Source organism: Syngnathus typhle, linkage group LG2, assembly GCF_033458585.1.
Source record: "Syngnathus typhle isolate RoL2023-S1 ecotype Sweden linkage group LG2, RoL_Styp_1.0, whole genome shotgun sequence".
Taxonomy (NCBI): domain Eukaryota; kingdom Metazoa; phylum Chordata; class Actinopteri; order Syngnathiformes; family Syngnathidae; genus Syngnathus; species Syngnathus typhle.
In genome coordinates this window covers 16224483-16368661 of record NC_083739.1, presented here as the reverse complement: position 1 = coordinate 16368661, position 144179 = coordinate 16224483, and the positions used below count along the sequence as shown (strand labels likewise).

The 144179-nt window shown below is 41.8% G+C and overlaps 2 protein-coding genes across 4 annotated transcripts; one reads left to right on the top strand and one right to left on the bottom strand.

Moving 5' to 3' along the window:
• Positions 1-38330: 38330 nt before the first annotated feature.
• sema3bl (sema domain, immunoglobulin domain (Ig), short basic domain, secreted, (semaphorin) 3bl) lies at positions 38331-74941 on the top strand. The gene is made up of 16 exons (XM_061301464.1): positions 38331-38684; positions 50986-51146; positions 54647-54709; positions 58084-58203; positions 62814-62904; positions 64639-64755; positions 65711-65853; positions 67127-67241; positions 67338-67407; positions 67497-67641; positions 69764-69995; positions 70093-70184; positions 70304-70345; positions 70482-70707; positions 70798-70928; positions 71948-74941. Exons 1-16 carry the CDS (start codon positions 38582-38584, stop codon positions 72449-72451), a joined length of 2355 nt encoding a protein of 784 aa, XP_061157448.1. The 5' UTR covers positions 38331-38581; the 3' UTR covers positions 72452-74941.
• Positions 74942-76759: 1818 nt separating this feature from the next.
• Positions 76760-123972, bottom strand: sema3b (sema domain, immunoglobulin domain (Ig), short basic domain, secreted, (semaphorin) 3B). Of its 3 annotated transcripts, none has more exons than XM_061301451.1 (18): positions 123797-123972; positions 90449-90853; positions 89287-89444; positions 89099-89161; positions 84896-85015; positions 84218-84311; positions 83967-84086; positions 83741-83883; positions 83428-83542; positions 82032-82101; positions 81755-81899; positions 80539-80758; positions 80152-80243; positions 80010-80051; positions 79775-79932; positions 79625-79680; positions 79402-79541; positions 76760-78932 (listed from the first exon to the last, which is right to left on the bottom strand). In XM_061301451.1, the coding sequence occupies exons 2-18, from the start codon at positions 90606-90608 to the stop codon at positions 78429-78431; spliced, it is 2400 nt and encodes a 799-aa protein (XP_061157435.1). In that variant the 5' UTR covers positions 90609-90853; positions 123797-123972; the 3' UTR covers positions 76760-78428. The 3 variants fall into 3 exon arrangements, with proteins under 3 accessions (XP_061157435.1, XP_061157427.1, XP_061157420.1); XM_061301443.1 differs by lacking the exon at positions 123797-123972 and adding an exon at positions 123160-123747; XM_061301436.1 differs by lacking the exon at positions 123797-123972 and adding an exon at positions 95881-96413.
• Positions 123973-144179: the final 20207 nt, after the last annotated feature.

The window sequence follows — 144179 nt, the reverse complement described above, 5'->3', positions numbered from 1 at the left end:
TGACTGGTGTTTGGGTCTATGCACCAAACAGCACCTCAGAGTACCCACCCTTTTTCTGAATTCCTTGGAAGAAGTGCTGGAGAGTGCTCCTTCTGGGGACTCCATTATTCTACTGGGTGACTTCAATGCTCACGTGGGCAATGACAGTGAGACCTGGAAGGGTGTGATTGGGAGGTATGGCCCCACCGAATTTGAACCTGAGTGGTGTTCTATTATTGGACTTCTGTGGTCAACATGGATTGTCAATTGTGAACACCATGTTCAAACATAAGGGTGTCCATGTGTGCACTTGGCACAGGACACCCTAGGCTGCAGATCGATAATTGACTTTGTAGTCATGTCATCAGATTTGCGGCCGCATGTTTTGGACACTCGGGTGAAGAGAGCGGCGGAGCTGTCAACTGATCACACCTAGTGGTGGGTTGGCTCCGATGGTGGGTAAAGATGCCCGTCCGACCTGGCAAGTCCAAATGTACTGTGAGGGTCTGCAGGGAACGTCTAGCAGAATCCCCTGTCAAGCTGAAGAAGGAGTCCATCGCCGGGACCGCCTTGGATGCGCCTGGTTGACGGCAGGACTGCCTTGGATGCGTCTGGACAACTCCGGGACCACCTTGTATGCGCCTGGACAACGCCGGGACTTCCTTGGATGCGACTTGGATGCGACTTGGATGCGAATGGACGATGCCAGGACCACCTTGGATGGCCCTGGATGATGCTTGGATCACCTTAGTAGAGGCACCTTGGATGCGCCTGGACGATGCCGGGACCGCCTTAGATGCTTCTTGGATGCGCGAGGGATGCGCCTGGACGACACTGGGACTGCCTTGGATGTGCCATGGACGTGCCTGGACGACGCCGGGACCGCTTTGGATGCACCTGGACGACGCCGGGACTGTCTTGGATTTGGCTGGACGATGCCAGGACCACCTTGCTTGCGCCCCGGCGATGCCAGGACCTTTTTAAGTGCGCCTTGGCGGCGCCTAAACAAAACCTGGATGATGCCGGGACTGCCTTGGATGCGCTTTGGATGCGTCTGGACAACGCTGAAACCGCCTTGGATGCGCCTAGATGAGACTGGGACAGCCTTGAATGCGCATGGAAAACCCCGGGACCGCCTTTGATGCGCCTGGACAACGCTGGGACCGCCTTGGATGCTCTTGTACGCGCTTGGACGATGTCGGGACCGCCTTGGATGCGCCTGGACGACGCCGGGACCGCCTTGAATGCGCCTGCACAATGGCGAGACTGCCTTCAATGGGCCTGTATGACGCTGGTACCGCCTTGAATGTTGGACGACGCCGGGACCGCCTTGGATGCGCCTGGACAATGCCGGGACCGCCTTGGATGCGCCTGAACAAGGCCTGGACAACCTTGGGCGACTGAAAGAGGCCCGGACTGCCTTGTATATGCCTGGACGACGACGGGACAGCCTTGCATGCGCCTTGGATGTGCCTTGCATGCGACTAGCATGGGCCCTGCATGCGCCTAGCATGCGCCTTGCATGTGCCTTGCGTGTGCCTTGCGTGCGCCTGGATGCTGGGATCGCCTTGTTTGTGCCTGTGCGATGCCTGGACTGCCTTGGACGTGCCTTGGATGCATCTTGGATGCACCCTGAATACGCCTGGACGATGCCCTGACCGCCTTGAATGCGCCTTGAATGTTCCTTGAATGCGCCTTGGATGCGCTTGGATGACGCATAGACTGCCTTGAATGTGCCTGGACAACGCTGAACTTCCTTCAATGCGCCTTGAAAACGTCACGACCGCCTTGGGTGCGCGTGGATGCGCTGGAACTTTCTTGGATGTGCTTGGACCTCCTTGGATGCGCCTTGGATTTGCCTGGGCAATGCTGGGACTGCTTTGGATAGGCCTGGATGACGCTGGGACTGCCTTGGGCTTCTGGACAATGCTGGGACTTCCTTGGATGCACCTCGGATGTGCTTTGGTGTCGCCTTGGATGCGCCTTGAATGCGCTTTGGCTGTGCCTTGACGAAACAGGGACGGCTCTGGGTGCGCCTGGACGAGGCCGGGACCGCCTTAGTTGCGCCTGGACAAAGGCGTGACCTCTGAGTCGTCACCTTAGCGTGGTGGAGGGTGTTGTTTGTCCCAATGATCCTCGGAGCCATGTCTGGCGATTCAAGCCCCTGGTAGGATCACCTATGGCAAAAGGGTCCTAGGTGAGGGGCCACTCAAAGCATCTCTCAAAAAAACCCTTAAGATGAAAAATGTAGCTGGACTCAGATTTCCCTCGCCGGGACGCGGGTGTCCAGGCCCCCCCACTAGAGCCAGGCCTGGAGGTGGGGCTCGAAGGCGAGCGTCTGGTGGCCGGGCCTTCGTCCCTGGGGCCCGGCTGGGCACAGCCCAAAAAGGAAACGTGGGTCCCCCTTCCCATCAGCTCACCATCTGTGGGAGGGGCCAAAGGGGTCGGGTGCAAAGTACGCTGGGCGGGGGCCTAAGAGAGGGACCTTGGCTGTCTGATCCCCGGCTGCAGAAGCCGGCTCTTGGGGCGTGGAATGTCACCTCTGGCTGGAATGGAGCTCGAGCTGGTGTGCGAGGAATCAAAGTTTAGACTACACATAGTCGGACTTGCCTCCACACATAGTTTGAATTCGGGTGCAAGCCCTCTCGAGAGGGTCTGGACTCTCTTCCGCACGGTCGCGCACGGTGAGAGGCGTCGAGCAAGGGTGGGTAAACTTATTGCCCCCCAGCTGGGCGCCTGCACATTGGGGTTCACCCCGGTGAATGAGAGGGTAGCCTCCCTCCGCCTTCGGGTGGGGGAATGGGTCCTGACTGGTGTTTGGGTCTATGCACCAAACAGCACCTCAGAGTACCCACCCTTTTTCTGAATTCCTTGGAAGAAGTGCTGGAGAGTGCTCCTTCTGGGGACTCCATTATTCTACTGGGTGACTTCAATGCTCACGTGGGCAATGACAGTGAGACCTGGAAGGGTGTGATTGGGAGGTATGGCCCCACCGAATTTGAACCTGAGTGGTGTTCTATTATTGGACTTCTGTGGTCAACATGGATTGTCAATTGTGAACACCATGTTCAAACATAAGGGTGTCCATGTGTGCACTTGGCACAGGACACCCTAGGCTGCAGATCGATAATTGACTTTGTAGTCATGTCATCAGATTTGCGGCCGCATGTTTTGGACACTCGGGTGAAGAGAGCGGCGGAGCTGTCAACTGATCACACCTAGTGGTGGGTTGGCTCCGATGGTGGGTAAAGATGCCCGTCCGACCTGGCAAGTCCAAATGTACTGTGAGGGTCTGAAGGGAACGTCTAGCAGAATCCCCTGTCAAGCTGAAGGAGTCCATCGCCGGGACCGCCTTGGATGCGCCTGGTTGACGGCAGGACTGCCTTGGATGCGTCTGGACAACTCCGGGACCACCTTATATGCGCCTGGACAACGCCGGGACTGCCTTGGATGCGACTTGGATGCGAATGGACGATGCTAGGACCACCTTGGATGGGCCTGGATGATGCCTGGATCACCTTAGTAGAGGCACCTTGGATGCGCCTGGACGATGCCGGGACCGCCTTAGATGCTTCTTGGATGCGCTAGGGATGCGCCTGGACGACACTGGGACCGCCTTGGATGTGCCATGGACGCGCCTGGATGACGCCGGGACCGCTTTGGATGCACCTGAACGACGCCGGGACTGTCTTGGATTTGGCTGGACGATGCCAGGACCACCTTGCTTGCTCCCCGGCGATGCCAGGACCTTTTTAAGTGCGCCTTGGCGGCGCCTAAACAAAACCAGGATGATGCCGGGACCGCCTTGGATGCGCTTTGGATGCGTCTGGACAACGCTGAAACCGCCTTGGATGCGCCTAGATGAGACTGGGACAGCCTTGAATGCGCATGGAAAACCCCGGGATCGCCTTTGATGCGCCTGGACAACGCTGGGACCGCATTGGATGCGCTTGTACGCGCTTGGACGATGTCGGGACCGCCTTGGATGCGCCTGGACGACGCCGGGACCGCCTTGAATGGGCCTGCACAATGGCGAGACTGCCTTCAATGGGCCTGTATGACGCTGGTACCGCCTTGAATGTTGGACGACGCCGGGACCGCCTTGGATGCGCCCGGACAATGCCGGGACTGCCTTGGATGCGCCTGAACAAGGCCTGGACAACCTTGGGCGACTGAAAGCGGCCCAGACTGCCTTGTATATGCCTGGACGACGACGGGACAGCCTTGCATGCGCCTTGGATGTGCCTTGCATGCGACTAGCATGAGCCCTGCATGCGCCTAGCATGCGCCTTGCGTGCGCCTTGCGTTTCTGCGTGTGCCTTGCGTGCGCCTGGATGCTGGGATTGCCTTGTTTGTGTCTGTGCGACGCCTGGACTGCCTTGGACGTGCCTTGGATGCATATTGGATGCACCTTGAATACGCCTGGACGATGCCCTGACCGCCTTGAATGCGCCTTGAATGTGCCTTGAATGCGCCTTGGATGCGCTTGGATGACGCATAGACTGCCTTGGATGTGCCTGGACGACGCTGAACTTCCTTCAATGCGCCTGGAAAACGGCACGACCGCCTTGGGTGCGCGTGGATGGCGCTGGAACTTATTGGATGTGCTTGGACCTCCTTGGATGCGCCTTGGATTTGCCTGAGCAATGCTGGGACGGCTTTGGATGGGCCTGGATGACGCCAAGACCGCCTTGGATGACGCCTGGACGACGCCTGAATGATGCCTGGACGACACCAGGACCGCCTTGGATGCACCTTGGATGAACGCACCTTGGATGCATGCGCCTTGGATGCGCATTGGGTGAACCTGGACGACGCCAGGACTGCCTTGGATGCGCCTTGGATGTGCCTGGGCAACGCCGGGACCGCCTTGAATGCACCTGGACGATGGCGGGACCGCCTTGGATGCGACTGGACGACGGCGGGACTGCCTTGGATGGGCCTTGGGTGCCCGTTGGATGTGGTTTTGATGTTCCTTGACGACGCCAGGACGGCCTTGGATGCGCTTGGACGCTGGGACTGCCTTGTTTCTGCCTGGACGACGCCGGGACTCCCATGCACTTTGGATGCGCCTTGGATTCGCCTTCGATGCACCTGGACGACGCCGGGACCGCTTTGGATGCGCCTGGACGACGCCGGGACTACCTTGCATGCGCCTTGGATGCGCCTGGACCGCCTTGAATGCGCCTGGACAACGCCTCAACGACGATGGAATGCGCCTAGGATGCGCCTTGGATGCATCTTCAATGCGCCTTGGATGCGCCTTGGATGTTTTTAGATGACGCCAGGACCGTCTTGGATGAGCCTGGACGACGCCGGGACCGCCTTGGATGCGCATGGATGACTGCGGGACCGGTTTGGATGCGTCTTGGATGCACCTGGACGACGCTGGGACCACCTTGGATGCGCTAGGACGACGCTGGAACCCCCTTGGTTGTGCCTGGACAACTGCCTTGGATGCGCCTTGCATGCCCCTGGATGCTGGTATCATCTTGGTTGCGCCTGGACGACGCCTGGACGACCGCCTTGGATGCGCTAGGAAGACGCTGGAACCCTCTTGGTTGTGCCTGGACGACTGCCTTGGATGCGCCGTGCATGCGCCTGGTTGCTGGTATCATCTTGTTTGCGTCTGGACGAAGCTTGGGTGCTCCTTGGATGCTCCTTGGATGCTCATGGACAACCATGCATGCGCCTTGGATGTGTGTGGACAACGCTGGGACCGCCATGGATGCGCCTGGTTGACCCCAGGACTGCCTTGGATGCGTCTGGATGACTCCGGGACGGCCTTGTATGCGCCTGGACAACGCCGTGGCTGCCTTGGATGCACCTTGGATGTGCCTTGGATGTGCATGAACGACGCCAGGATCACCTCGGCTGCGCCTGGATGTGCTTTGGTGTCGCCTTGTGTGCGCCTTGAATGCGCTTTGGATGTGCCCTGATGACACAGGTACTGCTCTGGGTGCGCCTGGACGACCCCGGGACCGCCTTTGATGTGCCTGGACAACGCTGGGACCGTCTTGGATGCACTTGGACGCGCTTGGACGATGTCGGGACCGCCTGGAATGCGCCTGCACAATGCCGAGACCGTCTTCAATGCCCCTGAATAACGCTGGTACCACCTTGAATGTTGGACGACGCAGGGACCGCCTTGGATGCGCCTAGACAATGCCGGGACCACCTTGGATGCGCCTGAACGACGCCTGGACAACCTTGGGCGACTGAAGGAGGCCCGGACTGCCTTGTATATGCCTGGACGACGACGGGACAGCTTTGCATGCGCCTTGGATGTGCCTTGCATGCGCCTTGCGTGCGCCTTGCATGTGCCTTGCGTGCGCCTAGATGCTGGGATCGCCTTGTTTGTGTCTGTGCGACGCCTGGACAGCCTTGGACGTGCCTTGGATGCATCTTGGATGCACCTTGAATACGCCTGGACGATGCCCTGACCGCCTTGAATGCGCCTTGAATGTTCCTTGAATGCGCCTTGGATAGGCTTGGATGACGCCTGGACTGCCTTGGATGTGCCTGGACAACGCTGAACTTCCTTCAATGCGCCTGGAAAACGGCACGACCGCCTTGGGTGCGCGTGGATGGCGCTGGAACTTTCTTGGATGTGCTTGGACCTCCTTGGATGCGCCTTAAATGCGCTTGGACGATGCCGGGACCTTCTTTGCTGCTCCTCGGATGCGTCTGGATGACGCCGGGACCGTCTTGGATGCGCTCGTACGACACAGGACTTCCTTAGATGCTCTGGGACTGCCTTGGATGTGCCTGGACGATGTCAGGACCACCTTGAATGCGCCTGGATGACGCTGGGACCACCTTGGGGGCCTGGACGACGCTTTGGATACAACTGGCCGGCGGAGGGGCCGCCTTGAATGCGCCTTGGATTTGCCTGGGCAATGCTGGGACTGCTTTGGATGGGCCTGGATGACGCCGGGACCGCCTTGGGCTTCTGGACGATGCTGGGCCTTCCTTGGATGCACCTCGGATGTTCTTTGGTGTCGCCTTGGATGCGCCTTGAATGCGCTTTGGCTGTGCCTTGACGAAACAGGGACGGCTCTGGGTGCGCCTGGACGAGGCCGGGACCGCCTTAGTTGCGCCTGGACAATGGCGTGACCTCTGCGTCGTCACCTTAGCGTGGTGGAGGGTGTTGTGTGTCCCAATGATCCTCGGAGCCATGTCTGGCGATTCAAGCCCCTGTTAGGGTCACCCATGGCAAAAGGGTCCTAGGTGAGGGGCCACTCAAAGCATCTCTCAAAAAACCCCTTAAGATGAAAAATGTACCTGGACTCAGATTTCCCTCGCCGGGACGCGGGTCTCCAGGCCCCCCCACTAGAGCCAGGCCTGGAGGTGGGGCTCGAAGGCGAGCGTCTGGTGGCCGGGCCTTCGTCCCTGGGGCCCGGCTGGGCACAGCCCAAAAAGGAAACGTGGGTCCCCCTTCCCATCAGCTCACCATCTGTGGAAGGGGCCAAAGGGGCCGGGTGCAAGGCAGGGACCTTGGCCGTCTGATCCCCGGCTGCAGAAGCCGGCTCTTGGGGCGTGGAATGTCACCTCTGGCTGGAATGGAGCTCGAGCTGGTGTGCGTGGAATAAAAGTTTAGACTACACATAGTCGGACTTGCCTCCACGCATAGTTTGAATTCGGGTGCAAGCCCTCTCGAGAGGGTCTGGACTCTCTTCCGCACGGTCGCGCACGGTGAGAGGCGTCGAGCAAGGGTGGGTAAACTTATTGCCCCCCAGCTGGGCGCCTGCACATTGGGGTTCACCCCGGTGAATGAGAGGGTAGCCTCCCTCCGCCTTCGGGTGGGGGAATGGGTCCTGACTGGTGTTTGGGTCTATGCACCAAACAGCACCTCAGAGTACCCACCCTTTTTCTGAATTCCTTGGAAGAAGTGCTGGAGAGTGCTCCTTCTGGGGACTCCATTATTCTACTGGGTGACTTCAATGCTCACGTGGGCAATGACAGTGAGACCTGGAAGGGTGTGATTGGGAGGTATGGCCCCACCGAATTTGAACCTGAGTGGTGTTCTATTATTGGACTTCTGTGGTCAACATGGATTGTCAATTGTGAACACCATGTTCAAACATAAGGGTGTCCATGTGTGCACTTGGCACAGGACACCCTAGGCCGCAGATCGATAATTGACTTTGTAGTCATGTCATCAGATTTGCGGCCGCATGTTTTGGACACTCGGGTGAAGAGAGGGGCGGAGCTGTCAACTGATCACCACCTAGTGGTGGGTTGGCTCCGATGGTGGGTAAAGATGCCCGTCCGACCTGGCAAGCCCAAATGTACTGTGAGGGTCTCCAGGGAACGTCTGGGAGAATCCCCTGTCAAGCTGAGGAAGGAGTCGTACCGAGACGTTTTGGCCTGCGGGACTCTGGAGGCAGTCGACGGTTGCTGAAGTAAAATCCCCGGGCGTGGGAGGAGTTTGGCAAGGCCATGGAGAAACACTTCCTGACAGCTTTGAGGAAATTCTCGTCCACTATCCGGCGTCTCAGGAAGGGGAAGCAGTGCGGCGTCAACACCGCCTTGGATGCGCCTAGATGAGCTTAGGACCGCCCTGGATGTTCCAGGACCAGCTTGGATGTACCTGGACCATATCGGGACCGCTTTGAATGCCCCTGGATTAAAGTCCCAATGATCGTCACACACACACCTGGGTGTGGTGAAATTTGTCCTCTGCATTTAACCCATCCCCGTGTGATTTTAATCCATCCCCTGGGGGAGAGGGGAGCAGTGAGCAGCAGCGGTGCCGCGCTCGGGAATCAGTTGGTGATCTAACCCCCCAATTCCAACCCTTAATGCTGAGTGCCAAGCAGGGAGGCAATGGGTCCCATTTTTTATAGTCTTTGGTATGACCCGGCCAGGGTTTGAACCCACAACCTTCCGGACACTCTACCACTATGCCACTGAGCCAGAATGGTCGCTGGTCCCTGCTATGTGTACAAATCCTATTCAAAATGCATTTTTTTTACAACAAACTTGAGAGCCTCCCCTTCATTTTCAGTGGGAACAGTGTTGTCGGTCTCCTTTTTTTGCTAGTGCGTAATAGTCTGGAGTAAAATTCGTTGTGGCAATTCTTAGGAGAGATCCGAGGTGTTGGTCCGTTTACCTCGATCTGTGACGGGTTGATGTTGATGTGGCTGAACGTCACGTCGCGTACGTTGAGCAAAATTGGCCACTCTTTTTTAACATTCGGCACTCACTTCTTTTCTTCGGGCCACTCATTTTAATGGAAGGATTCCAGGGGCAGGTTTGTGGGTAGCTTTAGCTTAAAACTGTATCTGAAAGCTCAGCGCGCGAATTACAAGAACGCTGTCATAACAGCATAGAGCGCGAGTGCCCCATGTCCGTACTACTGAGTACGTACACGCACTTGTGAGTGTGCACCGAGCTTTCTGACACGGCTTCCGGTAGTAAATGCGCAGGCGAGCGCTTCCCCATCTACTGGGGAAACGCAGTCATTGCAGGCAATATGACCCAAAAAATTTTTTAATAATACAATTTATTCTGGGTTGGCGGGCCGGATTAAACGGTCCCGTGGGCCGGATGTGGCCCGCGGGCCGTAGTTTGCCCACCCCTGCGCTAGGACCACCTTTGATGCGCCTGGACGACGCCGGGTTCGCTTGAATGCGCCTGGACGAAGCAAGCACGGTCTCAGATTTGCCTGGACGACACTGGGACCGCCTTGGATGCTCCTTGGATGCACGCGCCTTGGATGCATGCGCCTTGGATGCATGCGCCTTGGATGCATGCGCCTTGGATTAGAGATGCACCGATCCGATATCTGGATCGGATATCGGCCCCGATATCAACAAAATAGATGGATCGGGTATCGGAAAATACAGCCGATCTGTGAGCCGATACTTTCCTTAATTTATTGGGACGCGGGCTACGTCATACGTCAGCAGCACGTGTGCCGCATGCCACGAGAGTTTTCTAAACAAACGCAAACATGGAGCGAACGTTCGCTTCTCTTCCCCGGGTTGCTAAGCGGACGTCAAACCCTGCGCGTTCGCTTCTCTTCGGGTTGCTAATGGGACGTCAAAGGCTGCGCGTTCGCTTCTCTCCCGAATGGGGGGGGGGGGGGGCGGTCGGCTAATCGGATGTCAAACGCTGCGTGTTCGCTTCTATTCCGGGGGGGTGTTAATGGGACGTCAAACGATTTGTGTGGCGGGCTCCATCTGTAATGTTTCTCTATACCCTGAGAAATAACTTGACAAGACGACCAGGTTTTAGGGAAGCAGTGAGTCAATCATGTATTGATGTTCGTTTTTTTTTAGCCGCAGTCTCTCCTAGCTACAACATGCCATCCGCCCGCCATACCTGTAGCTCCACCCCCCAGTACGGGTAACCACACAGTCCAAATACATTACACCATCTAGTGTGGAAACTGAGAAGCTGAGCTCAAGCTTCTTGTGCGGGCCATATTCAATTATGTTTTCAGAATTTGCTGCGGGCCAATAAAAACTGGACCGTTAGTTTGGACACCCCTAATTTAGAGCAAAGAACTGTGTAGTCTGCCTGATGCCATTGCCTTTGGTATTTTCTGTTCCACATGTAGAGTTATGTATAGCTTGTTAAGTCAACCATAATATCGGATCGGTATCGGGTATCGACCGATACGCAAAGCAACGGCATCGGTATCGGTATCGGAACTGAAAAAGTCGGATCGGTGCATCTCTACCTTGGATGCATGCGCCTTGGATGCATGCGCCTTGGATGCGCATTGGGTGCGTCTGGACGACGCCATGACTCCCTTGGATGCGCCTGGACGACGCCGGGACAGCCTCGCGTGCTCCTTGACGACGCTGGGACTGCCTTGCTTGCGCCTAGACGACATAGGGACCGCCTTGGATGCGTTTTGGATGAACCTTGGATGTGCCTTGGATGAGACTGGAGAAAGCCGGAGACTGCCCTGGATGCGCCTTGATTGCTTTGGATGTGACTGGATGAAGCCAGGACTGCCTGGACGAAGCAAGGACTGCCTTGGATGCGCCTGGACAAAGCCAGGACCGCATTGGATGTGCTATGACGAAGCCAGGGCCACCTTAGATGCACCTGGACAAAGGCAGGACCGCCTTGGATGTGCCTGGATGAAGCCAGGACTGCCTGGACGAAGCAAGGACTGCCTTGGATGCGCTTCGACAAAGCCAGGACCGCATTGGATGCGCCATGACAAAGCCAGGACCGCCTTGGATGTGCCTAGACGAAGCCAGGACCCCCTTGGATGTACTTGTACAAAGCTAGGACTGCCTTGGATACGCCTGGACAAACCCGCGATTGCCTTGGATGCGCCTGGATGACGCCACGACCGCCTTGGGTGTGCCTGGACGATGCCACAACTGTATTAGATGCGCCTGGACAACGCCGGGACCGCCTACGATGCGCCTTGCACGCGCCTGGACGAAGCCGGGACCGCCTTTGATGCGCCTAGATCACGCCAGCATCGCCTTGCATGCGCCTGGACTGCCCTGGATGCGCCTGGATGAAGCCAGGACTGCCTGGAGGAAGCCAGGACTGCCTTGAATGCGCCTGGACAAAGCCGGGACTGCCTTGAATGCGCCTGAACGACGCCTGGACACCCTCGGTTGCGCCTGGACGACGCCAGGACTGCCTCGGATGCGCCTGGTCGACATTTGGACTGCCTCGTATGCGCCTGGACGACGCCGGGACCGCCTCGAACGCGCCTGGACGACAACAAGAAAGCCTCGGATGTGCCTAGTCAACGCTGGGAATGCCTTGGTTGCACCTGGAAAACGCTGGTACGGCCTTGGGTGCGTCTGGACGAAGTCAAGACTGCCTCAGATGCACCTGGATGAAGCCAGGACCGCCTCGTATGCGCTTGGATGAAGCCAGGACTGCCTCGGATGCGCCTGGATGAAGCCAGAACTGCCTCGGATGCGCCTGAACGAAGCCAGCTCTGCCTCGGATGCGCCTGGACGAAGCTAAGTCCGCTTTGGATGGACACATTTATCAAACCATCTGTGTCACTCCAAATCATTAATTTTTCAAATAACTATAACATAAATAACATGTTTATCAAACCATTTGCGGTTCAGAGATTAATGTACAGTGCAATTCTTTCACCAGAAACGTTTAGAGCGCTTAAACATTCATTCTTGTAAAGATAAGGGTTTTGCATAGTGGTAATAAATGTGGGCTATAGAATGTTTCATAGGATTGATTCTGGGTATTGAGTTAGTGTGGGTCCAATATTCAGGTCACTGCTGCTATAGAAGCATCTGACAAATTGGCAAGTGAAGTGAAAAACAAATTAAGCGACATATGTCACCTGGGACACAGCAAGTGTGTGTGAATATTATTGTAATGTGCTTTTTGATGCAGACACTGTACTCAAACGGATTTCAGTAATGGAATGATACTTGAATGATCGAATGGCACCTATCAGCGGGTACTTTTGCCCAATCATAAGAAAACTGCTCCACTTCTCTCAGGTTTGAAGGGAGCCCTCTCCTGCCTGTTTCATCTCCTTCCACAGATATTTATTAGGATTTGGTTTCATAGGAGGCCACTTCAGAATAGTCCAGTTTTGTTCTCATCCAGCCTCAAGTGTTCTTCACTATGTGTTTTGGAGCATTATTCTGTCGGAGACCCTATGACCTGCAGCTGAGACCAAGCTCCCTGATGGCGCCCACTGGCCCTCTTGAATTATCTGGCGTAGTCGCGACAAGTGCATGACTGAAATGGGGTGGAATTTCATCTTGGTGACACTGGAAGCAGACCTCTTACCTGCTGGGCTTTTATAGGACAGCCTTCCTCTTCTGACATGATTCCACGCATGAATGTCTGTAGGAATGTCAAGTCCATGAGTCCTGTGAAATTATTTTTGTCTCAATACTCATATGTTGTCCATCATTCCGTGACTCACAAGCGCATGCAAAGACAGAGCATTCCACTTTGTCGAGGATAATAGTGGTCCTATCTTGCTGATGACTGCCAGACTCAGACTCATCTTTCACTGCAGGAGATGATTTTGGGGGATTGTAAAGGGTTATTTGTGGGTATGAGGGTGGGGAGGGCCAAGATGAATGACATGAGAGAAAACGAGATCGTTGAAAGAAACAAAAGACAGACAAGGGACAATAGTGCAAAGGCAGTTTAAAAACCATGAAATGGCGTCTTCACAGGATGATGCGCCGTTCTTAAAGTTGATTTGATTTGACAAGTTGAAAGAAAAACAATCAAAATAGAGCATGGAAAATTGAGCATGACATTGATCGAACTCATTTCTTTTTTATTTATCTTTTTTTGCTCATTTTATTCAGCACCAGTACTACACTACTTTATTGGGGTGATTCCCCCAAACAGATCTTAATCTTCATTCTTAATCTGTACCAAAAGTGCTTGTGTACACCCCAGAATTTTTTTTATGAGGGTCATAGAAACCTGTATACAGACATCACTTCCGAAGATTTTCTTCTGTTCCTGTAAGCGTAGATCCCCTTGTCACACCTCCCCATTGCAGATCAACTTTGGCTGTTGATAGATTTAAACTAGGAGTGAAAACATGACGGGAACAGTTCCGCTTGAAGGGCGATTTTACCCTATTTAATCCCTGCTCGTCCATCATTCTTAATCCGTTAAACCCTTGACTCACCTTTGTGTCAAGGTATTTGGTGTAAAATGTCACAATACACTACATTTCACAGTGAGTCCTGAGCTTTGACTTCCTGATAATCTTAGTGTTGTCAGCCACTTGTCTGTGAAGTTGTCCAGTTTGCTGGTTTAGCTGTTCGGAAACTAAGTCACTTGAATCTTAAGGAAAGTCAAGTGTGCTGACAGTGAACAGGGGGTTGGGTTACTCATATGTGGAAGATAAATTAGCCCACAACTCTTAACATTAATTTATCCTTGTCAACCATAAATCTTCCCTCCAACAAGTCCAAATTTATTTGAAGCAATTCACAATTGACACGGATCTTTCTACTAACATAACAAAAACACCAAACTTTTAATAAAGTGCAAAGACACAATCAGTCAGAAATGCTTTCAGATTATTGGAGCAATTTGTGTTGCCTGACTGCCTTAGTACACACAGTGGCAGGCTTGGAAAAGAAATTGAACAAATCTATCATACGCTTTTTGGCAGCTGCAAATCAAAAGTAGGCGTCAAGTCATAACCTTTAAGTGTAAAAAAAATGTATGTATGTATATAATACTAAAAATCCATTGTAAAATTCGCAATAGAAATAATGGCTAAACAATCATAAATGAGGAAACCGGGCTTTGACATACAGATATGTTATCACCTCGTCAGGAAGCAGACTAGCTTCTACCCAACAACTTTCTTTACATTTGTCTTCTACGTGAGCTGTGGCCGCCCAGCTCCAACTATTATCAGACATTCACATTTTTTTTTGTATTGACTACTTAAAGTCAAAGTCAGCTTTATTGTCAATCTCTCCACATGTCACAACACACAAAGAGACCGAAATTACGTTTTCTCTATCCCACGGTGACGAGACACATAACACGATAGACATACATGTACGCGACACAATATAAAAACAAGAAGGCAAAAATTCTAACAATCAATAGTAAGAGTGATGAATAAATAATAAATAAACAGATAACACAATAAATAACGGAGCCAGCAAGCATAGCGCAAAAGTAAACCTCATGGATTCAAGTAATATTCTTCCATCGTCATTCAGTTGACCTAAGCCCCTATGTGGTAAGACGTCCACGTCCATATGCTAAGAATTATTTTTGGCAAACCTCTGTGAAAACAGAGCATGCATTCGAACCTTGCAAAAAAAGGAGTCCTATGACTAGCCTTGATGGGAAGAACCGCGACCTAAACTGGCACTAGCAGACATAGAAATACATTTTTCACTGTTTGGAGGAAATGGACTATATTTTTCCTGACCACAAAGCAGTGTTTCCAGCATTATCAAGAAACCAGCAGCCGGGGTGCCAGATTTTGACATGGCCGCAATAAATTGGACTTTAGTGTCAGCCCACCAGGTTTGATCCTCATCTTGGCCTACATAGATCGCTGATTCTCATCAGCCTTGCTCCGAAATTCCTGAATCATTTAATCCAGATTTTTCTTCTGGATGACTAAAGATGACCTTAAGCACATCATTGCTTTTAAAAGACAAGGTCCGGTGATTTGCTATAATTGCGTGAATGGTTGTGTATCGTTCTGGAAATGGACTAGACAAAAAATGAAATATGTTTCCATCTGTAAGGAAATTCTATACAACTCCAAATCAATTGTTGGATCTGCATTGTCCCTCCTCTGCCAGCCTGCTCTCATTTGTGGTTGCTAGTTGTCATCATTGTTGCTTGTTGCCTCTATTGGAAACTCTTGAGGAAAATCTTTGGATGTGTGGAGATGCTTAGATCATAAGCAAACAATTCGAATATTGTCCTTGTCCGATGACAGTATCCCATGACCATATAACTTTTAGTAATTATTTATTGATTTACGTTTTGTGCTCCCTTTGATTTGACAAGGGCTTGAGCATCAATCATGTATTTTCCCCAGACATGTACACTTTTGTAGACCTCTTAAATGCACATTTTTAGAATCCCAGTCGGCATGGATTCTTCTGCTTTGTCATGAACTGCACGGTGTGGCTGTCAAAGTCATTATTATGCACTCTCTTACGTAACAATCATTGCAACAGTGCGCTGATTGGTCATGATGATCCAAGGTGTTCTAAATAACCAACTTGATCTATGCGATCTATGCTTTACCTAGTTCACAACTACACTGTGACTGATTGTCTCTTCAACAAATACTAGTAGAAGAGCTTGCTCATTTGCTTTGCTGATTGATTACTATTAAGAAACTGAAATTCTGAGCATTTTGTCAGCTTTAAATTAAAACCAGCTCATTAATAAATTATCAAAATAATTATTGCTTAGTTGTTGAGAAACAATTAATTGTTACAGATTACATTTCTGTGACCACATCTGTCCAATAACTCATTTGTATTGTATTTTCAGTTGTCTTGCACTTGGCGACAATGCAAATGTGAGACGGCTGTTACCAAACAGCAACATGTCCGATTCAATTGATGATTATTATTTTTTCTATTATTAACCACTTTATGGAATTCAAAACAGTTTTTAAAGCCCTGAAGGTAAGATGGGGAAAAAGAAATATGAGGGAGCATGCACTATAACTGTAATGTGGGTCCAGTGAGCTTCACGGCTCATAAAAAACAGTGGACAGGTGCTGACCATGTGCACATCGTGACAGGAAAGGCAGTGAGGACACCGCACACACTGAATGGACATTCACGCAGGCGTGTGTTTTTGGATGAAACACAGCACGGGTCAGCAGGGGTCGTGTACGTCTTTTATTGCCTGTGTTTGTGTTTTGCTTGAACACGAGGACTTTGCCAATGGTGATATGTGGTAGAGGGAGATTGAAGAGGTTCGACATTCCTACGTTTCTACAGGGAGTCTTTTCACTTATTTTCCTTCCATGCCTCGTGCTTTTATTCTGAAACATACACAGGCACACAGATGTGTTTTGACATGATGAGGCGTGAGTGATACTAACTAAACCATCCACGTGCGCTTCTGCAATCCGCAATTCAAATGGAAGTGAAAGCGTAATTTTAGAAATAACGCTTTAAAAATAACATTAGCATCAGTCAAGGAGAGTACACAAACTACCAGGACCACAGGGAAATTCTGGAATTGGTTCCTGCCAACTGAAAGCCCCTAATGATCACTTCAGAAACACTTTCAACTAAATTGCTTACAGTTTTGCTTTCCAAATAAAAAAACAAAGCTTGTGTTACTCTTGTAATAGACACAAATCAAGGGGAAATAACACAAAATGTCTTTCAGTGTTTACTTTGTGGCCTCTGATTGCATTGGCGACTTCCACTGTGTCGAGTCGACACAATGTCACGCTGTAATTGTAGCGAATGCAACTCTTGCCAAATAAACTCTTCGGAGTGGGAACCGCTAAGTAAGAAATATTGCCCATGCATATTGTGGATTAGCGGGGTTTAAAACAGTCTTGATTTATTTCATCCCCCTCTGCGCTGTCCGTCTGACTCTGTCAGAATGTAATGTAATGTTAGCTGCTCGCTTGTCACACATGATTTAATTCCCTTTGTGCTTGGACCATTTTTTTTAGACAGAAAGGAAGTCTTGTAAATGGGGGGGACATAAAAAGGTGAGTGAATGCAGCTGTAGCGACCAAAACACATCCAGTGCACACCCGTACAAATTTCAAGAACATAAAAATTGAATGGAAAATTTGTAGGTTGCAGCACAGTGGCACACTGGTTAGCAAGTACAGTTCAGAGGTTGTGGGTTAGATTCCAGCTTTGGCCTTTTTGTGTGGATTTTGCATGTTCTCCCCAAGCCTCCATAGGTTTTCTACCATTACTCGGCTTTCCTTCCATATTCCAAAAACATGCACTGGAGGTTGATTGACCACTTGTAGGTGTGAGTTTCAAATGGTTGTACTTTACACCACCATACAACAATAAACATAAGTACAAACAAATAAACTTAAACTAAAAAAAGATTCATTCCATCCATTATTTTTTTGCAGTTGTCTCAACTGACTTCTAATTTGAAGGCGTGTACTTAAAACATGTATGCGAACAGTATACGTAGCAATATCCCAACGTTTCTAAGGCCCATTCACCCATAGGCACTTATCACACACTTTTACTGAAAGACCCTTTTGTGTGCCCCTCTCAAAAGTGATTGCATGTGCATCCTTTCATGTGTGTGCATGTGTGAGCCGCTAATGAATTACAACCGTGAAGGATTGACCTGAAAGAAAGATGGGGCAAGAGAGGGAGCAAAGGGAACTGCGAGAGCCCAACACTGAATGTGAACATTCAAAACGATGAAAGAACCAAGGCTGAGGGCCTCTTCCTTTTTTTGAGGCTCCTGAAATAATTCTTGACCAAAACATGGAGTAGGCTGGAAAAACTCCCTTGATTAAACATTTAGTTCTGGGTCCACATCAAAAGTCTGCTGTGAACAACAACCCAGTTTGATCCTTTCAGTTCATTCCGTTTCTGATTCATTCACTGCACGCATTGATCAGCTGCTGCTAATTGACAACACATTCCGAGCATTCGTACGCATGTGGTCCTGTTTGGATTTGAGAAAATTGTATGTGTATGTGAGTAATTTACGTTTTAAGTTTTATATTGACATCATGGTTTGGACAGATGCCACAACGATTTTGAAGTTTATTGGAATTTGCCACCCACATGCAAACTTAATAACCAATTCTTAAAGATAAGCTAAGAAAATGATGTGCCCTTGTTGATGTTGTAGTACCAAGACTTACCTGTCAGAAGCAGCATGGTGCAATAAAGCATTCCGACTGCTGGAAAATACAGACAAGAAGAAACAGTAGTAGCAGTATACTAGAAGAAAAAGGTTCTTCTCAACATCAATAGCACTTCCTAAATGACTTTAGTTTTTGTTTTACGTCACAATCAAAAAGTACTCGGCTCAGCAAAACTCAGACCACACACATAAGGATTCGCAATTATAAATATTGACATGTTTAACATTTATGACTTTGAATGTTTTGCTAGCAGAAGAAAAAACCTTTTTTTCACACTCCATAACATAGGATAATTGGTTGGGATCATCTTTCAGAAACATCGGAGAGTTGAGCCTTTTCCTGACTTTCATTGCAAGGGAGGGAATATTTTCAAACTGTAAATATGTGTGCAAAATAGTGCTCAATTTTTTCCCCAACAGCACCTTAAACAGAATGTTTCAAAGTATCATGCCAAGTCAGCATGTCACAATTGATGTTAAAAAAATAAAGATATATATAATTTTTTAAAACTGCCCCACCACAATGTTGTCACGTGTGAGGCAGACCACCATGACGTGTGGTCAGTGTGATCAGATCTCAGTGGGCCTTAAGTGTGTTAACACCTGTAAGATCCAATAATACCTTGGTGTAAACAGGTTGAAATGTTGAAATGAAAAACAGCAGTGCTTTTCAAAATATGTCACTGATCTTTAACCTAAAGGTGTCGCAAAAACTGCTTGTATGTTGTCCTTTAGCATCTCGTCTTACGTGAATGTTTTGGCTTAGTTAAACCACTTTGGCAGCCGTGTGTGTTGTGCCTGATTTACACTGTCAGACACAACACAGTTCACCAGAAAGCTTTAAGCGTTTTGTGAAGGAAACGCGACTCTCTCACTAATATTTCCATCCAGACCTAGCTTAGCCTCACCAAATGGATTCAGTCGTGCCTTAGCCCTACCCTTCAGCCTGCACAGACAAAGTAAATTACACCTGATGGCAGCATGTATCAAATGTAAGTATGATATTTTTCTTGTATTGTCTTGTTTGTTCTGGGTTTTCTTAGGAAACGTGACAGTATTATGCCATGGGAGGATCCAGGTCTGTTGTTACATTGTCTTGTTTTGTCGTACCACTTATTACTTTTGACCTGCATCCAACTATTTTAGGAAAGTGGATGGTGAAGTGTCGAAGGTTTTGTTGCACTCTAGGACCACACACACACATTCCTCTACAAAACTGAAAATATTTGGGTTTGACAACATAAGATGAATGTGAGACGAGGGATCAACATTCTGGCTTCCTGAAGATACTGTCCCTATTTATCATGTGCGCTAAAGTATAGCCACATAAGACTCACAGGTATGTTTTCTTGGCCAAATGTGTCCTATTACAGAATATTCCATCCATCTTTCCTCCATGGCATTTAACTTGTTGCAGGTGGGCTGAAGACTTGATGCAGATCCCATAGTGACAACAGTTGAGAAAAATCTTAAAACTGTCAGTGACATTATAGCTACAACCTCCAAGAAGCAAGAATGAAGGTACTGAAATTGTTTGTTTTTTTATGAACCAAACCACCTATGCTACACTCGAAGATGCAAATCATTCATTAGCCAGAGGAAAGAGAAAGCCGGCCCAAAAAGTATAGAAAGATTCTCTCGCAAAATTCTTTATGAGACTGATGAAACAAAGATGAACCTTTCCCAAAGTACGCAAAGACTACATTTGAAGAAATGAAGAATGTGCTCATGATGCCAAACGTACAAGCTCATCTGTGAAATTCGATTTGCATGGCTTCTTCATTAATCTTCACCGATGCAAAACATGACGGCAGCTGCAAAATAACTCCAGAAGTCGATACAAACCTTTTGTCTGCCATTTTAAAGACTTATGCAATCAAGCTGATTGGGAAATCCTTCATCAGGGTAGAAAATAGTTTAAATCAATCAATGTCAAAAGTAACACACAAGCTCCTGAAAACTTTTAGAAAATAGTGCAGGGTAGTGTTAGTCAGGAAATGAATTGCTAAAAAATGAGTCGTGTGTGTGCGCGCAAGAGGTCCCATTGTCATTTAATCCATCCATTCCCTGGTTGCTCCGGTCCTCTCTGACTCCGACTGACCATTCCAATCGCACATTCCTCCACCTTCCCAGGATCCCTGGGGCCAAGAGGGGGCATAGCTACAGGCTGTTACCATAGCTCTGTTGGAATAGGGTGAGGGTCACACAGGCCCACCCTCTTCGGCACTTCAGTGATTTTTATCAGAACTGTTAAGAAAGATTTGCTAAATACGTAGAGGATATGTTTGATTGCCAATTTGTTATTGATCGGTTACAGAATCTATTTCCAAAAAGCACATTTGTGCGTATGAGAAACTGTCAGCTTTCTATTAAGGTGCAGTATTTGCAGGGCTCGAAGCTTATTTTTTGCCCAAGTTGCCCTCGGGCAAGTTGGAGAAAATTTTACTTGCCCGAAACAAAATTTTACTTGCCCGAATTTTTTTGGAGTGGATTTTTACTTGCCCGACACATTTTTGCAATAAAAAAGACAACACTATAAGTTTTGCCTTCATATGCCTTCGTATCCGCCAACCGGAAACAAGCTCTGCTGGTGCGCAGGCGCAGAAGAGCCAGGGACGAGTGAGGGAGCATGCATTTAATTACGAAGCGCTTTGCCGTTATCAATGTATTGCAGACTTACACGAGAAACTAACCGCTCCCTAGAAAACAAAATGTCGGACCAGAAGCGGCAGAAGTTGCGAGAAATTATGCACAAAATCGTGTTTTTACAGCTTGAAAACATGGTATTATGGCAGGGCAAGTGAGGAAAAATTTCTACTTGCCCCTCTGCCATCGCTACTTGCCCCGGGCAATCGGGCAATCGTTAGTTTCGAGCCCTGATTTGGTGCTGAGTGACAGTCAGGAACAAGAGTTTTCAGCTTTGGTGGACGTCTGGACTCAATCGGGAAGCATTTTTGTCCGTTTTTGTAGTTTGCATGATTAAAAAGACTCGTAAAACTCAAACAATACAATGCAGAGAACATGATTTGCTGCCCCATATATTTCCCCTCCTACCATTAATGTAAAATTCCACAATTTTAGAGTGCCAACCATGCCAACCATGCATGTGTTACAAGCATCTTCATCACAGGAGGTGATGTGTTGTGCCATTCTCATGTTCTTAAACTACTCACACATTCGTCACTCTGCTTGTTTACAACTGTGAGCTTATCACACAGTGAACATGTGTTTCTCTGTAGCACTCCTCCTCTCATGTCACACACACACTATGAACATACAACCGGGACATTTTATTTATGATCCACCATTGGCATGGTCTATGTCCCTTTGCACACAAATGCACATTCTGACTTGCTGAGGGACAAAGTGCAGACGGTCGGGACATGGAAGACAGGTCACGGTGTTGTTGAATGTATTATGATTCCCGTCAGTACAAATATACACATAAATCCACACAAATACACACATGGACATAATAATGCATGTGTGGAAAGGCTTGAAATTTTTCATGATCGACCACACACACATCTATTGTGTTTAAAATCTAGGCCCCTATTATAAATCATCATAAAGGGCGGCGGAGGGGATGGGGGGGGTTGGTTGTAGGTTCATACGAGCCCACAAAAGAGTTGGGGCCCTTAAAAAGTCTTTGCATTTTTCCTGCCTCATTGATGCTCATCATTGTAAGAGAAACTATTGAACATTAATTGCAACAACAGCGTATCCACCATGTAAGGAGATCCAATATGAGAGATGTCACAAAACAAAACAGCAGAGATGAAAGAATAGTGACATGTAAAGATGTTTTGTGGAGTGCAGTAAGGGTAGTTAAAGAAGCAGTCATTCTGAACAAGACATTGTAGAGAGGTTATGGAAAGTCCCATCTGGTACTATCTGTGTTCTCCTTCCATCTTTAAAGTTTCCTTTTATTGCCATTTTCTTTGCCGGCTGCTTAAAAAGCAGGCGTCTTTGAGTCTTCTCCTCACTGCTGATGTTTAGACTTTTTGTGTTTTATGTAGCTGCCAGAAGACTGCCTGTGAGGCAAAGTGCTCCACTCTAAAAGCTGTGGTCATTTTTTGAAGCAGGACCTTCCAGCACTCCCTCTAATTTGATTAGAGACAATTTGTGTTGCCCTTTGAAGGGATTATAGCAAACCGTTGCACGAGATAGCCGTTTTTTTGGCACAGAAAAAAATGCTCCACAGCAATGATACAAGCTTTTCCATTTTCATTCATCAGCACAGCAGCTTTCAGCCTATAAGGAAATGTGTCATTTGGCATGATGGCTAATAAAAAAGTTGTATACCTCATCAACCGGATTGCGATGAGAACATCTTGTCCCCATGTCATTTGAAAAAGTGTTTTTTGGCTGACACCTTAGAATTAGCTTTTGTCATCAGGGAGGAATTTTGAGTCCAAACCTTATTGAAATCAGGCAACACCCATTGTTAGATGGAAATAGCAAACAACACTGCAATCTCCAAATTCAAACAATTATGCAATAACTTGTCATTGAGCATAAACTCAGCATATTGTGCAAGATTTGTATTTAATTATTTTGGGACACAACCACAGAGTAATGGTAATGATGGCAAAAACCAAATGTGTGATATTCAATGTAGTTACAAATAAATCTCTAAATTCACTTGACGGGTTCTTTACACCTACGTAATGCGTTGTCAAAGGGTGAGCACTTATATTTAGAGTTACAATTTCTATGGTTTATTCTTTTTTTCAGATGTTTATTCATTGCCTTATGATAACCCTTTAATCCTGTAAGAGATAAAAATATTTTGAAATGTAGAATTTGACTAGCATCCCACAATGCCTTGCCTTCAACCTACCGTACTTATTAAGGAAAGCAAATCTTCAAAATGTAGGTGTGCTGTCAAAATGCTGAACTGCAGGTAGCATCTCCCATGGGAAGGAAGGCACATTATCACTTTATTTACATAAACTTGCTGTGACTTCACGCAGTTTCACCACAGTTGTATACATTACTTTATTTACTGTCAAGTGCTGACTGCACAATTTATACCCATCATAATGAACCACATGCTACTGTCATAACACTTCACTTGCCAGTCTACACACGCACACACAAAAACACGCACAAGCACATGCACACACTCAGAGTTGGTGTTGATTACATCTAAACAGCCAACTCGGTGAGGTTCGCTAGCAGCCTGCAGGTAAAGTCAGAGGAGTAATTGCTTCCATATTGTGTGAATATATGTCTGTGTGTTTGCCAACCTCCAACACAAACCTGGTCATAAGTGAAACAACATTTGCTTAACACAGTACGAATGGAGGCTATAAAAGTCACGGTTAACTCTCATCTATATCTATCCATCTATCCTGGCAACCCGTTCATGGTGTCCCCCGCCTACTGCCTAAACTCAGCTGGTATAGGCTCCAGCACACCCGTGACCCTTGTGAGAAGTGGCTCGGAAAATGGATGGATTCATCCGCACGTCTGTCCGTCCGTCACCCATCTGTTAGGGCTGCCGCACAGTGAAAGTTCACGCGATCAAACAAAATCTACTTCAATTGTACCCTAACCTTATAAAACGCTCCACATGTTGAACCTCACCAGGCCGTAAATTTGGATTCCAGCACCATCACTTAGGGACTCATATTTGACCCGACCCTGACTTGAAACTGACCCCCTGTTCTTCTGCTAAGCCGTAACCTTCAGGCCCGTGGACACACACGTGTCAAAACAACATTTATCACCTCTGGGTTTTCCCTTCAGTATTGCTCCTCTCTGTCCCCACCAACAAAACCCACCAATGTGTGCAAATGTGGATGCAAAATCAAGTGACTTAGGGAACAGGTGTGTATTCGTTAAAAAAAAAAAAGAAACTTAGTAGTTAGGTTTTTACTCTGGTTCTACGTTCCAATACACTAAATCACATTGTGAACTAATGCAACACAGTCATCTAAGATCTAAATTAGATTTGACTGGACTAAATCCCCTGGAAGCAAATGTTCACGTGTCTGAACATGACTTTTCTACCTCTTTGTGGTCATTAATCAGCTATGGTGATCTTTGATTCAGCATGCAAGAAGTAAAATCCCACTAAGCCTTTTCAAAACCCTCCCTGAGGACTGACCGACACACTTTGGGAAACATTATTCCGTTTTGTCTCGTTCCTCTTGCACAGGAACATATCTGCCAGCAGAGTTTTGGTTTATATAACTCCTAAGTACCAGCGTTGAAATGCATTATTTCGTTAGGGCTGCTCTGTAGGGGACAACAAGCCAGTTGAAAAAATTATCTTTTTTTCTTCCAGCGCATATTTTGCTTTGTGAGACATTTTGTTGAAGCTAGTTAGTTATTTTTGATATCATACGCATAATAATCAAATCAAGCTGTTTTAATATTGTACTCCTCAGGCCCACCTGTGTGGAGTTTGCAATTTTTTTTGTTTCTCTGTGTACTCTGACCTCCCGTATTCCAAATGCAATCACAATAGGTCGACTGTATTAAATTTCTTTTTTTTTTTTTTTTCAAACACCCATTGAAGTTATCAAGTACACATCATTGACAAAGCACTAACTTGCCTTTTATTTGGACGATTCTGCCTCAACACTTTACATTTGCGCATTAATATCTGGGACTGACTCGCAAAAAAACTGTTTAAAGTCTACAAACGTTACGTTCTTATAAACAGTGTCGTCTTCCAAACAGTTGACTATGCCAGACCTTGTGTAAGACTGACTCTTTGTCAAAGCTTGTGAAAGTAGTGTTTAGATTTTCCCCTTTATAGTCCATCCATGGGAATTCTGACTGAAGCAACTGGCTCCCTGCTGAGTGGTCCCGATCAGAGCTCTGATCCAACTATAGTTTGGGTATGTGGCTCAATCGGTACTGACAAAGCCTGTTCTCACGAGAATGTAAGAGGATTTTGAAAAGTCAAAACAAAACACACAAATAGATAGAAAACATTTATTTATGCATTTATTTACTTATTTATTTAATAAAAAACATCAAATGTTTTATTCCTACATTGAAATCGTAGCCATATATCTTTTTCAAATTGAAACACATTTTATTACTTTGTGTCTATGTTCGTGAAATACGTATTTAATTTAGTCATGATTTCTTCTTTTTTTGATAAGTGCATTCCTACCAACCTCACTTAAAATTTGAAATGATATTTTTCTGGGTACAATTCCCTGCAGAATTCTGGTGAGAAAATGTTGAAAATCCCCTGTGGGAGTTTTGCGTCAGCTCTTGGCAACAAATTGATTCTCAACACATAACTGCTTCGTATGCTCTTTTGGCAGATATTTGCTGCTCAGCAGGGGGGGAGAGATGCGTTTAAAACACACACATTGAACAAAGTTCCAAAAAGATCTCAACTCTGTTAGTGATGAAAGGGTGGGTGAGGGGTGCAGCCCAAAAGACGTGACCAAGCGTGAGTATGTGCCTGTGCCTGTGTGGATGTAGATCGTAATGTGTTGCGACAGTAGTGTAGGGTTGAGTGATGGGGGTTTAATCTCCGGTGTCACACTGCTAGATTTGGTGCGGATGCTCCATATGGGTGAGGTCGGCTATAGTGAGCCCCCCCTCACACAAACACACACAATCCTTAACTAATACACAATTGTTTTCTTTTCACCATTTCTGAGGCTTTGTGTCCCCAAATGAGACTGTGTAACCAGCTAATGACCCCACAATTGTGGAATTCAATATTCACACACATATCCAAAAAGTGACCACAGTTTATGACGTCCACTTGTGGCTTCATATTAAAATCAACATGTTTAAACCATCACGCCATGAAGTCATCCGAGTATGTGGCCACACACCCATGCACGGACGCTTGCGCATGAGAAAAAGTAATGCACACAGCCATTGGCAAACTGAGGACCACACATGGCCTTGTCATCAGCAAAGCAGTCAGAATAAAGTCTGAAACATGGGCTGCCTGGTAGAAGAGTTTTGGAGAAAAGAAAATGTAGGGGATGAGTGACTTGACCTAGCCCAACAATGTTTTTATTTTGGAATATTAAAGTCCCCCTTCAAAAGAAACTTGAAATAAAGTTATTCAGTTTATTAAAATAGCAATCTGATAAGAAGAAAGTGTCGTGCCCAAACATTCAGTTCTGTTTATTGTTTGAAGTCAATATAATGGGAGACATGCAGACAACATTACACACCTGTTAGCCACATGTTCCAAAACATTTGCTCATGAAAAATGGATAAGGGTCATATAAAAGGTGCTATCAGATCCAGATGTAAGTACGTGGAAATAAAACCTGAAATGATGATCTCTTCTTTCAAATCATCTTTTGATGTGAAGCCCAAACGCAAACCCATTTCAGTCTCCAGCAAAAATATAAAGCACTTGGCATCAGTGTTCAAATACTTTTGTAGGAATATGTGTAGGTCTGTCCAGCAGTAAAAGCGCTTGGTGTGCTTAAGCAGAATGTTCTCCTCTACAAATATTGCCCTTGCGTGTGTACTTCAGCATTTTCTTCTGTTTTTGCAACAAGGATGTTAACAGTGTTGCTGTTACAAAAACGCAAGGAAAAATCTTTCCTGTTTTTACTGGTTTGCTGTAAAGTGGGGCATAGCTGATAGTGGGGGAATTGAGAGGAAGAAGAATAAAAGAAGAAATGAATGAGCAGGAGGCTGTTTTGGGAGGCCCCATATTGGGATTGTCATGATTTAACTCTTTGGATATCGCAAGCCCCCCCCTTTATATGAGCTTTTCTTCTGTGTCTAGTTGTACTCAAATCTTTCGTCACTCGTCTTTTATTTATTGTACCAGGATGTTTTCCTCAGTTGTTCTTATCTGATTAATGACTTAAGAAATCCATCTGTCAACCTCATGAGGATTTTTTTTTTAATCTTTAAGGAAGTAGTTTGATTTTACTCCAAAGACCACCAACAGGCAGACAATTAGGAGGGGCACCTTAAGGATAATCCTTAAGCAAAATGGACAGATTCTTGCTCGCAAATCCCAAAACGCATGGCAAGCTTTTGGGTAATGTGAATTTTTCAAGGTGGAGAAGTAATCTTTTCAAATGATAAAAGCACTTTTTCTTTCTTAAGGGGTTTAAACTGATAATCCTTTTAAAAGTGGACCAGCACTTAGGCATTCCCTCTTTATTTTGAGGGTTTAGGAGCTAATGTAATCTAGTGGATAGTCTGAACAACAGGCATTTGAGGGTCTTTGGGGGCTGTGGAAGGCATTAGGTGGGCGTCTTGGCAGAGGATGTGAAGCCCTTTGTCAAGAAAAAGTCAAAGGGGAAAAGATGGAGCATACATCAAAAACCTACTCAAGCTTCCAATTTTAGGGCCATTTTGCCGATCAGGCGCCTGAAAAAAGTGTGTTTTAGAAAAATGGTGACACAAGGAAATATTAGTTTTACTGTTGCTTGGATTTATGTGTTCGGAATATCAGACATAATGAAAAAAATATATAATACCCAGTCTAAAAAAACTGCCTACCTTTCTGTCCAGTTATCAGTGCTTTTCGATTGAGTGATTAAACAAGGGCAAAAAAAACAAAAGTCAATAAGGCCATTGTTTCACAAAAAAATACATATGAATCTTCAGTGACGAAACCAAAATGGATATCAAAAATGTTTTGCGGTTGCAAAGACAAAATTCTCAGTAAAAACACAAACGAAAGGATCCTAACGGCAAAGTAGAACTAGAACAATAAAACAATAATGGACAATAATATATAGGAGATAACAGTGTCAATGAGAAGGAAAGCCCTTGGATTTAGGAAAAATGTGAAGAAATGATTCAAGTTAAACAAAGCAAGAACACCACAGAAACAACATTCGCGCAAACCACACAGGATATTAAGTTCGTGGTCAGCAGGTGAGACTGACACAAACGCACGCATGCACACACATAAACGCTGACCTTAAGAAAAGCAATCTCCCAGCAGAAGCCCGTGTGGGTTTAACCTTTGACCCCATGACATCTCGTCTTAGTTACCACGCTGTTAACTTAACCGCTGAAATAGCGTCTCGTGATCTTTGTGGTCAACTTGCAACCAGCCACTAATTATTTGTGGTTAAACCAAGTGAAAGGAAATACTGATGTGAATATAGCTCACATTTGATTTAATAACATTTTCTTCTAAACTGTAGTGACGTGAAAGTATTTTTTCTCCCAATGACCGCTTGACATTACATTGGTATTTTTTGTGAAACTCATCTGTACCTTGCTAAGAGACGATTTCAAGCACAAAAACGTGTTATTTTTATTTTTGCTTCCCCACACTCAACTGAATTGTATTTGGCGTTTACGTTTTCTAATGTGATCAAGTTAAAATAGCTATTCAAGTATTTATGATTGTTACTGCCCTTTTAGGGTATGTGGAAAGCGGTCTAAAATTATTTTTGTATTATTTCGGATGGGAGAAGGAAGCTAAAGGTCCTCTGAGGTGAAGCAGAGTGGTTTCAGCAAACTTCTCTAGAGACCAAACCCCTGACCTCCATCACTGCCCCCACCTCTTTTATTTTTTTTCTTTCTTTGTGTGTGTATGAACGAGTTAGATAGCGTGAGACCCCACAACACGGATCCCCATCTTTGTTCATTGGATTCGTCTGAATGACGACGCATGTTGTCAGCGCAAGGCGGAACTTTGACGGCGTCTGTGTTTTTGTGGGGAGCTTAGTGACCAAGGCTAATCTGCAAGTCCCCAGGGAGTCTGAGGGACCCACCAGTAGAGTGACTTTGTGGAATTAAGTCACACAATAGGGTGTGTGTCTTTGTGTGTGTTCATGTATGTGGGTGTGTTTGACCTATGTCTGCGGAGCAGTTTGCTTTTTCGACTGCGCCACTGAGACGAGTAGTACATGGGAGAAGATGGATGGATGGATGGATGGATGGATGGATGGATGGATGGATGGAGGGATGGATGGATGGAGGGATGGATGGAGGGATGGATGGAGGGATGGATGGAGGGATGGAATTTAATTTGGAAGCCCTATAAAGTGAGTTAAAAAATCATGGTCATCTAACTGTGAACAATGCAAAGTCCAACTGTCCAACTCTCAACAGTCATTTTTGTGTAATTTTGCTGACAAAGAAATATGGATCATTGAAATCATATCCTCACTGGTGACGGTGACCTGAGGTGACAAGCATTTATTTTAGGATTTAACGTTTGAAAACAAAGAGTCAGTGATTATAAAGTGATATTGAAATCATCGACACTTTCACATCAGCCATTTTATGACCAGAACACAAGTGCGTATGTATGTGTATGTGTGTGTGTGTGTGTGTGTGTGTGTGTGCAGAGGTTGGAGACTTTTAGGGCTCCCTCAGGCCTGCTAGTGGGGAGCCAGCGGTTATATGCGTCGATGTATGTGTGCAAGTATGTTTGATTGTGAGGAGTCATTTACAGCAGAGTGAAGAAGGAAATTAGCCCGAGGTCTAAGAAAGGCCTTTGTGTACGTGAACTTGTGTGGAATGGTGGAAATGTGTGTGTGCCTGTGTATGTGAGTGAGAACTATGTTTATTTAGTGAGGCCATTACGTGCCTTATTTCTCCGGTTATTTTTCTTATGTACTCAAACTGTCTGCCTCAACCTTTTAAAGTATTATTGGTCCGAATGATTTTTAAACAACAAATGGCAGCATGTGGAGGAGTTTTGTTTAAAGACTAAATGCGCTCCTCTAAACCCACTCTAAAAGCTTCAAAATCAAACTAACTCAATTTCAAAAAACAAAAGTTATAACTAAATAAAAAGTAGCTAAATGGAAAACCTAAGTATATTGCAATCCAGGAGCGCAGTGGCTTAGATGTCAGTTACACTTACATACAGGAGTAGTCACATCTTTTTGTTGACAATAAGTGAACGAAACATTCCATCCTCTTTTTTCCCCCCCTTACGTCCTGTCTTCAGTCTTTCAAAAAGGACAAAAAGCAGAGATCAGGTCTGGGTTTAATGATCAAAAGAAAGAACAAATATGTATTCTCTGATATTATTTGTCTTTCGACTTCAAACAAAATCCAGAGCTAGTTTTAATTACATTTCTGCTGCAACCTTTTGGCAGGAAATTCTGTTTTAAATCAGCCACAAAAATTTTTACTTCACATTTTATCACCCATGATTGGACCCGTGATCAAAGAGTATCGACAAAACGTACTCATCTTTTATATTATGCTTTTGATGTATGAGAGTTTCTCACTTTATTAGAATAGAATAAATAGCACAGAAGATGAAACTAGCCATGTGATAAAGTGTTATTTTGCTGGCTAACGCTGAAATACAGAATTGGCATTAAAAGATGGAGCACGTTTGAGGCTGAGCCCATTTGAAGCCCCATAAACGAAATGTGCTTTAACGATTGTTTTGACAAAACGAGTGCCGCTCTTATATTTAACGATCCAGTAACCCATCTAAACATAAACAGCTGAATTAATGAGCAAGTTTGCACATAAACATAAGAACGTTTTTTTTCCCTACTGCACTGCACCAGATGAGGAAACGAGCAGCTCCTTCATCTTCCCTCTACAGAACCCCCCAATAGTACTGTAAGAACTCAGTAGAATCTGATAAGACAAGTGATGAGGAGCTCATAGTTGGGTCAATATACTCACTAATACACCTAATATTTTGGCTGGCCATATGGTAGTCGACTTTAAAGTAAAAACTGTAAATGAAAATTTGTTTGAAAATATATGTGTACAGCCCACATTGTCAAAATTATCCACTTCTCACAGACCTTCAGAAATGTGAGCGAATGATAATGGTGCGCACATCTAAAACTTGTGTGTCAGGAAAACGTTCCGTTTTGAAGTAAGTCCGCACTTTCCCACACCTTCAGACTAGCCTACCAAAATATTAAGTGTGAAAAGATACCTCCTTATAAATTCCACTCTGGAAACAAAAGTTTAAAATATAACATGCTCAAAGTCAAGATAAAACTTAACATTTGCAGTGGAAAGGTGGAATATGGTTTCTTCACAGCTACTCTTCTGGGACAACTTTCCAAGATTTTGGCATGTCTTTGTGGAATTCTTTTTCATTCATCCTCCAGAACATGTTGGAGTGAATCAGAATGTCCACTGACTCTGTCTCATTCTCTGTTCGTGATTATCTCAAAGCTGTTTGATGGGCTTGTTCTTCCACACCAAATTTATTCAGTATGCCTTTAGTCATTTCGCATCATTAACAAGGTTACAACAACAACAAAATCTCAAAGCTAGTCCATTCATTTATAAGTGAGCATGAGGGTAGCAGCCTCCTTGGCATCAATCTAATGGTCTCCTATCTTGTACACTACTCTACATGATGTTATCTTTCACGGTCCAGTCTCTTTTTCGACGCCATGCTTTTATCCAATTCGAGGCACACGTCTTAATGCTCGGCTGACCCTCAGTTAAACGCCACAACCCCCACCGCTAAAGCCACCTTGTTGACACGCACAGTAAGAGTGCTGCAGTGCATGCTGAGTGGAGTCGGGTTTTTATCACTGTTGGGTTCTGCATGAAAGATCACCAATTCACAAAGAGCCAAAAAGTAGTTTGAGAGTAAAAGCACTCATTCAGTTTCTTTGCTTTCAATTGAATTTTCTGGATGACTCAAGGTTCTGCATTAGAGTGATGGAGTGATGTTCCCTTGAATGTGTTGAAAGCACAATGGAAAAACACTGACGCAGTTGTTTGGAAACGTCAATGACACATCGACCTGTTGTGGTAAAATGGCACAGTGCCAAAAGATATTACAACCAAACATGATGATTTGACTGTTAATTTTATTTAGGTCATGCAGTGTCTTTTTCTTAGTCTTTGTTTTGGTGCTGTGAACCTTGTTAATTTGGACTTCCGTTTATTTTGAATTTTGGATGTTTGCCGTTTTGTTCTTTTGAAAATAAACTATTATTATCTTCCCTGCATTTGGTGTTCCAACCCTTCCATATGCCTCTCTGCCATCCGGTGCCAATTATGAAAATAATTAGATATACGTGTGTCGCACCAGCAGACTTTGACACACAGATGGTTTAAAAAAAAAGAAATACATCCCCATAATGAGAATTTAAACCACACATGATTTACAATCTGTGTCCAGTCTCATTTCCCTTTTTCAAATCCTCCAGCTCACACTAAGTTTTGCTCGGATTTTCTCTCCCTTGTGAATTCTCAAGAAGCACACGAACAAACTTTACAGCACTTATTAAAGCACCTGAGAAAAGCAGGTCACAAGGTTTATGGTTGGAAGTCAAGTGGGACAGAGCACAGAGAAGGTCAACGGACCAGAGGTGGAGTAAAAAAAGAGAGAGCAAAAAATAGAGCGAGAAGAAGCAGAAATGAAAATCGTGTGAGTTATACAGACAGACGCTGTATTTTATATACAAACCATTGTGTACATTTACGTTATTGTAGGCCCTACAATTTAGGGCACAATATGAAGACTTTTTTTGCACTCAGCTTCAGCCTCTCTCTACACTCTGACGATGATGATGGATGTCTTTAAGGATGGTGCTAATCAGATAATAAACATTTGGGACCATGATCTACAAGTTGAGAGGTGATAGCCTGTGTGTGTGTTTGAGGGTCCAAGGGATCGGTAACCTCCAGGTCAGACTATTGACCTCAGCATGTTGTAGGAACCAGGCGACCGTCATCACGTTGTCCTCCTTGAGTGGACACACACGACCAGACTTTTTGTTTGCTTTCTATCTCATTATTATTATTTGAATGTCTCCTCTTGCTTTGGTAGACGGTAAACAGGACAGGTCTGGCAGGAAGACTAGAACAACGGTCAGGAAATGTCCTAGAAGCACATAAACCCACATGCACACACATTTATGTTGTTTTTAATCAAAACAACCAAACTCCATTCGTACTTTTTTGTCAAATTTCAGCATGTCATATTTCAGGTCACAAACTGATGCTTGCCTGTAGGAAAGAAACACGACCACAAATACACCAAGAAAGTTTTGTTTTTTGAATCTGCATTAGTCACATGAAAGTGCCATTAAAATGGTAGCAGATACCTAAAAGCGTCCGCGCTTGTGAAAGGTAACCTGACCATCCAAACACAGGGGGTCATTATGTGGGGGTCCACCACAGATAAATAGATAATATCCTCATGCTGGCGAGTGAAACATAAAGACTCCGTTATTTCGTGATCCAACACACACAAACACATCCACACAAGCTTCATGTGGGCCTCTTGTGGGTGTCTGGGCCCCGAGCCTCAATTAAGAGTGATTACACGCTGACCTTAACGGTGAACTCCCACACGTGGGACTCCCGCCCGGCCTGATTAAACTGCGACCTCGCCACTGACCACTCGACGCTAAACACTACCAGACCAGGTCGGAACTCAGCTGAACTCACCACATGGGGATCTGTATCATTTCGAAAAGACTCACTAAGCGGGCAAACTGCATAAGGAAGTCATTTTGAAGTGCTTTGTTCGCCATAAATGACACATACTGCTGAAAGAGATCCGTACAATATCACTTTGACCTCTTAAATACCCCTGTAAAAGTTTCTCTACTGTAAAATGAAATCTTTAAAGCTATTTAGTGACTCAAATCATTAAATTCTATTTCATTTAGCTTTTTGAACCATCTGACATTATCTCAGCCAAGGTGGATGTATTTGTCAGCCACTTAGTACTCCAGGGTGTATCCCTAAATCAGGGGTGTCAAACTCATTTTTTTGGAGGGCCGCATTGTAGTCTAAGCTTCTTTCGGAGGGCCATTATAACTGTCAACCCAAATAAATGTATGAGCACCTCATATTATATACAGTAAAAGCTACAAAACAAACTGACAAATAACTTGTTTTCAAATCAGACGAGTAAAAACTGGTCAAATATTTTTTTTAAAAGGTATTATTAAAAGTGAAGACAATTTGCAATTCCAGTAATGACACACGAATTTGATGCACAATTTGTCCTTGCGGGCCACATAAAATGATGTGGCGGGCTGTATCTGGTCCCCCGGCCTTGAGTTTGACACGTGCCCTAAATAATCTATTATGATTTGGGGCAAATCCAGTTATTTTTATACAAAATAATGAAAGAAATGTATATTTTGTCAAGTGCACCCTAACTTCATATAAACGGTGTGCAGCCAAACAGGAAGTGTATGCACCGTGTATTGTCTTCCCTTTCCAAGCTTTTCCTGACATTGGTCAAAAGTTCAACGCTTCTGAAGTGTTCAGTAATGAACTGCAATTTACAGTAGCAAAATTAATGAGAGCAACCTCTGAACTTTGATGACCCTTTTCACATTGTTAAGTGCTCTAAGTAGTTAAGTGGACACAATTCAATTCCGAAACTAATGGACGTATGTAGCGAGAGTGGACTGGATACTATTTTATGTTCAGTTTGGTATATGCTGTATTTTAGCTTTGGCCCAAAGACAGCTGGGGTAGGGGGGAAAGTGGTATTAAAACTAAATCAAATAGGTTTGTCAGTTCTGTATCATATGTGTAGCACGAAGCAACCCTTCTTGATAAAAAGTGACAAGTCAAACACACGAGAAGGTCCAGGCCCTTAACATGACCTTGTTGTCTGAGCCTGCACAGACTATACACCATGAGTGAGTTTCTATGGTGGACTTGATGGTCTGTTGGGGCTTGCCATGAAAGATTACTTAACACATTTTAAAAACTTTCTCCAAAGCGATGCTTTTAGTTTTTTGTTTTTCTTTAACTAATTCTTCTATCCAAGACACTTTGTTCTGAATCAATGTCACCTCCATTAGGCCAAGGAAGATTAAACATGTATGAAGCCTAAAGAAGTAAAGAATCACACCAGCTGTCTCCTCGGGCCTTCAAAGTGCTCTCCATGTATCCTCTCTGCTCCTCCTCCCGCATTGGGATTCGATGTATGCCATTCCCAGTCTGCACTTAAGGACCTCACTCTGAATGGTCAAAGTGACAGAATGACAAGTTGGTGGGAAGGGGTCTTGTGTTTGATTTCCACAGATGATTGAAAGAGTGTTATCCTTCTCTGGAGGGTCAGACAGAAGAATTCAGACAATCAAGCGCAACTCTCCAACAAAGGGGAATTCAGAGAATGCTTGTTCACGTCAAAGTCAATTAAATTGTGTGATTTTAGCGGGGTAAGACGTTATAATATCTTTTCAGGGATCTAAAGACTAAGGATCATGCTTGGACTGTACAAGCTGGACATGAAACAAGCCAAACAAACCAAACAAAAAAGATCTCCATTAACTCAGAATATGTTTTTCTCATTATCACCATTCACATCAAGGCCATGCTCAGTATTTATTTTTTCATGCATTGCTCTTTAGTGACTGAAAAACCTTTTTGAAATATTCGAGAATAGGGTGGACATTACAAAGACAATTTCATGTAGGCCCCGTCGTATCGCAACAATGACTGACAATGTGTTCAATCACAGGACAGATGCTGAACTGTGTAAAGACGGGACTTAAGTCATAATACAAACTATACAGAGAGAGAGAGACCTAGACAATGTATTGATCCAGAGGGAAATTAAATAATGGTGAAATAGGGTAGAATGCTGTTTTTTGTCAGTCCCTCTAAAGTGGAGGTGTCCAGGGAAATAAAATGACATATGGAACAACTTGTCTGGGCTTCCTTGATACGGCACCTCATTCTTGCAACATTCACACGCATGTTTCTGCAGGAAATTGTAATTCTTACTTTCCTTCAGCAATTTCCTCTGATGACTTATGGGAGCAATCTAGCCAAAGGAGTGGCGTGGCTGCTGTTTGCAGTTTCATTAAGTCATCCTATAGGCTGCTTGTGGCCTCTGATTGCATTCCCATGTCATGTTGTCTTTCTGTTTATGTTGTGAAGTGCTGTCCAATCAGGAAGCACAGAAACGAAGAGCACTTCATCTGCAGCTATCACAGCTGATGTCTGACACCGTCAGTGCTGATTGCCTAGAATCGTTATGCCATTCAAAATTTTATTCGGAGTTCTGCGTGCATATCTGCCCATTAGTCATCTTCCACATCCCAGGCTGTTTGTTGTAAAATACTATGCACATGTACTAAAAAAAAGCAACCAGAAACCTAATATTTTGAATATTTTTCGTTTGTTTTTAATCAGTCTGTTTTAGAAATTCCCCCTGGGAATATGAAGTTAATCCTGAAACATGATGACTTCTTACTTCCATCTTCTTCAACTTCAGTTTCTTCTTGTTTCTTGTAGCACCACATGTTTTTTTAATCTTGTAACATTTAATTTTTTTGTGTGGTTTTATTTTCAGTAACCCTGATTCTTCTTTGATTGTAATAAACAAAACCAAAGGAAATCGAACAACACATTGTTTATCTCATCAGCCAGTCTGTACTTGAAATTTAAGAACAATCCCAGTGAAATTTGACCAGACTTCCCACATTAAACACCAGGATGTCATTTGTCCACAGCCATAACCACAGTTCCACAAGTTAGGAAGGGACAATGGGATTAAAACAGATGGAATATATTTGCTGTTTCCTAAAGAGACTATGTCGTGAAATGTCACTGAGCATGGGGATAATACGTTCCTCATGGAGAACCTGTTAAGAAGTGTCAGTGGGAGGTCTTTCAAATGAGCCTTCTACGATGCTCCGAGAGCCATGAGTCTTCTCAAGCATCCAACATTCAGACTAATACTTTGACACTCCACTCATCTTCCACCTTCCCAAGCAGCATGAAGCGCAGGGGAGCCTCTTTGCAGCTTCAAAACAACTGTTTCCAAGACTCATGGTTGTGGTAACACTGACACCTTGAATGGCTCCCCCTCACCCTGCCACGACCTCTGTGTTCACTTGGGCTTGAGTGTGAATAGATGCATAAGAGAGTGGGGGTGTTGCAGACGAACCCCACAACTTCATTAAACTACCGAACACGTCCCACTGTGTGAGAGAGAGATATGGGTGTGTTGTCATTGTCTGCATTGACTAAGAATGGAATTCTGAAAAATGGATTTAAATTAAAATGCATTTCAGGCAGCGCAGCTATATTCTGGTTAGAATGTGTGCCTCACGGTTTGGAGGTTTTTGGTTCAAGTCTCGACCTCTGACCTTACTGTGTGGAGTTTGCATGTTCTCTCTGGCTTCCTCTCGCACTCCAAAAACATGCTTGTTAGGTACATTGAAGACTAGATTGCTCATAATATTTTCTCAATATTTCCCCTGTTATTGGCTAGAAAAAGGTTCAGTTCGCACAGGACCAAACCCAGGAAACAGGTGAGCCGTGATTGGCCATTGCCTAAGGTCTGTTAGTCTGCAGCAATTAAGATTAAAGATTAAAATCCCAATGATCGTCCCACACACATCTGGGTGTGGTGAAATTTGTCCTCTGCATTTAACCCATCCCGTGTGATTTTAATCCATCCCCTGGGGGAGAGGGGAGCAGTGAGCAGCAGCGGTGCCGCGCTCGGGAATCATTTGGTGATCTAACCCCCCAACTCTAACCCTTAATGCTGAGTGCCAAGCAGGGAGGCAATGGGTCCCATTTTAATAGTCTTTGGTATGACCCGGCCGGGGTTTGAACCCACAACCTTGCAGTCTCAGGGCAGACACTACCACTAGGCCACTGAGCCTATTCAATTGGCAAAATGGCATCTTCTTGACATGGATAAAAATGGCTGTAATTTTTTTTCAGCTCAATTCATACTTCACAGAATGGAATGTTGTGTTGAGACTAGTTGAGGCTCATCTGATGGCTGACTGATGTAGTAGAAGGGGAGCACAGAGCCAGAATTGTAACCATAGTACAGTAAGTCAACTGCAAAGGTCAATGAGTGGTAAACCAAGTACAATTCAGTACAAATAAGAATTCACCCATATCCATCCAAAATATCTGACATACACATGTATTTTGAATCAAGTAGGCTTATTTTGGCCTTTGCAAGTGCACTAACATCAGGTGTCAAAGCGTGAATAGTAAGTGGGAAGTGTTTTTCAGCTCAATCGTCAGAGGAAAAAAATAGCAACAACATATACTATGCAGTTATGCAGAGACAGAGAGAGAGAGCATGCGAGAGAAAGAGCAAGCAAGAGAGAGAGAGAGAGAGCGAGAGAGCAAAAGGGGGTAGGCAGAAAGGCGTGTTGCTTCTTTCCTGGCTCCAGACATACTTGTCCTCTCTTCTGGTGCACATGTGCTGGAAGCAGTGAGGAAGTGCAGAGCAGTCCTGACCCAAGTGAGTCAGTCAGTCATCAGTGCGCTCACAACCAGCATCTGTCTATCCATTATTTTGGGACGCATGTAGACTCTTTGGGATAAGAGGAACATTCCTAGCTTTACGTTCTTGGAATATTCAGTCTGATGCTAGAGAAGGCAGGTTGAAATTGTATCTAGAAGAATGGCAGGATTTACCCCCTTTTTCTTTCTGTTGGCGTTCCTTGCCACTTGCGTCTCATCCAGCAGCAAGTCAAATGTGCCCCGCCTCAGACTCTCCTATAAAGGTACATCTTTCCATCTATTAGTCCTATCTACAGTATCAATGTGTCGGGTTACTTGTGTATTGAGAATTTAAATCTTTATTGTTATTGCTCAGTGTCTAACCACATTGTGGATTGCAAGTTAATTTTTTTGCTTGCATGTGATTGGACATTGTAATTAATGCTCATCAGGTCAATGGGTTTACTAAAAATAATGTATGTTTGTTTATATATTTATTGACAACAAGCGACTGGCAAAACATTTAGATGCTCTTCCACCAGATGGCAGAAGGTACAATCAACGTGTACAGTATTCACTTTTTGCGACACTTTTTTCCCCCTAATGTACAGTAAAAAATGCGTAAACTTTTAATGTGCACTTTTTGGCTTCTGTTTTTGAGAGCTTCCTGTAGTGGTGCTTTTATTGTACAGGTTAGAGGGGGGCGGCGTGCTTGTGTGATGAGTGCCAGCGGCGATTTGGGGAAAGTTTGCTCTTCTGTGGGATTGTGTCATTATTAGAATTTATTCACAGCGGTGAGAAAATACCAGCCGAGGATGTTGGCTAATTTATGAAGTGTGATGGGGGATTGTAAAATGACTATAAACTTCCACACTTGCGACTGTTTTCTTGTTGTCTTGATGGATGCTCACTGCTGAAAATCAAGCACTGGAGTGTTCTGTGTCAGAGGTAGGGCCCGACTGATATGGAATTTTTTATAGGCCAATGCGTTTCCGGTGTATGGTGGGGTAAAATTCTAAAAGTTCTGTGTGAATGCCGCAGAACAAACTGTTGTGTGCAAAGAAATTATAATGAACGCTGCATTTGCATTTATTCTGCTGTTGTTGGAAATAGAAATCAAGCATTTGTACATTTGCCAAAAGCCATTGTGAATGCTGAGGCCCAGTGCTCTTCTGTGCCAGCATACTTGGTGTGAATGCCAGGAATCAAGTATTGTCACTATGCAGTTCTGACCCTAATTAGGTTGTGGTCTGAAGCCTCAAAATGAACAATGTTGTGACAAAATAGCAGCAGCATTTATTTTGTGACATTTTTTCATAGTCAGGTTAGTTTTACATTTTACAGTGTAAACTTATCTAAAACCAAAATACTGTACTTTGACATCATAAAGCTTGGACAGGTTTGGTGTGGAAGAACAGCAATTGAAGTGGAGCCAGCAGGCCCCCTCTCAGGTGCAACATCTGCTGACCTCTAGGATGGACAAGAATTCTCGCACATTCCACATTTTGTTCACTGTTCACTTCCTGAAGGTGGAATCGCCAGCTGTCCATGTATTGTATGTATCAAGCACTTCTTCTTGCATCTAATCTAAACCGGCTTTTGGCCATGACTCATTTAGCTGTCTGATGATAAGCTTGCAAAAGTTGGTGCGTGTGCGCGCTTGAATTTGTTTTCAAGGGTTGTTGACAAATCTAGCTCATTGTTTGCGTCCAGTAAAAACGGAGTGGGTGTGTGTAGTCTTCATTTGTGATAGATTGTATCACACAGGATTTCCTTCAGTGCCGTGCCATGATTTCAGGAGAACACTCACGTCGTCTTCCTTTCGGAGGGACGTAGCGACAGCACTCAAGGGGAAACAACAAGGCAGTGGAGTTTTTGGTATAACTTGTGCTAGCGCAGCTAACTGTAGACACCTGCAGTATGAGAATTTATGCCTAGCATGTATTGTTTCAAATATGCTAGGTTATGACTATTGGCACAGTTTATGAACACATTTTTTAGATATGAGCATTTGGAGATGGCCTTGAACTCAATTCCCTTCCCAACAAGCAGCAGTTTGGCAGATAGTGAACAATTTGTCAAACCGTTCTTCAAGTCGTTTATTGGCACGCCCAGTTGAAGTTCACCGTATGAGTAAACCAAGAGAATTACATGTTGTGTGTTCAAACTTTGTATTGAATTTACTTTAGGAAATTCTACTAGCTTGATACAAAATGAATTGAAGGGGTAATGAATCAAATTGACTGCTTGCGGTGTTGCGTTCAAATGAGAGTTTTTACCAGCTTTCCATTCTTTAAATTCAAATTCTGGATTTTGAATAGATGAATAGATGTGAAGCTGTTTTGAAGGTATCTTGAAGGTGAAAACTTGTGTTTTAACATACTTGACAGACTCAGGAAGAGGGGAAACAAGTAATGACCAAGGTTTTGAATATTTTTTTTCGACCTTCAAGTAGCCAATAAAATTATTTTACTTCATTGTAGAAATTGGTCCATTTTTTTCTTGCATCCTGCAAAAAGGAAAGAACTTCTGCCTATAGCGTTGTTGCTGGAGAAATGCTTCCTGAGCTCTTGACCTATAACACCACAGGTTACACACCTTTAATAATTTCCGCCTTGACTTGACTTCACATGGGCCGTCCAAGACGTCTTTCTTGCTTTTCACCTCAGGGAGTGGAGTCTGTCCCTCACCCTCCTACCCCCACAACCCCACCCACCCCACCCTTTGCTCATGACTACCAGGAAAAGCCCTCAGGCTGTTGTATTCCCAGGAGGATTAGGAAGTAATTTTGCGACAGGAAAAGGTGTCATTATCTAATTTTAATCAATCAGGATACGAGGGGGGGGGGGGGGGTCGAAACAGGAAGAAAGTATTTTTTACCTCTGAAAACCTGCACTCTTTGTACTTCTTCCTTCTAATCAAGACCCAAGAAGACATTAAGACATTTACATTCACATGGAAGTCACTTCTAGCACCTAAATCTCCACAGGGGCAGGATGGACTCGATTTAGGTATTTTCGCAAACCGGTGCCAGCCGGTTGTTCTACTTTACCTCATCCAAGTGGTTCCTCCCTTTCCCTCATCCAAGTGGTTCCTCCCTTTCCCTCTACATGCAGCGCACAGGTGGTGTGCTGAATGTCCTTGACGTGTTGGAAGAAGACACTGATCTGCTTGAGTACTGCGGCAGGTCGAGGCATGCAAATTACATTTTGCAAGCAGACCTCCATGGCCGGATGATATCAAATTGGCGCAGAGGGAGGGCCTGTCACAGGAAATGTCCTCACTGTGCCGGAACATCCGTGTAAACGCTCAAGCGCAACTGGGTTCTCTGAAACAAAAGCGTGATGTGAATGTGAGTCATTCGCTGCACACCTTATTTACTCAACATGTTTCATTGTCATACAAGTGTTAAAAAGAAGTTGCCGCCTGCTTGCACTCCTCGGAGGAGCTCTGGCAAAGAGCCACAGTAGTTTCCCATCATGCTTTTTTCTGTCCAATATTTGTCTTTCCTCTCTAGACAAACCTGCCAAATTCTTTTATTCACTCTTCCTGTGTCTTCTTGTAGGCAAACGCAGACACCGAACACATACACACTGGCCGACCTGAGGTACACACACACAGTCGTCCTATACAATATTCACTTTGTTTTCAGCCAAAGCGGGGGGTAACTTGAAAACACAAGGAGCTCTCACCATTTGCCTCTTTTTTTTTTTAGCCGATTACATTAGTTCTCAGAGTCAAGGGTTCTGTTAGTTTTGTCTAGCCGCCTGTGAATGAATTAGCGTGTTTGCTCCATTGGCATCGGCGACAAACCAATACAAAGACGAGTGTTGGTTGTTCTTGGAGCCAGCGGGATAATCTGAGAGCCTGCCGGAACCGACAAGAATGTGGCAGCCATTCCTGTGCTTGAGCACCTTTTTTTGTTTTTCACTTTCACTATTCTTTTTCATCACTCAGTCATTTTTTTCTCTTCTCCGCAGTCATGTTGTGTTACAGCGCGATGACAGCAATTTTTCTGTCGTTTTCTTCTCCACAAGCTGATTTTTTAAGTACTCCCAGACCTCTGATTGAAAACTCAAGAAACCCAAAAAAAAGGTGCCAAATTTTCCAATAAACAATAGGTTTTCAAGTGAAACTATATGCAGTTGAACCAGACGAAACTTGAATATTTTGGCATCCTAAGAATAACAATAAACTGTCAAAAAGTAAATTCAACAATGATTTATAAAATATTTAAAATTATGAGGTGAAGTCACAGTGCAACCTCAAAGTTCCTTATGGTCAACTCTGGGAACCCTTGTTTGGAAATGTTCACTGCATTAATTTTCCGTCATAGGAGTGAAAACAAAAAAGATGTGTTCACTGACTTTTAAGGATAAATGAAAAATATTGAATCCACTCTCTGGATCTTCTTGAAAATGTCAGTTACCTTTTCAAAGGCACTGAAAGAATGAAAGAAGAAAGGTGCACTTGGAAAAATAAAAATAGAACAATACATATAAACCCATGTTGCCAGCACATACTAAAAAACAACTACACACCTAATCTATACATAAAAATCCACATACCTCACACTCTTGATTCTTTTTACCAAAGAACAATTGATAAACTATGAAAATAAAATATTTGGAAACACTTGCAATCATGGGTAAGCCAAAATCATTGACAGTACTGTAGTCCCCCCCCACTGCAAGTGGTTTGGAGTGATTGCAACATTACCGATGGGGTGCCTCCAGCTCTGAGAGGCCATTTGTCCAAACTTTCTGCACTTGACACACCCTGAACACAACATTTCAGCTCTGCACTGATTTATTGTTTCTTTATTTGGGTTGGATGTGCAACTTTGACTCAGCGACTCGTCATGGTTCTCTTAGGCCACTGTGTGTCCAAATGTTTTTCTTTTTTTAACACCACTCAACCGTGCACTACAGTTATTAGTGTGTCAGTCATTGAGAACGTTGTTGCACCATCTGCAAATGTGAGCTCCAATACATATGTTCAGTTTTAGAAACAGTTTTTGATATGAAAACAAAAGGTTTCAGGCCCAAATGGATGCCATCTAGGAAAAGGCTGCAAAAGGACAAGATAGAAAAAGAGAATTGTTTCCAAGAAGTGGCGTCAAGCAGGGCGGTGAGAATGAAAATGGAGAAGGACAGATGTAATGATAATGACGAGTACCGAGGGTGATGAGCTAAGAGCCTTGCCTGTGTTTGGCTTGGCCCGGCAGACTAATCAGAAGCCTCCTGAGATGACAGAGAGGAGAGAAGTGTTGTTATGTATGCGTGTGTGTGTTTTACTGTCCTAACAATTAATAAGGAAAACAGCATTAGTGAAATGTTTTCTTTTCTTTTAACTAAACGTCCAATATTTAATACAAAATAATGACTCAATTCCATCGATCTTTGATTCATTCGCCACTATGGACAACCTTGCTGACCCTAACACGAATTGCTTGGGAATGTGAAACTGCAGCATAGAACAGCATAAATAGTAAAATGACAACATTCATTCACTTTCTGCCTAAAATTTCTGCCCCAAAGTGGTTTTCCAATTTTCCATATAGAGTCGAAAAACAGAGAACTATATAAATCAAAATCAAATTGGAACCGTTGCTGCTTACTTTACGGCATGTCTCACCATGTTGATACATTGAGGTCAAAGAGGTTTCAGCAGTGAGAAATGGTGACAGGTTGCCAGGAAATCCCAGGATTTACTCTGTCATGATTTGACGATCAAGTCTGTGATTTATTTCAATAGTGTTTTTGAAAGGAAAGACAATTTCCCCTTTTTCATTTCTTTTGGTCATAAATAATTTTAAGGGCTTCATTTTATTAAGTCAAGCTTAAACTACTCACTAAAGCACCACCATTCAGTCATTTGTCAGTAAAATCAGACCTTCAAAAATCAGTTTTATGAATGCACTGTCCTCTTGAGAGTAGGAGAAGGTCCAATATAGGTTGAACTGCCTGTGCAGATTTACATCCAATGTTTGCCCAATCACATTAAAATAATGCTTAGTAACTTCTATTAGCATTTAGCATGTACATTGATAGAGCTGACTTGATGATCTTCTGACAGTCTTCATTATCATCATCAAAACATCTGATTAGAGGCATAATATTATTGCGACTTCAACAGCTCAACAAATGATTGCATTTTTCTTCCTGGTCAATAATTTATACGTTCTTTGCTGATGATGGGACAACCACAAAAACAAGAGGTGGGATGTTAATATGATACCAGGTAGCATAAACATGGAGCGGAATGTGTCAGATTCCAAAAATTCTTAACGTTCTGCAACAATAGACAGCCAAGCTAAAGTAAACCTGGAAAGACACTCTCAATGAACGCTTTGTTCGTCGATGCGTAGTTGTGCATATGTGTGTGTGTGTGTGTATGTAGGTGTGTGTGTGCATGTGTGTGTGTGTAAATCAAATGTAAAAGAGCAAATAATTGGAAGCAACCTCAAGTTTGCTTTGCAAAAATGACAACAGTGACTTAAAAAAGACTGTTGACGTGTGTAAGTGATTCTGGCATGCATTTTATATTTTACTGGCATACGCATTCTAATACAATTCAGATGTGCTCCCTTTAGCCTATACCCACAGGTATGTGTGTGTGTGCATTTCAGTCTGCAGCTTCACACAGTGTAGGATCCGACCAGTGGCCAATTTGTACATGAGACATGTCAGCACGAAATCTGGAAGTGAACCACTTCACTCCCTCTGCAAAATCCGTCAACTCCCCCCCAAAAGTGCACATATTCAGTGCATCTGCTTTTTATCACTTGATGGAAACCTATAGCCAGGGAATTAATCTAGTTTCCATGAGATATCACTCCAAACCAGTAGAAATCTTTTCCTTATGTCTAATCAAAGTTAATGACATTGGAATAAACACAAGTACAATGAAAGAATGCAGACTGCCACTGAGCTTTAAACATTGATCACCGTGTGTGTGTTTATTTCAGTTCAAAATCGTGATTACGCATAATAACTATAATAATAATATTAATGAGCGTAACCCTATATTTAAGGCCCGAGGCTGGTTTTAAGATCGACGAGATAATCTGAATGTGAACCTGCCAGTGACAAAATGTGGGTTTTCACAGTATGCAAAGGAATCCTGACCATTATCCTCTACCCACCAGCCAAAAAGGAAAAGAAGGCAAAAGCAAACCCAAATGAGCCTTTTATGGGGAAAATGTGGGCACTTTTTTTGCATAATGTGTTTGGAAAGTAGTTTGGAATGCATTTATTTTCATGTAAAATTCTCTGATTGCCCTGCAGCAAAGTAGTAACAGCAAGAACTGCTTTTTAATTGCACTACTGCAATGCAAATGCGGAATAATTGAGTTTCTACTACTGAAGCTCCCAGTACATCAGAGCACTTGAATGTCTTAAAATAAACATCTTAGCGATACTGGTCTCTGTAGTCCGTGCAAATGTAATATCTGCATGATTTTGAAGTGGTCGTTCGTTACAAGGTCAAATTGATACACACTGCTGCTGCTTTCAAGGCTATCTGGTTGCAGCATGATGCCAGTTCTGCCACGAGGAAAAAAGAACAAAGGGACCAACTCATGCATGTGGAATCGAGTCACCAGATACTCTCATCTGCACATCTATCATTGAAAACCAGTGGATACAAAGGATGTCTTTAATTCCCATTTTAAAATATGAAGCAAATGTGGACAATAAAAGACATTCTTATTACACTCCATGAAGGTCTTTGTCATATTTCAAGTATTTGAAACCAAACCTCCTGGTCATTGAGAAGCGGTTGAATGAGAATGCAAAAAAAAAAGACTCTTCGTCTTTCTTGCAGTTGACACAACCCAGCGCACACAAGCCGTAAGGCTGACGACTGTAAACAAATCCTTGAATAAACGTGCTTATCTTTGAAGTTTGCGATACCATCGGAGGGCTTTGACACGTTCGCAGAAACCAGGCATCTTTAGTGTGTCACTTTCGGTCTGTCAAGGTGGCCTGTGGGGAACCGAGACACATTGAAGACAGATGTAAAGTTTTCCCTTATTTCCCTTGCTTGGAAACAACCTGTGTACCAGCCTAAGAATATCCGATGAATAACTATGTGAGTGGCAAAGGTAAAAGTGACAATGAGGCAGATGGACAGACACTTGGGATGAAACCCAAGACATACTGGAGAAGGGAAGCCGCTTTGAGTGGGGAAAACTAAAACCAGAAAGGAAGTTGAAGATGGATGGACACAAGGCAGCGATTTCCAATGGAGAGCTGAGGTTAAATGGATGGACAGACAGACGGACTAACGGATGGACAGATGGATGGACAGATTGATAGGCACAGGAAAGTGAGGAAAGGGAGAAGTGAGACTTGTTTTTACAGTGAGGTGTTGAGCCGTTAAGATGGATAACTAGCTACAGATGTTCAGTTTGAGTGTGTGTGTGTGTGTGTCTGTCTGTCTGTCTGTCAATGTGTCTGTGTGTCACTGTCTATACATGCGTATGTGCTGTTTATGTCCTTTGTAAATTAGATGGATGTGAACTTGACCGGGCTCCATTTCTGTAACTGAGTTACAGTCCGTTCGGTGATCGTACTGCTTGTTATTATAAAATCCTAAAGCTTGATTTCCCCCAGTGGTCACACCAAGAATTTTTTATGTACATCATCAAAAAATATCTGCAAATCTTACAGTGGTGCAGAATGACATTACATCATGGAGGATAGACCTATACAGGCTATTTATTTGGATTTGTTTATTTTGGGAATCTCAGCTACATTTGCCATAATGTGATGGGTAAATGATTCACAAAATTAGCATTTTATTTATTGTAATTATTTTTCATTTCCATTTTCGCGGACCGCCTGCAATAATGTGAAAGTCATATGTTGGTATGTGCAATCTGTGTTGTGCTGACATGTCTGACAAGTTAGTCGGTGCCGCATATCCTCCCATCATGAAGGCCTGTCACCCCAAAGTTAGACTTTTTCCACATGCTAGCCTCGGAATGAGCAGAGAGTGATAAGCCTGACAGGTGATAGAGTGTAAGTTGCTGTGTTTGTGTGCAAGTGTGGGGACCAGATGACTTCTTCTTTTAGCATGTTTAAGTGTGTCGTCTCACAGATACCGTACACAGATTAAAGTTAGGATGTCATGCTAACTGCAAACCTTTTTGGTTGGACACAAGGAATCTTCAATCACAATGCTTATTTCTCATCACAAATTGCAATACTGTATAAAAAATAATGTGAATTAACACAGGTGAATTTACTAGTATAAAACTGCGACACCACAAATGGTGAACGCAAGTGGCCTAAAAAAGGATCTGAAACACCAAGGCCGAGTGATGCGGTAATTATGTTTAGTAAAGAAGTCGGTCCGTTCCATTCCAGTCCTGTAGATGGCAGTAGTGTGGGTTCAACTGCCACACATAGCATATATTATCACTGCAGCGCCATTTGGCAAAAGTTTCAAAATAGTTCAACTTTTACGAAGTATAATCAACATAGTCAAGTATTTTGTCTGGAATGGAAATACAACCATCACTATAAACAAAAAAAATGTAATGACATAGTTTCTTGTCAGTCAAAAACTTGAATATTAACAAAAAAAAACCTTTGTGGTCTATGTTCACTCAGTTATGAAAACCCATCTTCAAAACTGTCATGAAAAAGACAAACCTTTTGATAGATCTTTCAAACCAGATAGCTGCAGACTTATTAGCAGGGAAAATGTTAAAGTTGTCACTCACAGCAATGGACAAATTCAGATCTGATATAGATGAAGATAAAAGACCAAAATAAATATCAAAGAATACCGAAGATGGCAACATCATGTTGAGAAGTTCCTGTCCTCCTCATATTTGTTCTGCTTGCTGCTGTCAGTTTGAGCACATCCATCATTAACTTCAACATTCTCTGGCTTGTGCCTTCATCTTCCTGTTGTTCTTCCTTCTCGTTATTTTCAGACTCAAAGCCTCCCTTCTCGCTCTGACCTTATCTTTCCCTTCGCTTTATCCCCCACGTCTCGGGTTGTTCGACGCCTGTTTTCTTCTGCCAGCCGTTCCGATGTTTTATGCTCTCATCATCAGTGAGCTTTATGAAGGCTTCGGTATGCACTGGAGAGTGCTGCGATTCCTCCATCATGGCTTTTGGTTCTTGCAATGTTATTAAGTATTTATTAACTACCCAAGTTTCCGCATGTAATGAGGTCGATGGCGTGTTTTTGTATATGTGGTGTGTGTGTGTTTATGGGTGTGTGCTTGTGGAAAAAGGAGCAGGATGCCAATTGAAAAGGCAATAAGACAGAAAGTTCATCTATTTTTATCGTGCTTGGCCTTATGAGGGGTTCATGTAAGCTGGAGTCTATCGCATCTTCAGGGAAGAGGTGAGGTACACCCTGGACTGGTCCGCCTTTCAATCACAAGAAATGTATAGACAACATGCAGCCATTCATACCAATAGGTCTTAAAGTAGTTCCCTGTCAGTTCTGCGATTGACAGGTGGTCGATCTGTGGTGTTCCCTGCCTTTCATCTTGAGCCAGCTCACTCTTGGCTTTTAGTGAGCCAATGCCTAATAGGTGGCAAAGGGAATGGATGGAGATTTTGTTTTTTTTTGTCCACAAAGCTCCACTGATAGACAAGGTGTCAAAGAGGACATTTGGCCCCTACGCTTCAATCAGTCACTGCTCGACTGAATGGCGAGGGAACACCGTTTCAATGAGGGTTGTGTGTACGTATCATCCAAGCGACGAGAGATCGATGGAAAGCTGATCGGTCCAAAGACTCTGAGGGTTTTGAATTCCGATGACAGCTTTTTTTCTCCAAGCGTCTTAACACATACTGTCTCTATGAGAGTGCCAATTGAAATGTTTTCTTTACAAAGGCCGTCGTCCTCATCATTTTAAATTTTGGACACATGCTTAAATGGATTTGTAAAAAACAATGACTCAATTATCAGTCAAATTGGGCTATTCTCAAACATTGTTGCATTGTGTGTGTGTCTGCGTGTGCGTGTGCGTGTGCGAGGAGACGCCCGTGTCTTGTTGAACTTGAGTTCAACTTGCTCATTGCCACTCCTGCTGAAATTTTGCAGCAACCTCTTGGATTTGAAAGCTGCTGCTGCCAGATTGGCTAAGGAGTAACCAGGTGCATAAGCTCCCTCCTGCACCCCCTTAAATAGATAAGGGTGTGTGTGGGAGCTTTGAATCTTTATTATTTGTCTTGCGCATATGTTTTTGTTCCTTTCCTGTTACCCAGCATGATTTAGTATTATTGGATGTAAACTGCAAGTATGATGTTTTGACCCTGCTGTGGGAGTTATGTATCCTAGTCTTGGTTCAGTGGCTTTCACTTTTGTGGAGGGTAGGATTTACCGAGGGGCTTTATCAGGCAAAGAACCATATTTGGTAAATTCAGTTTTTTTTTTAAATAGACCCTAGGTGCCTTCCTATAAAGCAAAATAAGAGCAAGTTCTACAAGCCAATCATTACAAAGAGAAATGACACCAATACAGCTTTTATAAGAACATGTAATACTATACAGTATAATAAAATGGCTTTATATTATGATGCTATATCAAGAAATCTTGAAATGTTCTATAGTAATTTTGCAGCGATGTAGAATTACAAGATAATGTCTTTTACGTGGCTCTTTAACGGATATGCAATAAAAACGAACGGACATTACAGTATATTAATAATGATGTCATCGGTGAGTCTTAAGCTTCCCTCAATCATAAAAAAAAAAAAAAAGTCCCGAAAACCACTGTGTTGTTCTCCATCCAGCCATGTTTTGCTAATTTGAAAACGCCATGTAAAAAGTACACCATTTCCAACAAGGCAAAGCTATCTTGAATGTTTCGGAATGATCAGTAGACTTCAGCAACGGTAGTAAACTTGGATCACAGACACAGTCCTCATTTGGTGACTGAAACATAACGTCGACATGTTCATGCCCAGAGGAATTCTGTTCATAAATGTAATGAAAACTAAAAAACAAAAAAGAATTCCATGTGAATCTGACTTGGGCTTGTACTGAGTTAAGACCAGATGTGCCCCGGCTTGTATAAATGCGTGCAAAAAGTTCAAACACTAGAATGTGCTTTTGTTTTGAGTGCAAAGATGAGAAAATAAAACAAAACATTGCAAAGAAATTAGTGACACAGTTTGTGGTGCGAATGGCCTGAATGATTTCTTTGAGATTTGATAAACATTTACAAATACACAGGCTTGTATAAAGTCCCTGAAAGGGATACTTGTGTAAACAAGTAAACAAAACAAAAAAAAATGGCTGAAGAAAAAGTCACCTTGTAGACTATTACTTGAGTAAAAGGCTTCAGTGATCTGACATTAACCGAACTTGTGTATCAAAAGTAATTTTCTGATATTAAACCTTCTAAAGTATTTGAAGTACTTTGAAAAAGTGCACATTTAGAATTTTGATGATGTTTTAGTTTTGTTAAATCTGACTATTTCTATTGCTTTTACTTCAGTGGTGTGCATTAAAAATCTGCAAGTTGACTAATGAGCGACGTTAATTAGCACATCTGCCATCTGTTCTTTACTCCAAGATCTAAACGTTGTTTTTTCCTTTCCCCATGCAGATCTACTGTCCACCAACAGATCATCCATCTTCAGTGGGCATCATGGCCAACTCTCTCTCTCAAGTGTCTATCTGGATGAGTACCGTGACCGTCTCTTCCTGGGAGGCAAAGACGTCATGTACTCTCTCCTGCTGGGACCAGCCAAGAGCGAGTCCAAGGAGGTAACAGGAACAAATTACTCCATGATAAACTAAAAACACTCGTAAACCACATTATGACTTTGTTTTTAATACTGAATCATTGTCCCTTGGAGTCTTCTTTATTAGGCAACAAACCAAATGTGGTAACATAAACAAGAATCAAACTAGACGCCATATGCCTTGTTTGAAGAAATGTAATCATGAATGATTACAGCAGTCACTATTGGAATTTTTTAGACTATATTATTGTTTTGGATGTTTTGGATTATCCATTGGATCATTTTAATTTTAATAATGCCTTCAAACACATTTTACAAAGATTATGGAAATAGTTGATTAATTTGAGAATCAACTAGTTGAGAATCAATAAATCTTTACAAGGATAATGTTACGAATAGAATTTATGGCCATGACGTGATGTGTCATCCAAAATGTTTCAGAAAAAGCTTGTCACATTCAATAACATCATGCTGCAGTAAATTAATAAAACTATAGACAAGAATTTGCACGCACATAAAGATCCCTGATTAAAAAGGTAACCTCTGACCTCTCAGCTTTAATGCAATTCACTGTAAAGATGAATAACAAGTGCTTGATTATCTTGTCAATTTATACATGATTCATGTTTTTTAAAGTTCAAATCTTTGCAGTTTTGAAGCATGAGTGTGTCATAACAAATTTACTATGAAAATAAAATCATTATATCGTAAAAAGAAAACAGATAAAATGATTAAAAATGAGCGGCTGGGTTTTGTTTGCTGGACCCCATTCCTGTCCCAATTTTGGCATCTCTCCACGATGCTTGGCCTTCTCCAAGGTGGAATCAATTAAGTGACTAAAAAGATGTTTGATTTCGAAACTTAACTGCTTGAACATTTATCATGGGAACAATTGCTGAGTTTATATGTCACCGCAAGGGCACAGTTGGGGGGAGATAGCAAATCTAATTCCAATAGCCCAACATAGACCGGCGTGTCCTCAACAATTCTTAGCCAATACATTGAGAGCAAGATCTCAATCTGCAAACATGTGTCAGCGAGATGCACTTGTGAAACAAGATATATTGCACATCTTTGTTTCATTTGGTCGAGAGGGTCACGTATTGTTATCAGTCGTGAAAAAGTTAAAAACAGTGATTCCACCAGTGTTTAACTTCACATGGAGTTTCATATCTCAGCAGGACTGAATGAATTGAACTTAAACGTTTAACTTTCTGCAGCTTTTTTCACTTAACTTCCAGTTGGCTGTACACTAAAAATCTGAACGAGTCGGTCAACGAGGAAGAGGAAGTATTCCTGTATTTACTTCTGTTGGCCAGCGCAAGAAGGGACATTTTAACAAAAAGAGACAGAAAATGGGACCACTGCAGTCAAGTGGAGACTGTGGCTGATAAGCGTCTAAAGCACAGAAGTCAAACTCCAGTCCATTTTTTTTTTTTTTTTTTTTGCACTAATTGATTTCTTGCACACTGGTTTATTTTGTTAAATTCCGGTTTGTTTAAGTATCTGGCACAAGAACAAAGCGTGTGGCTCTTAATGGTTTTGGCTCACAGGGATGCTTTGCTTGCCAGATATCGGACAAGGTTGAAAAGAGTGAAAGGATGTGTTTGTGACTGTCCTGCACTTTGCATCTGTTTTAAGCTCTCCACAGATTAAACACAAGGTCAGTGATCAAAGGACGACAACTTTTGACTGTTGTCTGAGGGTGGATTCAAAGTTAAAGAGACATTGTGGTGACATTTCGAGAGTTAAACAGGAAGGAATTTGGATGACTAGTGGAGGTCAGCCATGGTTCTCGCAGGGTGGAGATTTTGGACAACTGGCTTGATATTGCAGTGCAGCAACAAGCCAAGGATACCTCGCCAAAGCGGAAATACCCCAAGTCAAGTTTATAGACTCACTCCAAATTCGAATGCCATGATTTTATTTCTATTTCTAAAAAAATCAGATAATTGCATGACCCACTTTTGGTCACAAATAGGACATGCCAACAAATACAGTCGGTTTAGAAATTATTTAGAAAAGTGAATAATTACAGTAGGATGCTGGCAGAGCTCCAATTTATTCAACTCAAGAATGAAATGATCCTGAAGCAATAATAGAATGACACATAATGAGCAATGCAACTTATGAATAAAAAATGGTTTTCTCGCATTTTATATCGTACTAGTAAGCTCAATCGACTAAGTATTACAGTAGCCAGGCAGATTGTATTGTTGAGCAATAGTGGTAGCTGGTAATGTGCACTTTCTTCACTGACACACACACTGAAACTGCACTTTTATATGTGACATCTGACCTAATAATGATCCCAGTGTGGTATTTAAAAAACGTATTTGCCTCCCAAACAAATCCATGCGGGTGCACTCGCACTGCCCGTACACGCATGAAACACAATCGTCTTTGCCGTGCACTGTTTGTTTTCCTCCCTACTTCCTTATGCGTCTGTTCGACAAAAACAAAGCCGGTTACAAAAGCTCTGGTGGTTTGCGAGAAACTGCAGGATTTCACAGCTCACTGAAAGTCAATATTGAGTCAGCTTTCATCTGCAGGGAAATCTGAAATGTCTTTTATCATCGTCAGAAAGCATTATGGGGACCAGTCAAAGCATTTCGTGTCCAAATGTTACATGATGCTTTCAAAGTCACATTGTTGTGGCTTTGGGTTTTCCCTAATTAAGCACTGTTTGGAAATAAATAAATAAAAGTTCTAAAGCTTCACATGTGCAGGATTATTAGAGCTCCAATTATAGTAGAACTGTGTGAAGTAGAACATTCACACAGATGATGTGCTTCATGTTCAGTGTAAGCGTGAGTAAATATGTCACAATCAAAACAAGCATGAGGCACCATATCGTTCTGTTGTCATTTATCGTTCAGCAAAAATCGATTTTGAAAAAACCTCGAGAAAAAAATCATTTGTGTGCATTTGCAGAGTGTTTTCTGAACTAATTACAGAGATCACGGAGCATGTTTCATCTCCTTTTGCATGGAACTAAGCAGTCATTCTGGTTGCTGCTGTCCAAAATTGGGAACCTCTTTGTATTTTGAATAAAGTGATGTAGCCAGCTAGCTTTCACACATAGTCATCTTGAAATGATTTTTTTGGGGGGGGAAATTTGGTTATATAGTATGTTATTTCTGGACACAACGTATGCGAAATTATTCAAAAGCTTGCCCAAAACAGAATGAGATTCTCTGGTTTATGTGGTGTTCCATTTCATTATTGTTGGTATTCTACAATCTGTATGCAAAATGTCTTCTCCAAGTTTCTGAGTTTCAATTCAGCAGAACCACCACTTTGGCAACATATAATTAATACTTGCTTTCAAAATAGGGCTCCAATATACCAAATCCCTGCATGGTACTGTATATACTCTATGCCACAAAACTGAAGACATGAAGGAATAGAAAAATATCTATTTATTCTTTTCTAGTCTTATGGACATTGATACTCTGGTATTTGTATTTTATGTCCAAAGTCAACTTAACCAATAAAAACCTCTGTCTTTGCCTCTCCCAGATCTATTGGCCTCCATTACCTGGCGACCGAGAAGACTGCATTCAAAGAGGGAAAGAGCCACAGGTAAGTCATTAACTGCGTACATGTTGGAAGCTAATGATGTAGACATTTGCCATGAGGCTTTGGAAAGAAACACTCTCTGCTCAGTGGCAAATAAATCGATTAATTAATTGAGTAGGTTTATCACAATTAATTACCAATACATTTTATTTTTTTAACGCCGCTTTCAACAGACCTACACACACTCAAAAAGACACATATGAGCGTCATAAGAACACTGAGACTTTTCGGGTCCCACTTTGCACTCACTACATGACATCCACCAGCCACCTCCATCTGGAACATGTTTGAAGTGTGTGTTTTGCATGTGCGTGTGTGTTTCTGTGTTTGCAAGTGACTGTGGACATGTGCGTTGTGTTTGAAGTGGCAGGCGTGTCTTGTGTGTCGCACGTCAGTTTTATTTGGTATTTCCTCTGAGCGTTTGCTCACTGTGTGGAAGCTCCTGTAATGGCTTTCATGATTGGAAGAAGCAATATATTAGTACTTGGCCTGGTAAAGTTGTGGTATTTATTCAGAATATTTTATAATTCTGCCCTTTTGAAAACATTTATTTTTAACCCTGAGGGGGTATATTTTCAAGCCTTGCTATGGGGAAAATCTTTCCAAATTTGAGCAAATTGGATGTCGAGTCGCTTCCAAAAATAGAGGTTCCGCTGTCTGAACCTTTAGCACAAATTCCTACTAAATTCTCAAGAGAACATACTGTGTGTCAAAGACGTCCATACATGTTGTTATGTGAGATGTTTGACTGCACAGATGGCTTCTCGCATCCCCTTATGTCTCCTTGTTTTCTTTTTTCCGAGTTTTTTTTTTTTTTTGTCGAAGCAGATGGATGACTGCCTCTTTTCACCGAAGCAAAAGACAGCAAGTACCCTAAGTGGTCTCTGACACACCTTCAATCTCATTTGTTTGCCATCTGCATGTGTTGAACACAACTTGACTTTGACGAAAAGGGAAACGGGTGGGTAAGGTTAGAGGTCTTCACATTGTTTCTCTGGGAGAAACGCATACCTCACTGACATATAGACATTGTTTAGTTTCGATCATTCTGTTGAGAAAAACAAAAACATGACTTTGACAGCACATGGCGAAAAGACAAATAAAGTAAAGGAATGGGGGTGGTCTGTGTTATCGTCAATGGACAAGGAACTCCGTCAGCAGCCTTTTATAGACAATCGTCCGCTCCATAAACACTTTAATATTCTCCCACTTAAGAGTCACAGCCTCTTGACCTTCATATTCATCAATTACAGCTGAAACAAACAAGTGTCATCAACGGGGTAATGACTGAGGACAATGTTTGGTTATCCAACCACGCCTAGCCTTTGACCACCTGTAGGCACAAATGCTGGCCTGGCAGCTTTGACCTTTTACCTTATGTGTACGACAATAAACCTTTTATTCAAAACCTTGTCCAAAAGTAGATGGGTAGTCATCCTAATTAAGGCTATAATCAGTGACTATTGTTACATATAGCGTCATAGTATCACAACACATGATAGAGTTTAAAGTTTTGAGTTAAAAACTCTTCCACTTCATTTGGTGTCATTACTAAAATGGTTTCACTGGAGGAGGATTTGAAGCAGAGATTGCAGCTGGCAAGTTCATGCAGCTCTGTGGAAGTGCTTCCATATTTGTCTTTGATCGTATTCATCCATTACAACCGTTTGACTGTCATGTGGTGCGTGTGTGCTCTTGACTTATGTCAGTCTGTAGTAGGGGAAAACCACAGACCTGGGACTTCAAATGATATGTGCTTATATTAAGTTAAGTTGGTCTTGACAGCCCTCCTGCTAACTGCTAACAGCTGTTAGCAACAATACTCAGCCAGGAACACTCAATTTCAACAGTTGGAATTCTTTTAATATATCCATGCATTGTATGAAGCGCTCGCTCTGATTTCTCAGTTGTTGTTGTTTTTTTTTATTATTATAGGTGTTTATGTTTTGTAGGTTTATATGTTTATGCATAAGGAATAAAAAATGTTGTCTGTCAATAAACCTTTAGAAACCTGAAATTGGTCTACTACAATCATGTGGACCAACAAACGTACACTAATTGCTTTTGTTACCGGTTCAACCTAGATGACGTGTGCTCTTATGAGTGCCATTGTAATTAGTGCATAATTCTTAAAGTCAGCTGAAAAAAAACAATCCACAAATGATGTGTAACTTGTGGCATCCAGATCATGTTTCTGAAATCTAAAGAGCACATTTTTCCATAAATACCGTTTCTTTCTTCCATATGGGACACACATGTCCCCATTACCTCTGACTTCAGTTTTATTTCTCAATTACTACATCATTTTGGAAGAAGCTCTGGATCTGTCGTCTAGTGTCAAATAAAGTTGTACTGGAAAAATACTTGCAGAACACATGGTTTAGTAAACCTTCTTTAATTATGTAAAAACAATAACAAAATAATATCCTCAGATTGTGAAAGCTTTCAAGCTATTGCTGCAATGTAAAAAATACTGAGGAAAAAGAAATCTTTTAAACTTTCTTTATGGCCTCAATAAAACTCACCCAGATATAGAAAACCGCAATACCCGCAGTGTATAGAGCTCAGGCATATTTCTTTATTGTCAACATTTCATTTCACTGTGGGCCACACAGAGCTCAGTTCCTTTTGTAGGATTAGTTTTGTCTATGTCTCTAAAGGATCTTGTTTAAGGAGAGAACAGAAGCTTAGCCATCTCTCTTGATTTAACCCTTCCACTGGACTGGTGAATAAATCACAATTACAAATGGTAACTGATCGGCAAAGTAGAATTGCTTAAGACCTAATGAGGGGAAAAAAATTCTTGCAAGTACAAAATTTGCCATCGACTCAAATTAAAATAAAAATAGTTGCAGGAAAAAAATAGCCACTCCTACTCTAGGGCTCCCCCCTCATTGTAAAGTTTAATTTTCAAAACTTGTTGACAGCTCCGATCTGCCTTATAAAATCACGCCTTGATAAAAGAAGACAGTTAAGAGTTGCACTCTTAAATCATTTGAGTAAAAAATAACTCAATTTGGGTTGAGAGAGAGTTGCCACTGATGTTTAAAATTCTAAAATCTAAAAGTGGTTTAAAATGCCAGAGTGTCTCCTGGGCTAAAATCCACGGCTGAGTGGAGTTTTTCACATTCCATCTAATAAAACGTCTTCATTGGGCCTCCTTACCAACATGTGGGATCAATAAGAATTGTCATGAAATAACGTTCCCTTGGTGACCCTGAAATTCATTTTATCTCCATTTGAAGGACATCTACCATTTCACTCTATGTTTTGATGGATGCAATATTATACTGTACGTAAGCAATGTGTGTGAGTGAGAAAGCAGATTTCAGCACCAGAAATACAGAAACTCTCAGTTGTGTTTCTATATTTTGCAGACGGAGTGTGCCAACTTTGTGCGCCTCCTGCAGCCATACAACCGCACTCACCTCTTGGCCTGCGGCACTGGAGCATTTCATCCCATGTGCAGTTTCATTTATGTGGGCCACAGAGGAGAGGTAAGAAATGTGTGACATCTAAACCGTCTACTGTATCCACAACATCACACGAAGCCTATTATTGCTGGAATGAATAGTGAGCTACCAAAAGGATAATCGATGAAGGTAAGCTTTTGTAGATGAATAATAAATGTCAAGTTAACTTCAATTTGTGTACTTAGTAGGCCAATATTAATGTAATATAATATTACTGCCAAATGCTTTTTCCCATTGGAAATAAAATCTGTTAAAAGATCTTCCTGTCGGCAAAAACCTTAACACTGTGCAGACAATGTTGTAACTGTTTAAGTGTAAAAATAAGTTAAACATTGTAAAAAATAAAACCAATAAAACTAGCGAACGAATGATAACGTGTATGGTAATGCTGGAGTCTTATTGTTTGCAAGATCATCTTTTCATGTTGCTCTCTTCCCCTTAAATGAAGCAAAAACAAACTGCCAAAGGTAATACTTTGTTTGCCAAACTGAGCTCTCTTGCTCACTCTTGATGGTGATTTGAACTTCAAAGCAAATGTTAAAGTTTTGAGAAGAGCACCAGTTTTTCCGTTCCTTTCTGTATATGTATTTTGGCTAATAATCCAGCTTGATGCAAATCTGGGCAGCGCCTCCCTCTCAAAGTCAAACTAAAGACAAAATTGGATGAATGAGAGCACTTAAGACAGTTGTAGACCTATATGACAGCCCAATGTGACCCAGCGGGAGGCAGAGTGGAAAGTGGCTAAAGATCCACAAAGAGGAAAAGAAAAAACATTGCGGTGGGAAAGTGCCCAACTTTTAGTTGTGTGTGTATCGAGTGGAACGTGTGGATTTAGTTGTTACCCTCAATGTGTGTGTTCTGCCTGGCGCCGTGTATTTGGCATCACTCTCAATATGTCATCGCCACTGCATCCAAGCACTATGTCACCTCCGGGAGCCATTCAAATCCTCCGCCTCCTCCACTTTCAATAAAGTCAAATCTACTGTTAACTGTTGCCAAACCTATGCTCAGACGCTGACACACAGAGTGCCATGTTGGGCCAGCCCCGCATTAGCTTCTAACATCACTAACTTGGCCACGCCCCTTCGAGGCACTTGATATTAAGGATATGCCCAATGTAGTTGAAATCAATTTGTCCTTTCAACTCTTTGGAAACTGTGAAGGAATTCCAAATTTACTATTGATTTTTTTAAGCTTGTGTTTGGCAAAAATTGCCCACAAATGTGCAAAAGGCGTGCACACAATTTTTGTTTGCTCTGAAGCACGCTTGAAATGAGCAGTGAAGCTCAGCATCAGGTAGTCGGTCCAAACACACCCTCCCATGGGGAGTGGCTGCGTTTATTTAACCAGTCGTTAACTGGCGTAGAATACACACCAGATTGTTTGCCTGACCTCAGGGCTAGTAGCAGTCCAACTGGACTCTGGGTGGGATGAACTTTAGCCCCCGAGTCGTTTCATCTCTGTACGGGTCAGACTTACATGTGCTGATTGTGTCTTTCTCATGGCATCGTTCTCTTTGCAGTGGCCCAAGGTCGCACTCGTTCGACGTTGAAACACTGTTATGATGTTAGCTAGTCAGCTAGATTCGAGTGAGAGATTTTGGGCTAGTTTAACCATAACTGCATTGTAGTTCTTTGTAGGTATGTTTATTGCTTTTCAAAGATAATAATTAGAGCAATAAACCTGTGTCTGAAGTCCTGAAGATAGACGATAGTGATACGTTGTCCCGAGCAATGTCATTTATGTGAAAATAAACATTTCCTGGAAAATAAAACGGAGATAAGAGAACATGCATGGACATTCTAAATAATGTTTTGTGTATACTGTATCTTGTGTATTGTAAATATCCATAGTCTACGTTGACTCTGTCTTGATTTTGTCAGGTCAAAAATCTACCTCATTGTTTCCCTTTCAAATTTTTTAAACATTGCTTTTGAAAAAAAGTCTGTAGTCTGTCTTTCATTCCAAAAGACGGCAATGTTTTTACAAGCATTGAAAGATTAAATTAGAAAAGAGCTTCCAGCGCTTTTGCAAAGAGTGTAAGTTAAGAAGGCAGACAGTGCGCCATTGTTTGACTGGGCAGTCAAACACATCCCAACGTCACTGTCGTGATGCATACAATCCAAATGTTTGACTTTTACAGAAATCATTTTTTTCAATCAGGTGTAGTGGATTTGACATAGTTTCCCTTCACGGCAACAGATGACTACCTCCATAATGTGCGGAAAGTGTGTGTGTGTGTGTGTGTGTCAGCAATCACTTTTTAAAATGATACTGGTGGTCCCTGATATGCTGTGCTTGGCAAAGAAGAAAATAGCACTGCTTTTTAGCTCGTCAGCACTCGACTGTGTTTGTCTTGGCGGTGTTTGCCCAAACGGAATCAGCTGCACCATTTCTCTGCATGACAGTACTATGAAATGCCCCCCCGACACACACACCACTAATAATTTTGTGAGGAACCTGAGAATAGATTTTGTGAGGAAAGAAATTGGAGTTGGGGTTTTTAAGTCACCCCGTGCTTGTGTGGGTTTTCTCTGTGTGCGCCAAATTCCTCTCACTTGTCAAAAACCATGCAAGTTAATTGAGGGTGGAGCTAAAACACAGTTGAATGCTTGATGGATAGAGTGTGGAAAGGGGAATGGAAAGACCCCAAATGTTTGTTGTCTTTCATTAGCACCCTTTGTTTACTTTCTGATCTTTTGTTGAACTCATTCATTCACACGTTCCACTGCGTTGCGACGCAGTGATGTCACGTTATTTACATAGTTGCCGCAGCTGCCACCATCCCGCCTCCACAATTTGCGCTGTAAACACAAGCCAGATCACGATTTGTTCTTCAAAATCGTACCGTGATGGACTAAATTGGTAGAAATGTGGCTATATGACACATTCCAGAAAACTGAAGTAAGCACCACCGACTTAGGAAACGTGATTTGTAATGCTGCTACAAGAGGGCAAATTTAGTGGACTCAAACTTTGCCAAGACGACATCATCTGTTGTCACCCAACAATGGTGCAGCCGACAGTGAATGTGGCGTGAATCTGAGGGCTGTTCCCCGTATAAACTAAATGTGTTTGAATGGGTAAATTTCCCATTATTCTTATAAAGCAGACTTGAATGTCATCATGCGCCCTGTGATTACTCTTCAGGGTGGAAGACTCACCCTTCCCTTCACAATAGTCCATTGTCTGTTCAATAAACGGAGGGCGAGACACTCACAGTTCATTTGGAGGACACCTCAATTAATAACGTGGCCTTGTATCAAACATGAGGGCTGCTCCTATATCCTTTCACCATCCTTCTTGGGGGACATGAATGCATTGGACTCAAAATAAGTGACGCACAGGCAGCGCAGACAACAATGTCGATGACAGTTTGGAATTTGACCAAATCTATTGAGGAAGACGTGCTACCAAAGATGCACAAAACATAAGGGGTCTAACCTTCAGCATGCATTAGCATCAAAGGATTGTTTTGCTTTGTGGCTATTTTGGGGGGTAAGAAAACCATGAGGCAAGAAGGACAGGATGTTTTATGATATGAAGTAAACAGAAAGATTCCAGCTTTACCATACACATGGCAAAGTCACAAGCTTTGACGCTTTAACAGTGGTTAAGAGTAATTTACATGCCTGTGAAGAATATTTGAATTTAAATACAACTAACTGCATCTTGTCATTATCTCTCATCACTGAGGTTTTGTAATGTGACGGTCTGACCGGTAAAATTGATTTGTGTTTGTTATTTCCATTCATACAAAATGTTTTCAAATTGTGAAATCAATTTATATTCTGGAATACATTGCGTTTGACCTTCAAGGTTTTACTGTACCTACTTTCCAAATTCTTCCCCCAAAAAATCTAGGCAACGTCAAGTAGCATTGTTGTCATGTAAAACCAATTACACTCTACTTCTAACTGCAAATCCCCAAAAATGTGAGCAGTTTGATGCTTTGTATGACATTTTACTGTGGAATGACTTCTTGTGCATCTAAAGAAAGTGTAGCATCTTAAATGATGAATATTTTAGAAATATACAGTTTGTTCAGTCACGGTTAAGTTATAATGCTAGAAACTTAATAGACAACAAACCTAATGGACATATTTAGTAGATAAAAAAAAAAAAACATATTGACAGAATATTAATGGTCCTGACGCAATCGTCTTTTACATACATTATCAACTGTTTTTTTTGGTTGGGGCTGTATTTATTTTCTTCTATGACCTTGTTCACAAAAGTTGAGCTCAGGGCGGATCTTCATTGGGAAATGGGTGGGAAACTTATCTGAACTCTGGCTGCTCCACGGATCCCACACTTCCTTATTTCTCAGACGGCATCTTCATTCTCAGACAGAAAGAAAAGAGTTCAGAGAAGGGGCAGAAAGACCCAAAAGAGTGGATACAAATAAAAGTCTGTTTGTGTGCACATTGGAACACAAAGGAAAAGGAATATATTCTTCTCAAGAGGTTAAGTCTGATCAACGGCTTTGTTTCCATGGACAACAATAAGCTAGCCATTGAGTTTTGCTAAATAAAACCTACTGTACATTATACATATGTGTAGTGCATAATGCGTCATGATATAAGTACAAATCAGAACTGACCAATTCAACTTTGTGTTTGTATCTCCCGCAGCATGTCTTCACCATGGACCCTAAAAATGTGGAGAATGGACGAGGCAGGGTCCCACATGACCCCAGCCTTCCTTTTGCTAGCACGTTCAGTGGTATGTTCATGTTCTTTCTTACAAATGACCAATACAGGCGGACCATTGTACTATATACGTAGTAGTACTGATAGAAGGCCCATCAGTCCGTCACCGATAGACTCTCGTTTTGCTGTCAAATGATGACTCACAGAAAACTTAGATAAACCGACGGACGCAGCTCTAACAGAAGCAGGTTTTAGTCCGTCACCGAAATTGTCGCTAACCGGGTCAGTACTGAATGACCTTCTCAGTTTGTCAGTGTTTCGCTGTTGACTGACGGAAACAAAGGTCACGTGTGTTTGTTTGTGGGAAGAGGGGCTCTTTGTCCTACAAAATAACACATTTAAAAAACATGATGGGAAAGCCTGCCCTGATCCTAAAGTTATCGTCAGTCCGCTAAGTAGTATTATACAGGAAGTGATGTGAATAGGTTTCTTAAATAGTAGCACCAAAAGGAAGTGCAGTGTTAGCGTTCTCATATTTGATGATGAATGAGTAAGAAAATAACCATTTATTTGTTAGAACCTTTGGAGAATGAGGTCCATTGTTTCACAAAGATGTAGTTTTTTTTAGTACGAGTGGTGGAGGAAAGCTTACTCAGCACTTAAGTGCATTGGACATGCTCTTGCAGTCTGGGATCCTTTTACATTTGTGAGTATGGTGAGTCTGTCTTCTCTTTGAGCTGCATGTGGGCGAAGACAGGGTAAACGCATTTCCAGGTTGTCTGAGATTTAATAGGGCAATGTTGTCTGTAGTTATATGCTTGATTATATAAAATTGGATTGCCCTATATTACTGTAGTCGAGATTCTGCTTTGTAAATTAAGCCCAGGTAGTGGATTTCTCTGGAGGGTAATCCCTCGATGTTGTTTTTTTCCTCAGCCCCAGTATGATTCTCCAATCACTAGCCTTTGACCCATATGTCTTTTAAAAATCCAAGCATCAACCTGTTGGCCTCTGGCGGGCCAACTTCCAATCCTTGGTAGTCTGTTTGCATTTAGCTGACAAATTCATAGTGTACTTTTTCTTGAGCTGAGCTTTCCTAAGAACATGGGTCCAATTTTAAAGTTTTGAAAATGATCTCTTTACAGTGCAAGAGAAGCCTTACACCTTTGCCTCTGTAATCATTCCCTAATCTTTTTAAATACAATTTCAAAAACAAAGAAAGGCTCCTGACAAGATTGCAATTCCGGCGAATCTACAGTTTTATGTCAGATTTGAAATATTGTAGGCTACCAATGTACCTTAAACCTTGGTAGGCTTTCATTTTGGCCATTTTTCCTCAAAAGTTTTTAAATAGAATTTGTTAAGGAAAGAATTTGTAATTGACTGTAGAGCAATCTGAAGGAGTTTCTAAGGCCATTTTGTTTTCACTTCTGGATTCTCATTTTCTGGTGATGTGATGACCCATAAACAGAGCTGTTTCTCACGCTGTGTTGCTAAACGCTTCCAATCCTCTGGACATGACTGCTTAAGATATTTTCTGTATTTTATTTCTTTTCCCCCCAAGGGTTGTGTAAAGTGAGTCTGGCTCTAGGTCTCAGTAGAGGATGCACTCCAAAAAGTATGCTATAGGGCGGGATTTTGAGTATCGGATCTGCTGAGTTTCCTTTTTCCTTCCATGGCTCTATATCATAAGCCTGGACCACAATGTTTAGTGTCACCAACAATTTCCTTATTGCAGTAGACTTCTTCCTCTCGACTGACTTTTTGCTTTGGTTTCACGTGCTCCCCTCCTTCCCCCTCTGTGTAGGTGGGGAGTTATTTACAGGACTGACAGCGGATTTCTTAGGAAGAGACTCTGTGATCTTCAGAAGCATGGGAGGTCGCTCCACCATGAGGACCGAGACTGACCATAAAATCCTTCATGGTAATGTTTTATCAGTCTGTTTTATTGCAGCAAGGCAAAACTCAGGCTTCCAACAAGACTTAAAAATTCATCAAATTGGGTACTGGTGTTAAACCCGAGGCCCGGGGGGCAGATTTGGCCTTCCTGTTCATTTTACGTGGGCCGCCAAGTGAAATCATAACCGTCCACTTCATGATTCTAAAACAAAAGAATGCACATTTTCTTTACCTTTATTATCCTTGAGGTGTTGCCAGCATTATTCCAATACTTATCAAAAGAACAGAAAAATAATTGAACATAAAACGTTTTTTTACTGACTTCTGATTTCAAAACATATTATTCATCAGTTTAGTGTGATAATATGAGGCTTATATTTTTGGGGGGTTCACGCGAACACAGTCATATTGGCCATTCAAAGAAAACCTGAACTATATTGTGCCCTCCGACAAAAATGTATGACATCGCTGACTGTGAAATAAATGAGTAAACGTGTCCAATTATAATGAACAATCGGATTATACGGCATTTGATAGACATTTTAGTTTTCATTTTGTTTAATTTCTCAGCTATATGGATTATAAATGATTAATGGAAAAAAGTTTGATCATTCAATATATGAAAGAAGAATCCAAAATCCTGCAAGCCATCCACAAACAAACAATTGGACAAAATATTGCAATAAATGCAGGACACACTATACAAATATTAGTTATTTCCTTCATTGTTAAATGAATATTTCATTTGTTGGTGGACAAATTTACTTGAAACTAAATTGGAGCAAGAAAAAATAGGTCGTTTTTACATAACCTCCTTTGTAAAGGCTAACAGGGTTTATTACTTGTAATTTTAGTAGTCCTATTTATTTTCACAAATCTCAAAGAAAGATAGTAGTGATGGTGCATCCCTAAAATGTACACCCCCACTTTCATGGTTGTCATATTAACAACTATCTTCTTGTTTTTAACCCTTTCTAAAGACCCCAAGTTTGTGGCAGCGCACCTCATTCCAGACAACGACGACAGAGACGATGACAAAGTGTATTTTTTCTTCACCGAGAAGGCCACCGAAGCCGGAGACAGAGAGGAGGCCATTCACACGCGTGTTGGACGAGTGTGTGCGGTGAGTACTTTGACTACAAAACACACATGAAGTATAGTCACTGTTGGTAGAGTGCTTCAGTTGCCTGAGGAGTGCTTTGACTGATTGACAGACAGTCCAAGGCAACAGGGAATAGCAGTATGGAAGTATGAAACACTTTTCTCACTTTTTATTTCTGTGTTGCCTTGTACAAAACTGACCCGATTTTTTTTTTTTAATGGGAATTTGTTTTTGTCTACTCTTTCCCACATAAATTTTTCGAAATCGACCATCTGCCTTGTGGAATCAGGGTAAAGTAAAGAAGACCCGGTGGTCAGGTGTATGAAGCCGGATACATCGAGCCCTTAGGAACTAAACATCTGCAAAGGAAGTGATTTTTGAATTATAAACTCCAAGCCAAGATCTCTCTTTTTTTTTTCCTGGTCGATCCCTTATGGGCCTCAAATTTCAAATGTTAGCCAAAACCTCCCTTGTGATATATCGTGTAGTTTCACGCTCATGCAAGAGCACAGCCATAGAAACAGACACACGATGATCAAGAGAACTCTAGAGAGAACCCCAAACCCGCTTGTGAGCTTTCAGATGTTGACATTTCCCTAAAGGAATATAAAAACCTTTAAAATATTTACAACAAAATGAAGCCGTTCTCCTTCCAAAGTACACACAGCTGTGACGTTTCACATCCACAATCTCAATACGCTCTGCGTGATCTTTTACATTCTTTCAAGCTACGTGCAGCGCACACAAATATATCGGTATGCAAACCAGAATAAACGAAAATATACTCACACAGTGACCACAATACCTTGGAGACTGGGCAAGAAGAAAGACGTAACCCTTTGAGTCCTTAGAAATGCTCTAAAAGACTTTAAATTGGATTTAAAAGCATTGACACTGCAGCATAGGAGCTAAATTCTGATACACCGTGTCTGCTTTGAACTCAAAGTCTCAGTCCCACCCTCGATTGATTTATCAGTGGTAAAGCATCTTCTGCTCCTTTGGCAGCCATTGCTTTTTATGCCGACTTAGATCCAAGGAAATGACCATGTACCTGCAGCGTGGTGATCATCACATGCCTGCACTCTTCTTGATATTAAACGAGTGGAAAACTCTAGCCCACCGTTGTAATGACAGTAATAACTTGCTCTCTGAGCTAGACTAGTTGAGTCTTGTCAGGGTTCATGTCAGGGTTCATGAAGTCTTTTCTCCCCCCTGTAAAACTGTTGGAGCTTCACAACTTCAATTGTGTTTTAACATTTCATATCTTTTGTGTCTGTTTTGTTTTTCATGGCAGAATGACGTTGGAGGTCAGAGGGTGCTGGTGAATAAGTGGAGCACCTTTATTAAAGCCAGACTGGTTTGCTCTGTCCCGGGACCTCATGGCATCGATACGCATTTCAACCAACTGGGTGAGACAAACCTAACCTAACAATTGAGCGACCGACAAACTGAACGACCTAATTGAATCCATTCTTAACTTTGTACCTTTCTTTCAACTCAAACAGAGGATGTTTTCTTGCTAAGGACCAAGGATGAGAGGAACCCAGATATTTATGCAATCTTTAGCACTATCAGGTACATTACGTTTACTAAAACATTTCAAGTTTTCCACGCTAAGCGTAAACAGTTTTCTCTGACTCAGTTTCTCCGCCTCTCCTCGCCAGTAATGTATTCCAGGGTTTTGCTGTGTGCGTTTATCGCATGGCTGACATCAGAGAGGCCTTTAACGGACCATTTGCTCATAAAGAAGGTCCAGATTACCAGTGGGGTGCCTACGAAGGCCGTGTCCCTTATCCCAGACCGGGCGTGGTAAGTAGCTCAAGTCACATTGTTTTGAATAAAAGTGCTAACAAAACATGCCAAATTTGCTTCTTTCGAGATGATAGAAGAATTGAAATGGCTCAGTTTTGTTTGACCCACTTGACCACCTGCATGTCCCACCTTCACTAAGGAATGTAAATACAAGAAGCGATTAGTGTTGGAAGAATGGTTGTGTAATTAGGTATTGAATAATTGCTGCAATAATCAATTTCCTTCTGCAAATTTACTGGAATTGTTACTCTCAACACATTTAGCAATTGACATGTTACGTTTAGCTCTTGTGTAAGCATATCAGTTGTACATACGAGAGCCACTGTAGTGAAGTGAGAAGTGCTGACTGGGTGTCGGGTGGTTATGCAACAGTGCAAATGAGGTGTAGAAAAGTTTGATATTGGTAAAGTAAACTTATATTGGTGCAGCTGTGATCACGTTGTACACTCCAGATGCTGTCAACCACATCATTGTAATTTCAACTCCAACACATAAACATACCTACTCGTAATCACATGGCACATGTTCCACCTCATTTGCCAAGTGAGTTGGAACTGGTTCTACATTGAAGGACTATGAATTATAAAACACAGCTGCAGATACCCCAGTGGATTCACTTTTCAGATTAACAAAGTGTTGAAGGACTAAAGAGTTGAAGAGGGGAAGCTCAGTTTGTACACAAAAATCCTGTGAAATTGCACCAGAGCCACATTTGACAATTTGGCATTTAGTCAATCAAGCAAAGCAGGCTATTGTCATCGTACAGAAAATCAGATTTTTCAGTGTTACAGTGGGGTTGCTTCTTTTGAATTTGTCAAACTAAAATAGTATCCATTTTTAGTGAGAGCATGATGGCTTCACAGCTACAAGGTCCTTTATTTGAATCCCCTCCCTTTCTTGTGTCCCACATTCCAAAAACATGCATGACTGCTTTACTGTAGATTGTCCACAGGTGCAAGGCCAAAAGATTTTTCTCGATAGGTATCTGGATTCAGTGTGTATCTCACCCCTTAGCCAAAATTTTCTGGATCAGCTCACCAGCAGCAAGCAGTAGACAATTAGTGAATTAATAATTGAAGATAATATTGTCTCAGACAATATAAAAACGAGGTCAAATGTTTGAAAACAAGGGGGTTATAGTGAAGTAGAGTTACAAATCTTTAATATAAAGTTTAAAAAAAATCCACGAAATTTTAAACTATGAATGAGAAGTACATTCTGACATCAGTTAATTGGTGCCATTTTCTGATCGAGGTAAATGAATAAAAATAAGATTAATATTTATTAAAAGTGCTCTAGAATTATTAGCCATGATAGAAAAAAGCTGTTCAGTTTGACATAATTGGAGAATAATGAAGTTTAACGCTAACCTTCTGTTGAATCAAAGTTGTCTGTGCACCACAGCGTGTTCACTGAAATACTCTAATGCATCCAAGATAAACAGGTTAATCAAAGTTTTCTGGAATGAATACAAACCGAATGTGGGCCGTCTGTTTTTCATTGCTGCTGGCTTTTGACGGCTGAATAAGATATGATGGACGTGCCACAGCCTCAAGCCACAAAAAAAAATCAAATGGAGGAGAAGAGTACGTTTTAGAGCCTTGCCAAGGAATAAGCCAATGGAATGTCAGCAATGACGGCTGTTAAAAAAGGCCCTTATTTTTTTGCTGACAAACTGTCTTTTGTTTGCACACATGGAGACTTCACACAATCATTTATCCATTTATTTTCAATCTTGGGTCAAGACTACTCGCACTTATCGGTGCTGACTTAAGGAAAAAGGAAGACTACTGTTGAACTTGGACTGGCCGCCAGTCAATCACAGGACATCAGGGCCAGACAAACGCTCACATTCATTGTCCGTATTGAATAAAGAATGCTGTTAGATCAGGCGAGTATTAAATTACATAGCGATTCCAACTGGTTTGAGTCTTCTATAAGATTTTGTACACACCCAAGCTTTTGTGCCAGGCGCACACGGATGAGCGCCGTTGGCACGGAGGCATGGAAATACTTTTATCTAACAGAAAGAAATCTAAAACAGACCACCGACTCAAAATCAATAAACCACAATGTAAGGTTTGTTAGAGTCATTGTGCCTTTTCATATGTCTGTTCAGTGTCCCAGTAAAATCACCAACCAGCCCGGCAGGGAGTTTGGCAGCACCAAAGACTTCCCCGACTATGTGCTCCAGTTTGCCCGAAGCCATCCTCTGATGTGGCGGCCGGTACAACCCGCCTTACGCCAACCTGTGCTCGCCAAGGCAAACGTTCCTTACAGGCTCAAACACATCGTGGTGGACCGTGTTGAGGCGGAGGACGGGCAGTATGACGTTATGTTCATCAGCACGGGTAAAATGTGTTTTCCAGCTGGTCAGAAATATTTTTTGGATTGAATAAATGAAAAATGAAGCCCAAAATTTAACTGATGTGTTTGTTTCTTTTTAAGACATCGGTACGGTGTTAAAGGTCATCGCCCTTCATGGAGGAAATAGTCTGGAAGCAGAAGAGGTCACATTGGAGGAGCTTCAAGTTTTTAAAGTGTGTTTCATTTAAATTGGTCTTAGTTCTTATCGCTCTATAAAGCCAAATTGGTTCTTAATAAAATGCACTATAAGCTTTACTTACCTCACGCTGAAGTATTCATGTCATCATTGCAGGTGCCAACTTCAATTACATCAATGGACATATCAGTCAAAAGAGTAAGTTCACATCTGCGTTTCATCACATCCTCTCTTAATGTTGAATTTATTTGGAAACCTCTCAGATTGGATTTCAGAACTAATCCCGTGGTCAAATCATCCCCAACCTTGAAACCTCCCTTTCTCTGCTCATCAGCAAGCCCTCTATGTGGGCTCCCCAGCCGGCGTGGCTCTGGTGAAGCTTCATCGCTGTGAGACGTACGGCAAGGCTTGCGCTGAGTGCTGCCTGGCCAGAGACCCTTACTGCGCCTGGGATGGCTCGTCCTGCGCTCGATACGTCCCCAACAGTAAACGTCGCTTCCGAAGGCAGGACATCAGACACGGAAACCCGGTGCTGCAGTGTTTAGACCAAAATTTTAGCGGTAAATGCAACTTTGACTTTGTCAACACTTGATCTGGGCTCCCATATTCCTTCTTTAACAACATTTGCAACTATTTATGCTTGGTATCAGAGGACCTAGAAGAGATGGAGGATCGGGTGGTGTACGGCGCTGAGAACAACAGCACTTTTCTGGAATGTGTTCCTCGCTCCCCGCAAGCTTCTGTCATCTGGTTGGTTCAGCGTGATGACCGCAAGGAAGAGGTGAGATGAATTTTACAGGGTGCTGTTTACTGCCTAGCCATCGGAAAACATATGCGGTCCTCAATCATCCGAGCTATAAACCACAAACAATTGGCCATTTCCTGAATTGGCAATGTTTTGAATCTCTTTGAGGAAAGGATTTCTTCAGGATTCTGAGGGAATAAATTGGCCCACTATTGCAAATAGAGGAATCAAGATGCTGATACACCCATCTCAGCCGGGGAGGTAAATGTCAGTCCTTCTACTTAACCTCATATGATGGCAGGAAGGAAGAGGCCCAAGAGGGTAGCAAAGATTTGGGGGGCCATGTAATTTCTGGCACGCGGTTGCCTTTAAATCCGAGATGGGTGTGCAATGTCGCCACGTGCTTGACTCATTCAGCAGTGTTTTGACACGTGGGTGACAGAGAGCAATTATATTTAAAAGCACAATTCTCTTTTAATAAACAATGTCTTGTTTGAGACTATTGACCATATGCCATGAAGAGTTAAATTCACTGCAAAGGTGGTGGCACATGAGGCATTGCTTAGAACATGATATGGTCACGCCCACAGTGATCATTCAAAATGAGCGCCTCAGTCAACCGTATGAGGCATTAGCACCCCTCTCAGTTTCAAATAAACACCGGGCCGCTGACAAGGCTGCTGTATTTGTGTTGGCACTGTAGGACAAGTATTGAATACGAGCTTGAGATACATACAAGAGAGAACGATGAGGTATGAAAGAATAGAACCGCAAGAGTGAGATATGGAGGCTGGGAGAATAAAGAAAGGGAATGTTAACCGATTTATTGGTAGATTCTAGTTTGGTCTGGCATGCATTGAAATTTTATTGCACATTTTGCTCGCACCCTCTTTATCTGTTGCTTATCATCAGAAAAATGGCGTGTGATCGTATGTGAAGACCAGCCATTGATTGTCAAGAACAGGGCCTGAAAAGTGAATCAATGAGGTTACGGGAAGCAAACCCAAAATAGTGTAAGAATACATCCCGACTGATGATCTCTCTGCCATACTCAGGTCAAGATGGACGATCGAGTCATGTCCACAGAGCAGGGCCTCCTCTTTCGTCGCCTCCTCAGCCAGGATGCGGGCATCTACATCTGCCGCTCCAGAGAGCATGGCTTCACCCAGACCCTCGCCCGGCTCACCCTGGAAGTCCTCCAGGGCGACACCATAGATGAGTTGATGGTACGGGACAACACTGGCATCTCTGAGCTACTCAAAGATAGATCGACTGGAGGCTACAAGAACTGGATGCCTTGTAGCTCGTATAACAGGTTGACCCCGATCGGCCAGTCTCGTATGTGGTTCAAGGACATCATGCAGACGATCGGCCCGTCCAACCTGCCCCACGTGGAGGAGTACTGCGAAAGGATGTGGTGTAATGAGAAGCTGAGGAGGAAGCACAAGAGCATGGTGGAGAAGTATCGGCAGGCCCAGGAGAGCGCCAGGAAGGTGCGCAGCAAGAGTTCTGGTGAGCGGAACCGGACGCCGCGGGATCTTAGTGCACGGAAGGACTAATGGAGAAAACAGAAGGAGGGGAACTAAAGGAGAAAATAAAGACAATTGGGGACAGGGGGACCAGCTTAGTTGGAGCTCAGTTTGTAAGAAGGTAGGTGGTAGAGTGATAGATGCTTGTTCTGCTTATCACTCCCCAAATATAGATTGGACAAGTTGTCTGCAGGAAGGACATGGCCTCAATCTAATGTTGAGATGGAGACATGTGACAATGTTTCAAATATACAAACTTTGATGATGTCTGTAACAAAACTAAGGACTTCAAACTTAGCTCGCATCCGAAGTTAATGATGGACAAAACCCTTTTTTTCTTGTACATGGTCTTTGTTAACTGACCAACATCAGACCCATTTCAGCACTCCACATCTTCACTTTGTAGTCCGATTTGTGTTTAGGTTAACCCCCAAACACTGGCATCATTAGCTCAGCTAACTAAGACTGAAAGCTACACAGAAACGACATGTTGATGGTTCAACAGATTATGAGCACTTTGCTTTGTTTTTGCTGCTTAGCACTGAACTTGCCATTCAACGGGAGGCGCTAGAACTGGAAATCCTCCACTAATCCATTTACTAAGGCTGGAAGTAATTCACTTCAAAATGGAAACAATTTTGTCCAGCTTGTTTGGTTCAGTATGGTACGCAAGGTGGGAGGAATGTGACACAAGCTTAACACTTTGATGACAGGACAAGTATCCAAAACTAATCATATGATAAATAATAGTCTACATTGTCTTGCTTTCCATTAGTTTAAATCCATGGATTAAACAAACCTTTGAAATGTCAATTGTGGAATGATCTTAATTGTTTTCAGTCAACATTAGAGATTGTCATAATAATTCCATTTTGTTGAAAACGTTTCCGGAATGTTGATCATTAACAGAGCTATTTATATGTGTTGTTTCTCTCATGACAAGTAGACATGACATCATCAGAAATGTCGAGTGTAGCGCCCCTCACATGCTTTCATTGCGATAGTTACAACTTACGTATGTGTCAATGTGTATATATGGAAAAATGCGCCAATCTGGAAGCCCTCTCATTTTACTGTATAACTAAAAGACTCCAAGTGGAAATGGCAAAATAATAATATAAGCATGATGTATTTGAAATTTCTGTCATTTGTACAATTTTTCATTTTAAGGCGTATCATTTTTTTCACCAACGTACAAGCACGTTTGGCACGCGAATGTTTATTTTTCTTGTCTAGGGGATGGTGAGGCTCACTATTAGACTCCAATTAAGGTGTTTTCTCTGCAAATATTAGTCCGTTGGGGGGGAAAAAAGGCTCCTTGAGAGGAGGATGGTGAAAGATAAAATGTGGTGTTATGAAACGAGCATAACTGCAAAAATATGTTTCAGTTAAAAATGTGGCATAATTGTGTGGCAGTTGTTAAATTCTATCCCTTGCACCTAAAGCAACAGCCCAACATTACTGATGGTTTATTTGTTTTTTCCCCCTCCTTTGATTAGTCTTTAGCTAGTAGAGCTTTTGAAGTTTGTTATTTTTAAAAGAACAGAATAGTGTTGTTTTTTTAACCCTAGCAACCTTTCAAAAATATCTATCTTCATCAATTGAAAAAAATGACTGTCCTCGAAAATGCATTTGCAGGCTTGTGCATTACAGTGCAACAGGTGGTGCTGAAGGGTAGTCAGGCCTTTTAGCAAATCAAAAGCCTGGAAAAGGTCCAAATGGTGAAGAGAGAAAATGTGCAATTAAGTGTGTGAACATACACACTTGACTATACATAGTGTTAACAAAACAAAGCATAAACAAAAACAAGCCTTTGTGGTCAAATTCACTTTTCACAATTATTTGTGGTCATGTAGAAATTGATACAGTGTATATAATAGAATAGAACTAACACAAATTTCTGTCCCTAATTATTTGGTGTTACAAGATAGAAGCATGCTCGAGCCGTCTGTAATTTGTGAACACATGCTTGAGAATTGTTAAATGCATATTGTTGTGAGAACTGCTAGCGTGCATTTAGTCAGCACAGTATTTGTGTATGTTTAAAGAGTTACTGTACGCTGTCAGATGTGGTATTAGTGGGGGGGAAAAGTTGAGATCATCTACGATTCTGTTAAAAAAATTACACAAAAATAAAATACAATTTACTGCGTTTTTAGCCCATTTTCTCTTAATGGCTTGCTAACTGTCCAACATGAGCATTAATTTGTTGAATCAAAAACAAACGGTGATGATTTTATATGAGTGAATCAACTATAGTGAGCTTTTACTGTTTTGTATGTAAGTGCTATTTGAGGGTTTACTTGCTTTTTTAAGCATGTCGTACTTATATGCTATCTATGATTTTCTGTTCACTTATTAGGTGGGACTGGCTCAATAAACTTTATTTGAAATGTTTGGACAAAAGGAACTGTGTACCTTAGTAGCGTACGCACACTGTTTGTTAATGTTCCAAATGTTTACCTTAAAGCCACAATGTTGTTGGACACTGTTGAATGACAATAAAGATTTGAATTCTTATTACTTGCATTGGAATCACCAAATAGAAAAACCCAAATTGCAGACATATTTCAATGTAGCACCGTACTTATTGTTTTTGCAACACCATTTGTACAGTAAAAATCAACCTTTTCACACCGCACGCCTTGATGGACTTTTCTTTGTGCACTGGGGCACTGACATAATGCTGCAACCAAAAAATCCATTCTACTCGATTGTTCCCACCAAGCTGGAAGCAGAAAATCTTCGAAAATGTCTTGATGATACAAAGAGTTAAGATACAGGGACAACTTGGGGCTTTTGTCCAACTCCTGACTGATTAATGATATGATTAAGCGCTACGTCCCAAGGCTGCTCTCTTAACAGTGAATTACTACAAACTGGACTGAACCGTTTCTATAGATATCTTCAGATAAGGCTTTCCTGACTGGACTGCCCATGTAAGGCTGGGTTCCACTGTTCTATGGTTTTAATCGCTACAAACTCAAGGCTGTGGGAGGAAATCAATTAAGCAGTGCAGCGTTTTATGTTTGACTGTCTAAGATTCAGGAATGCCAAGCCAACCCTCAGGGAGCAGGTCACAGATTAACAGGCTCCACATTGACTAATGATGATTAATCTACCAATGGGGGAAAGCTGAGCAAAGGGGAGACTCTTAAGAGACATTTTACTTCATTGGAAGGCGCCTATTTATCAGGGACTATTTTTCTTGAGGTCAAATGGATCAGTTTCGCTACAGTCTTGTCAATGATCTGGGATAAAGCTACATCTGTAAAATAGTCTTGATAAAATAAAATATGCAGTATCATAACCTGGGAGCACATTGCTAAGGTCATATTTTAACTCACACTTCCCAGCCAGCCATTTTGGTCCACATCAGGCCACCAAAGCAAACACCCTATTGAGTTGCCCGTGACTAGAAATTCTTTCCAGGATAATAATTCAAATGTAACTAATGTGGAGTCAAATGGTCATTGTGTGATTGTACAGGGCCATTTTAGGAGGCCCAGGCCTCCATAGTCCTGGAGCACTCTAACCTTTCCCAGGGAGAATCCACACACATTTACCTCTCATGTCCACAGTCCACCACTGGCACCAAGCACCTTGTGGTCACAACTATGATTAACAAGTTAGCATAATGGTCATGTAAGTGGAACCCTAACCCTAGTTTGAAACCATAGAGAAAAAACATAAACATAGTTTAGAACCCAAACCAGAGTTTGAAATAATAGTTTAACCCGAAATTTAAACCCTGCTTTTAAAACTAGGGTTATGGTTTCAAACTAGGGTTAGGGTTTCAAACTAGGGTTTTTGAAACCCTAAAAAAATACTACTACTACTACTACTACTACTACTACTACTACTACTACTACTACTACTACTACTACTACTACTACTACTACTACTACTACTAATAATAATAATAATAATAATTATTATTATTAAGTAATTATTATTATTATTATTATTATTATTATTATTATATAATTATAATAATAATATGAAGAAGAATAAGTAGAAGAAGAAGACTAAAACCCATATTCCATAACTCTTAGTGACAATAATTATTTTATAAATTAAAAAAGAAGAAGACTTCATAAATGTTCATATTTGACTTTTAGGTGTGTGTGAAAATACTGGAGCGCTCCTGATCCAGCACACAATGGCCACTGGAGGGCAGTGTGGGACAACATATGGTAGACGGTTCCCTCGCGCCTTGGTTATGCTACATGAACGTCATAGTTGCAAAGGTCGAGGTCCGACAGAAGAAATGAGAAGTGCCACCTACAGCGTACCAAGGTTGGGAGATGCCAAAGTAAGATACACTGATTTCAAATATGATTTGCAACTTTTTTTAATTAATCACAATCAACATATGCAACAACATTTGAAAAACAGAGGCCACAAAGTACCGCTTAGAATAAAAATAAAAAATAAAATTATAGTCACACTCATAAATATAATAATAATAACGTTAATGTATATAATGTACTATCGCCCACAACTATGAGTTGTCATCTTGGGAGTCATATTCCATTTGAGAATAATAAAAAAAATAATTAAGATCAAATTAAAGTGAGGTTCCCGATGTTGTTACTAAGGTCATACACTATCTTGACAAAACATATTGAGACACAACAACAATTCCTTGTGAATATTAATGCTAATTGTTCCCATTTTGGAAAATTGTATGATTCCGTCTTAATGGAAGACTGTCATGCATGGATCCGTTTGGTGTGAAGGAGCAAGCTCATCTTTCTCCGGGATCTGATAGCAGTGACTTTGGACTTCATCAACAGAAGGAGTGGGAGTTTGAATTTCTACAAAAAAAAAACCAACTCCATATTTTCTCAATTTTCCCCTCCTAGATGTAACAACCACGTGTACCTTTGCCCAGGTAGCATACGCTTAATGAGGAGTAGAAGGGCCACATCAAAAAGGGCAAATCCTAATGAAGTAAAGTAATGAGTAAACTACAAATATGGTAGACATATAGCAGCAATATGATGAGGACTGTTGATGTGGGGGAGTAATCACTGGAATAATCGTAAATCCAAAAAGATTTGTGACAACTTTACGCCACGAGTAGTCAGAAATACGCAAAGTGGCACAAGGGGCTGGACCAGATAATCGAACCAAGTAATACCTCTCAAATGCGAGGCAGACTTGGCAGTTTTATTCACCCTAGTGTGGCCCTTATACTCCTCATACTCTTTTAGAAGTAAAATAAACAACAAACTTGGACATTGTTCAAAAGCCAGTGATTTTCCCGCTCGTTTCAAACTCTGTAGTGGTTTCACATCATTAACAACTGGACACATGTGACAGATGTTTTTCATTTTGTGCCAGTGTGTCCCTTGCTACTGCGCCTACCCCAATCTAATAATGTCTTTATGCAGTGTGACAAAACAAAAGGAAAAGCTGAAGAAGTCTCGTGAGACCATCACATGAAGTAGTCCATCTTTCCGCATGCACTTGTGTGTTTCCAGTTGTAGAAGTATATTCCAGTTGTGTCTCCGAAATCTGTCATGTCCACCGTCGCTCTACACCGCTTGTCATGTCTTTAGGGGTGAAGAAAGATGTACGTTCATCCCGAAGGCTTCCGGGATCCTTTAGTGGCACAGAGTTCACTAATAGATTCTAACAACATGTAGTTTGTCCCGAGGTCATAGGCCAACAATGTGGCCCGCTGTCCGTCATAGTAAAAGTACTGAGAAACGAGTGTACATTGATTTATACAGTAGCTATCAAATGGGTGTGGTTTACACTCAACTACAATAATGGCACATCGTGATGGCATCGTGCAGGATGAATGAACACATGCAAGGAACTCCACAGATAAATATACAGAATGAAGGAGGCGGTGTGTGTGTGTGTGCGTGTTGTGTGTGCATTCATGTGTATGTGTGTGTCTGCATGTGTAAACTCCTCCAAAAGCTGTCTCAGTCCCTTTCTAAACTTCTACTTGAATCAGTTCTTCCAAGCACACTTGTTCTTCTTGTTGGTGTTACTCCCCCGCGCTCCGTGGCGCCCGAGGGATCTGCTTTGCATCGTGGGTTCGGCGGTTCCTCCCCTTCCTCAGCTCCTGGAGATGCTTCCACTTCTTATTAGTGGGCCGGACGGACGGGCCAGGTGGTATGGAGTCCCTCCCTGAACCGGAACCCTTTTTCTCCATTATAGCACCGGCAGGATTCCGGCGGGCCCAAACCTGCTCGCAAATCTGGTCCACTGTGCTCAGGTTTGGATGGTCCACCAGCTGCATAAAGTCCCGATACCAAAGCTTCGGGTTGGCCACTAGGGGCCCACCCCCGCTGCGAGGCTCCGCTCGGGAAGGGGCCTCGGAGGGCAGGTTAGACGACGAGGACTGGATGACATCTAAAGTGATGCCCAAGAGGGTTTGGGTGAAGCCGTGTTCCATTGCGTGACACTGGTAAACACCCATGTCCCTCCTCAGGACACGGCGAATAAGGAGGCCTCTCTCTGTCTGCAAGATACGATCATCCAGACGCACCTAGAAATGGGATGAGGGACAAAGTCAAATAGGTCTCATGAATTCGTTCATTCACTATTCCTTGCACATGTATTATTTTTTGCTATAAACAAAAGACTTGATCTGAATCATCAACCTTTTTGAGACTTCTACCTGGAAGTGGCTTGTTGCTTTTTGTCAGATTGGACATAATGTGTTTTTTTTTCCCTCTTAGGAGCAAGTCCAGCAAAGGCCCAATTGTTGGATGTGTTTAAAAAGAAAAAACCCTGAGCGATTACCCTATGGTTCATGTAATCGCAATTGTTCACCTGTTCAATGTAGTGACCGGATAATATAACAGCTCAAATACCTTCTTCTATTTCACTATCTTGTACTAGGAAGATGTGGAACTAGTTAGAAATAACAATTAAAAGCACACCGAACAATGGAGTCAACAGTCAGGAGTTTCTCACCATCTGTATGTTGACTCAATGAAGTTTGACATTCTTACCTCTTCTCGTGGCTTGTCTCGTTGTCTCTGAAAAGTCCAGGTGACTCGGGCCTGAAGAGATTTGGGGATGCATTCCAAGAAGGTGCTGCTTCCTTCGACTCCGTATAGCTTCTTCTCGGCGATGTGGTGATGATGGTGATCTGCGGCGAAAGGGGAAAGACAAAACAGTATTTGATTACCTGTGATGGAGACTGAGTTGTTCTGATCAAGTTAGGTTTGTTACCTCCTGAGCAAAGAGTGTTGGGATCACCATTCCTCACATCCTGGCGCCGGAATCGCCTGGTAAAATAAAATCATTTCATTGAATGAAAAACGAATATTCAAAACACGTATGTCACTGGCGTGTGTTGTTTTTTATGAATTAAAAAAGGACCTTTTAGTGTTGGGAAGGTAGCGGGTGCATGATGTCCCATCCCAGGCGCAGTAAGGGTCTCGGGCCAGGCAGCACTCCGCACAGGCTTTCCCGTACACGCTGCAACGGTGGAGGGGCACCTGGGCGATGCCCGTGTTGGAGCCCACGTACAGTTGTTGCTGCCGTGATGGAGCAAAAAGACGGCTTAGACACAACGCAGGTTTGAGGGGTTCTTGTTCGACACCACTGGACTTACCCGTTTGGAGGAGATCTGCATGTCGATGATAGACGATGCATCCTGAGGAGAAGAGGAAATTGGGAAATCTGTGGAAGTACTTACAAAATATGGCACAAGTAACGAGAGGACAGTTTATATGTGATTGATTTTTTCTCCCTACTTTGAAGACTTCCAGCTCTTCCAACAGAAGTTCTTCCATGTTTTTCCAACTTTCCTTGGGCACATTGATGACTTTGAGTACTGTTCCTTTGTCTAAACAATAAAACATGAAAAAACAAATTTAGTTAACATGCAATTTAGATGTGAGCAGATTCACACAGTTTTCCCCTATATGATCCAATGACAAATTTATATTTTTTTACCCAAATTGGGTATCCAGATTTATTATCTATTGCTGATAAACATATTTTGATGAAGTAAACAAAGAACAATCAAATTGTTGCTCTTTTGTACTTCACATCGCACATCCTAAGATTGACTCAAGCATGAAAGTATAAATTCAGTGTTGTTCCGGTGTGATGCTGAGGTGTGAGCGAAATCATTTTACCTGTGCCAATAAACATGACGTCATACTGTCCATCAGCAGCGTTGACTCGGTCCACAGTGACCTGTGTGAAGCTGTAGTCCACATTGGTTCTGACGAAAACCGGCCGTCTGGTCATGGGGTACACCGGGTTGTACATCAGAGGGTGGTGACGGGCAAACTGAATCACGTCGTCTGGGAAACCCTTGGTGGACTCAAAACTGCCAAAAGTCTTGCTGGGACACTATTGGAAAAAAAGGAGGGGGGTTAATCATATGAGATTAGACTATAAGGCATTCATTGTTGTGTGTTTAATAAAAAAAATTTAAAAAAGAGAGATAGGGAGAGGGGGGCTGGGAGAAAGAGAAGGAGAGAGAGAGAAAGAAAGAAAGAGAGAAAAGCAAGCCAGTCGTGCTACTATGTTCTCCGAAGCAAGAAATTTGCTGACTCATCATCATCCACTCTGCCATGTCAATTTCATTTAGAAAGAACAGCAATATGGAGAAAATGTTGGAGGCGTGAAATGGGCTTTCGATAGTTTGCTCCATCTGACCGTCCCTCATTCCCTCCCCCCATCTGTCTGTCCGTCCATCCATTTCGTCCTTATTCTGTTCAGGGTTACTATATGTGAGCTGGAGCCTATCCCATTTGGTGCAAAAGGCAGACAAAGCCTGGCCCGGTCTGATCACAGAAGGCCATTCACTCTCACATTCACACAATCTTTGAGTGGGAAATTTAATGAACCACACTGCTTGCACCAAAGTCAGGCAACACATTGTACTATCAGTGACTCCAATTGCAAACTATAAATACTTGATTGTACAACACAATGTATTGCTTATAAGAGGAGAGGTTTGCACTGTAAGTCAAATGCAATTATACTTTGGAGGCCATTCAATGAAGATTGCTCAAGTGTGGGAGAAAGCTGAGAGGCTGCAGAAAAAATCCTGCTGACACTGCAGGCCTAACAACACAAAAGCAATATAACCACTGTGGAATTAAATCAAGTAGTCTAAACGCTGCAAAGTGTTTGGATTAACATCTCGCATTCAGGGCCTTACTAATTGGCTTGGGGCTTCTTTTCTCTTCATTGGTCCAAAAATAATGATTTATTACCTAAGTTGCTTATTGAAAATGTCACAAGGACTTAGCAAAGGTCATTTGCAGATATTGATCAGGTTCCAAAGAAGAAGAACAAGTATGTTGCAGTGAGTGAGACGTGAGTGATCTTTTGACATACCATTCCTGGCCGGGGGTAAGGCACTTTTCCCTGGAAGGGGACCCATTGGTAGTTGGGCCCCTCTTTGTGAGCAAACGGCCCCAGGAAGGCCCTCCGGATATCATTCATGGAGTAAAGACACACAGCTGAGCCTTTAAATACACTGCTGCTGGGGGACAGGGAGAGGTGGGTTAGATGCATCAGCGCGCACACACACACACACACACACGCACACACACGCACGCACACACACACGCGCACACACACACACAAATAACATCCATCACTGGAGTCTGACCTGGAAGTGGAGAAGACTGTGTAGATCAGAGGATTCTTTCTGTCCCTGGTTTGCAGCAGGAATACATCGCCTGAGGATGGACACACGCTTATTCAAAGGTGCTTCCGGGGGGTCAAGGGTTAAGAGAAAGATACACACCCTGTGGCTGTGTCTACCTAACTTCCATAGATATCTGAGTAAGATCTCTGCCCCAAGACATCCATCCATCTATCTATTTATCTATCCATATCAAATCCATATGGTCTCAAAGTGAGAATGCTTTGCGCCACCTGGCACACCTGTCTAGCTGGAGGTGAACAACATGACGGTAACCCCAGTGACATCAGATATCGTTTCAAAGCAATATTGACCAACAGTCTTTAGGGCAACAGGTGCTGAAAGAAAATGTTAACAAGCCGGCTGCAGTTCCTAAAAGAAAAAAAAAAAAAGAATACTCATGCCATTTTGAATTTTTCCATGGTCTTAAAATTGTCCTAACGGTAAAATAGTCATTTAACGTGAAGTAAAGATCTGGCTTAAGGCGGTGCCTTCTCCTTTTATGGCAATGAAAAAAAAAAACAAAGAAGCACAAAGAAAGATCACATTTGAACCCAAAAATATTGCTGGAGAGATAAGTCTGCTACTGATAATGATCAAGTCCAATAGACTAGTCAAAGACTTTGGATAAGGGATGAAAAGTGGTGTGATTTCTACACTGACTTACATTCTTCAAGAAAAAAATAACTTGTTTTTTGGGGGGTGTTGTTTCTGCAATGGTTTGGCATGCATTCTTGTTTGTGAATGTGTAAATGGGTTGCAAATGATTAGCTGGAAAATGATTCAATTTGAATAAAATGCCGTACTCCATTTTTCATCCGCAGCAAAATTTCCCGTGTCTAAATTCCCAAACTTGTTTGTTGGACTGGAGTTCTTCTCCAAGAAAATCAACTTAACATGCTTTGCTTTGCTTTGTGTAACATAGCACCAAAGGCTTCCCACTAAGATGGAAACAGAATTGTCCAAATGAGAAATTATGCTACAGGGCAAGCTAAGTCCATTAAGTAATTGGCTGTATTATACAATATATACAGCTACATGGTCGAGGGAAAACCTCACAAGCTGACTTGTAAAGAGAAGTGCCCCAAAGCTTTTATCCTAGCTTGAAACAGAGCACACTTTATCACATAACCTGAAAACACTGGTTGGAAGGGATGCCAACACCTGGGGGGGCAACTAGTAGTTAAATGAAGTCTTGTGTCTAAATATCCTCTGGCTCCCAATCTGAGCACAAAAGCCCAATACTGTTTTTTTTTTTTTGCTTGTTTGTTACCAAGACAAATCTGCAGCTGTTGGCTGTATACACCGTATCTCACAGAGCGCCCAAGGCTTACAAGCAAATTGTTTGAGTCACACTCACGTAGTTCGTCAAAGTAAGTATCGCTGCCGTCGGCTCCCGGTACCGAGCAGATCAGGCGGGTTTTCAGAAACGTCGTCCACTTATTCACCAAGCTTCTCTGACCGCCCATGTCATTCTGTTTCAATGAAAACACATTCAAACGTCAGATACTGAGGAAAATATCCCAACAAACTCACATCATGAAAGAATAATTTTGATCTTGTTCAAATAAAGGAAACTCTCAAATGTCCCAAATGGTACTTCATTTTTAGATCTATGGATCTTTTTAGACAATTGCATTGGACTGTGTCTTGAACACGGAACAATATTTTACCCTGCAGAGTTGTCCAATGCGGGAGTAAGTAGACTTCCCCAATCCTTGGGCCTCCACCGCCGTCTCCCGGAACAAGAAAAACACTTTGTCATCATCAGGATTTTCACTTTCCGGGACCCAAAAGGAGCCGATAAATTTGGGCTCTGGTAAACAAGAAATGAGGAACAAGGAAATGTCACTCAACGTTTATTAATGTTTTGCACGCAAAGTGGTCAAGTAAACACACCATTGAGCCAACGTGAGTCATGCTGCTCCGTGCGGATGGAGGGACGTTTCCCCAGACTTCGAAAGATGGTGAAGTCCCGCCCCATTAAATCCGTGGCCACACCTGCATACAGCTCATCACCTTGGAAACAACAAAATCGCTAATATGACCTTTTAGAAACCTCGTGTGTTTTTAGATGCATCATATTGAGGACACAGTAAAAAATCCAACAAAATTCAATATAAAGTGCAAGTGAAAAATGTCACGGTTACCAATGAGCACAGAAGCCGCATTATGGCGAGGATCATACGGACTCTTCCCTTTGCCATCTTCCATGTTGGAAGGGTTGATCTTGAAGACATGGTCCTGGCAGGGAGAACACAAGGAAACGGTCTTGAGAATTGAAAGGTCAATATCAAAATAATGAAAGAAAGAAATTACATTGCACGTTTTTAGGATTTCTTTTATACAATGCTAATACAATCTGTGGATGTAAGCTATGAATAGCGTGTATATTGTAGTATTCATTGTTGCAATTCATTCTTTTGTATGTACAAAGATAATGTTTAAATTTCTGTTTTGTGAATATTATGTTCTTCTTCTGTGCGGTTCATGATCTTATAATCCTAGTTATCAAAAAGAAAAAAAAAGTCTCTACTCTGAAGCATTGATATTAACTCGTGCTGTTGTTTTTTTTAATTCAGCACTGCGCGTCATCTGCCTCATAGTCAGGAGATCGGCCTCAAATCTTAATAATAATGTGTGAGTGGAGTTCTCCCCCATAGATTTTAAATATGTGCTCATCCTTCCTTATCTATCAAAAATATGCTTCTTGGGTTATTTTCCTTCAGTATGAAATGGCAGAAAGTTGATTAGCAACCAGTCCCTGGCTCTTGGCTGAAATCAGCTCAGCTATTTGTCTCAATGAACGGATGTTTGAATGTATTCACCTCCATCCGGTGGCCCACCTCCACAAAGGCACAAGTGGGATGGAAGGCTCCGGTTCCACAGGCGTACAGGTGGGTGCGGTTATAGTGGTGGACAATCTTCACATAGTTCACGCAGTCAGACTGAAAGACAGACACAGATGAAATTGTCATGGGCGTGACTCGTGATATTTACTTGCCCATTGTAGACAACTGGGTATTTTTATGTGTGTATGTAGTTTTTCTTCTTCCCCCAGCTAATGGCGTCTGGACACATTTGCGCATCAGGCTAAGCTTACAGTGGATGCCAAGAAATCGATTGAGAAAGATTGATTGGAGTTTTTTAACCCTTCAGTCTCAATCCGAACACTCATTAAAGATCAAGCGCACATTCGCAAATACGGGGTGTTAAAGCGTGCATTGCCCTTTGACCTTTGACCTGCTATTGAGACAGCAGTCCTAATTCATGCTCTGACCTCAGCATAGTTGTACTCTTTTGTGTCTTGACTGCCGTGTTCTTTCTTTGCTTTAACTTTCTCGCTAGCAATTAGCGACACAGTCACCCCATTTCATCCATTATCCGCTACTTCTTGCCATCTGGACAGCGTGCAATTGCCATTGATGTTTGTGCACAATGGATGGCCTGTGTTCCCAAAATGGAATTGTTTATCTTTCATAAAAAGCAACATCATATTTTGCTTTTAATAAAACAATTTTGGGGCGGAATTGCTTTTATGAGTTTAGACAAATTGAACAATAGTGAGATGGCTAAATTGCTGGTTCCTGTTTAGGCATCGGTTAACGAAAATATGAGCAATGAATGACAACTAAAGAAGACAAACGCATAAGAATGCTGTATTTTCTTTTAACGCATTTCCAAGCCATTTTTAGCAAATGGTCAGTGGTAAACGTAAAAGGACTAAGCCTCTACTTCCAGTCGATTTGCAGCAAGACAAAAGCTTGAATAGCTATAACGCTGTTTGTCTTCCTTCTCTGTTTTGACTGAGTGTGAGGCCGTTTGGCTGTGTGAGAATGGAATTCCCAGTGATCCAGGAAACATTGTTGATGCCTGAGAACGTCTGGCTGAACATACAGTGGCGGTTGTCCAGTGGACAAACTTTAGATACACAACACAGCTCAGGAATGCCTTTGATCGCATATGCCGACCAGGACGCTCTAACTGAGGACATTTTTTAGATTAATTCATCCTGGAATAGACATATAATTATTCTGTGACCTTCCACAAAATCATACGTACACCATGGAAGACAAACAATGGAATCTGTGTAAACGTCCAGATAGCTCTTAGAAGGACATTTAATACTTTCAACATTAAATGAACAATGCCTCTATATGAAACTGACAAGATATTAGGGGGTCGAAGGGATTAGGCAGGCCAGTGTCTACACTGTTGCAGTGTCGCCACTTTAGTTTTCACTTTGAGTATAATCATAATGATGAGAATAATAATAATCATCATCATCACAGTTCAGCATGCATGGATTTGTTTATTTGCGGATTTCTTTCCGCCCAATATTTTAATGTATAGTTTCTTTCTGCCCCCTACCCCTCGCCTCATTTTAACCTATCTGTCATGGAAAACAAATTTAATATTTATCAGCGGGGTTTTTTCAAATCGTGTTAATTTTTTTGTAATGATTGTTTTTTCTTTTAATTTCTTTCGCAAATGGGAGGCTATTATACGCAGAGTTTCTCTATTCTGTGGCTGGCCTTGTCCTTATCCCCTGTGAATACTGTATTTGTTTTCTACATTTCTAAGTATCATGTAAGTCAGCATGATTATTTGTATGAATCTCCACAGTGTAAAGGATTTCTCTTTTACCATGCTATTGTGCAAGTGCATGTTCTTTTATTTGGAGTTCTTTGGATTTCTGTGCATAGTATTTATTACAACCATAATGATAGTGGGATTTATTTGGAAACAGAAAAATGGTTTAGGCTACAACATATCGAGCAAAAATGCTGACTTTAAAAAAATATATATATATCTATATTTTGCAATTGTTCTTTTAAGCTTTGTTCCTGTTTCCAGTTTGGTATGCTTAAAGATTTTACAACCTACATTTTGTGGTATTATTATAGAGTCTTCTTTTATTTTTTTGGGGCCAGAATTGAGGTCTTCTCCAATATCCATCACGCTGTGTCCAACAACCACCGCAAGGCTGCATTCCATTCTTTTCTCCATCCACACAATAATGGCAGTCTCACCTTGGCCAAGCAGAAGGACGGTCAGTGGTAAATTATGATAAAGATAATGATCCAGAGTTAACCACAATGTTGAAATATTTGGTGTGTGTTTTTGACTCAGTTGTGCATACCACTCCTTTGTTCAAATTTTCAACTACCACGTAATTCAAACCACAATCAAGGCTGAACAATCCTGAACAGGACAGCCATGAACTGAAAAATTGCGGTGGTAACATTCCACTTACATAGTCTAAATGGCAGTAATGCAAATTGTCAAGCGGATGTCGGGTCCAAAATCTGACCACATGAGAGGTAGCGGGAATAATTCTTAATTTAGTCAGTTGCTATACTGAAAAAAAAACAGTTCCAATACATTAGACTGCACCACGTTTAACTTCATTTTATCCTTACACTTGAATGTTAGAAAGCACACTTGAGCTGTCCTGTCTTCACTTAGCCTCTGATCAACATCATCTAAACGGAAGTGGTTTCATTTTATTTCCATTTATTAGGGTAATTATTTATTACACGTGAGTTAATAACCGTCTTGACAAGTAGTATGTATATGTTCAAATATTACTTTAATGCCTGTAGCTCTATACAGTAACTAAAGAATTTATTATGGCAAAGGTTTGACCCTGGAAGAACTTATTTTGCCTTGGGCAAATTTGTTTGGAGAGGTTTTGTTCCAGAACAAATCTTGTACAAGATTAGCTCTGATCAATATTTTATGGATTATTTTCCATGGTCTGTACCAGGGATGGGCAAGTGGAGGATGCGGCCCACGACCACATTCTGAGTAGCTCCTTGGTTTTTTTTTTGACAAATCTAAATCATCTTCAAAAAAATTAAATACTAAAATACACAATAGACAAATACAGTAGTTGTGAAATCTTATCCTTTCAGGAAATTAACAGTAACAGCAGTGCCTTGTGAATTCAAGTTCAGCGGAAATCCTCTCAAGTTAAACAACGGACTTCACTGTGCTCCAAAGGTGCTCTTCCAGTGAAGGCACATTTAGAGAGAAGCAACAATATGAGACATTGAGTGTGAACAAAGTGACTGGGAGGGCAGACCTAAAAGGGGGGGGAGGCGCTGACCTCTTCCGAAAGAGAAAGCACGCGTTCTGGTAATTAGGGTCAACAAGGAAAGGTCAGCTCGGTTAGTTCCGAATGTGTCAGGCCTTAAGAAATGAGAGGTTGCTGTTAGATACTGATTAAAAACACACTCAAAAGCAAGAAAGACACTAAACAGGTCCGATTATGACACACACACACACACAAACTCTTGTCCAGGTGAAAGTGGAAGCCTGAAGTCGTCAATGAATGGTGCTCATTGTGTTGTCTACATCTGTGTAATCATGCTGATAGAGGCTTTGTGCAACACACGCACATACTTTTACATGCATTGAAAACAGCATAGACAGAAAGCACTCAGAAGACACTTGAACATGTCAAATGTCATCCGAGTCTGTGTGGTCTAAAGATACTCTCAATTTAGACACATAATCATCATATACGTAGATTCAACGCATGTGGTAAAGTTTAGAAATATACGTAAATGTGGATCAAAGTTACTATTGTTGGCATCCAATAAAAGGACGAGGAGGAAACAGAGTATGTTTAGAGAAAGTGTGAAGCGTAAAACCAGGGGCGTGAGTTCAATCCCTGGAACGCGTATGCTTCCATCAGTGGAAGAGATCTCCACCCCAGTTTTTTTTTTTTAGCGACTTGTGACCTACTACAACCTGGAAGCAAAGCACTCTTCTCGGTGCAACCCAGGGAAAATTCCAGAGTGAAAGAATCACTCTGGCTAAAGCAATGATCATATCTAAGCCAAATGGTAAGCTGAGCTGCAGTCTTAGCGGCATTGGCTTCACTTGTTGTTTTTCATTTCATAGTCTTCTAAACGGTCGACATATTTGCACACATGTATTATGCCCACCAATAATGACAAAATGTCACTTAGATATTGCAAATGCTGAAAACAATTGTGTTTAGACAATGTGAGCAGACTTACTGTGATATCCTTGCCAGCCCAGTTACATTCCTCCCTCCACTCAACAGGGGCAGGCCAGTGGATCTGAAACACAACAGTGGGACGCTTCATTATTTTTCCGTTGGTTTAATGGTGCCTAATCTAGTTATACAATATTTGTTCAATTTTATGCCATCCTTTAAGTATGGTTTTGAAATCATTTGTCCAACCTTGTGCTCCTGTTTGCCGATGTTATCCAGTGAGAGCGACAGCAGGAAGTTCTTTGCCCCAACAAAGAGTCGGCCCCGCTCCTCGTCCAGCAACAGAGCGCTAAAGCAGCACGATCGGTCCAGCTCAAAGCGCCTCACTCCATTGAACTGCTGCAATTCTACAAAGAAAAACGTGGGGGACCGGATTAGGATGTTACACCTTGTAACAAAATATGAAAGGCTACTTTCCTTCATCTTTGAATCCCCGAAAAACAACTTCTTCATTTTCTTTTTAAATTAATTTATCTAGTTAAGTTGGTGTGATGGTTTGACTAAAATGCCAGTTAAATGGAAGGTATTTCTAAACTTATCATTCTTTTTATTTATTTCTTTGCACTTGATTGTATTTCTTCAAAAGAAGTTGTAGAACTGCATGTTTTCTTGGGATTTACTTGGGATATTGCACTATATTTTGAGTCTTATTTATGGGCACATTTTTGTAACTCAAAACAATTGACCTGAAATAAGGCCAACAGCTTTTGATAATTTCTCCAGTAGAAGGTGGTCAAGTCATGTGGTAGATAAAACAAGATTACGATTTTATCCATTTGATTTGCATTTTAGTTTAACTGCACCTTACGGCTAAAGACAAATATAATTGCTTGTCACGTGCCGGTTTTGTAACTTTCCATCTGGCAACAACAACGTCAGAGAGGGTACGCTGAACTTGTCACCCAAAATGAAATAGGCAGGTGTTGTGGAAAGGGCTGCACAAAATGGGTGGATGAGTGAAACTTCTACGACACAGGACTTCACAACAATACTACATACACTCAAAGAGACAATCAAACAACTTCCACTTTGACACCTGTTTGCATTTTCTTACACCAAAATAACATTGTCATATCAACAAACGACACAAAAAAAGCAACACCGTTTATTTATCTGCTTTCAATTAAAATGATTTTGGCTTATATATGAGTTTATATTAGGGGAAATCAGCGTCATGTTCTTAGTTGGTAAGGGTGGGGAGCAAGCCCTTGGCGCTCAAATAGAAGATCATATGATGGATTTACTATTAGGTTGCCGCCTTGGGTGTCACATCATAATATATTACAGTGACTGTAAATGAAGACCACTTCTTCACGTCACTTGGATGATTCCTTAAAGCTTCTTGCCTTACCTTTGTATGAGAGCTTCATACGCGGCGAAGACGAAGAGGAGGAGGAAGATGACCGTGTCACAGTGCTGGAAGAGGAAGCGTGAGCGGCGGCCAATCCCAAAAGAAGGAGAGAGCTGCAGGTGACCATCATGGCCGCCATCATCATCATCATGGTCATCATTCTGGCACAGTTTCTTTGAAAGTCCGCAATGGGAATGTGAGGATAACCTTAACACAGGTCTTAAGGTCAAATATTCAACTGGAGTCCATTGGTTGAGTAACGCCTTATCGTGCCAAAGTTCCAGTCTTCTTTTGGACCTGCCGTCTTGGCATGGAAGCGTTCTCCTGGCAGATCCCCAAAGCAACAGATCTCACCTTTCACCTCCAAGAAGGGATGAAAATGTCACACACGCAACAGATCCAAATCTAAAAATAGAAAAGGAGAGGCAAGATTTAGAGATGGTCAGCAACAGATTGCCTGAATTTGCCTCACACGTACACACACGCACACACGTGACGATGACGGTGGGACAAGAAGAATTTTGCATAAGCATAACCCAGCATAACCATACTTGTTATCAAAGTCAATTTCCAACACATCCGGATGGATTTTTGCCGATTTGGCAGGCCAAGTTTGGCATTCTTTGATCGGGTGTCAGGAGGCGGCCCAATGTTTAAATTTTGTGCTTCTGCCATGTCAAGACTCGAGTCCGCTACGCTACTAGCACACCCCATTTGCTTTGATTGGCCTTGAGTGACCCTCGATTGTGACCACTCCCACAGAGGTGCAGCCCTCCGCCTCACAGATCCACCAGCCTGCGCTCATTTGCACAATTACCAAAATCGTGTATATTTATACTTATAGCTTCATTTACAAGATTTTCCCTTAACTTTAGCAGCTTTATTTTAATGCACAGCTGTTTAAAGTACATTCATATGGGGATACGAATACTTTAATGGCTTCATTATCTCGGATGTTATCGATAAATTATGTCTGAAGTTATTTTACAAAATACTGTCCTGACCTGCACTTATATTGTTTTGAGAAAAAAAATTATAATACACGTGAGTCTTGCCGCAAGGAAAAATGGACCAACTTTGATTTTTCTTACAGCAGTAGCCATTTTTCAAAATTGTACACTGTTTGATTATTTTTCACCGTGTGACCCTGAATTAGTTAAGCGATGTTGAGACTGGATGGATTATTTTTCATTTGCTGTAATGCAGCCAAAAGACATTCATTCAACAACTAAAAATTCACTTAGACTCAAAACGTGTCCAGGGTGTGAGTGATCCATTGTACATAGAGTACAGTGCAAAAATAGTAGGCCACCATTAGATTTGTTGTTTTTGCAATACTATATTCACCGTGTATGGTGTAACTATAATGTCACTCAGTCGAGCGTGAGATTCCGCTATGCCCAAACAGAGAAAAACAAAGCTAGTTGTGTTCTAGTCCATCTCTTGACTAGTCAGCAGACTACTTCCTGGTATCCGAATAATAATGGGGCGTGGAATCTTATTTTAATGCCATCTGCAACACAACTTCAGGTAGGCGCCGTTACTTTTTCCTCGACCCGTAAACCACCCCTCTTCACAGTTTTGCGTAATCTTGTTGCTGTGTGTGGCCTACCATTTTCTGTTTGACTATGTAGAAATGACTGTGAGGCTGTGAGGAATGAAAACCAACAACAAAGCTCGTGGTGGGCCTGAGACTTTTTCGCAGTACGACAACTGTAGCAAGGGATGTATTGCGCATATGCACACATATGTGCTGCTGGCACACATTTTATGAATAATGGAGCTATTGACTACAAGAAACAAGCAAAGCTCTTATAAACTTACACAACTCCCTAGTCTCTCCAACACAACAGGACAGGAACATAAAACACCCATACCTAGCGGTATACATGAGACAGACACACACACTCACATACGTGAATGGACAAAGGTGCATATGCAAGCTTTTGAAACAGCACACATTCTGGTTTCCTGTGCCACACTGCACAGCTCTCCAAGTGAACAAAAGAAGTGTTGTGTTCTTCCCGTTTTGTTTTTTTAAACCTTAAAATTTAGTCTGCTAAGTTTGCGTGGCAAAACTGTGGAAAAAAAAAAAAAAAAAGTCTGAAATTGTCTTTGCCAACACTAAAGGAAGTGACTGATTATGGTGTGCAAAATGCATTTATAAAGCCTGAATTGATATTTGCTGTGGTGACTGGGGTGTATGTGTGTGTGTGTGTGTGTGTGTGTGTGCGTGTGTGTGCGTGCGTGCGTGGGCTGACACACGCACACACTTGCCGTTTGTGTGGCGTTGCAATAACACAACATATAGTGGTACACTTGCACACCTTTCACTTCATTGTCGACTGCTATTAAAAGCTGGACAAGTCTCATTATGTGTTTGTGTGTACATTAATGTGTCCTCTCAGGACTCACGCACACATACGCACAGCTTTTCTCGATCAGCACTTAACTGTGCACACGCATTCCCTGACAATTGCACAAACTCCCAGCTAGCTCCTTAATGCATCTTAATAAAAAAGAAAAACCCATTGGGTCTGCTGACACTTTTATTCAGTTCAGCTCCAATAGACACTACCGCAGCATGCCAAGAGGGAGTGGACTAAGAGGAAATAAAGAAAGCGAGAAGTCCAGATTTCTTAGAGTGGGTGGGGGTCAGGCGTCCCATAAAAAAAAAAAAAGCCTAAATAGCGACGGGTAGACAAAGCAGGGGCGGCCTTCCGGGTGTGACAGGCTTTAGAGAGTGAGGTTAGAGAGCAAGCCAATGTACAGCACAACATAATGAATGAATGATGGCTATTAGCATTTAACCGGCAGTCCTCTGAGAATACTTAGTTGTAAAGTTGGAGACCAGAAATGAGCTACAGTTGGAGGCTGAGACGAGGTGTTTGAAGGTAAGGATGTTAGAGGGCGAAAAAGCAAATGGCATCAGGGAGTACAGAAAGCAGAGTCATCGCATACCAATTTCCAACATTGTAACTCCTTTTTATAATGATGTGAGTTTGTTGCATGATGTCTGCTTACTGCTCTTACCATGTGTCATGTTCACTACATGACAAAACGATTTTTCTCAACCATTCAGTATTCAAGGTTGTTAGCACTTAATCATAAGAAAGTAGTAACTTGTCATAGCCGTGATGCTCGTTCACCTTGTAATTCCAAGTCAACAAGATGCACAAGTATGGAATTTAGTGCAATGTTTCAAAAATATTTCCATTGGTCGCTGAGCAACAACACTCACACATGAAGAAGAATGTGACAATCGTGACATCCCGCCTGTTTCACCCCTGCAAGTTTGGAGGGGCAGATAGAGAGACGGAGCGGGAGTTGAGACAAAAGGTAACTGGGAGAAAAGGACCGATTGTTTGGCTTTATGGGAGAAAATGAGTTTCCCAGCCTGCAACGCAGCACGTCTTATAGCTCTCCTTGTATTGGACCAATGAAAAGACAAAGGGATAAGGAGAAAAGAATCAAACAAAGGGCTACTAACTGGATTCATAAGAACACGTGTCAGTTAGGGTTAGGATAGAATTATTATTATTATTATTATTATTATTATTAATATTATTATTATTAAAGGGAGAACACAATGTATTACAATGCCCACATTTCCTCCACAGCTCAACGGCAACCCTAAAAAAATTGATAGAAAGTGAATGTATGGAAGGCACTGGTTAGCACGTCTGCCTCACAGTTAGGAGGGTGCCGGTTCGATCCCACCTCGGGCCCTCCCTGTGTGGAGTTCGCATGTTCTCCCCGTGCCCGCGTGGGTTTTCTCCGGGCACTCCGATTTCTTCCCACATCCCCAAAACATGCTTGGTAGGCCGATTGAGCATTCCAAATTGCCCCTAAGTGTGAGAGCGAGTCCGGATGGTTGTTCGTCTCTGTGTGCCCTGCGGTTGGCTGGCAACCGGTTCAGGGTGTCCCCCGCCTATTGCCCGATGACCGCTGAGATAGGCTCCAGCATGCCCACGACCCCCGTGGGTACAAAGCGGTAGAGAAAATGGATGGATCTATGAATGTATGGAAGTGTGTAAACGCCACTTGGGGGCTACAGTGGCCACTAGAGGGCGTAAAAGAGTACTTTCAATCTTACTGTAAAGGCTCTCTAATTCATTCATTCGTCTCTTTGAGAAGGAAAAAACAGGTGATCCAAAGTCTTATGGGGTTAGGGCTGATTAAATTCCAAATCCAGGAATTAGCAGCAAAACTACATCAAGGCTAAAATATGCTGACAGAGTCGAGGAAGGAGAAACAAAAAAATGAGCATGTGCTAAATCCTTGGGGACAAGTACAGTTATCATCGCATCCACTCTTTCACTACGGAAAGACATTTTTATTTGCTCTAGTAATATGAATGTCTGTCCTTGAAGTTACAGGTATCATATCTAATGTTGTATCGCTTCCACCAGCCTGAAGTCATCCTTTGTTATCAGCGTCAGTAGTTCAATTTCTGATTCTAGCAAAAGTTTGAGTTGATCTGACAATTGCAAACGGCTGTTTTGTAGTCTGGGAAAGTTTCCATCACGTATTGTGCTCCAGATGGCTCTTGACCAGCAAGTAGCAGAACACACTAATGTTCTCTTCTGTGGCTCTTTCAAGAACCACCGGGCTTGCTGCCTCAGAACGTCTCACTTCTCTTCTTTCTCCCAGCTTAAATCCTCTAAAGACTTGTAGTCACTTTGTGTCGGGCTCTTGAGCTATGCTTGATGTTTGTGGCTCTCCTGACTAAATGCAGTAATGCCAAGTTGCATTAGATAATGGAGCAAATCATTTTTATCAAACAAATGTGACTGCTCTATGACTACGTACCCTTTTGGTGTGATTTAAAACTGGAAGGATATTTGGTAAATTATTGCTTCTTTGGCACGTCTTTCTTCAAACGTACGTAAATAAGTTCTGGGATACAATTTAGGTTGCGTGCTTCCAACTCAATCCGAACAGCAGAAGGCTCCATAAAGAAGTCCTGGGACATGTCTGATCCCGAAGAGCAAGCCAATCAAACGTCTTTGGGTTGAACTAAAACAGGTTTGGGATAGAAGCAGCAGACGCTCTCTCAGGTCCAACATCAGAAACCTCTGTCTTCATGACAAAATAAATCCCAAACACACACGTTAACATCTTGGATGTAAGCAACAGAAGAAGCATGGAAACTGTTATAAGTACAGCTGCAAGGGGCAGGGAGGGCCTTGGTTAAAATAGTTACAATACATCTTAATTGATGTGGCTGCCATGCTGATGGAGTGTTGCTAGTAAAAAAATAAGTAAGTGCATGACCACCATGTCTGTCATGTTAAGTCCAGAAGCATCAGTGAGTTCAGCACAGCTTCCGACTGGAACCAATCCAAACAAAATCTCAAGACCAAATCCCTTAATTGCCCTTTTTTCTGACTAAATACATAAAGGAGGACCCAGAGTCAGAATAAACTCACCTGTCCATTTGCTTGTGGAAACCAACCACCAAAAAGGTTCAGTACTTCCAAGATTGGGATCAGTGTCCACCTGAGCCTTCCGACTCCATGCTTAAAAGTAGCTCGCAAAAAAAATCCCTCCTATTTGCCACTACCATGGTGCACCTTGTCTACAAAGAGGTAACTTCTAATGGAGTCAAGCAACTCCAGCCCATAGAAAGTGGTTGGATGCACACAATTCCAAAAATTCAATTCCAATTATATAATAAAAGAAAATCCTGTGATGTGAAAAGAGGGTAAAAAAACACCAGCCAAAAAGTTCCGTTTTTGTCTCAGAAATGCTTCCAAAAAGAAAGCACAAGAAGGTACTCCCCAATTCTGCAGTCACTTTCACTGATGAGCGGCGGCACTCCGACTCCGCTTAGAAAAACACACAAAAAGTCTTCCTAACATACACACGTGAGGGGGTTGCGCGCACACACATATACACACACACAGGAGCTGAGCGCCGCTGAAGTGCTCAGAGGGAGAGCAGGCAGGAATAATGGATTTAATTCAAGAGGGGAGAGACAGGGAGGGATGGAGCGATAGAGGGAGGAGGGAAAGTTGGGATAAAAGAGGAAGGGGAGTGGAAAGGGGCGTGCGTGCGTGCGTGCGTGCGTGTGTGTGATTATCTGTCTGTGCACTACTGTATGTTTGCATTGGAAGCAGCTTTCACATTTTTCATTCTCAAATCATTACTTGGCAAAATGTGAATCAATGTCGGTAAAGCCATATTAATCCAATGGTTGAAATGCAGAGAATTCTCGGTATACTAAAAAAACAACTCGAAAAATTGTGGTTCCCAAATTGTCTTGCGATAAGGAGTGCGTCTTTATTATTGCCATGGTGACCCCGGTGGGCCAACTGGGACACCTAAGATTTTGTTTTATGCTGGCATTGGTGTTACATTACAGAAAGGTTATGACTGAAAACCACCAAATGTTTTCTACTTTGACTTAAATATTTTATAGCATTCTTATTTTTTTCAATTCATTTTTAGTTCTAGTTTATTCTTAGTTTTTTTTCCACTGGAATAATCTCCATTCACACAAAAAGGATTGTGATAGCCATGCATGGATGGATAATATCTCTAATGGTGGACATGCTCTAAATTAAACTCTGTCTTGTGATCTATTGGTGGAAAGCAATTATTTGTAACGTGGTTTTTACAAAACACCGAATGTTGAAATACATCTCTTTTTAATTCCGCTGAACATCTCTGCACGTCAAAGCATCAATGCCCATCGGGTGAATTTTAAGGCTACACCACTTGTGAGGATCATCAGACTTCACCGACTTACCACGAAACCAATGTTTTCCCCCTGATAGAAGCCGATTCCTTTTCTATTGCAAAAGTAGAGAGGCTTAAGACAAAAGTCTTTGTGAAGACCACAGCCTGTAAAGACATTAAGACGGCTTTATGACGGACAGGTCAGCAGGAGGGTGCGAGAGGCAAATAAAAATAAAACCTGCTCACAAACACACGTATTGTGCAGACAATATACACACACCACAGTGAGCCCGCACCCCCTAATGTGAGACTCATGACCTCTCATTGGGCGTCATACCCGGCCTGCTGGGCGTCCGTTTTGTGGATTTGTTTGAGGGTTGCCGGGCGAAGTTCAGCACCTGCCAATGGAATGAAGGCGAAAAATTGTGATGTAACGCACTGCCAGTGCAAGTGAGCACTGCTCAGTTACAACGTCACTGGATCAAAAGTGTATTTTTTTTTTCTTTCTTTCTCTCATTGAAAGTGTTGGCATGGGCAACTTTCCCGGCAGAATAATCATGCACACGGTCCTTTCAGTGCAGTCATTGTAATAGCGCCCTGCGATATCTTATCTAAAAATCCTCGGATTAGCAGACATTCATGCTAACTTTGCAGGTGTTTAGCCACAAAAGGGGTGTTGGGAAAAGAAGAATGTAAGAAGAAAAGAATGATATACAATGGACATCAAATTGGAAATCGTAAGACTGCTCCCACAAGATAGAGTGCTATAAAAAAATCGCAACAGAAATAAAACTTGATTTTTACGACAACATACAACTTATCCCAGTTAAGAATGTCAAGATATTACTTAATAATTGTCATTGCAATTAATGAAGGTTTAATAATCTTTGACCCAAGAATATAATTTTAACCTATGAATGGAAACAAAGACAAGTTCCAATTGGTGTCTATTATGTAGCCTCCCTTACTCTAAGGAGTTGGCGCCCTATCTTTTTTTCACGTTAAAACTGTCAGGGAAAGATTTAAGATTTGTGCATGAAAGGAATGTTTAGGCATGGGTAGAGTTACAGCCATTTTTCACTGTGTCATTCTTTGCTCGGTGGATAAAAACTGCAAGAATGCTCACAATGATGATTCCCTCTTCATGGCAATGAGTCATCAAAAGGATCATGTGCTGAATTGGTTTTGACAGCTCCATGACATCCCAACCACTCTTTCCCTCCTAGCCCGTATTTCATCTTATGCATAGGATGAAGTCATCCCTCATATGATACAAATGCCAATTAGCCCCCACTGCATGTCAAGCTATCTTATCAGCTAACAAGCTATCAACACCAGCATGTGTCATTGCTTCCTATCGGAAAATCCTTCCTTGAGCCTCACTGCTACTCTGTTCTGTTTGTGTTGATCTTTATCCAGAGTGTCCTTCTCTAAATACTCTGGTGATTAGAAATAGAATGAGTTGACTTGTGGGACAAGTCCAGTCTGACTGCTCTTTAAAATTCTCATACCTCAATTTTTCTGTCATCATCCTACACCAGATGATTGGATGGTGCGTGTCACAAACAGTTGGTTGAAACTCAGTCTGTGTATTCCATCCATCCATCCAGCCTATCAAAGCTGGGTTGAAGGTAGATTTCACCCACCACCAGTCCGTCGCAAGACATAAATAGAGCCATTCTCACTCACATTCACACCGTCACTGTGTTGAAAGTAAACCTAAATTACAAGTACCAAAGTCAATGAAAGGTACCACTGCACATAACTTCTCCACGAGTAGCACATTTTCTTTTACTAACTCATAAATCCTAAGTAGCAGTCCAAAGATATCTTGTTATAATTAGTCATCTCATCATTGACCAAGTTCCCAAGGCCAGCAATAACTTGATCTTTGACCTTAATTTCTATTATGGTCTTCACACATTATGGAATACTCCATTTGATTACAAGAATGACACAATAAATAAATACCCACGTGACAAATTTGTTTGTGCTTCTCCAGCTGTCATTTCATCTTTTGGTTTTCTGTAGAGTTTCTCATCATGTGAGTAGTGGGTGACCTGGAGCCTCACCCTGCAGCTGACTCAGGGCGAGTACACCCTTGGCTGGTCGCCAGTCAATCACAGGCCGCACAGCTACACAAACTCACACAAGCACGAGGATGTCATGATCTGCGCTCTGTGCTTTTGTTAACTTTGTTTTGATTAGATTTAGGTTTGTTTGTCTTTCCCCTTAAGGCATATATTATATAATTAATACATCACAACACAATCCACTGAAGACAAATACTTTTGGTCGCATAGGACGATTATCTTAAGCACATACTGAGTGAGTTATGTGACCATTTAAGGCGTGTACCATCCTACACCATCCCCACAAATTGTGGATTGCGTCAGTCCTTTGATTATACTGCTTATTTCACACATACGGTACAGCAAATGTTCCAGATGAGCCAAACATATTTGGGAGGATATTGCTATAATCGTTTCAGCAGCTATGGGTAATGCTGTGTAAGTGCAGCTATAGACTTACATATGCTCTAAAGTTTACCTCCCCTGGCTATACTATAGGCCATTTCCTCGCAAAGGGAGTGATTTTCTTTGTACCCAGCATCCAACTAGATTCTCAATGGAGCAGTCGTAAATGCAGTGTTGTGTCAGAGGGGCTGTCTTTGTCTTGAAATCGAGCATGCAAGCTCTCCACAGCTTTGCGTGATGTGTCCTGGCAGGTAGTCTATGACATGGTCCCCTGACCCCCTTGACATCGAGGGGATTATTGGGGCCCCAATATAGGAGGGCAGCAGGACCGAGTGTTACAGGTAGAAAGAGAGAAAAGGAGGGTCTTCTTTTCTTGGGAAACCTTGAGGGCATAGAAACCTCCTCCCTCTTTGTCTTTGATGTGGTCACACGCAAGTGACAGGGTGGAGTTGACAGGTGGGGGCAGTCTGGAGTGCAAGGGGTCCGGGCTTGGGGAGAAGAAAGGGTTGAGTATGGTGCCAGGAGGGTCGCAGATGGGACTAACACCTCTCAAGACATGCATCACACCCCAATTGATTGCAAGGGTCGACATATGACCACCACCAAGCATACAAATCCAAAAGGGTAGCCAAACAAGGTGAAATATCCATACAAAGTGAATATCATGACTTTCTTTCCATCTGTAGAATGTACATGTACACTAAGAAACACGAAAGCCAGGGGTGGCGCTACATCAGGGTTAAGGGGGCTATAGCCCCGTCAGAAATCTGTGTAGTCCCAGTTACATTTTATTTTATTCTAAAATATTTTGGAGGGGCATACAGTATACATTATTTGTGTTTTGGAGAACAGCATGTGTGAAATGATTTTGCAAGAATGAATCAAGTAAGAAATATTCTAATCCAAAACAACAAATAAAAAAATTGGAGAAAACCTCTCACGTGTGCTGCAAAGCAGGTTTTGAAGGTCACAACGTGGATTAGAACACCTTGCATGGCCACGGCTTTCATGCGCACACACGCACACACATACAAAGCAGTATTTCGCAGTGGAATGCACATTTCTGCACTAGTTCCCACCACTATTAAATCTAGCTGGCTGAACACCGGCTTATAAAGGTGTCTCTGTATGCAGGGCAAAACCGAAAATTAAACAAAATGAAGCCATTTCCAAACAAACTTGACGTTTGCATTTCGTACCACAAATGTCAGCACAGCCTGACCCTGTAATTCTGTTCTATGCTTTAATCAAACTTGAGCTATTGGTGAACTGTTCCTGCTGATACAAGAACCCAGAAAAGATCAGTGTTGTGGAGGACTAAAGAAAGGGAAATCACCTACTCAAAGATGAAGGCTTAAAAATACGAGACTGAACACTAACATTTACCGTCTAGAGGCCCACACATGCATCAGTCCTGGCGCTTCGTGCAGGTTAAATAGATGATCACACCTTGTGACAATGCTTTTATTCAGTAGACATTTTTGTTGTTGTTGCAGCTGTTTTTTAATTTTATTATTATTATCATTATTACGTTCTATCGTTCCCTGTACCATTATTACCTTCTGCATGTGCAGTATAGGAATGTCGGGTTCTGTATTTTGCAAGTTTACATACATGGTAACATGGTAAAGATCGCAATAACATTACTACACAATTCACAATCACACAATTCACAATCAAAATTCATTACTACAGTAATGAAGTCAAGAGGATATGGATGTACACTACTGTATGTACTTTTCCGAAGTGAGGGATTTGAAAGATTAAGACTCACTACCAATTGCCGCACAAACTCTTTCAGGCAGGGACGTCAAATCAGGGCAGCAGGCGGGCACCCGAGAGACAGCTGACATTGGCCCATATCAATGACAAAGTACAACAATGTGGCGCTGTCTCTTACTCGCTGTTAATAGCTGCAGATACACAGGCAGAGAATGGGCAGAGCCCACCGTTCCCCAGAAATATGACAGGTGCCCGGCCAGATAATTGACTTTAGGGTACTTGCCGATTTTTCCGGGAATTGATTTCCACATTCCCCTTGTTCTCCGTAGTGAGCATGTAACGAATCTTCATCAGCATTTTCTGAGAAATGTTTGTAAAATAGTTTTTTGTTTTGCTTGTGACATCCTTGTTTAGATATAACCAGTATGTATTATACAACCTTTTTCTTTGGTTTGCTTACAGTGTTTGTGTCAATTACTGTGTTTAATAAAATATATTATTGTTTATCTACCGTCTAGGTTTTTGTTTTGGGAGGGGTCCCTCGATGGTCCTTCTTTCTGGTGTGCATCAAACACACCATTCAACGTCTAAAACACTTAAACAGATTGTGGGAGTGGGTGGAAACTTTCAATTGTTTCAACGAGACCCCAAACATAATGAGGAAAATATTCCTAGTGTCGCCTTGCTGCACTTGAAGTGTGTGGTGCACGCATAATGTCTCTGCAGACAATTGCAAAGCCAATCCCACAAACCAGATGTCTGTACAAGTACCAGAATTGTCTTGTGAAAGCCAACATGGTTCCACTGGCTATTTAGACTGGCACAAAAAGTTCGAAAAGAAGGAGGCATAGAAGTACTTGTGATAACTCTGAATTTATCTGTTTATTTACAGTGGCGTTGCAAAGGTAACACTTTATGTATGAGAAGCACAGTGCAGGTCGAAAGGAGCCACAAACACACTATCGCATGCACAAAGAAAGCAGATGATTTGAGGTTACCACGGAAACGTGGCAACACGCCTTGTTATCACAGAGGCAACATCTGTGATTAGCTTACGGTAGCTTCCAAACACAGTGAGTGTGCACACACACAAATCAAAACTGGAACGTGAACAAAAACACCACGCAAAGTGCAGTTTGATCAGATGTCACGGGATTACTGAGGCTACTGGAAAACAGCGTTCCGCTCTCGCAGACATTAGCTCATATATTCAATAGATCGTGACATTATCACACAGCATATTGAGCGCCTCTATCAACAATATTTCTATTTTACATTTCTGTTGCTAGTGACTGCATAAATGCTGATAATGCTGATACGTATATACTGGATGTTTGTTGAAATAATTTTTGAAGAGTCTCAGGAATCCGCTTATTCAATTCTTAAATGTGCATTTGAAGAAATTTACAGATTGCATGATCAATTCATTTAATTGTTCTTTTCAGTTATGAAAATATTTACCTCCTGTTTACATTTTGTTTGGTGCAAACTAATTATGACTTTAAAATATTGATGCCAATCCTAATGCAAATGTCAAATAATTGACAAAAAAAGGGGAAATCGATACATTCAAATATAACAAAACTATAGCTAAACTCCAAGCTATTTTATTTTAGCCTTGAAATAAACTTTGCGTACAAATACAACAAACAATAATATTAGCGCCAGCACTATAACAGACATGTAAAGCTGTGTCCCTTCAATTGTTAGACCACAATTCATAGAACAACAGTGATGTGTTTATTTTAAGAATAACCTGGTAGTTTATTTGAATTATGATGGCGAATTGGGTCAAAGCAGTTTAGCCCATATATTGTACATCATGAAATAATTTTCTCCAGCACAGCCTCTGTTCCCTGGCTTCCTCCATCCATCCGCCTTGAGGTTGCAGGTTGTCGGCCAAGTGGAACAGGATTAGAACACTCTCAGTATTAGACTGTCCTAGCCAAACAAACTGTCATTTCCCTGTGTTTTGGCTTCCCTCTTCAAACCTCCCCACCCCCCTCTCGGAGTCCACGTGTCAAGGGAGGGAGGGGGCCTAAGCAGCATGAGGAGAGACAAAGGCTGGTGGATAGATTTACGAAAGGGACAGAAGCTTGACTTTTCCTATCACAAATTATTTGAGCATTAAAGAGAAAGGAGAAGGGCGAAGACAGGATATAGTCATTTACTCCCCAAAAAAGTCCATTGATATCGACCTTGTCAACGAATTATTCACAGGATGAAGCTTTGAACCTGACACCTCCAACAGAGATATCACAAACGACTGATATTTGGCACTTTGACGACTAGGTCATCTATGACTTTTATGAAAATGTATTTATCAGGATTCTTCAGGACTCCTATATATATATTAGGCTCATCCAAAATTGCTTTAAATAGCTTAAATGATGATTTTAGTATTTGAAAATATGTTATATGAAGACAAAAATCCAGCTAAAATTTAGATTATGGTATGTTTGGGAAATTGATTGAAAAGTCGACATTGTTGCTCGGATTGAAGGCAATGACGTACTCTTCTCACTCTGAAATGTATTGTGCGCTGTTATCGTGACTTTAGCTAGCAGGCTCGCTATTTTGCGTGCGAATATTTCACACATGAAACTATGCTTTGGAGTTTTGGGTCCCAGTCTGCGCCTTTAGAAGTGTCTTAAGCCCGATACTGAACGGTTCCAGATAATGCAACGTTAATAGTATTCCTTCCCCAACAACAAACAGCATGTTGGACCGTGACATGACCATTTTTTTGGCATCCAGATGGCAAATAATGAAATCAAGATGATGAGGATGGCAAAGCCACATTGGGGTGCACAGAGCATAGGAGCATAAAGTTGACAAGCGTTCACCGAGTGTTCTCATATGATTGTAACCAAGATTCATTGCACAGATATTGCGACTTCATCTTCAAACCCGTGAAACTTGAGAGCCACCGTTATTTATTATCTTCAGTGTCTATACTGCCTTTTAAAATGCAAACAGAAGCTTTCCTTTAGCCAACATGTGCTGTGTAACTGTTTCCAGGAGTAACGGAGCGCCATCTTTCATTTGGCTCTCACTTTGCTGGCACTGTTGTGTCACTACGTGAAGCACATCGCACTGTATGAAGAAGAAAAGAGGCTGGACTATTCATACTGTTAATTCTGAATTACCCAAAGCGTTTATTTGGCAAAACACACAAAGAAGGAGCAGCTTCAATAAGAGGAGTAAGACTCCCCAATCATGTAATTTATTTTCAAAGTAGACACTTTTATTGATATATATGTTTTACGATTAAATTTGGCTAACTTCATTTTACATCAGACCGGTAACATTGTTAAAAATGAGTGCAGGGCATGTCGTGTATCGTTTGCTATCATTTTTTTAATGATTTAAAAAAAAAAAAAAAAGATGACTTTTATTTGTCGACATTTCGATATTCATAAAAGAATAAATAAATTATATTTTTGATCAGTGCTGATTTCCATGACATGGTGCAATGTGATCAGGACTCCAGTTTGAACTACTTATTATCTGGCATCGAAAAAGTGAAAATAATGAAGTCAAGACCCCAGTCATCAAGCAGCAGTAGCGTGTAGTGATGGATTCTCTGAAACTATAGTCTTAGCTTCTGCAGTCTGTGGGTAATTTCCCAGTCATCATGTTGTCAGACCACAGGGCGAGATATCACCAAAGGACTACTAATGTACGGCCAATCGATTAAGATTTGTTGTTCTTCCCCATTGTGTAAATGAAACCATCAGGCTGTTAACACAGAGATACCACAGGCAGCTTTCGCAACATGGCCTCTCAAAATAGAAAAGCGAATTTGGATGGCGATGTCGGATGAATTACATTTGCATGACAAAAATGGAATATGAATATAAGGTCATTATTTCAACGGTTCACCTTTCACGGCCTCACTGCTTCACGGATTTTGTTTTCACAGTGCATTGTGTTATGGCTTCAGAAGAAAAAGACACTACAGAGCGGAGTCAGCAGTGCAGCGAAATAGGCATGAGTCACAATTTGTCCTGCTATATAGTACGTACTTCATTTTGATGATTAAAATTATTATATTATTCTAGTTATTTGTAAGAAAGTGTGTACTTCACTTTGTCAAACAAATGCTTGGGCCTGACATCAGGTTTTGTTCCTTGGTTTCAATGGTATACCTATATAATAATGGTGAAAATAAAAAGGTTCCTACTTCACGGATTTCACCTATCATGGGTTCTTTTCGGAACATAACCCGAGTCAAAAACGAGGGATTACTGTATTGCGTGCAAACTAGCGAGTCCCGTGTGGCTCTTTTGGAAGGAATAATGAAGGAACGGTGGTTGGCCACATCATGTGGAAGAAAAATGTAATTTATGGAATATGATTCAAATCGAGTAAGTATGCACGGCACATGTAAAGCTAGAGAAACCCGACATATGATCAACCGGATCAGTCAGCAGAAGCATGTGGCCACAAACTGCTTGCCTTGCCATGTGGAAGAGAAAAGTTCAAGAAATTGCTGCTTCCTTATGCCATTGTAAATATGTGGTCGCACCACACCGCTTTGAGGGGAAAAGCAAAAGGGGGAAAAGCTGTCAATTAGTTGTGTACTAGCCAAAGAGGCTGCACACAAACACACACGTGTAGAATTTGGCATCAGTCCACAAAGCACAGAGGCATGACACCATTTGGAGGAGCTAAAAAAACCAATGCTCGTTTTGCTCCATTCATTTTCATAGTACCGGGAAATTTGATTCATTGAGAGCACACCAGTACATTTTATATTGAAAGAAAATCTGAACTTTTTTCACATGACGTTCTATATTACATATAAAAATCAATGTTATTATAGTTAATGAGAACTGACTAAATAAATTAAATTGAAAGGACAATTTTGTTGCCGCTAAAAAAAACAAAATAAAATATGAGTGCTTTAAAAAAAAAAAAAAAATGCTACCTGACACTACACTTTATGTTTGTAAAACTGAATTTAATTCTCATGGTTTCCAATTAATTTCATATGTGAACTTTCAGGGTTCATTTCAAATGTTTTTAGTTCAAAATTACTTTTCGGCCGTATCAAAGAAAGATAAACTAAGAATGATCAAACCTACTCTACAAACTAGTTTGTACTTAAAGTGAATTTAAATGTTACAACTAAATAAAAACTCACTATAATGCAAACTCCCAAACTACTGCAACCCTGATAGAAATACAAAGTACAAGAAAAAAAGAAAAACTGCAAAATTTACTGGCATATTACACAGAGCTCACTTTGGCATGCCATGGATGGGCTTCCGACAAGTCAGTCTGACATCATTTGACACAAAACTCATAGTCGTGCCCTCAACCTGGACTGAACTCAGATCTGTGGGGTTGAAATGTTAAACATTTGCATTACAGTCAGGCTCTCTGGCACAGTTGTTAGCTCACATACATAATGCAATGATAACGCACTCTGTCACACTTTTTGTGCCTTCTGTAAAATGGCCTAGTTCCCATATAGACGTAGCATGGTGATGACTAACCATCTCGCTTCTGACACCAATTGTCATGGGATTGTGCAGAATATTCCCTTCAAAAAAGATTTGAACCTGGGACTATCGGGCCGAAAAAGCTCCTGCTGTACGTCCTATTAGTGTTGAGTAAATGGTAAATATACAGTATATTCCATTAATCAAGAGACACACTACTGCACAAGTGCAAACAAATAAATCTTTAATTCTTTGAACATAAGAACGCCCTTTCTCATTATTTCTTAATAATCTTTTTCATGGCCAAAATTCTGGTGGCATATATAACACCAGAGTGACACTTACAAGGGCCCATTTGACATCCCGGGGACGACCATGTAGTTCACACAATTCATTTTACAATGTGCAGAAGAGACATGAGAGCAATGACCATTCATCCTCTCTAATTAATTGCTACATTTAATGAGTCCGGTCTGCACAAAGCCACTAATTGGACATAATACACTGTGAGTGTTTCATGCTAATAGGTTCTTTGATGGTGGCAAAGATAATTAGATCATTAACTCTGTACACCCAAAGTACATGAAGCGTTTGAAAATAGAAGAAAAGATGAGTGCTTTCTGGACCACCAAGGAGTAAAACCAGAGGTGATCTTTAGGGAGGGAGGTGTCCCCCTGAGGACGGCCAGCAAATCTGAAACGCGTTGGGGTGTCATGTCCATTTTGATATGAAATGACATATTAAAGGCTTTTTAATTATATCCAGAGAGTGACTTGAATCCCAGTTGTTTTTTCTTACTTTTATTTGCAATTTGATTGTATTTCAGCATGAATCTATAATGTTAAGTGGAAGCTCTTAGACTGGCCAAGTCAGTCAGCGGACCATAACCCAATAGAGCCTGCATTTTACCTCCTGAAGGAAGGGAGAACCCCGCCCCAGAAGGAAACAAGAATGGAAAGAGACAGTAATAAAAGCCTGGGAAAGCATTTCAAATGGAGACTGCAACCATCTGGTCATACCTGCAATCCTTAACTTTTTTAATTTGTAATTCTTAATTTATGAATGTATAGAAGTCACCAGCAATATCAGATGCAATTTAACTGTCTAAAAATCACAGAAATGACAATGAATATTAGCAAGTAAAGTCCTGACACAGGACAGACACAACTGTGTTGTAAATATTTCCATATGTTCTCACGTTTACTGTAAACACGATCACAATTTCTCATTGAAAGCAAATGGCAGAGGTCACAGTCGCCCAACTGTCCCCGCAGCAACGGCGAGGAATGCTAAAAATAAATGCAAGCCTTTGTAGGCGAACAGAAGGTCAATGTTTGTGAGCGTGACCGCAAGTGTCACATTATCGGAATCAGAGATGCCTTTATGTGTCGTTAAACATATTTTTGACGCTGATTTAAAAAAAATACCTTGGGTTTTTCTTTTTCCAGCACATCAAGTTTTTGAAATATTTTCATTTTATTGTGGTTAAGATTGACCTACAAAGGTTTTCGCAATACCAACTGTACCATGTTTTGTAATTTATGGCTATGACAGTTCCGAAAAAATATCACCTGTTGCTGAGCCTAACCCTGAATTCATAAATATTATTAAATATATTATTTTCATGAAAACATAATTTGCTAGCAAAAAATATATGGGCAGACTCAGAATCCATGCAACAAATACATCTCTAAATTTACTTCTCTTAACATTTTGTGCATTTTTTTTTTACCAGTGTTATCACCACACCAGTTTGGTGGAGTGCCAGCAAAGCATCATATAAGAAGTAAAAATGATAGAGGACCTCCCTCATGGTTCCACCTCGCTGTAATGTACTTATCATTTTCTGAGTATAAAACTCTAATCCACCCATGCAAACTGAGATATGAGACCACTTAGGAGGAAGATGACAGATGGGATTTGTAACAAATCCCCTTATCCTCAGCTCACTTCATTTCCCAAAGTGTCAACATGCCTGAAGTCTTGTGAGAAAATAAGAGCCCTGACTTTAGCCGAAGCTAAAAATGTTTGTCAACAGCGCAATTAAATGGAAGCAATGTGTAAAGATGAATCAAGATACGAGAATAGAAGTCCCCGAAAAAGATCTATAATTAAGTTGCAGTCCTAATTATAAATGTTATGTCATTTCTTCATGAAAATTAAAAACCTGGTTGCCACCACTGACAAATTTGAATGGAAATTCAGTAGTACCATAAAAAACATTCAAAGAAAATTTCTATTGCATGATTTTTTTTTCTGAGAATGCTTCTTTAGCTCTTGCTTCAAGCTACGATATGAAAAACTAAAGCAAGCAGTAAACTGCAGACCTTTTTTAAACACATATTTCATATAATAGTCACATGAGATCTGTATTAAAATGAAAGGCAATGTTTGCAGCCATATCATTACATTAACAGTCATTGCATTCCAGGATTCGCCATTTACGCAGGCGCCATCTTACTACCTTAAAAGGAAGATAGTTGGGGGGATTTCAGTGCGGTTTATACTCAACAGCAAGTTGGAAAAGGGCAGGAATATGATGGCTATTAGTGTAAAAGAAGCTGATAATGCTAGATGATGGAAGATGGCTCCTTCCTCGCACAGCGGTTGTGTAATAATGTACAAAAGGGAAACTGAGATTTGTAAACTTGCTCTAATGCAGGGATCTCAAATTCGACTTATGTGGGGGTTGCTGAAGAGAGTGTCTGGGCCACATCAAGTATTCCACGAAAAGGGTTTCAACTCCTCAAAAAAGTACAACAAACGTTCTCATTTTTTACTAATTACAGTGCAGTTAAACATGAACAACATAGCTTATCTCCTCGGTACTTTGCACATGGCTCAGCATGTCTAGCTGAGTAATGATGTCTGATTTCTTGAGCGCCGCAACTTTCTCTATGCATTCCATGTTGGGTGAACATTCCATCTGCTAAACTTGAAATTGTCTGTTGTGGTCGCCAACCTTTCTCTTCACGGTGGATTTTGAAAAAGACATCCTCTTAGTGTTATTTCAGAATTATGATTTGCCAAAAGCTCATCAGCCTGATCAATGCTAGCCCATGAGTGATTTAAAAAAAAAAAAGTAGAAACACCTAGGTTAACAACATGACAAATACAGATGGGGGAGCCACAAAATATCATGCTGTGGGCCACAAAAGGCCCCCGGGCCTCAAGTTTGAGATCCTTGCTTTAATGGATAGTGTATTTTCTATGTTATCTCAGTAAATATCCATCCTTTTCCATTTCTAAACTACATATCGTGTTCAAGGTCACGGGGAAGCGAAGCCCATCCTATCTGACTTTGGGCGAAAGGGGGACCACACAACCCGAATTACACGGCACATATGGAGGACAACCATGGATGAATGGATGAGGACAGAGGGCATTGACAGCTGCTTGTGTGTATGTTAGTACAGTAGGTGTCTGGAGGGGGGGCACAGAAAGATAGAGCGATAGAGAGATAGAGCGAGAGAGAGAGCGATAGAGAGAGAGAGCGATAGAGAGAGAGCGAGAGAGAGAGAGAGAGAGAGAGAGAGAGAGAGAGAGAGAGAGAGAGAGCGAGAGAGAGAGAGAGAGAGAGAGAGAGCGTGGAAGGTATGAAGGTATGCAGAGAGCAATTCTTGTAATTGTCCAAAGTCCGCCCCACCACTCCTCAGCCGTCCATGGATCTCCATTGACACACACACACACACACACGCACACACACAGACGCACACACACAGACACATTCCAGTCATCGTCTCCACGTTGCTTTCCGGCCAATCTCTCATAGGCTCACTGACTTTGCAAGTACTCAAAGCCTGTTGATTTTAAATTGATTGAAACTGGTTGATTACAATTGATTATTAATATATACAATTATTATTCTCAAAATTATTAATGTTCCATTGTTGTCAAATTGATTGATGTAGCTCTTTCTTTTCACAATGCTTTTCACAAGACCCACACGTCTGAACTGAGTACAGTTGATTCCCATTAGGAGCTGGACAATGGCAGTTTTAATAATAATAACTTTGCCCCAATATAACACCAGGATGACTTCCAAATAAAGCAAACAAAATGTCATTGAAGTTTCAGCTTCACGTTCACTGACATATACAGCCAGTTAATGTGGAGTAGGTCCATTTTCAGGATCTCAAAATTGTTTCAACACTTAACCAGATAAAGTGAATTCTCTTATTATGGGACACTGGCTTGCAAGAAGAGGAATTTATAGTTGCCATGGTGACGCTGGGTTGCCAGTTTTATCTTCAATGCTGGTGGACCAACCAGGACACTTTTCATGCAGTGTTAGTGCAACATTGATGCTAGAAATGTCATCAGAGTTATTTATGTGCATGTGCAGTATTTGTACAAACACAACAAATGATCAGACAACGTTTATTTTTAAGACATGAACTAATTTGGTTAGAATCTAAGGACTTCTATCTGACCATGTCTTTGCGGCTTCATTTATGTCCTACTGAAAAGTGGTGCTCACGACAGTAACTTAAAGTGACAATTACATTTCAAATTGAAAGAAGAGGACCTGCATGGGAGAAAATAACAATCACTTTAGAGTCACATTAATGAACTTAATGGATGATTTTGATGTGGTCACGGAGCCAGTAAAACTCAGCTGGTTCTGATCACTCACTTTGCATTCGTGCAGGAGTGAGGAAAATGACGAATTTCTTTATGACATTCAGTTTTGAGTTTGGTCTCTTTTGCTATTCCCTTGCTCCAAGATGCCCGTGAGGTAGGATTCCTTGTGCCAACTATGTGTGTGTGCGTGTGTGCGTGTGCATGTGCGTGTGTGCGTATAGAGTTACAGACAGGCGTCTGCGTACAGCTGTGTCTGATCTGATTTAAATTGATGAAACGCCACACTGGTCGATAACAAATCCTTTGTGTAGACTCACTCTCATTAGATACTCGCTTGTAATGTTGAGCGGCACACTATATGCACAATGTACTAAGGACGTTAAAGTGAGAGGCCATTGTAAACAACACAACCCTAAAACATCCAATGCACTTCATATAGGATGTTCTAATCTAGGGTATGTGAGTTTAGAAATGTGTTGGGGTGTTAGTTACGGTCTGGTTTGAGAAACAATTGATTTATTGATGCCACAGCCATGGGCTGTCGGGAATTTCCTTTATAGGTTGCAAAGCGGGTGCAATCTGGAAGGCTTGTGGGCTATCCAGAGTAAAAAAAAGTGGTCAGAGCAGTAGCAGACAAAAGGCATGAATGAGCATCTCCATTTCCTGAGCGGGACTACTGAAAAGGAATTTATTGAGGTTGCGTGGGCAAGGGTGTGGGGGGAACATGAATTGGGCAGATGTTCTATATGACTGTCAAAGGAGAGGGATTGCTCAGAGGTCACCCCCAGGTTTCTAAGAGCGGGATGAAAGATGACAGGAAAATCAGCATATGGTGGCAGAGTGAAGAAGACACATTTATATCCACTGATGAGCAGGTCTTCACAGTTATACCATGTCAAAGTGGACAAGAAAAATAACGATCCAATGTATGGTCAGCGTTGTGAGAGCTCATCCTGTTTAAGATCTTTTGGTCGTCTTTTATGTAACGGTGTCATGTCAATATTAAAATCCCCAGCCCTGACCAGTTTTTTTATTAGTCTAAAATGTTCAGATGAAAACAGGGCCGGAGGGCAAGTCGGAAAATAGTTAAAGACCCAGAGAAATTGCTTTACACGGAACAATTTGCCAAGTTGGAGCTCAACAAAGACGAAAGCATCCGAAACGGTTATTCAAGACCACAGCCAAGCCACCATTGTGACTTCAAAGTTATTAAAGATAATCAGGCAAAACTCAAAGGGTATAAATTGGAAATTATGTTGCTATGTTTGCTATAGTGCAGACACGTATTAAGATCTGCACTGATGAAGAAGGTGCAGAAAGTGATGGACAGCCAACTCACCTCATGAATGTATCTTTATAATACACAATTTCCTCATGACAGGGTGGAAAAAAAAAGTTAGCCAGGACAAGTGATTTCCATCTGTGGCAGGATGTGAACTTCGACTTAGGATGTTACTTATTCAACACCATGAAATTTCTTATCGCTTACTGAGAAAGAGTCGGACGAAAGAACGGGCGGGCAGTGGATGGATGGATGGACGGACGGCTAACAGTGATCATATGCATATGAAAAACCAAGTATATTTTCGACTGCTGAATATTGTACAAGACATAGATGTCACGATATTTGTATACAGTGGCTGTCATACATTCCGATCATCAAATCCTCCCTCGTGATATTTCTCCCAGTGTTGTTTGCCTCGTTTGTGCTTTTCTTCCATACCCTCCAGTCTGTCTGTCACACTATGTGTATTTCAAAGGAGATTATTTGCTTGATTTAAGCACAAAACAAATAAAAAATGATGATTTTGCCTTAAAGCTAATCTCACACCAAGCATAAACCCATCTCCTGTCTGCCGCCAGTAATCAAAAGTGTTGTGTGACTATTTGGCCCCGCTTGCCATCAGCTGCTCAGACCAAGCACAAAAATGCGGTTCTGTTTTGGATTTCAGGACAAACACTTGCTTCTTCCCGCTGACTCACTCGTCTTCCTTCTCTCTACACTCCCTGGCCTCATAAACTTTGCTTTTTCTCTCCCTTCTCTTGCTCGTTCTACGTTTTCATTATTTAGCACCTGTCGAGTTTAGAACAGGAAATCTTGTCGTGCGAACGGTCTGACGCTTGAAACACAAATACAAGCTGGAATCCGGACTGAGCGGCATACTTAAGGACACTGACGCACATCCATGGTGCTGTGTAGTATACGGACACGCTGGCCACATGCGCACGGTCCTGAAATTTCAGATTGTACATTAGTTAATGTGGAAAGACATCTGGGCTGGATTACCGCTACACCTAATGACTATTTCATGTCAGGAGGAGAGCAAAGGGAGAGTGGAGCAAAAGAGGCCAGCCACTAAATACACGCAAGAATTCTTTCGTCTCTGCTGTCCTTTCTGTGTCCTTGGTTTCTGCAACTTGTCTTCGTGGCAATTTAGTTCCAAATTTCACATTTTGGTGAAAGCACATACCGACGGGCCAAATTTGAGCTTTGGGTGGATAATGCTCAAAGTCAGAAAAGACCTGATTACCGGTGGTGTGGTGCTGTATTAAGGGGGATTTTTCCTTCCTGATTTGCTCAGAAAACAGTCGAGTGGACAATTATTATTGTTGAACATGTTAAATATTTCCATCTGCCAAGCACTGAGTTCATCTTACTCTGACTGTGATTGGAATTGCTTTTTATTTTGCTTTTTTTTCATGGGGTTCCATTGTAATGCAACCATTACCATAATCCCGGGTTACCACAGAAGGTAAACAGTGTGGTGGTAAAAATATTAAAAATATGTTGATGACCACAGAACTCCAAATGAAAGTTATCATGATGCAGGAAATCCAATGAATTGAAAATGATTTCAATCAAATTCCTGCTATTAATTAAAATGGATGAAGTGGCCATTATCTGAAGCGACTTACCATTCCCAAACACGAGCAGGTAGTTTATTGCTTTTACGTTGAAATAAAGCTGCAGACATACCCCAATTATTTCAATGAAAATAATCTGTTACATCATTGGAACAGTAACCGAGTGAACTTTTGATGATCGTTATATAGCCATAAAGCAGAGATTTGATTGAATCTCAGGGTTCATCTGTGAGAGGGTCAATGGGTATAGAATAAAGTACAATCGAGATCACAATTGAGAAGGTTGTTAGCTTTATGTTCTATGCTCGACTGGCTTTAAGAGGAATCTTGCTTCCACAAGCACTCAACACCCTCCTTTCTATCCCCACTCTCCAAGATGACATGAAGACGACGTTACAGTCTCGCTCGCTGTTAAACCGCTGCAAAGCACCAAGTGTGACATGATGAGCGCGAACATATTAATGGGGAATCTTGAAACCCCACAACGTGGTTAAAATTCTTTAGTGTGTGACATGTTAACGAAAGATTCTGAAGACGTGGCAGTTTTGCAATCTGTGCAGTATTATGTCTATGGTACTGTAGAGTATGTTTCTACTGGGGTAGGGGGTGCACGATGCACAAGATTTTGCTTAATTTATTTGTGAGACGTAGTCTGGAATGTACATTTTACTTTTGAATGAATATAGTAACAGTAAACAAACTACTACTATGATTAAATGAATATACACAATACGTTGGCAGGGTCTTATGAAACTAGTAAGACTTCAGTGGCATTTGTTACACAAGTTCACATTTCATGCTCGATCAATGAAGGTTTTATGATGGAAACAGTTGGACAATGGAACAAATTCGATTATCCACCGTTTCCTATTTAGATGATGTTAAAAAGTTTATTAAATATAGTGCACATCCTGCGTTGATTAAGATTTTTATGAAAGAGATCTTATCTTTCTTTTTTGGATACAACAGCATGTGTTAAAGTGAGGGGCAACAGAGCATTACATTATTCCACTTTGTTCCCCCTGAAAACTTCCCCTTGGAGAACTGTGCCGGATGTTGGATGCAATGATGGATGATACATAAACATATGGGGTATATGAAGGCTGTTTGAATGCAGGCCCCTCACCCCCATGAGACAAGAGCCAAATTCTCTTTTCCACTTCATAGTCAGTGGTCACATGAAAAAGACTCCCAGCCCGACATTTGGCAATTAAAACCATATTGCCGTGTCTTTGTGCATCCCTTTTGTCAACACTCCTTGGTGACGTTCAGTGACTTCAATCTGAAGCCCGTCAAGGCGTTCATGATGGGCTTCAGATCGATGCCTGACAGTCGTAACCTGAGACATTATGGATTAGGAGATCATTTTTGGTCAACAGCAAAACACAGCAACTAGTTAAGTTTTAAAACGAACAGACTCGTGATATCGGTGGATTATTTGATTATTATCTTTCCATAGGACGAAACCCCAAGTGCTCCAAAACACAGTGTATCGTGAGTAGCGAGTCTACCACAAGTCAAATGTCTTTTCCACGTCCGAGCCTACGGCCCAAATTCTTTATCTGTGCATCTGAAAATGTCATCTTGCTAATGGCCGCTAAAGCTGCCGCTCATATGTACTGTACGTCACATGCTTCCTGCCCTGGAACTAAAGCCCCAAAGCTGCCTAGCATTGTGCATTTGTGTGAGTGTGTTAAACAATAGCCGAAATGCTTTAGTGCACATGCAGCCACTCACAATGTAGATACGGCATTAATGACTAATTCTCATTGTTCTTTGTCTGTATGCTGGTTCATGGGACAAAACCTCACTTGTGCATGTGAGACGCAAACACACTGACACAAAGTGAGGCACACCCATCCCAAAGTGCAGTTTGTGGAGGAGGATGCTCTCTGAAGGTGAGCCCCAAAGGATTCGCTTTATGTGTGTCTCTCCTTTCAAGTCTATAGCCGAGTGAGCATATTGCCAACTGGCTGTGGAAAACAATGAAAAGCATAATACTGAGACAGCTAGCTTTTTTGAAACAATAGTCATTTCCCATCACTGTCATGTGTGTTTGTTATTGTTGAATTAAATATTTGGGAGACACTGATTTTAAAGAAGTGTGGGGGGGCGGTTGAAAAGAAGGATGGGTGTAGCTTTTATTCAAAGGAGGGGAAGCCAAATTGGAAATGTGGCATGATCCCACCTCCCCTCTGGGACCCCTGAGTCAATTAGCTGGTAGAGCTGCCAAGAGGATGAGTAGCCCGGGGAGGGGGTCGAATGCTGGTGGGAACGATAGTGCTCTTAGTGAATGCATCAGCAAGAGAAATTTAATGTGTAATATTGAAATGTTTTCATTTCAACATAATTCTAGTTAGTGGAGTGGTCTATGGACCATCTAATGAAAATTTGCAATTTTTTTTAATTCATCAGAGGGTAGTAAAATGAGCTATACAAGCCACACTTGTATGGATGGATTGTGCTTTTCTTGTAAAAACTGATTAGGCGCGTAATATATTCGAACTATAATGTTGCTCCATGGCCGATTTGGTGCGGAACTTAACTGCATATCTTTATATAATGCTTCTCGCTTGTGGGAAATGGCAACCAGAGTCACTGATGCGCTTTTGAGCCCAACACAACAGTAAAACAGAAAATGAGCAGATCAACAGAGAGGATCTCTGCCGATAGGTCTTATGAGGCAGAAAATTCACATCAAATTAAAACCCTAGATTTGCCGAGCAAACAATCTTGAATGACTTTTTGTCCAACTCAAGTGAAAACCTCAATGAAATGAAATCCTACCCGATGTTGGTTCAGTCAGAGAGGAATTGACAGGACACCGGGCAGGCTTCACTAATGCACAAATCACCACCGGGAGCCATCAAAATGGAGCTTTACTGACATGCCATCATCATTCCAATAGCAATACAAGTGTTTTTTCTTTTTCCAACTGTCATTCCAACATCTTAGCAAAGAATTGAGAGCACGACATCAGGTGGAGATTGATTTGACAGATTTAGCACCAAAAATATAAATCTGTTTTTTCTCATCAATTCCTGCTCATTGTAGATTTAATGTTTTGAAACCTTCAGGAAGCCCATTTCCAACCCCACACATATGTGTCTATTCTATTAAAGGGGTCCACAGACAGTTATGAGTCATGAACTCTGTTTATGTTCTTCCCGGGTTGTAAAGATAAGTCAAAAGGTTCAAAGTCTATTGTTGTCAATTATACCTGCTCAAAATGTTACAATGACACGTTGAAGAAATTTATACACGTGGATAAGCTGGCTGTTGGGTAGTAGAATATACTTTTTTGGTACTCACTGTACATTAGTGTTTGTGTAGTAGTGGATACCAACATGAGTGTTTGTGTCATCTACATATATACATATATGTATGTATATTAGAGTTCATGCATGAAGTCAGCCTTTGGGGGGGCTGTTGAGAAAGGCTATAAAGCTTACAAGCTAGAAACTCAATTAACAGGATATACGTATGTACTATAGTTTCATATTGTGCTACCTAACTCACGACTTGCATCATCTTTGTCTTTGTGGTGTGGATGCAGTACTTGTGCATACGTGTGTGTGTGTGTGTGTGTGTGTGTGTGTGTGTGTGTGTGTGTGTGCAAAAAGATGGCAGGTGACTTGAGTGACAGACTAGTTGGGGGTGAGGAGGATATGGAGGCAGAGGCGCATCCCATCTTATCTGACAGGCACACTGCAGAACAGCAAAATCCCTTGCATAAGCCCCTGGAGCTCCCCTGTGGGACATGCTGTGCATGTGTGTGTGTGTGCATGCTTGCTCTGGAACAGACAGTTACTGAAAGTATACGGGTGCTTGCTTATGTGTAACATGAAGTGTGTGTGTGTGTGCACTTTTGTGACAGGGAGAGTGAGAATCTCGTTACTTTCCCCATCGCTGTGCGGAGCTCCCTAATTCCTGCTCACCTTCAACAGTACATCACTGCTCAAGGTGATCTGACAGGACAGTCCCAGCACCCTCCCCCTCCTCTATTACACACAGCAACAACACACATGGATCAGACCAGCGGTGTGTGTATAACTTTTGCTTTGCAAATGAAAATGTGTTTTTCAGTTCTGGGTTCCCAGATTTTTGTTTTGGAAAGGATTTCCGTTATTTGCTGAAGTCACTGTTTTGTTAGGCTTACTTTTCTATTAAGCGGAGCTTTAGTGCCATCTTTTGGAATCTTAGTGTGAAGGAACAATGTTCAGATGACATCTCGACTAGGAGACAATGTTCTTATATATTATTGCTTTTTAACTTTGAGATGTCTAAGCTAGTGCTCCCAATAGTTTTTTTTTTTGTTAGCCCTGACCATCATCCACTGATGGAAGTGAAAGGAAATTCCGTATTTCAGATTTCCAGCACTATTTCACCGTCATAGCCTTGCTGTCTTGAAAGTGTGTTTGAGGTTTCATTAAGCCCCTGTAGCTTTGCTACAAGTAACACATCCATCCTTCCTCTGTGAACACTAGGCTGATGGTGAAGAAAGATTGGCCAGTGTGGCCTCAGCCCAACCTTAACCTCAGGCCAATCAGCAAGTTTAAATTACTATATTTCCTTATCTTTGACAAGACTGTTAATGCCTAGGGCTGACCCTTCACCTCATTCATGGAAATACTCCTAAATTAATAGGGAAAAAAACACACTATCCATTGGAGTCGGGCTATTAAGGCATTTACGCCTTGTCATCAAATTTTACAGTTCAGAATATATGGTTTTCTGTCTGTAGACCCTCTAGCTGAGATGAGTGACGTTCGTTTTATGGATGTTTAATCAAGCTCAACATCTTTACACACAATGCGGTTTTGAGCATTTCTGCAGCCCCTCCCTTTAAACGATTACATTTTCAGCTTAGAGTTCTACACATCAATTAGATTCTTATCTACACTTGTCACCCAGAAATATGCTTGCCTCGTGTTCCTTTCTGTGACCTCAGGTTCAACTCATTTGTTATCATAATATTCCAGGTGTGTATCTTATTTACACATATCATATGACAACGGTAAAATATGACGGCCATTATGTCGCACTCGACCGTTAACCTACTTGCATACTTCATGTTCAGGCTGTAGCGTAACCAACTGCGCAACTGCGCAAAAGTTCAAACTCACCACTGTGATGTATTATTTTTGTTACCTCGCAAGTCGATAATTGGATAATTGGTATATTTGGAAATCTCAACTGATTAATAATGGCACCTCTGTTCTTCATGGGACCTTAATCCAGGATCGCTAACTAAAACAAACAAAAAAAATCAAACCCAATTACAAAGCTCTAAGAATTGTTTTACACTTTTATGCAAGCATTTCTCAAAACTTCTCAGTCACAGGTTCAGATTTGCCCAGGAGCATGGAACACAAAGTACTTCCATTGTTTTTGTTTTGTCTCTTGCATGGTCTTGTGAAGAATCACCTTCAAGGTCTGGTTTTGTAAACTCCCATGGGATACTACCTCGAGGCAGCGTTCCACTCTGCCTCTCTTTCCCCATTACACTATAATGCAGCCATCATAAAATTGCTTTGGCCACATGAAACAAAACTCACGTGTGACTCCTCTCACTTTAATTGAATTTGTGCTGATTTTCTTCTTTGGAGGAGTTCAATTGGTCAAGTGTGAGTATGATCGTGACCCAAATCACCCCGCAGTCTGAGCGGTCCCAAACCTATTCAGGCATGGTTCAGTTGTAATTACCAAGAAATTGGACCTCAGGCCTTAACCTTCTAACGGGATTCACAGTATGAGGCATCATTGCACCTGCCTAGCAATTTACACGGTGGGTATACTATTAAATTGCTACATTTTACGTCATAAACTGTATATTATAAACATAAGTGGGAAATTGCAAGCCACATCAATATACATAAGGACGTGGCCCAAATCTGACATGATGTTTTTTGCCGCGGGCATGACGGATAAGATTGTATCTTAAAAACAAAACAAAAAAAAAAAAAAGTAAAAATAACACATTTGACATTCTTTATTCACTAATAGAATCTTATTAGTACATAGGATTAAAAGAATGCATGGATGAATAAATAAATGAACCCAATGAAAGTTTGATGCAGCATGAACAGACTTTTGCTTTTTATTTGACTGAGAGAACAACTGACTCATCTGTCCCATCTGGCTGCATCGAAAAAAAAAGTCAATATTTCAAGACAGTCAGCACACTTAAATATTTCAAACAAAGGGAACTTGACACTGGATACAATCTCTCGCTCTCTCTTTCGTGCTCTCTCTCATTTATATATATATACACATACATACGTCATACACAAACACATACATGCAAGAATAGATAATAGTGGCAAAGATGTGTGTGGCCAGTTAGAGGCCTGACAGAAGAGAGTTAGGGAAGAAGGTTAATGGGTTTTCACAGCGAGTAAGGGGTTGAGATGGGGGTTAATGGCTTTTAGGGTGTGGTGGTGGATCACTGACATTCGTGAACTAAAACATACAAGTTACCTTGGCGGTCTCAGCCAGCAATCAGTAGAGGCACCTTGAACCCATACAGCAGGTTAAATAAATGTCTGCTTTGCTGCAACAATGTGAACACAAGGGCCAATACATCATGTGAGCAGGTGCACAATACGGCCTGTGCTTCAGAGGTTATGCCAGTCTTTTATTTTGCCCAACAATCTCTCACACTTCCGGCTGTACTTTGACCTTGCTTTTGTTTTCGTGGAAAATATGAATCGTTCTATATTACCTTTACCCCAATAATGCATACTATAACTCTTTGATATGACTCTAGCAAAAATTCAACATTCCAGAAAACACAAGCGTCTACGATTTGTGTGTGCCAAATTGGAAAAATCCATTGGAACTCCTCTTGGATTTGAGATCTTGATATACAGGCTATTACAAGATCCAACCACAATAACATTATAAACAACATGAAGAGATAATTGTAAAATTACACAACCTTGACTCTAACACAAAACAGATGAGGTTTGCAGCCAGATCTGTCACAATTGTCAACTAAACAAAGCTAGGTCATCAGTCTTTTTTTTGTTATGCAATGCTTTGAGGTCAGACCAGGTGAACTCAAGTGAGCTATTTTCTACATCCTTGAATGCAACATATAAAGCATTCTACACTGCAACCTTATTTGATTATTTAAATAACTGATTAATCGATCGATTAATTGTTGAATATTTGGTTGATTATTTGATGAATATGATTTTTTTTAAAAACACTTTAATTTCCATCACACAGGAGACAAATTGGTACTGCAGAAAAAATAAACTAATGCTGATTCAGTTACTGCTTGGGTCGGTAGCGTGTCGGAAAATAGAACAAAAATGCTGATCGTTGTTTTCGAAAGCGCGACATAATAAAACACTATCGCATTGTCTCTGAACAAAGTGTATAATTCCCTACCCAAATAGGAGCTTTACCCAAGTGAGTCAATCTCAATATGTACAATTGCTCTGTTGCGAATATGGGCTTGTGTGGTATGATAATGGAAGGGTTACAATCCAGGTCAAAAATGGCTTTTGGTGGGGAATGTTACAAAGACCAGCAAGACCTAGGATTACAACGCTGAATAGGTGAGTTGACAGACAAAACACACACCTGCAAGCCCTCCTACAGGGTGGGAAAACATCAACTAAGGATGGGAAAAGATGCCGATTCTTTGCTTCGCATGGAAAACAACATACACATGAAACTTTATGATGGGAGATGATCGTAAAAGGTGGAGAAGGGGATAAAGACCCAAGATGTGGATTTTGGAGCTAACCATCAGAAAGCAACAAAGGTTCAAATTGAGTTAAGGGGTTAAAAGTGGCAGAGGAGCTTAAGGCTATGATGTCACAATACCCACGCACAAATCCAGAACAAAAGTACCGCAAATCAGTGCTGACCAATGCATCTACAGTGATTCCATGAAATATGCGTTTACTTTGTTCCGTGACCAGGCTCGTAACTCAGATTTTTTTTTTAGATCATCTCTCGCGAATGAAATCTATAGGAATGTCATTACTTTTTAGCTTGTGGGTATTGTTATATTGAATGTCTATGTGTGTTGCTCCAATATTTGTATTCAAATATGGTGCTTAAACGTTTACGACACTGATGCTATTTGCTCGATCATCAATGGTGTTTTGTATTGGTTAGCAGCATTAAATAGACCTTCCTCAATCAAAGTTATTTGGTTCCTGAGTAAACATCAATTGGGAGTGAAATTTAAAAACTTGACGCTTCTGTTTTGATTTGTCAAAGTGCTGAGTTGAGCTGAGTTCACTGCCAACCTGCGGCACTCGTATCTAAAATTTATGGTTGCAAGTGCTTCTGGAGATTGCAATGTCCTGTAAGGACTTGTACTATCAAATTCAGTCCATTTTTACTCAAACTCAGGATGTGGTTGGACAGATGAATCGAAGGCCATCCAACATTTTCATTTGTTTATTCACAAGTGGTTATGGGTTTTTTTCCATGCTGACTGCAAGTGCTCCAGAAGTGTTACTCTTCTGGGTTTTTGTTTTTTCCCCCAAAATGCGACTTATACTCGAGTGTGACTTATAGTCTGAAAAAAAGCAGTAATTGTCAAGCTTAAGAATTCAAACAAATAGCAAGCCTAGCTGTGACTTTAGTTCTCTCAGCTATGAAACATCAAATAATGCATACAATTTCCAAACAACCATCACAAGTCATTCATATTTTTTTCCGATGATGTTTAATGTGACTTAGCAAAACTTTAATCAAGTTGACCTATTCCGTCAGAGCAATAGAATGGAGATATTGAACACACCTGCACACACCTTCACTATCTCTCTCTCTCTCTCTCTTACACAAACACGCACAAAACTTCCTCCATCAGTTAGTCATTACAGACGAACCTCTGCACGACAAAACATATAAGGCAGTTGATATGAAAGGGCAAAGGCCCAGCAGTAAAGGTATGTCTCACCTTTGTCACCAGAAGCTCCTCTGGCTTGTGTCGTCAGCTCGTTCTGACTGCCCCTAGCAGGTGCCAATTACTCCACGAGGAAGCAAAGGGGAACTGTATTCTGAATAGATATTTTCTAACTCACTACTATACTCCTTTCTCAGAGTCCTGCTGGGATTTTTACAGCTGCATAATATTTGCCTTTGCGTGTATGAGTGGACACAACTCCAAAGGCTCCCGGAATTCCCGGAGTCCTGTGCCGGGAGAGCAAGCGTGGTTTTGCTCCTCTCTGTCCTTCCTCTTGGAGAGAGGAGGGGGTGGGACGCCACACAGGAGCGGATCCCGGCTATTTCGCTCCTTCCTCCACCTTTTTTCTTGCTCCCACCTTTTTTCTAAAGCCCCATTCCCATTTTCCCAACTAGAATCGCACACCTTCAGGATATAAAGAGAAGATTCATTTCACTGGAAAAATGACCATACGAGGTAGCCCTCAATAGGCCTAATAACTATTTTAAAACACCAATATGCAAGCCTGGCCATTACAAACAAGCAACTCCGTTTCTGTCAAAATGGCCTTGTGCAGACAAAACTTGACTCAAATGCTTAACAAGACATGAAAGCAATTCAACGTGTGACACACACACACACAAACACGCACCTCTTCCAGCTGCACTCCACTCCACTGCCGTCGCTGTCTAGAGGTGAAGTGGCTCCTTCACTGTCCTTGTGTGGCATGTTTAACACAATGTCAATTGTCTTCAACCCCATTTGGATCTGGTACACAGCTGATACGTACAAAGATGTCTCCTTTAAAGTTTCCCAGTGGAGCCTTGTACATTGATGACTATTTCCTTGACTTGGATTTTCAGATAATTGTCTCTGGAAATGGAATTATTGTGGGCGGCACAATGCATAATTTAGTTCGAACATCTGTCTCGTAGCTCGGACAAGCATGCAAGGTTAAACGAAAACTTTAAATGTTGTTTTGTCTATGCTCCGTGATTGACTGGCGACCAGTCCCGGGTGTAACACGCCTCTTTCGAGTCCGCTGGGAAAGGATCCAACTCACCCGCCAGTGGTAACACAAAAGGACATCCTTCTTGCACTTTTATAGCCTATTTAGAAATATGCTTGCTCATAATTAATTCATCAGTTATTGATGTGCTTCTTCTATACTATCATCTGACTCACACCAAACAAATGTAGGAAGCACATTTCCCGCCATTTTATTCATTAAAGAAAATAGGGGATGTCTTTATCTCTTTGTGCTTCTCTATCTGGGGCGCCGCACGTACGTTCACTTGACCCTGCCCATCTCTCCTCTGTCATTGCTAACCTTTCCTCAAAGGAGCCTGTGGTTTTCTTTTTTTCATTTCGATTCCTCTGCGTTATCTGAAATGACTCATCCCTTGTAAATCATTTTTCAGGGCTACATTACTTTCATCCATCTTTCCTCTGCCTTTAATAGTTAAACATCAATTTACAATTTTCCTTGAGTTTTGCATCTCTGACCAAATCTCTTTTTGTGGCTTTTTTCTCTCCCTTACATTTCACCTTCTTTTAACTAGCAACACGTGCACATACGTCACTTGTGCTAAACACGTTTTTTCTTGATTTCAGCCATTATTGTGATTCTGTGCCAAACACATTGATTGGTGTCATGTTGACAAAGCACCATCATTATCGTTTTGATTCCCTCTAACGTGATTTAACATCACACCAAATCCACCCCTTGGACACATCTATCCATCGCTCCCTCCCTACTTTTACTCTGTGTTTGTTCAAGGCCTCTTTTAACGAAGCCGACCACCTCCCAGGTCTCAGCAGGCTATTGTCAATGCTGACGTCTGGCCTCTCACAGGCGCACTCTCGCACACACGCTGAACATCGATCTCACACACATGGCTCATAAACATGCACTCTGCACGTAGTTTGCTCTGTCCTTTGTCCCACCCTACAGCCGCCCACTTTTAACGTTCACATATGCAACGGCGGTCGAGTTTGCCACATCCGCCCTCCATTACGCTGCATTGTCCTTTCTTTACATCAATCAATGCAGCGTACACAGGGCAATGTGCTCATGTCAGTCAAATATTATTTGAATATGACAAGCTTGACTAGTCATCTGTATATGTCATTACTGTGTGCGTCATTCACAAAGATGCTGAAAATGAACAGTTTCACATCCCACTAAATTCTCGAGCAAGTGTGAATACTGTATACTGTCACTTTAAAAAAATGCATTTTTGGTGTAAGCGCTACACAAATGAAACAAACCTGCAAATGTAACACAATCTGGTGTCATTGTATTTATATGAATACTTACTATCACGTATAAATATTTCATGCCTTACACTAAAAAAAACGTTTGTTATGATACACTTCAAAGAGTTCACACACACACACACACACACACGCACACGCACACGCACGTACACAGACACACACCTGCACACGCACATTAATGATTCATGTCATGGGGATTTTGCTTTTGCTTCCTGCTTGACCATAGAACTGACACTGCAGCACATGTGATATTTGTGATATATGTGATATTCTGTAAACATATTAAAAAGAGCCTGTATTTACAAGTAGATTTGATTGGAGGATGATTGCACACCTCCACTTCTTCCCTACAAAAGGAAGCAAGAATGAAAAGAGTATGAAGAGAAACCCTTTTTTTTCCCCGTGGTTGGGACACGCTCTCTCTCTCTCACATACACACACACACAGCAAACAAGTGCATTTGAATCGCTGGAGTGTTTGCAAGCTGATAAGAATGCATGTGTGTTAGATTCATTAGAGTCTTAAATAATTTTACAGCCCAGCAGAGCACACAGCCGCATCAATTACAAAACCACCTTACCTTGCTCGGTTTTTAAGTGTGTGTATGCTTGCCAGCCAGAAACCTTAATAATGCATAGAGTTGGTAAGCATGTGTGGAGGTGCATGTGTGTGCATGTGCCTGACTGTGAAATCTTTGACTTTCCTAGAAGACCATGGTGTATGCCACTGGGCATCTTCCACTTAGCGAATGGATGACAAAACCAGTTATTCGAAACAAACATTTTTTTGATTCAATTCTGCAAAGGCAACTGAAGGAGCAGTTCTCTTTTATGTGGATAAAGAAACCAAGAATAATTGGTGGAAATTATCAAGGACTTAGTTGTCCCATTTCAAATCATTTAAGCATTGTTTCCATCGATGGTATCTACTCTACTCAAATCTAGTTATAAAACCTCTCTTTTATTTTTACACATCTAAAAGCCTAGTTTCCACCACTACTGGAAATGTTTACACTCTTACAGAGTTGGGTAGTGCTGCACCTGATCCAGGCAGCTAAAATCGATTCTTAATTTCTTGTTACTGCCATCTACCGGACTGGAGCAGAACAGCTCACGTGGCAAGTAATGTTTTTTCAATCAAACGGGTTTTGAGAGTGCTTTCGAGACTGTTTGGCCTTGAAGGAGGTCTGCAAACCATTCAATGCTATACTAGTTTATAGTTTTAATGCCATTAAAATAATGGTAAAGTGGGAATCTACAAAGCTCTGTCCATATACTGCACATAATTCATATCCAGGTGGTGATGAAGGTGTCAAATTTCTGCAGAATGACATTTTACCTTTACATGACGCTTTTACTTTAAAGAACAAACCAATGGAATGCTTGCTAAATGTCAAAGGTTTCAGTGACTCTCCTTGAGATAGAAGCCAGCGATCCACGAAAAGCCACCAAACTCAATGACAGAAAATGGAAACAAAAGAAGGAGCGAATGAAGTGAGAAGGACAAAGTGTTCCCTGTGCTCAGCTATGAATGCCAGACAGTTCTGGGCCACTCTCCCAGGCCTGGAGGTCAACTGGATACCAGAACCAAGCCAGTGGTCCACAGCACAGGGATGAATGATAGTGAAAGGGGGGCTACAGAATACTTTAAATTGCTTGCTCCTCTTTCCTATTTTGTCCGGAATTTTGGATATTTAAACAGGATACAAGCAGAGAAAACGTTCGGTAATAGCTAACAACTTCCAGGAGTTTATTTGAACACATGTTGTCCATGAATTTGCAAAGTTGACCTTAAATCAAATTAAAGACTTTAAATGAATCCTGCGGTTTTATGAGATCAAAAGATAAACCTGTCACTTTTTGTATTTTCTCGTGGTATTTGTGTCTTTTCTGATCTTTGTTTTGCAGATACTTTTTGTTAACAAATTGTTTTGTTATTTACACCCTTGATTCTCCTGCCTATTGAGATAATTGTTATGTATGGTTCCAAGCATGTGTTTTAATGAATGACTGCTCAGAGGCATGAGGTCTGCCACAGCGACCTTCCAGATAACACGACTACAGCAAGTTTTAAGGGAATGTGACCTCAAGGGATTGTTTGTTCCATGTGCTGACGTACAGAGACAAACACATTGCTTATCTTTCTGATATCGTATCAAAACTCCCTCTCTTTGATCTACTGGAATATAATTGTACAAAATTGGGAATTTCTATACACTCTGATCTGGAACGTGATTAGATTTTGTTTCTTACCATTCGAACCTCATTTCCATCAAATGGCACAGTTCAGTCCAGGAAATCCAAGTAAACATGGCAAGAACGGTTCTTTGTCAGAAACGACTGGAATCACTTGGGTATTTTTCTTAAGTCGTCTTGGTAAGTAGTTAACAAACAATCAGCAAATAAAACAAAACCCTCAACCTCACACTCTGTGGATCAAGTGTGCTTTTGGTTATAATCTCACCAGGAAGTGTATGAAAGGATTGTATGTGACCTTAACCTCTGCATGTTGTCAAAGGAAACATGGTTTAGATAATCTACGTGTAATGTGCACGCATTGTGAGTGCAGCATTAGGGATGCACACACATACAACTTGCATTTCCACATGCTCGAGTTTGTTATGACATGACAGGCAGATAAACCCTGAACTCACAGCCCAAATTCATTTGCACCGCTCCGTGGGAAACGAGCACAGTTTGTGCAACTGGGTGCGAGTCACATCCCAAAACACACCACAGCAATAGCAATGTTACAGTTTTGTCCAATGCCATGCAATTGTATGAAGACCAAATCCCAGCTAATATCAAAGGATTTATTCTGAGAGTCATTTTGCTTTTACTTTACATTCTATTGTCACTGCAAAAAAGATAATTGACACATTTGGTCCTGAATCTATCCAAATAATCTTTGACTTCTCTGTACACCAGTGTATTCTTTTCTCTGAAATAAAAGGATATTTATGTACTGCTGTGATTTTCGGTGTGTGTTTTCCCAGTGGTAGCCAAGGACACTTAAATGTTGATAAGTAGCAAGACACAACACCCCAGCTCCTCTCCTTCTCTACACACAAAAGAACAGTGTATCAAGATGCTTATTTGGTAACTAAGCTTACTATCTGATATCTGTCTGTTATTCTTTCCCTTTATTTTCGTCCATGCCATCATCTTTTTCTTTGTCCTGACCTTGGTGATCCTCTCTTGTTTTTCTAAGTGCCGCTACTTCTTTTGGCGACACTCTCTCATCCGTCCTCGCTCTCTTTTTCTTGTCAGTGTTCTGCCCTTGACTCTTGTCTCTCAGTTGTGTCTGCTTCTATTATCATCTGTTTTCTTTTGAAATCAGCCTGTCCTGTATTCTTAGCACAGTGCAGGAATGATGGACACTGAATGTGCACAACGCTAATGAAAGTTTGTGAACATGCCCCATGATTTAGAGGAGGAAAATAACAGTCGCCAATGGAGATGATACACAGCTACAACCACAATAGGGTAAGGACCAAAGTACTTTGAAATGGAAAAAAGAGGGGACTTGATTCAGATTTTTGTTTACGTGGGTTGTGGCAGCATGATGACAAAAGAAATGCATGGAAGCTGATACCCTCATATTGGAATCAGGTCCAAATGTCTAGAACTAAACCTCCACCCAATGGGCCACAAAAAAATATCTGGATGAATTAGCTTTCGCAATTCTGTTTTCCAATGTTGTCAAAAAAACAAGTCTACTTAATCGGATGATAAAAAATATATAAATAGAAACTCACCACAAGCAAATAAAGAGATAAACAGCATTAACGTTTTTTTTAATTGTTTTGCCTTTTAAAGTCCTAAAGGCAGAAGAATGATCGGGAAATTTTAGGTTGGGGTGTGGGGGTTGACCGACAAATGAAAATCGAAGCAACTTAGGGAGTTTTCCCCAGGGGAGAAGGGAAGAGCGAGATTTTGACAAAAAATGTGAGAAGAGGGGGAGAATATGGGTGGGAGGAAGGCATGGAAGCAAAGGTAGAATGAATGCCTGGTGGAGGAAGGGGGGTGAGTGTGCGCTAAGGGGATAAGACAGCAAAATAAAGGGGAAACAACGGGTGCCAAGAGGATCAGATGAGAGATTGAAGCGATGCAGAAGAGGCGGAGAGAAAGGCTCAACTATTGTGAGCGCTTATTGCCATTGTTAAAGACTGGGAACTTGTGCCAGATGCATCCCAAAACTTTGCCAAAACCCCCCATAGCATCCATAGAACTCCTCCCAAAGTCGGTGCACCAAATAGACAAGTGGGCGGCTTGGGGGTGGACAGAGGATGATGGAGAGGAAGGTGAGTATTCCTCAGGAGGCAAAAAAAGCTTATGTAAACGCTCACACACAAACCAGTACCGAGAAAATGTGCCAAATGCTTAAACTGCCAATGCAGTCATGTTTTCATGTCTAAACACATTCATGTTTAAGACCAATGATAAGTCAGTCAGCATGCACACATTTTCATTTTTTATTTTACGGCCTCCATCGGTAATTGTTATTCTATGAATGAAGCTACTATAAAGGTTGATTGGCTTTTAAGTGCTCATTTCCGGCGCAGACTTTTTACGAGTGGCTTTGTTAGATCTTAACCAAGCTTGCTCATTTTCACACCGACGGACCGGAGGAGGCGGGGGAAAGAGCGGAACCGCAATTTAAACGTTTAATTCTGTCGTAAAGCAAACACACCTGCAAGGGCACTGGCGAGGGAGCGAGATGGATTAGAGGGACAACAGACGGCAATGGAAGGAAGCGCAGGTGCGTGTTTTAAAAGCGTGACCTGAGAAAAGCTTCAAATTATCACCAAAAATGTGCTGATCTCTCAAGTCACCATCACAACTACATGTGTGTGTTCAAAAATGTCCTTTGTCAGTGTTATCTTTTTAGTTAAACAAGAAACTGTCATTTTGATTGCTTCCAAAGTCAGCATTTTTTTTTTATAAAAATGGAATCATCTTTAGACATCTGTGTCCGTGTCTGAGTCAAGTTGTATTATTGTAGCTACTTATGTATGTACAGTACCAGTCGTATGAGAAAATATGGAGGCTGATGGCCACTGTGTCATTGATGAGATGACTTCCTTTAGCAAACCAAATGATGTCATTTTTCATAATCCCCGAAGAGGACCTTTCATGACATTTTAGAGTCTTGCATGATGCTATGGGACGCAGTGAGATCACTGTCAGCAACAGCCACTTTTATTCACACTTTTTCTATCTTTGCTTCACTATCGTCCTCTCTCTCACGCACATAGAATCTTTGCACGGGCTTTCTCGAAAAAAAAAAAAAAATGAGGAAAAAAAACAGGGTAAAAAGGAAGTAGACGAATGTCAACAATGGCCAACAGAACTTGTATTGTCATGTCAGTGAGCTCATCTTTCCTGTGAACTCGCTTTGCACTGCTGATATCATCTTGTGGTAAACAAATGACACCAAGACGAAGTGACCTTTGAGGGAGCAGAAGCCCAACTTTTAATTATGGGGGAAGTATGTCAACAAAAGTGTCATTGACATTGTACTACAATAGAAGTAGTGACACCATTGATTCACAATGTCATTTTATTCAGCGGTTTTGGACACTTTATTAGACCACCTTTTTAATACCTGATCTAAATCATCGAACAAGCAATATAACGGTAACAAAAATACTTGCGGAAAAACACCGTATGTATACTGGTTTGTCGCTTCCCAGTCTGCTGTTCTTCATTTAATGATGCATTTCACCATTCAAGAACTTAAGTTTCCTGCTCTGCTTCTAAGCCAGAACGTGCACGTTCTTATCCATGTGGCTCATATTAAAGCCACGCCATGGTGCCACAAGAGCAATTTATTCCTAATATACGATTGCTGCGGTTGAAGAATGTCTAACTGTTTAACAAGAAGCATTAAAGGCTACACCCACTTGGGATGGGGGGGGGGGGGGGTATTGCTTAATGAGCCCCAACCAAAAGGCCACCAGTTCACAATCATGTCACACTACTGCAAGTTTTTACAACCTCAACATGCTAAATTCATCAAGTTACTCGAAGTAGGAACCCTCTTGTTCCTATTAACATGATCTTTTCTTTGACACATTGGCCCATTTCCTCCACACATTTATGTTAATCACTCACCTTCTTAAACATCTTTACTCGTGCACATTTTCATTTCAGTCCTTGCCGTTCATGCTTTGCAAAATATGCGTTCTGTTCTGAATTAAATATTTGCATTTATAGTTGTTGCAAATCTTTGGCAGTACGTTTTGTCCATATTTTGTGGCTTGATGGAGGAACTCCTGCTAAGTTTGGGAGCCTTGTCTTTAAATTGGCAAAAGGAAGGTTTCTGTTGACTTCTGGGTTTATTTTGCAGCTGTCATCATCATGTGTTGCATCCACGAAGATTCATGAACCCGTCTTCGGAGAAGCTAAGCAAGTTTCACAGATGAGCTTGGCTTCATGAGCACATGCGTTTTTTTCAAAACCTTTTCCATCACTTTGGGAATGTTTTTTTTTTCTTTTTGGCTAATCATTCCATGAAGAATTTTTGAGGTTCTTTATAGCTTTGGAATTCTTACAGTCCTCATCTTCTGCCTGCTGACGTTTTTCCTGGTCTACCAGAAACAAAAGGATTATGTCAATAGATGTTAAAACTTTTTTTTTTTTTTTTTTAAATTGCCCTTACACTGCTGTGAATTATGTCTTCAGTATGTAGGAAGGTGGCTACCCTCGAAGGCGTACAATTTGGTGGTAGCTTCTAGTGACAGAGACAAATGGGCAGCAAAAAGGAGCAGATTGGATGGGATGCTCTTGTAGAGTATGTGACAGTGTGAGATGACCTTAACTCTCCAGCTAATCCGCTGCATTGTTGTACTGTTACGCGTTTTGGCACGTTCTGTTGGTTTTGTGGGTTTTTTTCCCCCCCACAGTCAGTCACTAACTCAGCCATTTTTCATTCCCACTGAACTTTTCAGCAAGGAGCACAGCTGTGCACACCTTACCAGCCAATACCTTCCACTGCCATCACACCATGACCTTGCTATTATATGTACGGCAGAGGCGGACTGAAAAGGGTGCAAATCTCAACAAAGCCTTTGATTAACGCAATGTGCTAGGCAGGGTATACCACTTTTTAAGAACTTTCTTTAATTTTCTAGCTCTGGTATATTTGCATCCTACGCCCACCGTTTCATAGATTTGAATTGGCTTAACTTTCTGATGATGGTTGCACCTTAAAAGCAATTACATTGACACAGTCCGCTTTACTGTTATTTAAGACCCAATAATTCCATTTCCAACGACCAATCAATCACAGTGACTTGTCAGTCAGCGTGTGAACAAGCATGATGATTGTCCGTTGTTCTGCACTTGGCTCAAATACAGTAGATGGAATTTCATTAATCATTAGGGATCACAAGTTCATAAACTGATCCAAATCAGAAGTACGTTGAGGGGGCCGGTTGTTGCAATACCGTAAATACATCAAATTGATTTATCTTCCCTCTCAGTTTTTCTGTTTTGACGATAAGAAAGATAATAATCAACTGTAAATAAATAACCATTTCTATAGCACTTATTCTCATTTGGGTTGCGGGTGAGCCGGATCCTAACCCAGCTAACTTTGGGCAGAAAGTGGGGGTACACCTTGGACTGCTTGCCAGCTAGTCGAAGGGGACATACAAACATCCAAACAAGCATCCACTCGAAAAGCCCACTGAAGTTTCTTGTCATTTCTTTTTAAACATCAGAATCTCAGCCTAACCATCCTTCTCATTGCTTCCCTTGATTTCATTCTGCACTCTCTGCAGTCATATTTCCATCCTCTTGTTTGTTTTTCTGAATCTGACTCCAGCGATTAGTTTTTACAAGCGACTTGTTAAAACAGTGACAACAAAACACAGACATGATCGCACACATTTGCTTCTTCTAGCCTACTGTAAGTTCTATTCCAGTGGGAACCTGAATGACTGTTCAGTCGGGTACTACCATGGACCTCTGCCTCGGCACTCCCTTCTTTATCTTCTTGTTTGTTATTTACTAAAAATATAACAACGATTTTCAGAAATGCAACAAAAACATTCAAAATCTGTTAACCTAAGCTAAATATTTCACATACACACAAATATATAAATATATAAATATAGAGAGCTATAATAATAACTAAATATATAAATATATTATTCTATTCAATACATGACAAAGACAATATTTATAATTATATGTTTTCTATATACTAACTTTTGGATAGAATTTTAAGAGAACCTTTCCATTCTTCACTGTTAGCAGAGGAGCCATTCTCTTCTGCAATTTTCCCGTGCCATCTGATGTCTCTCAAAATACAACTTTACATATGACAACTACTACCCTTTAACTCTTACGCCCAAACAGATGTGCAGCATTAAACGTCATTGGCACATTTTTCCCCGCAATCCTTTGACACTTCCAGGGAAATCCCATTTTGTCTCACATTTTCCTTCAACCTCGAACCACTAATTCAATGTGGACTTTTTGTTCGTACCGCTTTTTTCAAACATCATGGGTGCGGTTGGTGAGAGATAAGTTATGTAATATGTTCCAAGAGGTCCAATACGCACATGATTTTACAGCAACAATGGTCAAGGCCTCCCCACTGGTCCGATACTTAAACTTGTTCTGTGGCTCCCTCAGGTTGCTCTATGACGCCACGCCTTTATTCAGATAATGATGATGGGTGGGGTGAATTTCTTCCATTTCCTAAATCCTTTAGTTTGTCCTCCACATTCACAGTCCTTGCAAAAACTTATTTTTATCCAAGCGTTTAATCCTCTCTGTCATTTAAGACAATTCAATTATGTTCTCTGCTCACTGTCACGTTCAAGGCCACGACTATTTACAGACTCACAATGAACAATTGGTTTATTAAATTAAAATGCAGTGCATGTTGGGACACTTATGCTTGATTATTTGATTCAAAAAGACTTGGGGTGTGTGGTTTACTACGTTTCCTTTTATTTTTAGAGTGTTTTCACAGACTTGAACTTGTATCGTCATGGGAAGGTGAGCATGTGAAGCTGTTCTCAGTCACATCCAACATATTATCTCGTATAGAATAAGCGTCACGTGGCAAAAAACGTCACTAAGAAAACATCCATTCTTTAAATAGTAAGGTGTTTTTTTTATCGTCTGTGTGGTCCTCCTGGCTTGTGTTGAGGAACTATTTGACCCCAGCGCTCACCTTAACATCGCACAGCTCCTACCTCCTCTTTATCACTCATTGTCTCCATACTGTGGAGCTTTCACCTCTAGTCTGCCTTTTTTTTCACTATTTGACCGTGCTTTCTGCTCTGCTTCGTTTCCTTTCCAAACAAATAGCGGTGCTTTTTCCGCTTCGTTTTGTTGACTTTCTGAAAGGAAACTTGTTTTCAGTCAGTCTGTGTGATAGACATAGATGGAGAGCAGTGAACCTTAAATGGTTCACAATGTGTCAAATTAGGAAAAGGACAGAAGACACCTGCTGCATTCATTTGGATCACTCAACAGCGGGAGAAAAAAGTCATAAAAGCCTTGAAGGGTGGGATTGCATAGCAGCTCTTTTTATGCTATTTTACAGTTTTGCATTATTTTAGCTTTTTACTTGTTTTTACACCAGTTTAAGAACATTGGAGCTATCAACTGCGGGAGGCTTCCATTATGTGTTTGACGTTTTAGTAGTATTTTGTTTACTTCAAGGATTTTGTACAAATTCTATTAATTGAAATTGTTTTGTTCATCAAACTGCTGACTTGCTTCTCTTCTTGCCTCCTCGCTGCAGCGTGCAAAGCCACCAATTATGTGCAGGGTAGGGATGGATAAAAAAATATACATAACCTGGTTGCATAACAATGTTGTCTTTGTTGAAGCACCTCGAGTTCAAGTCATGGATGACAAGGTAGGGGGCAGTTTTCAGAGAAGGTCTCATTTGAGTCTGGAATCTGGCCATTTTAATATCATGCTTCAATATGTATTTGATTATCATAATTAGATTATCCAAAAATAATTCTGAGTTCTTGTAGTAAAGAGGTCTTATGGGTTGAAATGTAGGTCAGGATCTGCTGCAGTCAGTACATTTACAAGCATTAAACATCATGAAAAGAGAAAAAGTTTAACAATGCACCATTTAACAACAAGCTTGGAGTAACTTTGAGACAACACTTAAACTTTTGAATTTATTCAGGCCACATGTGAATCCAGCCGCAATCCAGAAACACGATCCATCGGGAAGCCACTTCCAATCGGACAAGTGATAAAGAAAAACAGATCATCTTGCTCTTTATTCATCGCCGCTGCCAATCACTAATGAATTTGGGCAGAGAGCAACCCCAGAAATGTAAAAAATTCAAACAGTAGTCCTCAGATTTCCACAACAAGCGTACGGCAGCGGGCTGCTGCTTTTTGAAACTTAATAACATAATGGCACGGGAGTACGTGTAGGGAGGCTGTGTAAACACAGCAGCATCCCCGAGGATACAATTACCTTATTATTACTCATTTCGTGTTTGCAAAATCATCGTTACGCTTCGTTGAAATTCCTTTGGCACGTGTGAGTCGAGTCAGTACACCGCTTTTAAAGTGTGTGTATTGGCAAAGACTCACTAGACGTTAAGCATTTGACATCTTTGCAGTTTATATTGCTCACATTAACAGTTGTAACAGTGGAAGCGGGAAAGGTGAACGGCCTCATTTAGGAAGTCCGCCAAGACTTCCTGGAAAATCTTATATGTTCGACAAAATTTTTATGCGTGACACGATGCGAGACGGCTGAAAGGATTTAGTCTGCATGTTTTATCTTCTGTTTATTGCTTACTCTAAATGAACAAGCAGCCTCAACAAGATCAACAACGGTTAACAATTTAAACTTGAATGACATAAAAACTCAGGTGTGCAGTATTTGTGATGAATGTTATTTTTTGCTAGGTTGCTCGTACAGTTTATAAAAAAGCAAATGTTTGAGCGAGGAACGGATTTTGTTCCATCTTCTATATTTCCTGAGTGGAGTATGACATTGTGCATATTGTAAACATTCGGAGGAGGCATATAATTTGCTCATCTTCCATACCTTACTGGTTTATGAAGAGCTTTTTCCGCATGTAAATCTAGTTAAAGCCAAAATAGTCCGCACCTCTTGTGGAAATACAGATTAGTGGACAAGTAGGAACATGCTGGAGGAGGAAAAATAGGGCTCATACTGTCCTGGGTGGTGTGGTCAAAACTCATTTCATGTGGGTCAAGAGGAAAATTGTGTGGGTGGTTGGTTGGTTGGGATCGGGGCGTTCAAGATTCATGGAAAAGAGGTAAGACGGAAAAAATTGGAACCTACTTTGATTGTTTAAGAAGTTAAAGTTGAATTGTGAAAATGGGATTTCTATGAGAGGTGGATTCATCACCTTGATGTGAATGATTACCTCTCAACCACGACGCAAAGTGGTTTATTTTCCCCGTTACAGGAACGTTGTCATGCTTTGGACTCACCTGCAGTCCTCTGGGTTGATCTGCCGTTTGGCTGCAAGTTTATATACGTATATTTATATATGGTTAGGGGCCAAATGTCAAAGCTCAGGGGTCAGAGGCCATAGACAGATGAGCCAGAAAGGAAGAAATAACTAAATAAGCCTCTATCTACCCCCAGGCCACGACATGTTGCTGGAGTTTGATTGGCCTTGCTGCCCTCTACTCATCCTGTCTCGTGTCGTTTTTATTTAGTTTCAAACTCCAGCAGAAGGTAAAAGAAGAAACGAGACTGGATGCAGAAGCAGACAAAAGCAAATTGCCACACAAAGGGAGGATGTTTAAAAAGTTCACAAACTGTGGCTGAATATCACGGTTCAATAATAGAAGAGAATATTTTGAGACTATAATCATGAAGCTTTCTGTTCCCATGATGTTATCGGTCACTTCTAAATGCAGTTTTGAACGGTCTTGGACTGTTGGGACCGTGACTGTATCATCTATTGAAGTTGTTAAGAAATTGATTGGGGAATCAAAAAAGTTTGATCGGATCAAGCGATCCAAAATCCAGAGTGATGTTGACATACAATAAAAATTCTCTTGTTAAAAAAAAAAAAGAAAAAGTAAAAATCATCAATTTCTTGCCCCGTGAACTGCTAAGTTGTTTTGAGTGTGCTTGGCTTTTTACTTTGGGAATTATTATTAAATTAAGAAAAACAAAAGAAGTTCAAACAATGACTATATGAGACAAATGCTTTATTATGAGTAACTGTTTTCCAGGTATAAATGAAGAAACTGTTTAAAACTTACAGATAAGCAAGGTAAGCTATAATAATAACAATAACATTTAGAGGAATTCAATAATGTTACATGGTTTGGTCATAAGAAGGGCCTATCCAAAATCCAAAGTAGGCTTAAGTGTACTCTGGAGTGCATATAAAACATCAACAATAAAAATTCACTCGTAAAAGTGACAAGTTTCCGCTTGTAGCTAACCACAAGCAGTTTGTCAGCTAGAAAAACAGTACATTAATTTTACAGTTCTCATTTGAAGTCAGTGCAAAGTGTATGTTGCGCACAATGAGTTCTCCAGAGAAATTCTCTTCAGCGCTGCCAAGTTCAGATGTTTGGACTGTGGTTCAGCATATAATTAGAGGGAAAATCCCAAGTATAAGCGCTGAAATGCATCACCTCCCCCTTAGAAGAACAGACGGATAATAAGAACGATGTTTGAGGTAGAGGTAAACATGAAAAAGAGACTTGAATGAATTTAGGGTGAAAACGCTCACAGGTTATGCTTTCTTTGTAAAAGGGACTTTTGTTGTTATCTGAAAAAAACAAAACAAAAAAAATATATATATATATATATTATATATATATATATATTTAAAAGGACAGGACAATACCAATTAAAAGCAGACTTTTGGCAATTTCTTTTTGCACAAGACAATTCCTGCCATTTTTTGAATTTGCCCTTAGAGGAGTATAATCACTATAACAAATGCTTTTGAAATTAAATGAAAAACAAAGCACTTGGTACAGACAGAGCAGTAAATCAAAATCAATTAAAGTGTTTCCACCCCCCTAAAAAAAAACAACCATCTGTATTTTCCCTCGGCAATTCATGTGATCTGGATCTTCCTCAAAAATTGCAAATAATTGTAGTCACGAAAGATGCCAGTAATCTGGAATGTGTTTTTATTCATGAGCCCGTAGGACACTTGGGATCCTATTTTTTGATAAAGTTATATAAGGGCACAGACCACAATTTACTAAATCTGGATTTGTTTTTGTATGGTGGTCAACTTAAATTTGAAGTTGAATCAACAAAAATATCAAAAACTTGTTTGTAAAGCTTTTCCAAAGTTTCCCAAGCCAGTTCACATGATTTTTTTGTATACTTTGTGATTTACATGCTTGACTGAAAGAAAAAAAAAAAGTATCATGGACATTTCAGAATGTTTGTAACAAGCAACAACCAACTTCGCGCCTCTGGTGAGGTTTTATTTGATTTGTGACTCTTCCTTATGCATCTTTTTTTCTTTACGTCCATGTCCTTTACTGTCCTTCCTATTTCAGGCTCCTTCTACTTTGCCTCACAGTCCAATTGGTAATTAGCCATTGTGCCAGAGAGAAAGATTATTTATTGGTTACTAATCTTTCACGTCTCAACTAATCCTAATTATTTGAACGTCTACTAAACCCTCTTAAAGACCGGGAAATGTCTGGAATAGCTGCGCATATTTCAAGAGAGGTACTTACTGTAGATCCAAGACCTAATGTAACCCCCATGGTGGTTTCATACCATGCGTGTTAAAATGGACCAATGGCCCACTAGGTCACAGTCCAAAACGAGAGTGGGCTGATCCAATCAGAGACAAGGAAAATTGAACTTGCTCCCAATTTGGAAGAAAAAAAAAAAATCTGAGATTGCAAATTCTTGCGATGGAGCCTAATCAGATTCTTAAGCGCTTAGGGAGAATTAGCCCGGCGATTGTCGTTATTATGATTTCTTTGTTCAGGGGATGCCATTATCTCCAAACTGCATGAAGGAGATTATTCCTTTACTCTGCATCACAGCTCAGAACACTGGGAAACTGTTTCCTCGCCATTTCTGCTCGCTGTGGTTTGTCGAAATTGTCACACTACACACTCTGTGGGAAACCCAAGTGCATTGTCTTACTATAATGAGACGGCCTCAGTATGGCACTGTTATTGTGATAGCAATTATAGAAATAAATAAATAAAGATTTTTTTCTGACCACACAATGGAGACAAAATGAATATGAGGGAAGGAGTGAAATGAAATCTGGGGAGGTGTCTTCGTGCTTTATCTCAATGTCTCTGGAGTCCAAGGACAAAGTTGGGCTGGTCACAATTTGTCAGCGAAAGCCTTGTCCACCCTGAAATGACTTTAGCTGCAACATCCATCTCCAGCCACTTAAAGAGGAAGACGTGCACATACACATGCACACACACACTCTCACACACACACACACACATGCACGGTGAACGAGTGCCTGACAGGTGTTTCTCAGCCTGAATGTGTTGAGGCGAGCAAGAGCACAAGGACAGGTAATGACACACTTCAGCGGCTGTTTGCCTTATCATTCCGCATTCTTTTCGGACACTTTTTATTTTCCCCACACTTCCCTTCCCTTTGGTGTTGCCCGATATGTTTTCTACCCATTCTGGATGGACTCCTACTGATGGAGTACCGATCTCAGGAATCTATTCAGAAACCAGAGTTATTAAAAAGTATGTCGGCCGCAATTTTGTGACCGTTTAATGGTCAGAAATTAGAAGAGTGGATAAAAGTATCGGTGACTACTCGATTATGGAGTACTGGTCCTGGGATCGGTCTGAAAACAAGTGCTATCGAACATCCCTAATTATTACAGTTCGTATTGCACCAATAAAACACAGCCAAAACAACAGGTCTCCTCACCAGCCTGACAAATAGTTTTCCCAACCAACATTTCTTACCGATTACAATAGTAAACCCAAACAACAATCGTCCTTCACACCTGGCCCAGTGTATTGCACTTAAAAGGAAATAACACACAGAAAGGGACGTCAAGGCACTCAGGATATGGAGAAGTGTGAACAGAGAGACTGCATCATAAATCTGAAAAGACTTTTCAGCGGTACGCTGAGAGGCAAATGAAGTTCTTAACTCCCAGGTTAATCGCTCGTCTTGTGGAAAAATAGTGGCCCCTCCATCATTCAATCCCATCATTGCTCCAGGCGCCTCATTCCCGAGCTGTTCTCTTTCTGTCCATCACTCCACTGCTTCTTCCCACTGCGCCCCCCCCCCCCCCCCCCCCCCAACGTGCGGACACTATGCACCGCATGCCAGGAGGCAAGTTCAGGCAGGCTTTTCCACAGGCTTGTCAACATACTGTTGGGCCTAGTCACTATTTTCTCAACCTTGTTGTATTACATCACTCTAATATGTGCGTGTAGATGTACGACTTGAAGTAAGCAGCTGTAATGGCTTGTAACCCTTGGTAGCAACTAGCAAAGTGTTTTAAACAATATTCTGCATGCTTATACAAAATCTCCACAGCTAAACATTCATGTAACCACTTTTTACAGTGTATGTACAAGAAGTACATGAGGATGTCCACAGCAGTTGGTTGTCCAGAGTGTTTTTTTTACAGCTGACAGAGCAGTTCAGATCTGAGTGCAAGTGCCGAGTCAGGTGAACACTGCAGCAAAGTTTCAACGTGAATAAACATGAGAGAGGACCATCGCTGGAGATAGAGTCTTGGTTTGCACGGAGCAAAAACTGCATTACTGCTGCATCCGTGACATCAGTTGAATGTTAAAACAGAGCCAATAACATATGCACGCACACACGTACACACACACATAGAAGCCACTTGTTCGAGGTACTGCGCATTTCTTAATGGATTGTGTTTGACCTTAGAAGTTCCTTCTATTGTACAACTTTTCACTAGATGTCCTCCTGTGTTGAACATGATGTGTACAGAGTGTACCATGAGCAAAGAGCTGCAACAAATTAACTATTATTTTAGTTTATACAACAGACCCTCACAGTCTAAAATCTGTCCTGGATGGACAACAAGCACGGACTAAAATGAACGCCAACTCACGCATACACGCTCCTCTTGCTCTGCACTCCACCCAAGAGTGAGCACAAACCTTTTCCAAACACTCCACCATGTGGATTAAGTGTTATGGAAGCAAAACACTGACAAAGCCAAACAACACAGCTAACAGGGAATAGGACATGTGACAATTTATTTGAACTGTTAGGGTGTACCCTGACTCTCCGTTGAAGTCATCCAGCATTCGTTTCAGCGGGCCGGTCCGAGTTCTAATTTTAATATATACAAGTTGCAACTGACTTTAAGTCACAAGACCAGAGAAACTATGAAGAGTGTGAGTTATCTTTCGAAAAGATTTTTGGAACTGAGCCTCAATGGGTCCATGACAAAGCCTTAGGCTGCAAAGAAAAAAAGTTATTTTCAGATACGCAAGGAGAGATGTCAGTATGAAAGTAGCCCGCAAATTCTGCATGGGCATTGGGGACTCTGCTATCATTGCCATTTTAAAGTTTGTCTGCACCAGAACTTGAATCTCGACCCTCCAGCTCCAAAGTACAAGTCCTTACAGAAAAGCAACTGCCACTGCATTACCATCTGTGTTTCCAATTTGGTAGCTTTTTTGTTTTGTTAGGTGGCTAAAATTTTGGGGTAGGTTCCAGTGACTCATAGAACCTTTTGTGCCATTTTATGTTGTCATTGTTATGTTAATTAAGCCGCAAGCTTTTTTTGACACAAGCCGTGGGCTGGTAACAAAGTGGATCTTGTTTGTAAAGAATTGCTATGACTAGACAAACTCTGGCTCAGCCATCATTTCTGATCAGCTCTCACAGTTTCTTTCAAGTCAACTAAAATGTAAAACAGGATTTTTCATGAAATGTGAGATGGATGTAGGGACATGTCGAACATTACCCAAAAAGTAAAAGTGATGATAACAGAGACAAATCGTTGTACTAGTACGGTACTATCCATGTGTGATACATGCAATTTGTAGAGAGGGGAAAAAAAACATTGCTTATGATAGATTTATGTGTTGTGTTACATCACACCAGGCCGGAGGAGAGCGAAGGAGAAAATTTGTGTTCATGTATTTGAGTTTAGCCCAGGCATGCTTTATGAAACATACTTGGCTGCGGGTCCACGGCTAAGCTGACAAGTTTTCAATGAGTTATGGGCCCGACACACACGAGACGCTGAAAGATTTGTGTGAAGATGGTAGAGATTTAAACAACAGCGGCTTTACCATCTCATTTTCTACTGAGGCGGCAAACTAGCTTGTCAACTGTATTCCAGCACTGTGGGTTAGTTTATTGCTGATAAATTCCTGCCAACTGAAGCGTTTGGAAAAATGGTGTAACTTGTTTGTACTCAATGTCTTCTATGATTTTTTGTCATTTCTCTGACATACGCATGCAGTCATGGACGCATACAAATGGATCGTGATAAAAGTGGTAAAGATGCCAAGACAGCCGGTGTCCATCGTAACGTAAAATCTTTGAAACAAAACTGACCATTCGGTGGATAGATAAGTCAGTCGTCCGTGGACAGCACAGAACAGGCTAAGTTTTTTTTTAAGATTGAGTTTAGAATGTAAATGGAGGTTGTTAACGTGCATGGCAAAGCTACACTCTTAGGCTAAAATGCATCATGGAAATAAGGACACACAAGAACGCGACAAAGGCCAGATGGAAGCGTGCCAAATGGAGGGTATTAGTGTGTGAACCGAGATGGCTCCCACACTTCCCAAAATCCCACAATCCTCTTCATATACATGCCGGTAGGTGGTAATAGTCCAGCTTGAACATAACAGAGCTTCAACATGCCAAACGTGGGGGGTATAGAAGTCCTCACTCAAGGAGTTGCTTTTGTTTACGTTGGCATTTGAGCAACCTTATTGATTGCAGCCAATCGTGGGGCAAAATTTGCATTTTTGAGAAATACAAGATGCGTGGGACTTCTATTATTTAACTACTTATTAAATGTTGTTTCATAACTTGTTGTGACTTTTATGAGGGCACATACTCCACTCTCTTTACAGTAGAAATGCCTACGGCGTGTCAATGACAGCGACATGTGTTCTCCTGAACCAAAAACATGGTATCGGAACACCTGTAAGTGGGAACAGAACGTTCGCCTCCATCACTCATCAAACGAACGTCAACTGGTTTGCTTCACACCTTGTGACGTCACACTGCGGGGCTTTCCGGTAACATCTGCTGTTCAGGGTGAAAATGCAGTCTTTATTTAGTTAGGATTTTGTGTGAATGGCAACGTGGATACACAGAGTTACTTGTACCTTCTGCAATCTAGTTGAAACCCGTTTAATAGTTTTTTCCTGTCATTATACATCACTGGCAAAGATAGCTAAGAGCTGGATTAGTTGTCATGATCTCACGACACACTGGTTAGGACTCACTACACTGACGCAATAAAAAAAAAAAAAAAAAAAATCCCCTTTTCAAACTAAAAACAAAGTGACTGGGAAGCAAGTACCTTACTGTCCGTGCATGAGAGGAGATCGCACTGTCCAAACTTTCTTTAAAAGTCACTCAATGAAAAAGGAGATGATACAATACTGCAACCCCCACATGCCCCTAAGACATTGCAGGGCCATCCATGCACCGTGTGTACATACCAAACAAAGCTAAGCGGTGAAATGAAACAAGGCTCAAGGGCAGGAAGAGGGTCTCAAGGGGATCATGGGAAATCGTGACGGCAGCAACGTTTGACTTGAATTTTACCT

Coding starts and splice junctions, on each gene's coding strand:
- sema3bl (XM_061301464.1), top strand. CDS start 38,582: ATGGCAGGATTTACCCCCTTTTTCTTTCTGTTGGCGTTCCTTGCCACT. Junction 67,408..67,496: donor GCAATCTTTAGCACTATCAG/GTACATTACGTT, acceptor TCTCCTCGCCAG/TAATGTATTCCAGGGTTTTG. Junction 67,642..69,763: donor CTTATCCCAGACCGGGCGTG/GTAAGTAGCTCA, acceptor ATGTCTGTTCAG/TGTCCCAGTAAAATCACCAA.
- sema3b (XM_061301451.1), bottom strand. CDS start 90,608: ATGATGACCATGATGATGATGATGGCGGCCATGATGGTCACCTGCAGC. Junction 84,087..84,217: donor TGCGGCTTCTGTGCTCATTG/GTAACCGTGACA, acceptor GTTGTTTCCAAG/GTGATGAGCTGTATGCAGGT. Junction 81,900..82,031: donor ACAGTCTTCTCCACTTCCAG/GTCAGACTCCAG, acceptor GTCCCCCAGCAG/CAGTGTATTTAAAGGCTCAG.